Below are 121,896 nucleotides of genomic sequence, written 5' to 3'. Positions count from 1 at the left end.
TTATCACTCTGCCAAGGACCCCAGGAAATGGTACAAATTTGTTACTAGAATGGCTCTTAGAAGCACAGAAAACTTTACAGCCCACATGAGGTAAAAAATGCCAGAGTTGCTAAGACAGATGGTGTAGGAGATTTTAAAAACTCAGAGAAGTCAGCATGAGGTGGATGTACTATACAAGGTCAGAAATCCCACAGACTGATTATTTTCTGTGGGAAGACCAAAGAGGATACTGCATTCACCAAGGCCATAAGGAATATGACGGTAAGAGGTGCACCAGCATCACTAAAAGTTCAGTGGTGGTTTTCCTATTTGGGCCAGGACTGAGTATGAGAGGCTGTTAGAAAACTGGGCTAACTAACAGCAAGGGGGCAATAGGGTCTTGAAACAAGAGGCCAGGTGGCAACACTTAACTGCCAGAAGCCAGGTAGATGCAATTATTATAATGAGTGGAAAGGTCAGAATGACAGCCACAGAAGCCTGAGCCTCAGAGAATTATGGAGATGTTTAAAGAGCAAAACAGATAGGCAGACAACAAGGGTACTCCTCAATTTTCAATCAGAAGAAATTAAGGTTGGGTGATCAGGGGGCTGAGGGCAGTTGCCCCAATGGAAAGTGATCATCCTTTGCCCACTTTCAGATCTGGGTCAATTTTCAGACCCTGAATTCATTAAGAGATGGTCAGGTCACCAAAAGGAGGACCCTGCAACACCATGGCAAATACACGCAGTAATGATTTCCGCATCCTTCTCTCAAAGTTCACATACATATGTGTATTACTATTTCCCTTATAACCTAATCACTTCCCAAAGGCCCCACCTCTTAACACCATCACATTGGGGATTAGGAATGCATAGTAATTTTTGTCATTTTCCATTTTCTCAAAAACAACAGATGTTAAAAATATCTCTTTTGTCCTTTGAGGTGGTCTGCATGAAAAGGGATCCTCACAGCACTTTAAATGTGCATGCCTTTTGCAGTGTGTATGTGTGAATAAATGTAATCTCTTGAGAGCAGGGATCTTGTCTTGGTGACTTATTCATCTTATTCAGCATCTAGCTCAGTGCCTGAGCTCAGGCATATAGTAGGTGCTTGATAAATACATGTTGAACAAATATATACACATGCAAACAATTTTGTTTGTTTTGATAAAGAGTGGATGGATATCTTGGGATGGGAGAATTTTACATAGTTTTTTTTATTCCTTTATGTTCTGCCCTTAAATTTATTTATAATAAGTAGGAATCGTTTTTATAATTTAAAAATTATTCTATTCCCCCAAAAAACATTTTAAAATTATGAAAAATTCATACTCAGTGTAATAAGTTCACACAAAACCGTGTACAAATTAAAAAATAAAAATCTCCCATCTCCAACACTCTTCCTCCAGCCCCTTCCCACTCTACTGTAATCTGCCTCTCCAATTATAACAATGATACCTGACATTTACTGAGTGCTTACTCTTTACCAGGAAGTATTCTAAGCACTTTTTTTACCTGTGTTAACTAATTTATACCTTATTATTACCCAAAGAGGCAGATATTATCATTATCCTCATTTTACAAGGGGAAACTTTCACAGGTTGGGTTCCTTGGGAAGCCAACTCAAGAGGAAATTTAGAGTACAGAATGTTAATTCATTCATTTCAGTTTAGTCTCAGTATGGACTAACTCTAGTCCATGATGCATTAGAAGACCCCTTGCAGAAAGATCAAAATCAATAGATTTCACTCAAATAAAGAACCTATCCTTCTTCATTGCAGTCAGGGGTCACTGACTATATTATGACTTTCTTTTATTCACACATTTAGAGAGTGTCCTCAGAGAAGGGCACCAGCCTTTGGGGTAGCTAGAAGCAAGGGAGATGACCTGGTCATTTTGGGTCATCTTCGCCATGGGCTCGGTTCCAAGGGTATGCTGGGGGAGAGAAATCTAGGGGACTTCTCTTAGGAAAAAATCTTTTGGAGTAAAGAGATAGTTGAGCCTTATTTGGGTTGTCTTCTCTACCTTAATCCTGAACCCTTTTCAAGCTAACTGGCAGCAAACTTGACATGTAGGTATGTGTTTAGTTCCAGGGATTTCTCTGTGTATGTTATATCTTCTTTTATTATTATTTTAAAGCATGCACATTTGTGATACAAATTTGCTGGAGAAAATAAAATATAGACAGTAAAGGGGAAAGGAAAAGGGAAACCAGACAGCAAGAACTCATCAGCCTGCCTCTGCCCAGTAACAGCTCAGGGAAGACTGAAGTCTAGCTCTCAAGTTCACTACCAGAAGAAAGAATTAATGGACTCCAAAAACTTTTGAGAACAGTTTCAAATTATTATTGCTGACGCTCCCTACCTTATACTCCAAATCCCACAAAGAAATCACTTCTGAATTTGTTTTTATCAGCTGACCTCAACAGGCATAAAACTGAACTGATTTCCTGCACCCTCCAGTCTCCCCAGCCTCCTCTCCACTTGTGTTCCTTATCTCCATGAAGGACCCACCAGCTTCCTAAGCCAGAACCTGAGCATCATTTGTATTTGGAACGTCACCTTTTCCCTCTCCCAACTAATCTTCAAGTCCTGGTAATGCTACCTTCCAAATTATCCAGAATCCATCCACTTCTCTCCAATTCCACTGCTTCTTCCTTACTTGAGGGCATCATCATCTTTTGCCAAAATGCAATCAATAGCCTCTGTGGTTTCCCCGCCTTAGTCTCCCTCCTTTTTAATCCATTCGCCACACTGCAGCCAGAGTAATTTTTTAAAAACACGAATCTGATAATGCCGTTCTTCAGTTTAGAATCTTTCAATACCAAAGTTCACACTTCCTAAGAGTTTATTAGGTCTGAATCATTTGGCCGCTGGGTCCCTCCGCAGCCTCATCCCCACACACCATACCCTCTGTTCGGCCATAATGAACTTTCAGTTCCCTGAGCCCAACTTTTTCTATTATCGCTAGGTCTCTGACCAAGAGGTTCTTTGCTTGCAACACCCTTCCCGCTACTCTTTTTTTGGGTAAATCAGATGCATCCTCCACGTCCCAGCTCAGTTGTCACTCGCACAGCCCAGGTAGGAAGGCTTCACCCCACGACAGGTGCCCTCAGCGTGGTCCAGCCGATTTGTGTCTCCCAGGCGGACGGCCCTGACGGTGCCCTCGACACTCCATCAGTGTCGGACAGTTGAAAGGCTCCTTAGAGCGGACCCAGATGCTTGCCGCTCCAGTCCACGACAGGTAGGCAGCACATGAAGCTTCAGCCCCGCAGCAGAGACACACCCAAGTCTTCCAGCGGGCAGCGCCGGTTACGGAACGGCGGTTCAGAGCCCGGAACCCAACCCGGTGCCCCCGCCTCCCACGCTGCGTCGGGGGCGGGGAGGGGCGGGGCTCTGGGCGCCGGCGAACGGCGTGCGACGAGCAGGGGGCGGGGCCAGGGGCGGAGCGGAGCGCGCATGCGCGGTCGCCTTTGTGTGGGTCGAGCAGCGGCGGCGGCGGCGGCAGTGGCGGTCCCACTGGCAGGCGGGCAAGAGGGGAGTCCGGGCGGCGTCCGGCGTGGGAGCCGGGGGACCACGATGGTAAAGAAGCGGAAAGGCCGCGTTGTGATCGACTCAGACACGGAAGACAGCGGCAGCGACGAGAACCTGGATCAGGTGAGGGCAGGCCGCGGAGGCGCGGGCCAGCGGAGCGGGAGAGCTGAGTCCCGGCCACGGTAGTCGGGAGCCGGTCGGGCCCCGGGCCTCCTGGCTGGAGCGCCCGGCCTGCCTTGTGTCCTGAACGCCCGCTGCCGCCCCTTTCTGCTCTCCCCACAGTGCCCGTGGCCCGTGGAGTCTGGCCGGGGCCTGGAGACAGAGCCCCGAGGACTTGGCGCCTTGGGCGGGGAGGCGGGGCAGGGGCCAGGCTGGTGGGCCTCGGGCTCGGGGGACTGGAGGGGTCCTTGGTCTGCCAGGGCCAGATCGGGGCGGCAGGCTGCAGGCCAGGCGATCCGGGCACGGAGAGATAGGAAGTATCGCCCGCCAACCCGGGAGACTGGGAGGTTTTGGAGGAGGTGCAAGGGTGATCGTGGGGCGGTGGGGGGGAGGGAGGCCGAGAAGGTACAAGCTCTGGAAGATGAAGTTTTTAAGACAAGGGTGTGAACAGAGAGGAGGGGAACCTCTGTCGTGCTTGGCGAGGAATACGTAGCTGTGGGCACGAATCTATTTGGCAGCTAGGGTCGTTTGTGTTTGAGAAGGGTCTCTGTTGAGATGTCAGACCCAAGACAGCTCATGGGAGGAGGAAAGAGGGCATAAGTGGAGAAATATCTAGGGCGTCATGGAGAGAGTGTGGCGGGGCCTCTTGGCCCTTTTCATGCAGCATCCCAGAATTCTTTCTACTTGAAAGATGTACAAGAGACATTGAAACTAACTTTTGGTCTCACTGTCTTGGGGTTGCTTGAACTGTTATATACTCTAGAAAATACCGTAGGGAGGAAGCTGTCCTTTGTAGCAGTGCTCCAGTGATACCAGAAGATACAAAGAGGGTTTTTCCCCACATTTTGTGAACAAATGATATAAAGAAAGGATATACAAGAGATAATAGTTCTATAAGTTGAGTAGAGAGAGTACTGAACTTAGAATCTGGAATTTTTGAGTTCTAGGCTGGGCTATGCTGTTTTCTAACTATGTATCTTGGGCCATAACAGTAAAGTCTAGGTAAAACATCAGCCTTGTGTATCTGATTGAGTTATTATAAAGGATTAAGTATTTGTAAGAATTAATGTTGGGGGCTTCCCTGGTGGGGCCGTGGTTAAGAATCCGCCTGCCAATGCAGGGGACAGGGGTTCAATCTCTGGTCCGGGAAGATCCCGCATGTCACCTAGCAACGAAGCCCATGCGCCACAACTACTGAGCCTGCGCTCTAGAGCCCGCGAGCCACAACTACTGAAGCCCGCGCGCGTAGAGCCCGTGCTCCGCAACAAGAGAAGCCACCGCAATGAGAAGCCCGCGCACCGTAACGAAGAATAGCCACTGCTCGCCGGAACTAGAGAAAACCCGCGCACAGCAACGAAGACCCAACACAGCCAAAAATCAATATATAAAATAAATAAATTTATTTTTTAAAAAAAGAATTAATGTTGGTACAAGCACTTAGAAACTAAAGCATTTCTATAAATTACTTCTTGGGAGTCCTTTGTATTAGGTCAGAGGTCTCAGAAATTAAATATTAGGGCATGAAAGAGGAGGACTTTAAGAAAGAGGGACTGAAGATGTATTGAAGAAAAGAGGGCTGTTTTGAAAATGGTGTTATGGAGGTGGGAGGTGGGGAGTAGTGGGGCCTGTGGAGAAGTATCAAAGGGATAGACACCTTGTTATGGGATAGGAAGTAAAAGGTAAATTGAAAATGTTCTCACCCGAAAGACTCCTGAAATTTATGTAAATATTTTTTAAAATTGTTTTTTAAATTAATTAATTTATTATTTATTTATTTTTGGCTGCGTTGGGTCTTTGTTGCTGTGCGCGGGCTTTTCTCTAGTTGCGGCGAGCGGGAGCTGCTCTTTGTTGCGGTGTGTGGGTTTCTTATCACGGTGGCTTCTCTTTTGTTGGGGAGCCCGGGCTCTAGGCATGCCGGCTTCAGTAGTTGTGGCTTGCGGGCTCTAGAGCACAGACTCAGTAGTTGTGGCGCATGGGCTGAGCTGCTCCACAGCATGTGGGATCTTCCCAGAACAGGGCTGGAACCCGTGTCCCCTGCATTGGCAGGCAGATTCTTAACCACTGCACCACCAGGAAAGTCCTAAAAAATATATCCTTGACTGTAAAAGTTTGTTGATAATTTTAGACTGGCACTTAGGAGGATTAGAACTTTTTTTAAAAAACTATTTTCTAATCTAGAAATATAGATATTTCTGATGATAACATCAGCTACCATTTACATAGGGCCTGGGATGAACCAGTCACCTCACTTAAGTGCTTTATTTATATTGTCAGGTTTTCAAATTATGGTGAAGTTGGTACCATTCTCCCCATTTTATTTATTTATTTTTTAAATTTATTTTTGGCCGCGTTGGGTCTGTTGCTGCATGCGGGCTTTCTCTAGTTGTGGCGAGCAGGGGCTACTCTTCGTTGTGGTGCGTGGACTTCTCATTGCAATGGCTTCTCTTGTTGCGGAGCACGGGCTCTAGGCGTGCGGGCTTCAGTAGTTGCAGCATGTGGGCTCAGTAGTTGTGGCTAGCGGGCTCTAGAGCACAGGCTCAGTAGTTGTGGCACATGGGCTTAGTTGCTCTGCAGCATGTGGGATCTTCCCGGGCCAGGGATCAAACCCGTGTCCTCTGCATCCGCAGGCGGATTCTTTTTTTTTTTTTTTTTTAATTAATTAATTAATTTATTGGCTGCGTTGGGTCTTCGTTGCTGTGCGCGGGCTTTCTCTAGTTGTGGCGAGCGGGGGCTACTCTTCGTTGCGGTGCGCGGGCTTCTCATTGCAGTGGTTTCTCTTGTTGCGGAGCACGGGCTCTAGGCACGCAGGCTTCAGTAGTTGTGGCATGTGAGCTCAGTATTTGTGGCTTGCGGGCTCTAGAGCTAGGACTCAGTAGTTGTGGCACACGGGCTTAGTTGCTCCGCTGCATGTGGGATCTTCCCGGACCAGGGCTCGAACCCATGTCTCCTGCATCGGCAGGCGGATTCTTAACCACTGCGCCACCAGGGAAGCCCCTTCCCCATTTTAGATATGAGGAAAATGGAGGTTGAAGATGTAATTTATCTAAATTCACACAACTTGTTAGTGGCATTTCAACCCAAATCTGTACAACTACAAGGCCTATACTCTTTCCACTATACCAACTTAATCTGTTTTTAATATTGCAAAATGAAAATGATGTGTCATAGCCATTTTCTGTGTTGCTAGAATTCATCTTTGTAAAGTATATTGAATAGTTTAGAGAAAATTGATATATCAGTTTAAAAAATTATTTGGGGGACTTCCTTGGTGAAGCACTCTTAAGTCACCTGTTCTGATGATGCATGAACTAAGCTGTAAATTATTCTGTCTTTGGTGATTTTCCACAGAAGTTTGACATATGAAATGAGTTGAGAGCTTCCTTTTGTAGTAGAGAGATTTTTCTGATCCACAGAAAGCTTTTCCAAAGTGGGAACTGGAGGGATTGCAACTTTAAACCAAACTTTATCTATTTGTAAAAAGAAACTAGCATAAAATTTGTAAGTAATACCTAATGCATTTTAACAGCAATTTCAACTTCCTTCTTTTCAACTACTCATTGGTGTTCTTTTATCAGATGGGAACCAGATCAAAATTCCCTTTTCCTGCGCATCCTAACAGGCACTAGTGCCTTCTCTATATGTTCAGCACTGTGCGAGGCTCTCAGAGGAATCAAAAAGATCTATGCTCTCTAGAAGTTCTCCCAGAGATCTTTAGCAGAAGTTCAAAGTCAGCCTAGTTTTGGGGTCTTTAGGACTCCTCTGAACAAAATTAATGCATTCTGGGCCTTTCCTCACCAAGATGCCTTGGACTGCTCCATCTAGTTCTGGGTCTTCGTTGGGGGGTATAACATTGTATTTGCTGTCTAGTGGAAAAGAACAAACCATGACAAATCTCGGAGTGTCAAGTGTGAGAGTGGAGCACAGTTAAGGAGATCTTTTGTCTCTGAGTTTTCCAGGTGGGAATCTAAGCCATTATGTCAGAAATATTACCTCCAAATTAGTCCTTAGCCTTCTACATTGGTTTTTCCTGGTGGTGAGAGGAGGAACATGTGTGTCAGAAACTGCTTGGGTTGCTTGTTTAAGATGTACTTTGCAGGGGCTCCCATCCCAGACCTACTGAATCAGACTCTCTGGGGACTCTCTCCTCTGCATTTTTACCAGGTACAGCCCATGTACTTATTTGTGTTAAACACTGAGACCACTGTCTGTATGCAAGTTAATCTTTTAGTAAGACACTGTAAGTAGTTTGGGAGAGAAATAACTTCCTGTCTCAGCCATAGTGTGTGCACATACAACCAAAAGAACTTAACAGAGATGTTCAAAGTGGCAAAGCTGCTGGTTTTTCTAAATCCCTGAAGCTGTTTGAATTGTTGGGATGATTTTTTTTTTTGAGGCCTGTTTCTTTTTTCCCTTCTTTCTTCTTGGTGGGAAGAGGTATGTAGTAACTGAATTGGAGTCCTTTAAAATTTGTTTTAACTTTCAAAGGTTTTAAAAACTCAGACCTTTGAGAATTTGAAGGATTTATTTTAACATATGACCTGATAGTGACCTTATTTTTTTATGTTGGCCACACCATTTCTTCAACATTTCAGAATTGCAAATCATGGAGTTACTTGCTTTTGGTGCTTCTTGGAAAAAAATAACAGAATTTGAGCCAAACCTAGGCTTTTTTACCCCACCACGTACCTCCACGGAGATAACATGTGCACTCTTTATGGAATAATATCTATGCAGTGGGTCCTATAACATGAAAAGCATCCAAGATAACAAAGGAATCAGAGTTGTCTATTCAGATCAATACAACTCAGTATTTATAAAAACTTTACTCTGCCGTTTCCAAGGAAAAAAAAGCTACATACTGGGATGCTTTATTTCATAATTTCCATCCTTATTTAAAATGGGGATTGTGTTGTCCTGTCCTCTTTTTCTCTGCTCATTCTACTTGAAGTAACCATAAATTAAAAAATTTTTGAAACAATAGGCCCCTAAGTATTTTCTAGGAGTTATTTTTAGACATTATGTGTTAAAAATAGCATTGTTATAAAGTATCCTTCCATAAACCTTCCCCATAAAAGGTGGGAAATTTAAAAGTTGTGCTTCTCACCTAAGTGTCCATCGACAGATGAATGGATAAAGAAGATGTGGCACATATATACAATGGAATATTACTTGGCCATAAAAAGAAACGAAATTGAGTTATTTGTAGTGAGATGGATGGACCTAGAGACTGTCATCTAAAAAAAAAAGGTTCTGAAGAACCTAGGGGCAGGACAGGAATAAAGACGCAGATGTAGAGAATGGACTTGAGGACACGGGGAGGGGGAAGGGCAAGTTGGGACGAAGTGAGAGAGTGGCATGAACATATATACACTACCAAATGTAAAATAGATAGCTAGTGGGAAGCAGCCGCATAGCACAGGGAGATCAGCTCCGTGCTTTGTGACCACCTAGAGGGGTGGGATGCGGAGGGTGGGAGGGGGACGCAAGAGGGAGGAGATATGGGGATATATGTATATGTATAGCTGATTCACTTTGTTATGAAGCAGAAACTAACACACCATTATAGAGCAATTATACTCCAATAAAGATGTTAAAATAAATAAATAAATAAATAAAAAGTTGTGCTTCTCATTGATAAAGTCTTTTTACATTAGAGCAGAGTTTGAAGTCTAGGATGAACTTGTGAGAAGTGTTGGGGTTAACTTGTGAAGTTTTAAATTTGTGTCATAATGTTGCATCTAGCCTGATGTAACTCATCTGCCAACTTCACTTGATTTTCTTTTAGAAGTAGTGCAGGGAAAATTGAGTCCCATGGGAGCTTTAACAGAGAGGCTTTCAGGAAAAATTCAAAACCTATCTTTCAACACTGGTTCTCTTGGTGTACTTATTTGCTCCCTAGACTGTAAGTTCCCCAAGGGCAAAGATTGTTTTTTTGTTTTTTTTAATCTTTCAACAAATGTGTTAGACGGTGTGAGGCAATAGGGCTATTGGGTGAACAAAATCGAAGCAGTTTCTACCTTCAAGGAACTTAGGGGATAGGGGCAAAGGGAGGGACAGGGGCAGGCATTGCTCAGAGAGTCATTTCTTTACACTTGCGTTACAGGCTATGAAGGAAGAGCAAGGATGCTGTGAGAGTTTGACCAGGGACTCTATGATTGCCTGATGGGAGTGACATTTAAACTGAGATCTGGAATATGGGTTAGGGATAAGGAGATAGGAGACTGAAGAGTACAGGGACATGTGAGTGTTCATGATTGAGGGACCAAAATGTACAAAAGCATTGAGGCAGGAAGGACCTAGCACCCTCATGAAACTGAAAGAAGCAGAGTGACGGGGACATCACTAGTTGGAGGGAGAGTGGTACAAATGAAGCTGCAGAAGTAGTCTGTTTGGACCCTTTGAGGATGGAAAAGCCAGTTTAGTGAATCGCAACCAGTGTTAAAAATAAAAACGAAATTGAATCAAATAGAAAAAAAAATCATATATCAGACCTAGTAAAGATAAGTATTGTTTCATAAAACTTGTGTTTCACATATATGCATGTATGTATATACTGGGTCATAAGGTATAATTTATCTTTCTGTGGACTGGGGTTAAAAAGATGTTTTAAGCCACTGGCAGGTCCAGGTTGGCAATGGTAAGGGCTGTGGACTTTATTCTGAGGGTAATGAGAAACCACTGAAGGATTTTAAGCTGAAAGAGGTGTTCCAACTTGTCTTTTGAAAAGTTTTCCCAGGCTGCTATGTGGAGAGTAATCTGGAGAAGGGACAATAGTTAGATGGCAGATAGAGGAGTCCAGGTGAGAGATGATGGAGAGCATAAGTTCCACTAGAATGGAAGCTCCAAGAGGGCAAGGCTGTTTGTTCAATGTAGTATCCCAGCATCTAGAACAGTGCCTGGCCTGCAGCATATACCTTGTCAGTATTTGTTGAATGAATGCCTGACTTGGACTGTTGTAGTTATAGAGACGACAGAAAGTGGATTAATTGGACATAATATTCATGCCATAAAACTGAGAGGATTTGATGACTGATTGGATGTTGGGGGTGAGGAAGAGGAGATTCTGGCATGAGATGGGGAACCCTGGAGGAAGATCAGGTTTAAAGGTGAAGAGCATATGTTCAGTCTTGTATGTGTAGAGATTAAAGTTGTCTATGAGATACTCAAGTGGAGACATTTAAGTTCGTAGTTGAAAATAATGCCTGCTTGACACAGAGTAGACAATTAATAAATCTTTGTTGAATAAGCAAATGCTGCTTGGCATATCCACGGTAGAAAGTTAGATTCTAACTTTTCTGATTATAGTAGTATTACTTAGAGGTAAAGGGACACTGTCAGATTGGGAGTTCTTGCTTTAGCCCCTCTGCTGTAATACTGATACCTCTTCTATAAGGCATGGAAATGTGCATTAGTTACAAAGTGTATTAGAAGAGGGAACCAAATAGGAACAAGTAACAGTAGTAGAATTTTTAAAAAAATTTTAATGTACCTTTTATTTTGAATGTGTTGAAAACTGGTTTTATTTTATCAATTCTATGACATTGTGAGCATTTATATAACTCAGTATTTTATCTATAATTATAATCACTTTGCTAGAAATTGGAAAGGGAAGTTGCCGCATTTCATGCCAGTCATGTGAAATGTAAAGGAATATTACACTGTCACTTTGGAATTACTACTTCAGAAGGGTTTTCATGTGTATGTTCATTGTTTTGGCTTGTTTTGTTTTTTTTTAGTGATAAAAATAGTACATGCTTGTTGAAACAGTTCCAGCAAAACAAAAATACCTCCCTGTTCCACAAACGTATATGCATGCAATGGCTCTGTTCCTTACTCCTGAAAAATAACCAGTGTCCACTGTTAGAATGATGTTCTTCAATCAACAATTTTGATATGAAAGAAAGAATAGAAAATAATGTCTCAGATTTAAACCTCTATGAATTACTACTCTTTTCTTAGCATCTCTCAAGTCCTCCTACTTCTCTCTGTCCCTGTGGCTTCTTACCTTGTCCAGGTCACCATCCACTCTGATGACCCTGTTGTGGACTCCTCTCTGCACTTCCTCCCTGGCCCTGTAGTCTGTTCCTCTGTCAGTCAGAGTGCTATTTTAAAAACCCTCAGGGGATGGTTACTTCCCTGCGTAAAACTATTTGATGGCTCCCCACTGCCTTCAAATAAAATTCATTTTCCTGATCCTGCTGTATAAACCTGGGAATGATGTGGTTTCTTCTTACCTTTAACCTGCCTCATTCCATCACCCCCAACCCCCACCCCCTGTCTCCTTGCCTATGAAACTCTAGTCACCCTGGTTCCCTTTTAGTTCTTTGGTTAAGCCAAGCTATTGCCAATTTCAGGGCCTTATCTATTCGTTATTTTTATATATAAATTTATTTATGTATTTATTTTTGGCTGTGTTGGGTCTTTGTTGCTGCATGAGGGCTTTCTCTAGTTGCGGCGAGCGAGAGCTACTCTTCCTTGCAGTGCGTGGGCTTCTGATTGTGGTGGCTTCTCTTGTGGAGCATGGGCTCTAGGCGCGCGGGCTTCAGTAGCAGCATGCGGGATCAGTAGTTGTGGCTCGTGGGCTTAGTTGCTCCACGGCATGTGGGATCTTCCCGGACCAGGGATTGAACCCGTGTCTCCTGCATTGGCAGGCAGACTCTTAACCACTAGGGAAGTCCAGGGCCTTTATCTATTCTATCTGAAGACTTCTATCCAGAAGACTGCACCCCTGTGTCTTCCCCCCAAGTTTCTAGTCTCAGCCTAAATACCATTGCCTCAGAGAAGCCTTCCCCCAATCACCCTATTGCAGATAGGTTCCCCACTCACTTGATTCACTTCCTTCTTAGCACTTATCACTAGATATACTTGTTTCTTAACCTGTTTATTGTCTGTCTCCCTCACTTGATTTTATTTATTTATTTTTAAATTTTTATTGGAGTATAATTGATGTACAATGTGTTAGTTTCGGGTTAGTACAGCAAAGTGAATCAGTTATACATACACCCCCTCACTTGATTTTAAATTCCGTGAGGTCAAGGACTATGTATCTCTTCTTCCTGACTGTCTACCCACAGCTTGGTATATAGTAGGTGCTGGTAGCAGGGGAACTATCTGTCCCGCTTGCCAGGAACTGAGTTTCCCAGAATTCGGGACTTTCAGTGCTAAAACCAGGACAGTCCTAAGCAAACCAAGATGTTTGGTCACCCTAGATGGTAGTAATCACTTGCATTAGTTGTATTTGTGGAATGAATACGTGAAAAAGAGCTCAGCATGCTAATTAGCTATAAAAAACCTCTGAGGTTTATCCATTTGGGCTTTTATTCTCCTTTTCTGGGGTGCAGAATCTGTATCCCACTTTTGTGTGATCATGGGAGGTTTGATTAAAGAGATGAGATTTAATTTCCTTTAAGTAAGTAATTTCCTTTAAATAAGTTGCTTTATTACAGATTGATCCCGACATGGCATTGCAAAAAGTACACTGTGAATGATGGGGTGGGGGAATTAAATCCTAAGGTTTATGAGTCTTCACATATGATGGATTAGGATTCTAATTTTAACCAGAATAATACTATTTTAATAAATACTACCTTAGTGCAATTAGACTTGCTTTATTTTAGGGTCTCAGTTTTGGCTGTCTAGTTTATTGTTAAATATGGTTTTCAAGCAATGTTAATGAAACTGCTCTAGAAGCCAGATGTGGCATCCTACACAGTCATACCTATAGTGTGTTGGGCATTGGCATTACTCTCAGCAGATCTTTAGTTCAGCTTAAATTTGATAAACCATGTGGGCACCCCACACAGCCATTCCATCCTAGAGCAATGCTGAGATAAGTAGGGGAGGTTTTCACTAGATGTGATGAAATACAGGGAGGATGGTGAGAGAGAACCACTGGACACACAGAAATGTCATCTCAACCAGTGTGGCACAGTGAAGCGGGCTAGCAGGAGAGAGCTGCAGATGGACCTACCCCTGTGCATGAATCAGTTTTAGATTGGCTTTTTTGAGTATTGGTGTTGGATAAATCAACCCCTACAGGTAACAAATCTGATGATCTCTTCATGTGTGGAGTGTTGGCAAGACCTTTCTGTTGCACATTAGTGTGTCCAGCTGTATTTATGAGCCCTCAGAATATAAAGGACTTGGGCTTCCTTGGTGGCACAGTGGTTAAGAATCTGCCTGCCAATGCAGGGGACACGGGTTTGAGCCCTGGTCCGGGAAGGTCCCACATGCCGTGGAGCAACTAAGCCCGTGTGCCACAGCTACTGAGGCTGCGCTCTAGAGCCCGCGAGCCGCAACTACTGAAGCCCGCGTGCCTAGAGCCCATGCTGCGCAACAAGAGAAGCCACTGCAATGAGAAGCCTGTGCACCGCAAAGAAGAGCAGCCCCTGCTCGCCGCAGCTAGAGAAAGGTCACCGCAACAACGAAGACCCAATGCAGCCAAAAATAATAGATAGATAAAATAAATAAATTTATTTAGAAAAAAGAAAGAATATAAAGGACTTAACTGTGAAGAGTAGCCTTGCCATGAGTTCCCCCAGTAACTTCCTATACAATTCTCAGCTTGTGGAAAGGGTATCTTTCACACTTTTTAAGAAGAAGGTATTTGCTGTCTCTGTACTATTGTTAATATGGTATTTAATGTAGTAGAAGAAGGACTGTGCCTATCAGATGCAGTTGTTTGCTGGTGGAGAGACATTTGTTAGGTTTTTAGTATAGAGTGGAATCTCTTTAACAGGAAGGCAATACTAACACGTTAACACTTCAGTTACAGTAACTTTTTTTTTTTAATTTGATGGAGGTTTTATTAAATCTGTGAGAGCCTTAAGAAAACATTTTTTAAAATTTATTTATTTATTTTATTTTTGGCTGTGTTGGGTCTTCGTTTCTGTGCGAGGGCTTTCTCTAGTTGCGGCAAGCAGGGGCTACTCTTCATCGCGGTGTGCGGGCCTCTCACTATCGCGGCCTCTCGTTGCAGAGCACAGGCTCCAGACGCGCAGGCTCAGTAGTTGTGGCTCACGGGCCCAGTTGCTCCGCCGCATGTGGGATCTTCCCAGACCAGGGCTTGAACCCGTGTCCCCTGCATTGGCAGGCAGATTCTCAACCACTGCGCCACCAGGGAAGCCCTAGTTACAGTAACTTTTAGTGGATATCTACTGCTTGTAATATATCTACTGCTTGTTTCAGGAAAGGATTTGATTGCTAGCATATCCAAATCCCTGTTATAATGAGTTGGTATTAAAACAGAATTCTAGTGCATTTGTGAACTTCAAAGGGTCAGGAAGTACACTACTTACCAGAAGTCTTTCCTAATTTTTATAAATTTGCATGAAGGTAATGTGGAAAAGAGATAATAGTAAAGGCCATACACAAATTACCATATAGCCCAGCAGTACCACTCCTAGGTATTTATCCAAGTGAAATAAAAACTAATGTTTACACAAAAACCTGTACATGAACAAATAATTGCCCCAAGATGGAAACAACCCAAATGTTTTTCAACTGGCAGATGGATAAAGTGTGGTGTATCCACACAATGGAATACTACTTTGCAATAAAAAGAAACAAACTGCTGATACCTGTCCAATCTAAATGCATTATACTAACTGAGGAAACCAGATTCAAAAGACTACACACTATATGATTCCATTTATGTGGTATTTTACAATAGGCAGATCTGTAGGGACAGAAAACAGGTATGTGATTGCCAGGGGATGGAGGGAGAGATATGAAGAGCACTTACTTCCTGAAAAGGCTTCAGATCATAAACACTCAACTTTTTCATACCAAAATGGTAACTCCTATTGACCAGTGCAAATTACAGCAAAATTTGGGGGGATGATGGAACTGTCCTATATCTTGATTGTGTGAGTGGTTCAACTGTATGTATTTGTCAAACTCATAGAACCATCCATAAGAAAGGATAAAAGGTACTGTATGTAAATTACACCCTCAAGTCTTTAAAAGACTGTAGACACAAACATTGCTGTAATTTGCATTTGGTCAATAGGAGTTACCATTTTGGTGTGGAAAAAGTAGAGTGTTCTTATGATCTGAAGTCTTTTCAGGAAGTTAGTATGCTAGCTCTGTCTAAAGAAATGAGAAGAGTAACATTTCGTTACTGCTTATGAAGAAGAGATGGTGTCAGCTGTTAATCTGAGAAGGTCATTTTCTCATTCTGGCCAAGGAGGGTATACTCCTAAAATAGAAAGAGACTGGAAGAAGAAAACATATTTCATAGCAGTCTGTTTTTAAAAAATTTGTCTTGGCACTTAACCTATAATTGTATAGCACCAACATCATCAAGGAATAATACTACTAGTATTTATTAGTTATATTTTTCTCTCTTTTGGCCCAAGGGGAAAATGTAAACCATGATTGAAATAGGAGCTAGGATTTTATCTGCCCTAGTTTGAATCCTGGTTCTCTCCTGTACTAGCTGTATTACCTTGGGTGAGTTACTTAACCTCTCCTGCTCCTTAGTTTCTCTATCTTTAAATGGGGAAGATAACGATACTTACCTTAAGGCGGTTGTGAAGATTAAATGTTAGATGCTTAGAAAAGTACCTGGCATCTAGTAAGTACAATATAATTTTGGGCTCGTATTGATATTAGCAGAAAGCAAGAGAGTCAGTATCCTTTTTTTGTGTTCTTGAGTGACTGGACTGAGTGGGGAGAAGTAACGGGAGAGGGAAACCATGTGAGAGCAAATCCTGGTTGCAGCCATGTCTTACTAAATGGCGTATCTCTGCTCCTTTAAGCTCCCTTAAATCACCAGGACAAGGCAGAGGCGGTGAATGGGAATATTTGGGTTGTCAAATTCGGATTCCCATGTAGAGGCCAGCATACTTACTGCCTGACCCTGGGTTCAGCACCAGAAATATACTTTTTTTTTTTTTTCCTGGTTTAGGCATCCAAAATAAAAAATGACCTCAGAAATGTTTAGTTTGTCAGCTTTTTCAGAACAGCCCCACAAATGCCAATTTTACCATGAATTATAGATAATAAGAGGGTGCTCAGAGTATTAGCTATACCAATAAGAACAGGGAGCAAATTACCTTTGTAGACATGGTTCTTATCATATCAATTGCTGAGAATCAGTACTTCTGTAACTTACAGAGGAAATTCGGGGGTAGCCTCCAGTTTAGTTTTCTAGTCACTTTTCCATTTCAGACATACATTTCCCATTAAGAGTGAGGGAACAGATTTTTTTTTGGCCGTGCCGTGCAGCTTGTGGGATCCTCGGCCAGGGATCAGGGACCAGGGATCGAACCCGGGCCCCCTACAGTGAAAGATCAGAGTCCTAACCACTGAACAGCCAGGGAATTCCCGGGACAGACTTTGAAAGCATTTCTGTAGCACTTAGGAGTGCTGGCAGTCGGTCTGTTCATGTGACCAAAGTTCCCATGATGTCCTTCGATTGAAACCACAAAGAAGTAGAAGAGATCTAGAGAAGGTGGGCATTTTATTATTTTTGGATATATTTTCTCTGTGAACAAAACTCACATGGCTACTTTTGCCCTCTCAGGAGCTCTTGTCCCTGGCAAAGCGGAAACGAAGTGACTCTGAAGAGAAGGAGCCGCCTGTTAGTCAGCCTGCAGCCTCCTCAGACTCGGAGACGTCTAACAGTGATGATGAGGTGGGTGTGGAGGGCTAGGCCTCTGGGACTAATGAGTGTTTGAGGGTCCTGAGTTGGTGACTCCTGGCAGCCTCTTTTCCTTAAACTGAGACCTTCCTGCCTAAGATCTTTGGGAACTTCTTGGGGAAAGAAAATTGTGTATGGAAAGCTCTCGCATTGTGATGTTCTTTGTACTGCTGGTTACCTAGTGGGTACCTCTGCAGTGCATTCGTGGCCATTTTTAGTCTTTTATTTTCAGCCCTTTTGCAGAGGGAGCACAACTTGTTAGTCACCATCTCTTTTATTTTTTGTCACCTTTTTATTCCCACTTTTATGTTAGAAAAGAAAGTCTATCAGTAATGCCTGATAAAGTATTAGTGGGAAATACTTTAGCAAGATAAGAAGCTTTCTTTGGGTAGATGGAATCAACATCCCTCAGAGTAGTGGCATTAGCTTTTAATGAGAAACGTCCAGCTGTTCATTGTTTAAGCCAAGGTGACTTTCCCAAACTGCTGCCCACCACCAAACAAGGCCCTGAAAGATCCAGAACTTTAATGGAAGAGAGAGATTAGGGGAAAGGTCTTTGAAGCACTCCTACATGTCCCTCATTTGATTTAAAATACTTTTTTTCCCTTAGTAATTTCCTGGGGGGAGACCGGATATCATCTCTCTGTTTAATCTCTTACCCTGCAGTCTAGGAAAATATTTTTAACAGTGTACTAACAGTATTTTGTTTTAAAGTTCCTCTAAAGTAAAAAATGTTTTTTAGTATAATGAAATTTAGTTAACAACTAGAACAGTATTTACCAGTGCCCTGCATATGCAAATTAGGAACGATTGCATTCTGATTGACTGTACTGATATTCTCTTAATCTTAAATAATTCAACAGACCTAAAAGTGCTTTGATAGCAAGAGGTAGTGAATGTGCAAGTTTTATTCTTTTGTTTCGTTTATTTTTCATGGAGGTACTATAATCCCTCTAAAATTGATAAAGTAACCCAATCTGCTTAGAAAAACAGTGGATTCTATGAAGTAATTTGCTTTGTTTTGTTTTTCTATTTTAAAAAAATGCAAAGATAATACAGGAAAATCTTGAAATAATTCCCTTTCCCACTATTCCTACATCAACTCCTTTCATTTTCCGTGTTTCAGAAGTCAGCTGCTGTGGGATATTAAGTTTGAATCTGTGTTGTGTTTGGAATACCCTGTAACATGTTTATAGTCTTTGTACTTCCTTGAGATACAATCAATAACTATCCTTTGAAGCATTTTGTTTTCCATATTCCTGTCATTAAATCACTCCTAAGTATGCAGTTGCTGTAGGGATTCCCTTCATCCTTTTGAGCTGCTTCTACCAGAAGGTCAACGTATGTATCAACTGCACAGCATTAGAGGAGCCCAAAACTTGTGCTAGGGTAGATCCAGCGTCCGTAAAAATAACTACAGCTTAGGATTCCCTTTGTCACTCGTAGCTACTTAACCAAGTCTGAGAGTCTTCACCTTAGAATGCTACCAGCTACTTATGTACTTATTGGAGAAAAAGCTGGCAGGCAAGCTGTACCCTGTCTAGTGGGGATTGAGATTGAGAGTTTGCGTAACTTTCCCCCCAAGGTTCTTAGCTCTTGCTGCTGTCTCCAAGTCCCAGCCCCCTGGCCCACTGGCTTCTGGCAGCTCTACTCTAGTCCCTCCTCACCCTGCACTGGGAATAGCAGTCTCTATATCATGGCCATTCTGAAAAGAGCCTGTTTTTTGGTCTGCATTATCACTTTCTGGCCCAGGCTACTAGCTTAAGCACAGAGCACCCCAAAGTTAGGGTAAATACTTCATTATTTTGGACAATTAAGAAAATCCTTTTTTTAAAAATCCTACCAACCACTAGAGAACTCAGTGGTATTGTAAACTCAGATTTATGGCTGCCATAGAGATATTTTAGAGTGGGTAGGGGGCTTCTGAGAGATCCTTAGAACAGTGTTTGAGACAGAGGCTCTTGTTATTTTTTCTCTCTCATAATGAATATTCATACATCTTTGTAGGTGAAACCCATATACTGAAATAATTTGCTATGTTTTCTAGTTTCTGCTATGGCTTTAAAATCCTTATTACCTACGAACTAACCTTTTAGAAATTTGGTTGTTAAAATGGCAGTTCTCAGTCAGATGGAGCCTGCTTGTACTAGAAGCTACTCTGGAGTTTTTTCAAATACACCTCCCAACCCTTTTCCCCTCCCACATGACTCTTGTTTATTGTCATTAATGATGATGAATACAGGTAGAAAGAAGTATGTTGTTCTCCTCAGATTTGCTAGGACAGAAAACTAGTCAGGAACAACTGATTTAGGAGGTTAATGGCTAGTTTGTTTTAAGGAGAGACATGCACTGACTTTAGAGCAAGAAGATATCTAGCTAATTGATGGGGGTGGGGAGGGGGACACAGAGAAGTTATGAAAGTTTCCTATCCAGAAAAAAGTGGGTACATTGGTTATTAAGTATAAGGCTCAATTAGGGGGAATTCCTTGGTGGTCCAGTGGTTAGGACTCTGCGCTTTAATTGCCAAGGGCCCGGGTTCAATCCTTGGTCAGGGAACTAACATCCACAAGCTGTGCGGCATGGCAAAAAAAAAAAAGCTTCAATTAAGGAGAGAATAGTAGATATCTTGTGTATTATTTTTGATGAGTGAATTATTCTCAGTCATATCTTAGGCACATGAGAAGTAGAACTCTTTCTTTAAGGTTTACATTGACCAAGCCTGGGAAATTGGAAAGCACACCTCAGTGGTAGGTTATAATGCTGTGGTGTGGCATTTTGGTGCTGTCACTTCCTGTCCCTGAAAGCATTTGGTAAGAGAAGCCACCACCAAGGGTGCAGACAGGAGTGGCCGGGAAGAAAAATAACAGGGTTAGGAGGAGGAGAGCTAGCAGTGCTCATTCATGAGATTTAAAGTTTAAAAAAAAATGGCCAAAACAAAAAAGTCCATTTGTTAGGAGGAACAGAGTCCTAAATCGGGTACTTCAGAGTCCTCTTTAGAAACATGGTGAATCTCGTGGAAACAGATAGCTGCACCTAGATAAGAAATAAGAATAAAGCCTAGATTTTCCCTTGTTACCAGTAAAAATCATGTTATCAATAGATACCAAGAAAACCCTTTATTTGTTGTTCAGAATTGAATATAACTACATTAGACAAAGTAAGGAAACAGCTGAATGATGTTCTATTGCCCTGTGCCTGAGCGAGAATGATTATTTTAAAAAGCTTCACGTACAGTCCTGTTTTCAACATTTTTGAGAAATAAAAACATTTGGCCCAGCCCTGTAGTTCAGCACTTGTCACCTGTTTTTTCTTCCCCAGAACTTCCTGGATACATTTTATGCTCCAGTTTACTACCTCTTCAGAGACTCTGGCCTTTTCTTGCTTTTCCCCCATTCCATTTTTTTCTACTTTCTTTCTTTCTGAAGCTTCTTCTCTTTCTCTCTTATCCCATTTAATCTTTTGAGCGCTCCCACTTTGATCTAGTTGCACTCCTATTCCCACTATGTTATCGCTTGCTGGCTCCAATATTTTTATTAATAGAACATTTTGAAAAAGATACAACTTTTACTTAAAATTCATTTAGTAATAACTTTTCCAGGAAGTCGGCCTAGATATCCAAGAGCATTTTGTTGTTGCTTTACCATGCAGATAATACATAATCAGCACATACTGATAAAGGCCTTCACTGCTAAGCTAATATTTTCCTGTGTGTATATTCATTTAGTAAGGTTTTCATACACACAATACCTCTGGAAAAAGATGTTCCATATAGATGAAATATCCCAATACTAAAACTAAACTCTTGAAAGTTTAAAATATAAAACCACTATATTTGAAAATTTTTTTGATATTATTATATATAGTTTTTTAAACTGATTTAGTCATGATTATGAATGACAGTTCTTATACTGTGAAATAATGACTTCCAAAATACCAAGCTCTGTGGTGCTGGTTTTTATCTTTCCTTTCTCCCCCAGTACCGAAGGTAAGCAGTGGCCATTGTTCTCATCTCCTAGTAATCAGCTCTACTTCCACCTTCCTGTGTCTCTGATCTGCTCTGGGGTCAGGAAACCAGGGGGCCCCATAGAGTTTAGGTTGGAATACTCTGCTTTAGTACTTGAATTTAACAGTAGCTATTTGAATTTCTCATAAGTGTTTTTTTTTTTAATAAGTTTATGTATGTATGTATTTATTTATTTATTTATGGCTGTGTTGGGTCTTTGCTGCTGCACGCGGGCATTCTCTAGTTGTGGCGAACGCGGGCTACTCTTCGTTGCGGTGCACGGGCTTCTTATTGCGGTGGCGTCTCTTGTTGAGGAGCACAGGCTCTAGGCGCCTGGGCTTCAGTAGTTGTGGCTCGCGGGCTCAGTAGTTGTGGCTTGCAGGCTCTAGAGCACAGGCTTAGTAGTTGTGGCGCGTGGGCTTAGTTCCTCCATGGCATGTGGGATCTTCCTGGACCTGGGCTTCAACCTGTGTCCCCTGCATTGGCAGGCAGATTCTTAACCACTGCTCCACCAGGAAAGTCCCCCTCTTTTTTTTTTTTAGCATGCTTCTCAGTTCTTGGCTATGTAGATTACCATACAGTAGCACCTCATTTATCTAGATACCTAAAATCTCATCACAAGAAAAATAAAGTGATTTTCATGGACCACTTGCTTAAACTGTGTACAACAAATTCTGACACTTCCTACCAAACAGTGCAGTGGAGTACTGATTATATCTTACATTTTTTTGGTATCATTTGTTTCACTTTTGTTTTTATCTCCATAACCAGACTATAAGTTTTTGTGATTGAGTGTAGGGATTCTCTGTGTTTTCCAGTTAAATATAAGTGATTGCTTGATTATAAGATACAGTAGTGGGCTTCCCTGGTGGCGCAGTGGTTGAGAATCCGCCTGCCAATGCAGGGGACACGGGTTCGAGCCCTGGTCCGGGAAGATCCCACATGCCGCAGAGCAACTAAGCTCGTGCGCCACAACTACTGAGCCTGCACTCTAGAGCCTGTGAGCCACAACTACTGAGCCCAAGTGCCACAACTACTGAAGCCCATGCGCCTAGAGCCCGTGCTCCACAATAAGAGAAGCCACCGCAATGAGAAGCCTGCGCACCGCAATGAAGAGTAGCCCCCGCTCGCCGCAACTAGAGAAAGCCCGCACACAGCAACGAAGACCCAACACAGCCAAAAATAAATAAATAAAAATAAATAAATTTATTAAAAAAAAAAAAAAATAAGATACAGTAGTGCCCTTTGTACTTTGTTTGATTAATTACAAATAATTAATTTCTTTTAAGGGAAAAGAAAACTTAGCTATTCCTCATTGTTCTTCAGGCTGACATTTGCATATACTCTTCAACTTTGCTGACCCTTTTCTATCTTCAGTATCTTCACAGGGAAAAAATACCTAAATCAGGAACCATGCCCTCTCCACACACCTCTTTGTTGGCCACTGTTAAGATCTAGAATAATGACTACCGAATCCTTTTGACAAACACTTCAATTTAGTGTAACACTCAGTTCATATAGAATCCTACAACTTTAAAACTCCAAGGGGTCGTAGAGATCATTTAGATTCCCTTATTTCAGATAAGAAAACAGGCTCCCAGAAGTTCTGGTTTCCTTTTTCCATCATAAGATAGCACGCTCCATTTATATAGAACTTCATGGTTTCTGATGTGCTCTTAGCGTCTTTTATTCTGTCTCCTTTGAGTCTCACACTACCCTGATAGGTGGTCAAGGTGGTATTATTATTCCTACTTTACAGATAAGGAAGCAGTCTCAGGTTGAGGGCTTGGGCCTTTATTCCAGTTCTTTTAACCTCTAGTCCCATAGTTTATCACTAGCCCAGCTGTTCTTCTTGAACCCTACTTACCTCAGAGTATTTCATTTCACTGTAAATTCGTTTCAGGAGTAAGTGGGCTGCAATGGTTTCTACTCTGGGTCCTGAGACCTAGAATATGATCTTCCTTGTCCATTAGCGATAACCTCTCTGAAATGTTGAAGTTTCTTTGCTTTTCTGCCTCCAGGATAAAAGTACTCAGCATGTCAATGGCACCCAAGTCCAAGGCAACCACTCCCCACCCCATGTTCCTTCCTGTCTTTCAGCTGAATGCCAGGAAGGTCAGCTGCTTCCCAGAGTAGGGACCTGCTTATGACAACCCCTACACTCTCAGTCTGGCACAGGGTTATGTAGTACTTTCTAACCCTCCTTGTATCATTAGATAATTGTCGTCCATTAGAGTATCAGTTACAGCAGTGAGAGTCAAAGTGCTAATCTCTTTTAATTTATTAGTTAAGAAGACATCTTCCTTCTAGTCACTGTTTTAGGTTTTCATCACTGCATTATACGTAATACTTTCCTGGTGTTTTGTGTGAGCCTGCATGCATGTAGAATGCTTGGGAAAAGCAGGGTGTCAGTGTGTATTAGAGTCCTGACTGACAGTGGACCCTTTCCCTTTCCCAGATTGTTTTTAAGCAGCTCTCCTTGGGGGATGCTCTGGCCTCTGTACTCAGATGCAGATCAGCAGGCACTCATTTTCTCATTCTTGCCTTCTGTGTGGTGCATTTTAGAGCACTTTTAAGGTCACAACAGAGCTTGCCTTTCAGTGAAGCCATAGTTCCCAAAACATATTAAGAAAAGCCAGGTCATTTCTTCTACTCTCTGATGGATGGGGAAAGCCTGAGAGCATCTCTTTAATCCTGTACTGTACTCTTTAGACTCCATTTACTACCACACTCTGGCAATGAAAGAATAAGTTTTCCTTCTGTCTTGGAGTCAACAGAATAAGGCTTTTGCAGGAATAGGTGAGCAATCTCTGGGCTAATGGCTGGGTTAAGATATTTCTATGCCAGTTTTGCCTACCACAAGTCTTGACCATCTCCTTTATGGTTTATTAGATTCTGTGATCTTGAGAGAAGAGGTACTGGGCAAATATTTAAAATATGTGCTCAGACCAAAAAAACACTCAGGAGCCTCTGGTTTAAAGGAGTAAATGTAAAGTATTACAAATACGATCTACTCTGCAGGAAAAAAAATCTTTTGGGAAATTATCAGTACCCATTTGAGTCTCTTTCTCTATATTAAATAGGAGTAATGAGACTGGTCCCCATATTTTAAGTGATTATTTTATTTCCCTAAAACCCTGTCATATATAGTGAGTTTGGTTGTTTGCCATTGGCATGACAGACTCTATTGAGTTGGCCTCATGGGAGGTGAGGCACCTTTGTCATCTCATTTCTTTTGAAAATTGTGTTGGAAGGAAAAAGACCAAGGTTCCCTTCCCACACTCAGGTTCAGCCAGGCAAGCCCTTGTTAAATTGAAACATTTTATTTCTTCTATTTTAACTCTTATCTTTTCTCTCTCCCCTCCAGGGGATAAGCATCATAGGCTATAGATGACAGTTGCTAAGCTTAGGCAATGGCAGATTGCAGCAGATAGACAGTGGAAGGATAAGGAAACCAGATAGCTTTCTAGCACCTCCTGAATTGGATTCACCTGTGTGACTTCACATTTAAGCCTTTTTTTCACTCTCATACACAATCCCCCTTTTCCCCCCACCCTGGAAGTTCAGAATTTGGCTCTGTTGCAGGTGAGAAATCCAAATCTGTAGGTGAAAATAGATCTAGCCACTCTAACACACATGTGACCCTGGTAGCTCACCCTTTATGCTCTCAGCCTTTTCATATTCCCATTAGGTAGAAGTACAAAGGGACTTCTTTGTACACAGAAGGGATTTCTGTACAAAGAAGTACAAAAAGATACCCTGTTTAGAAGAGATGGGTCATGCTCATTTTCATAACCAACCAATAAATACTGACTATTATGTGCATAGTTGTGCTATTTCCTGTAAACAAAGCCAATGCAAAAGATGTTTTATACATTATTGCCTCTAGTAATATCTGTATTCTCAGCATAGGAAGTTGATATATTTTAGTGCAGTTAACTATGAAACTGAACACTTTGGCCTCTTTTGGATTCTTTCAAACTGACCTAAAAAGTATCTTTCTTGAATGATTAAGATTTCAAATGGTTGAAAAATAGCTTTTAGAAGAGAAGCATTAGGATTTCTTTCTAAATAGTGATCTAAGTGTTGAATTGTTAAAAGTTTGAGAAGTAAATTCACTTATAAAGAGAATTGGCTGTTAATGTATATCACTTAATTCATAAGTGGTATATTACTTAATATATCATTTATTCACTTAATATATCATTCTAGAACATGGAGCTGTTTTATTTTCACTTGTCCCTTCTTCCTAGCTCCTGAGTACAAAAATAAAGTGGCAATTAAAATAACTAAGAGTAAATTAAAATAAAAAATCAGAAGATTAAAATAGTGCCCTTTCACAATATTTTATCAACATAAATTAACAGACTGTAGTTCTTAAAAATAGCTCACCTGGAACATTTCTAAGTTGGAAACCTCATCAGAACTATCCCTCCACCCAACACCCCCAAAAAAACTCCAAAATAAATTTACTTCTGATCTTGGCTATTGTGAGGTAGGAGGTAGATTTATGATCACATTATAATATGATCACATTATAGAAGGAGCAAAGACTTGGTGCTTTTGTTAAATATTAGATGTAGAATTTTTATGTTAGGTGGTGCAGTGGTTGAGAGTCTGCCTGCCAATGCAGGGGACACGGGTTCGAGCCCTGGCCTGGGAAGATCCCACATGCCGCAGAGCAGCTGGGCCCGTGAGCCGCAGTTACTGAGCCTGCGCGTCTGGAGCCTGTGGTCCGCAACAAGTGAGGCCGCGGTGGTGAGAGGCCTGCGCACTGCGATGAAGAGTGGCCCCCGCTTGCCACAACTAGAGAAAGCCCTCACACAGAAACGAGGACCCAACACAGCCATAAATAAATAAATTAAATTAATTTAAAAAAAAAAAAAGAATTTTTATGTTAATACCAGATTTGTAATTCAATCTGTGATGATGGAAAGATGAATATTATTTTGATTTTTTATCCTCCCCCTCCTTGGTTGGTTGGTTTGTTTATTTAGTATTGTCTCAATTTGTTTTACAATTTCCAGGTTTTTTTTTCAATATTTATTGAAATATAGTTGATTTACAATGTTGTGTTAGTTTCAGGAGTACAGCAAAGTGATTCAGTGTTTTTATATGTACTTTTTAAATAATTTAATTTAATTTTTTTTTTTAATAAATTTATTTATTCATTTATGGCTGCATTGGGTCTTCGTTGCTGCACGGGCTTTCTCTAGTTGCGGCGAGAGGGGGCTACTCTTCGTTGTGGTGCATGTGCTTCTCATTGCGGTGGCTTCTCGCGGGCTCTAGAGCACAAGCTCAGCAGTTGTGGTGCATGGGCCTAGTTGCTCCGCAGCATGTGGGAATCTTCCCGGACCAGGGCTCAAACCCATGTCCCCTGCATTGGCAGGCAGATTCTTAACCACTGCGCCACCAGGGAAGTCCTGAATTTTCCTTTATTTTATTTTATTTTATTTTTTTTTTTTATAGAATTTACTCTTTTTTTTTTTATTTATTTATTTATTTATTTATTTATTTATTTATTTTTGGCTGTGCTGGGTCTTCGGTTCGTGCGAGGGCTTTCTCTAGTTGCGGCAAGTGGGGGCCACTCTTCATCGCGGTGCGGGGACCGCTCTTCATCGCGGTGCGCGGGCCTCTCACCATCGCGGCCCCTCCCGTTGCGGGGCACAGGCTCCAGACGCGCAGGCTCAGCAGCTGTGGCTCACGGGCCCAGCTGCTCCGTGGCATGTGGGATCCTCCCAGACCAGGGCTCGAACCCGTGTCTCCTGCATTAGCAGGCAGATTCTCAACCACTGCGCCACCAGGGAAGCCCCCTATTTTATTTTATATATATATTCTTTTTTAGATTCTTTTCCATTATAGGTTATTATTGAGTATAGTTCCCTGTGCTATACAGTAAGCCCTTGCTGGTTATGAATATTATTTTTAGAGTACATAAAATAAAGTTTCTTAAGTAAAGTATTTTTCACCTAAAATCATTATCCTAAATTGACAAGTTAAAATATCAAAGGAGGTATGGTTTAATGTAACTAAATAGTCTCTGTGAATTTAAAAAATGATTTTATGGTCTTTCAGACTTATAATTAAAGTGCTTGATGAAGATGATTTTTTTGGCCTTGGAGTGATCAACTGTGTATTGCCTGCCTGTTATTTTGATAATACAAGTTGCAGGTTCCTTATATTTAGATGTATGGGATCTCCTATTGAAGATCCAATGTAAACATTATGTTGTAGTGTAATATATGCAGATTTAAAAAAATCTATATACATATATATATATATATTTTTTAATGATCTATTATACTTTCTGACTCCTTGGAGTTGGTACCAGTGATACTACCATCCATGCCAAAGAGTGGCCTTCATCATTTTCTCCCTGTGTTTTCTGAAGTTTTCTCTTGCTAAAAAGCTTTATTCCCTGCTTTCCTGGGACCCACTCCAGAACTCAACCATGCAGTGTGTACTGAAACCCAGACATACCAATCTCTAGCAATTGCTGACCTCTCTGCCACAGGAAACATTAGAAGCTGTTTCCTGTACCAACTGAGTTTTAGTTAACTCAGTTGACTTGCCATTAAGTTGATATATTTGCTTTTCTATTGATAAAAAGTATACTAATTAAATTTTATGTTTATTATATCAGTTATCTACTGACATTAAGAAATTACAAACCAGAGGTTATGAAGTTTTAACAAAGGTTTCAAGATTCAATATCTTTCATCTTATAAAGTGTATTTGTTTCGTATCCAAAGCAGTAGAGACTTGTAATCATTTTGATGAATGTCAGAGACTCTTAACTCTTGAAACTTACAGGTTTTCTCAATAAAATCCCTGGTTCAATTTTCCTTTTTCTTTTTTCCTTGTAGTGGACTTTTGGGAGCAATAAAAATAAGAAGAAAGGAAAAGCCAGAAAAATAGAGAAGAAAGGAACCATGAAGAAACAGGCCAATAAAACTGCTTCCTCAGGCAGTTCGGACAAAGACAGTTCAGCTGAGAGCTCAGCCCCTGAGGAAGGTGAGTCAAGTGGTGCAGACTTGGGAGTGAACTCTTATTTAGTAGAAGCTGCAGTCAGAAATGGAGGGAAAAGGTGCCTGCATTACAATTACAGCATGGCCTCTGCCTTTATTGCAGGGGTCTCTAATCTTTTCAGTGGTCATGGTCTGTTTAGGATCTGAATGAAGCAAGAAAAATACATGCATTCCAAAGCTTTAGTGAGGCCCTTGAAACCCATCCAGGAAACCCATGAGGATTCCCTGCATTAGAGTCTCCATTCACCTTAACTTGAGTGCCTTCTCTTTCCTTTTTCTTGGTTATTCATAGGGGGAAAATCCTTGAACCAGATACAAAACTCAGTAAAAAATGTTGTTTCAAAATGAGAATTTTTACTAACACTAGTTTGAAAGTGAACTTGTTCCAGGACTAAAATGGTAAACTTTATATTTGTTTTGAGTAATAATGTTTATATACAAACTGGCTTGTACAGAATTGGCCTAACCTGCTTTTTAAGCACATGCCTGTGAATGTTAGCTCAAATTGAGTCAAGCACAAAATTGCTAGTCTAACTTAATAAATACTCAGTTACAATATGTAATGCTTTTTTCCATCACCCTTTGTCCTACCAAGATCCAATATCATTAAGAATTCACTAATCAATCTAATGACTTATTAAAACATTGATTTTTTTAAATGCCAACTAATAAATGTAGAAGAAAGTATAGTTAGACACTCCCCATTTTCAACCATCATAGTAATAATTGATTTACTGAAGTGTTATCGATGAGTGTTAAAACCACTGGATGATAGTTTGTTGAGGAACAAGATGTTTACACAATCTCAAAGCATCTCCCTATACTTATTATGAAAATTGAATATGGACTATATGTCAGATAATGCTATTTCTTAAATGTTAAATTTCCTGAGTTTGATCATTGTATACGTGGTTATATAAGAGACTGTCCTTTTTACAAGAAGTATTTAGGGGTGAAAGGTCACAATCTCTGCAGCTTACTCTCAGTTCAGCAAAATAAATGATAAAAATGTGTAAATTGTTTTATGTATGTAGACAGAAAGTGAATCGGCGATGTTAACAATGGGTGAACCTAAGTAACAGATGTACGGGAGTTGAATTATTCTTGCAACTTTTTTCTGTAGGTCTGTAATTTTTTCAAAATACAAAAGTCAAATTAAAAAGATCATGCTGGTTTCTTAATACAGCCTAAGTTTCTGTAACCTGTGTTTGCATTTGCCAAAGGCAGACCAAGGGTTTTCCCAAGGGAGGTGAGATGCCCATGTTCCACTTCACCTAGAAGAGCCAAGGGGTAATGATTATCAACACTGGGGCCACCTGTGGCTCTGTCTTCTGCAGCATCACCTAACCTTGTGTTTGGTCCTTTGTTGCAGGTGAAGTGTCAGATTCTGACAGCAACAGCTCCTCCTCCAGTTCAGATTCAGACTCTTCCTCAGAAGATGAGGAATTCCATGATGGCTATGGAGAAGACCTCATGGGAGATGAGGAAGATAGGGCCCGTCTGGAACAGATGACAGAAAAGGAGAGAGAGCAAGAACTGTTCAACCGCATAGAGAAGAGGGAGGTGTTAAAAAAAAGGTAAAGTGGTAGTTCCTTAATGATAAAATAAAATAATAATTTCCCAGAGTTCACATTTGGAGCCCTGTCTTCACAGGATTCAAGACTTGAAATTTCTCCTCATTATTTATGAGTTAGGAATCTGACTATCCTCCCAGCATGCTTTTTGTATTTTTTTTTAAACTCAAATGTTAAATTGCTTTTTGATATACAAAGCTGCTTCAGTATTTTGGATTACTTTTGCCATATTTAAATGGCAGAAGTTTTTCCTCATCTCCTAACAGAATTTCAAGGTGAAAATAAACTTGACTTTGTCTCAGGAGATAAAATAGTCCTCACAATTTGGATCCTTCCCTACCTACCTAATATTGCGAAAGAAACAGAAGCATTTTCCTTGGCAGCAGTTAGTCCCATTTCGTCTGGGAGCCTGTCTGTCCCTTCTGGAGACCATATTAAGTCTGGTGAGTTATCCTAGACAAGAATGTTTGGCTTTCAGTCAGCAGCAAGTAATAGACATTTGTTTTGAGTGTGAATGCTTCCACGGTTACCTGTATTGGAACAAACAGGACTTAAGAAACGACCACAGTTGCCAGATGGTTAAGAATGACTTCTGAAATTTGTGTTTCTGAATTGTGGAGAGCATAACAAGAGGTTCTCATATAAGGGCAATAGGGCCCTATGATAAAATCACAAAGTAGCTTGAGAGTAGTGGGTGGCTGATCTCAAACTTGGGTTTTTTATTTTTCACCTTATATGAATGAGGCAGTTGACTGACTGATTCAGTGACTTTTTTAGTGATTGGAAGAATGTTTACAGTGATGATAATTAAGACAGAAGTTCAGTGCCATTCACAGAAAATGGAGGTTTTTGTAGTTCATTTGTTTAGCTACAAGGCAGTACAATATGGTAACTCAGAAACCTTCTACATCTTTTTAATGTAAATACCATCAGCATCCTGTTTTATAGCCAGCAACACCAGTAGTGAGGTATCATTTTTGGTTGTTAGATTCTTCACCTATTCTAGGGCTTCCTCTTTTTTTATTTAAATTTTTTTTTTTTAAAGGTAAGTGCAGGCAGCATAAAGGTAGCTTGGTTGTGCAAAGAGCACTGACATTTTCCATCAGAAAGTCTAGGCTCGGGACTTCCCTGGTGGTCCAGCAGTTAAGGATCTGCCTTCCAATGCAGGGGATGCGGGTTCGATCCCTGGTCAGGGAACTAAGATCCCACGTGCCGCAGGGCAACTAAGCCTGCGCACTCTAGAGCCTGCACCTGCAGCTAGAGAGCCCGCTGCCACAGATACTGAGCCCGTGTGCTCTGGAGCCCGTGCACCACAAGGAAACATCCCACGTGCTACAACGAAGATCCCGTGTGCTGCAACTAAGACCCAATGCAGCCAAATAAATAAATATTTTTTTAAAAAAAGAAGAAGAAAGAAAATCTAGGCTCAAGTCAGACTCACTGGCTAGGTTATCTGAATTAGTCACTTACCCTCCTCCTGCCTCAGCTTCCTCGTTGGGGATTGTTGTAAGTCCTCAGTAAGATAATACATATAAGAACATAATGTAAATATAAGCTGTTAACTTTTTTAAAATTGAAGTATAGTTGATGTACAATATTATATAAGTTACAGATGCATAATTTAGTGATTCACAGTTTTTAAAGGTTATACTCCACTTATAGTTATTATAAAATATTGACTATATTCCCTGTGTCATACAATATATTGCCCCTCCCTGCTTCCCTCTCCCCACTGGTAAGCACTCGTTTGCTCTCTATATCTATGAATCTGTTTCTTTTTTGTTATATTCACTAGTTTGTTGTATTTTTTAGATTTCACATATAAATGATAGCATACAGTATTTGTCTTTCTGTGTCTGACTTATTTCACTTAGCATAGTCTCCTCCGAGTTCATCCATGTTGTTGTAAATGGCAAAGTTTCATTCTTTTTTATGACTGAGTAGTATTCTATTGTATGTATATACACCACATCTTCTTTATCCATTTATTCCATATTTTGGCAATTGTAAATAATACTGCTATGAACATGGTGGTGTATGTATCTTTTCGAATTAGCATTTTTGTGTTTTTCAGGTATATACCCAGGAGTGGAATTGCTGGGTCATATGGTAGTTCTATTTTTAGGTTTTTCTTTTTTTTTTTTTAATATTTTAAAGAATACTTATTTATTATTATTATTATTTTTTGGTTTCTTTTTTTTTTTAACATCTTTATTGGAGTATAATTGCTTTACAATGGTGTGTTAGTTTCTGCTTTGTAACAAATTGAATCAGTTATACATATACATATGTCCCCATATCTCTTCCTTCTTGCGTCTCCCTCCCTCCCACCCTCCCTATCCCACCCCTCTAGGTGGTCATAAAGCACTGAGCTGATCTCCCTGTGCTATGCGGCTACTTCCCACTAGCTATCTATTTTACGTTTGGTAGTGTATATATGTCCATGCCACTCTCTCACTTCGTCCCAGCTTCCCGTTCCCCCTCCCCGTATCCTCAAGTCCATTCTCTAGTAGGTCTGCATCTTTATTCCCGTCTTGCCCCTAGGTTCTTCATGACCTTTTTTTTTTTTTTTAGATTCCATATATATGTGTTAGCATACGGTATTTGTTTTTCTCTTTCTGACTTACTTCACTCTGTATGACAGTCTCTAGGTCCATCCACCTCACTACAGATAACCCAGTTTCGTTCCTTTTTATGGCTGAGTAATATTCCATTGTATATGTGTGCCACATCTTCTTTATCCATTCATCTGTTGATGGACACTTAGGTTGCTTTCATGTCCTGGCTATTGTAAATAGAGCTGCAACGAACATTTTGGTACATGACTCTTTTTGAATTACGGTTTTCTCAGGGTATAAGCCCAGTAGTAGGATTGCTGGGTCGTATGGTAGTTCTATTTTTAGTTTTTTAAGGAACCTCCATACTGTTCTCCGTAGTGGCTGTATCAATTTACATTCCCACCAAGAGTGCAAGAGGGTTCCCTTTTCTCCACATCCTCTCCAGCATTTATTGTTTGTAGATTTTTTGATCATGGCCATTCTGACTGGTGTGAGATGATATCTCATTGTAGTTTTGATTTGCATTTCTCTAATGATTAATGATGTTGAGCATTCTCTCATGTGTCTGTTGGCAATCTGTATATCTTCTTTGGAGAAATGTCTATTTAGGTCTTCTGCCCATTTTTAGATTGAGTTGTTTGTTTTTTTGATATTGAGCTGCATGAGCTGGTTGTAAATTTTGGAGATTAATCCTTTGTCAGTTGCTTCATTTGCAAATATTTATTATTTATTTATTTATTTAGGCTGCACCGGGCCTTAGTTGCAGCATGCGGGGTTTAGTTGCAGCATGCGAACTCTTAGTTGTGGCATGCATGTGGGATCTAGTTCACTGACCAGGAATTGAACCCAGGCCCCCTGCATTGGGAGCTCAGAGTCGTACCCACTGGACCACCAGGGAAGTCCCTATTCTTAGTTTTTTTAATTATTATTTATTTTATTTTATTTATTTTTGGCTGCATTGGGTCTTAGTTGAGGCACGCTGGATCTTTCATTGTGGCGCGCAGACTCCTCTCTAGTTGTGGCGTGCAGGCTCCAGGGCATGTGGGCTCTGTAGTTTGCGGCACACGGGGTCTAGCTGAGGCGTGCAGGCTCAGTAGTTGTGGCGTGCAGGCTTAGTTGCCCCGCGGCATGTAGGATCTTAGTTCCCTGACCAGGAATCGAACCTGCGTTCCCTGCATTGTAAGGCGGATTCTTTACCACTGGACCACCAGGGAAGTCTCTGTTTTTAGAGAAACCTCTGTACTCTTTTCCACAGTGGCTGCGCCAGTTAATTTTCTCCACATCCTCACCAACATTTGTTATTTGTGTTCTGTTTGATGATGGCCATTCTGACAGGTGTGAGGTAATATCTCATTGTGGTTTTGACTTGCATTTCCCTGATGATTAGCAATGTTGAGCATCTTTTCATGTGCCTGTGGACCATCTGCATTTCCTCTTTGGAAAAATGTCTATTCAGGTCTTCTGCCCATTTATTAATCAGGTTGTTTGTTTTTTTGATGTTGGGTTGTATGAGCTGTTTATATATATATATATATATTTTTTTTTGATATTAACCGTGTTATCGGTCATATCATTTGCAAATATTTTCTCCCATTCAGTAGGTTGTCTTTTTGTTTTGTTGATGGTTTCCTTTGCTATGCAAAAGCTTTTAAGTTTAATTAGGTCCCATTTGTTTATTTTTACTTTTATTTCCTTTGCTTTAGGAGACATCCAAAAAACATACTGCTGCGATTTATGCCAAAGAGCATTCTGCCTGTGTTTTCCTCTAAGAGGTTTATGGTTTCTGGTCTTACATTTAGGTCTTTAATCCATTTTGAGTTTATTTTTGGATATGGTGTTAGAAAATGTTCTAATTTCATTCTTTTACATGTAGCTGTCCAGTTTTCTCAGCACCTCAGGTATTAACTTAAAAATAACTTTATTGAGATGTAGTTTACACACCATAGAATCTACCCATTGAAAGTGGTTCAGTGGGTTTTTATATATTCATAAAGCTGTGTAGCCATCACCACAATTAATTTCAGAACATTATCATCACCCCAGAAAAAAACCCTGTACTTATTGGTACTCAGTTCCCTCTACTGCCTCCTAGCCTTAGGAAGCCACTAACTTATTTTTTGTCTCTATAGATTTGCCTATTTCTGGGCATTTTATATAAATGGAAACATAAATATGTAGTCTTTTGTGCCTGGCTTCTTTCACTTAACATATATTTGAAGTTCATTCATGTAGCATGTATCAGTACTTCATTCCTTTTTATGGCTGAATAATATTCCATTATGTGTATAAACCACATTTTGTTTATCTATTAATCTGTTTTGATATCTTTGCTGTTGTGAATAGTGCTACTATGAACATTCATGTACAAATATTTCAGTATCTATTTTCAATTCTTTTGGGTATATACATAGGAGTGGAATTGCTGAGTCATATGGTAATTTTATGTTTAACTTTTTGAGAAACCACCAAACTGTTTTCCATAGCAGCTGTACCATTTTACATTCCCACCAGCAATGTATAAGAGTTCCAGTTTGTCCACATCCTTGCCAACACTTGTTATTTTTTCTTTTTTTGATAATAGCTATCCTGGAGAATGTGAAGTGTCTTATTGTGGTTTTGATTTGCATTTTCCTGTTGACTAATGATGTTTAGAATCTTTTCAAATCCTTGTTGGAGAAATGTCTGTTCAAGTGCTTTGCCCATTTTTTAATTGGGTTATTTGTCTTTTTGTTGTTGAGTTATAAGAGTTCTTTATATATTCTGGTTACTAGACCCTTATCAGATAACATGATTTGCAAATATTTTCTCCCATTCTATAGGTTGTAAATTTCACTGTCAAGTATTGTTTAATGCACAAAATTTAAAAATTTTTATGCACAATAAATTTTTTATTTTCTTGCTGCAGCTTTTGGTATCTAAGAATCTTGCCAAATCCACATTCATGAGTATTTACCCGTATGTTTTCTTGTAAGAGTTTTATAGTTGTAGGTCTTATGTTGAGATCATTGATCCATTTTTTAAAATTTTGTATTGGAGTACAGTTGATTTACAATGTTGTGTTAGTTTCAAGTGTACAGCAAAGTGATTCAGTTATACATGTACATATATCTATTCTTTTTCATATTCTTTTCCCATACAGGTTGTTACAGAGTATTGAGTAGAGTTCCTTGTACTATACAGTAGGCCCTTGTTGATTATCTATTTTATGTATAATAGTGTGTATATGTTAATCCCAACCTCCTAATTTATCCCTCTCCCCCTCATTGATCCATTTTGAGATCATTTTTTGTATATGGTGTGAGGTAAGAGTCCAACTTTATTCTTTGGCATATAGCTATCCAGTTGTCCCAGTACCACTTGTTGAAGAGACTGTTCTTTCCCCAGTCTTGGCACCATTGTTGAAAATCAATTGTTCATGGATATATGGATTTATTTGTTGACTGTATTCTGTTCCATTGATCATTATGTTTATGGTTATGCCAATACCATACTGTTTTGATTACTGTAGCTATGTAGTCAATTTTTAACTTGGGAAGTGTGAAGTGTTAGGAACCTTTGTTCTTCTTCAAAATTGTTTTGGCTATGTGGGGCCCTCTGCATTCCCATAGGAATTTTAGTATCAGCTTATCAATTTCTGCAACAGCAAAAGAAGCAGCTGGGATTTTTATAGGAATTGTGTTGAATCTGTTTATCAAATTTGGAAGTATTGCCATCTAATATTAAGTCTTTTAATCCATGAATGTGATATCTTTCTACTTACTTAGGTATTATTTAATTTCTTTCAACAATCCTTTAGTTTTGGGTGTAAAAGACTAGCACTTGTTTTGTTAAATTTATTACTAAATATTGTATTCTTTTGGATGCTACTGTAAATGGAATTGTTTTCTTTGTTTCATTTTTGGATTATTCATTGCAAGTATATAGAAATACAGTTAATTTTTGTATATTGACCCTATTAAGAACTAAGTAAAAACTTTCATAATTGGGGTTATTTTAGAATGTTATGAAAAGAGTTTAATATTTATTATATTCCTTTATTCCTTCCATAAAGTTCCTTAAATTCACACACAAAAAAGTAGTTTTGTTTCATAAAAGCCTGCTTTTTGTTACAGGGAGAGAGCCTAGATTGCATTTGTTTAAGAGAATAGCATATTTATTCACATGTTTGCTGGGGTGGAGCTGAGGGAGGCATTTTTCCTAATGATGAAAGATGGAGAGTGGTGTTTTTAACATACAGCCTGTGTCTTGACCACTTTAAAAATGTGACAGTGGCTTTCTGTGGCTTCATTATGTTTCTAATGGGACACCATTGGAGCTGATCCAAGAATCAACTATTTTCTTCCATTATGTGAAGTTGGGGAAGAGCAGTGCGTTACCAACAGGATACAACAGTATCCTCAGTATTCTCTCATTTTAAGTCTATTCCACCTTAATGCTTTCAAGTACTTTTGGTGTATTTATATTCAATATTTCTAATGTACTTATAAGATACATTGGAGTTTCTTACAGGAAACCAAAACATTTATTAACTCCTCCCCAGCACTTACTTCCTTTCTCCTATCTAATAGAAATCAGTCTACAGATATTTCATTGCCACTTAAAAACCAACACAATATATTTTAAACAGATTTGAAATCAGGAAAAAACTGAAAACAGCCAAAAAGAAAGAAAAGAAAGAAAAAAAGAAAAAGCAAGAAGAGGAGCAGGAAAAGAAGAAACTGACACAGATTCAAGAATCTCAGGTAGGAGATTCAATAGTCTTCGTTATCCAAAGAATAAAACCTCCATTTTGAGTGTGTATGTGTGTTTATATAAAAGATGGGTTTATATTAGTCAGCCTAGGTCAGTTAGTGCAAGACTATTTATGTACTGTCTTCATCTTATAGGTTTCATTAATCTCTGGACATATCATTTCACCATTAGCTGTGCTGTTTAACTCCATGGGAATTCTACTCAGGGTTGCATGTAAAAAGCAGCTCATTGGTGTGTGAGCACTCCTTAAGGGAAAGTTTGTAAACTTCCTGTCCCGGGTAGCTGAATTGGTTATGATGTTTACTCAGGTGTGTCATCCTGGACTTGGTAATAAATGTAGCTGGGAAAATTAGTCATCTCTGCATTTATCACAAAAAGCTTTGTTGACAGTATTAACATATATTAGCTGTGATCTAGGGAGTCCTTCCAGGAAGTGTTTATTCTTATACTTCTTAGGCTTTCTGTTTATTAGGCAGGTAAGACAGGGACTGACTTTACTGCTCTATCCTCTTTGTCCACAAGAGGATGCTCTCTCCTCTTAAGCAAATTTCAATTTCTGCAGCCAATATAGATTCACATTGGAGAACTGAATAATTTTTAGGTATAGAGAATGTTATCATCAGCTGTTGGTAAAAAGAGCCATCCTACATATTTTTCCCTTCCCAGGTAACATCCCATAACAAGGAACGACGTTCCAAACGGGATGAGAAACTAGATAAGAAATCTCAAGCCATGGAGGAGCTAAAAGCAGAGCGAGAAAAACGGAAGAACAGAACAGGTAAGTGGGGAAAATGTGATGGCTACTTTGTGTCTTTGATCATATGATTTAACTTCCTGATGCCAATTTTAATTTTTCCCCCTTTTTAGCTCTCTAGTATAGGCAGTTCCAAACACATACAGAGAATAGTATAATGAAACTCCATGAACCCATCCTCCAACTTCAGCAGTCAACTCATAGCCAATCTTATTAAATCTGCACTGCCCTCTTCCTTTGGGTTATTTTGAAGTAAATCCCAGCATCATCTTATTTCAACCATAAATATTTCAATATGTGTCTCTAAAAGATAAGGACTCCTATTTTAAACATAACTACAGTACCATTACTACACCTAAAAAAAAGTAACAAATATTTTCTCCCAGTCTGTAGGTTGTCTTTTCATTTTATTTATGGTTTCCTTGGCTGTGCAAAAGCTTATAAGTCTGATTAGGTCCCATGTGTTTATTTTTGCTTTTATTTCTTCCCTGACCAGGGGAATGAGATCTTGCAAGCCCCACAGTCAAAAAAAAAACCAACACAAAACACTTGTTATAGTTGTTTTTTGTGTGGTTGTGCCATCAAATGAGTACTTTGTTTTATTTTGCTTGTGATCTGTAGAGATGACTTGTTGTTCTGTTCTATGATTATACACGATGCAAGGTTCCAAAGTCAAATCTACTAAGCAAGGTATATTTAGAGAAATTTAGCATCTATAGCCTTCTCTTTCACCCCTTGCCTTCCTCCCATAGTAGACGACCACTTAAAAAAATTTTTTTTATATCCTTCCTTTTTATTTTTTAAACAAAAGGACACAGATTCACCTTCCATCTTAGATTGTTAGTGCATTATACACACTTCTCTCTACCTTGCTTTTTTCACTTAACCATATATTCTAAAGATAACTCTGTAGTTTTTATGTTGAGCAATGGTTAGTAGACTACCTGTTTTTGTAAATAATTTTATTGGAATACAATGATGCCCATTTTTTCATAATTGTGACTACTTTCTGTCTACAGTAACAAAATTGAGTAGTTGATACAGTGACCATATAAAGCCTATCCTAAAAATATTTATGTGTTCATTTAAAACATTTTCTGACTCAGGATGCAGTGTAAGGCTCGGCTCTTTCCTTTTTTACAGCTGCAGCGTAGTTCATTGGGTGGATGTGCTAGAGGTGATTCAGCCACTCCCCTTTGTAGACATTTGGGTTGTTTTCAGTCTCCTGCTATTACAAATAGTACTGTAAACTCAAAGTAAGTTTTTCCTGAAAGACTCTCTGAAGACATCTTAAGTTTTTCCCCAATTTTCCTGCCAATCTTCAAGTGCCTTGAGAGAAATAAAAGACAACTGTCACTAGAGTTGGTGACCCTTTTTGCCCACTTAGTGACAGTCTTCCAGCCCTTTTTTCTGTCTACTGCGGCTTGACATTTGGTGTGACTTAAACTTTCTGGTTAACGCACTTGTTAACACAAGTCATCACAAACCAGGCCAGAGAGGATGGAGCTGTCTATTGAGTCCTTTTCCATGTTCCAGTTCTTTTTCAGGGATGAAAGATGTTTCAGCTTCTTATTGAGAGAATCTAGGTAAACATTTCCTCTTTTTTTAAGCTGAGCTCCTCGCCAAGAAACAGCCATTAAAAACCAGTGAGGTGTACTCTGACGATGAGGAGGAGGAGGAAGATGACAAGTCCAGTGAAAAGTCAGACCGCTCGTCCCGAACATCGTCATCTGATGAAGAAGAGGAGTAAGCTGTGTACATTTTGGTCTAGTAGTCAGGATAGGTGGGTTCTTCGGGGAAAGGCTTAGTGTAGCTTCCAAATTTCCCCTGTTCAGGTGACGAACTTTGGTTTGGTTCCGTACCCTGAATTGCCGAGCTGGGTTCCCCAGCACATCAGCCCAAACATATACTTCTGCCGTTGGCTCTTAGCCTGTACCCCTGAACATTTCATCAGGGCCAGGCGGGTAGGAGCTGCCTTCATGTCACCCTCAGATTGGCCAGGAGCTTCCATTAGTTTTCCTAGTCTGGTAGGTTATCTGGGATGGCAGCCTCATTTGAGACAGTTCACACTGCTGGTTAGGAATAGGATTCTATTCCCACTTTCCTGTTGCTTCATTTATTTCTCCTACTGTGTGAAATCACACATACTTTGGTTAAGTTTTAAGAAGTTGATATTATTTATTTACCTTGATCTGTTTTTATGATGCACATTTTTCCCAGTGTCCTTTGTTCCTCACAGGAAAGAAGAGATCCCTCCAAAATCACAACCGGTCTCCTTACCGGAGGAATTGAATCGGGTTCGATTATCACGGCATAAGCTGGAACGTTGGTGTCACATGCCCTTCTTTGCTAAAACTGTCACAGGATGTTTTGTACGGATTGGCATTGGAAACCACAACAGCAAACCAGTTTACCGGGTTAGTGTTTCTTTCCTTGGACAATTGTCCATGTTTTAAATATAATGATTCTTAGCTAGAAGTAGGAACTACTGAACAAATCTGTCACTTTTCCCATTTGATGAGAAAATAGACTCCAATTGAGATGCCCTTAGAACAGTGACAGTCTGAGCCAACCAGAGAGCAATTGTGACCTGCTTGCTGCCAAGAGGAGTACTTGGAGCCCAGGGGTCTAGATTTAGAACAATTTTCTCTATCCTTCTTCCATGTAGATGTGAGAAGGCAGACACTTATGAAGTATTTTTCAAGAGTTATGTAATCTGGAAGATTTGTTCATTTGAAAAATAAATGAAAAATTTCCATGTTACATACTAAGTGACTTCTGGAACAGGGAGTTATATTGAGGTTTGAAAAATGACAAACAGGGACTTCCCTGGTGGCACAGTGGTTAAGAATCCGCCTGCCAGCACAGGGGACGCGGGTTCGAGCCCTGGTCCGGGAAGATTCCGCATGCCATGGAGCAACTAAGCCCGTGTGCTGCAACTACTGAGCTTGCACTCTAGAGCCCGCAAGCCACAACTACAGAAGCCCGTGCGCCTAGAGCCCGTGCTCCACTACAAGAGAAGCCACCGCAGTGAGAAGCCTGCACACCACAACGAAGAGTAGCCCCTGCTCTCTGCAACTAGAGAAAAGCCCATGCGCAGCAACGAAGACCCAATGCAGCCAAAAATTAATTAATTACTTTTTTTTAAAAAAGAATCTGCCTGCCAATAGAGGGGACACAGGTTCGAGCCCTAGGCCGGGAAGATCCCACATGCTGCGGAGCAACTAAGCCTGTGCACCACCACACCTACTGAAGCCCGTGCTCCACAACAAAGAGAAGCCATCACAGTGAGAAGCCCTCGCACCTCAACGAAGAGTAGCCCCCACTCGCTGCAACTAGGAAAAGACTGTGTGCAGCAACGAAGACCTGACGCAGCCAAAAATAAATAAATAATTTATTTAAAAAAAAAAAAAAAAACCCTCAAAAAAAAAAAAAAAAAAAACCCTCCAACCTAATAGAGATTATTTTGTGAGTTCCAGCTCTGCTTCTGTGGTCTAGATGACTAGAACATAGCTGTTTGATTTTTTTTCTTTTTGTTTTCGTTTGTTTTGTTCTGGGTTGTTTGGTTTTAACATGTGTTTACCTCCTTCTGTGAGGACCAGGGGCCATGCCATGTCCCAGAAACCTTGGCAACAGAAACAGACCTCATGGTCTTCACACTTGATTGATAAAACTAACCTCTGAAATCCAGGTGCACCCGTTAGTAAGGTAGAATTAAGTTGGAGGGGAAGCTTCCAATGCCCCACCAGGCTCACTGCCTCCTCGCCTGGCGCTTGCTTAACTCTGGGCACAGGTGCCTGGCCGTCTGAGTTCTAAGCCCAAGAAAGGTGCGCAGAACACCTGGCAGCTGTGGGCTTCTCTCAGTGCAGGGTCACTCATCTGCACTCATGCCGATGGAGCCAGAGGGCGGGGTGGAGAGCTCTGAAGGAGTCTGTTGTGATTGGTGTCTCTGTCGTCCCTTAGGTTGCTGAGATCACGGGTGTAGTGGAAACCGCCAAAGTTTACCAGCTTGGTGGCACCAGAACAAACAAAGGGCTACAGCTACGGTAGGAGAGGTGCTTCCGTGGCAGCTTCTGCTCCCGCTGCACACAGGCACTGCCTGTTGGGGCTGTTATTCACTCCTAGTGTGATGTTTCTTGTTACAGTAATACTGTTTGTGTTATCCCCGCAGGGAACTTGGAGGGAAACTTGTATTCTGCCTTTGCCTATAGGGAAAGTAGGATATATCTCTCTCATAGGGGGAAGTCAGGGATATGGAGTGGTGGGACACATAGAAGGAAAATGTCAGATTGCGAGACCCCCTCCTCCCAGAATCCTTTAGGCATTCCTCAGTGAGCATGGTCAGGAGGCTTGCTTCTGGTCCTGGCTCCATCACTAACTAACTTGATCTTTCACAAGCCAGGTTACCTTTTTGGACTTGGTTTCTGCTTCAATAACATGATATTGACTGAATGCTGGCTACATGCCACAGTTCTAGGCATCAGGATAGAAGCGAGAACAAAATACACACACAAATCCCTATCCTCTTGGAGCCTGAAAATTCTAAAGGCCCTATGTGGGAAGGAATAGAAGTAGCTTGCCAGGTGACTGCAAATAGTGGGTCATAGACAAGGCTCTGCCATGGCCTTATTTGGCCTCTCTGGTCTCTCTGTTCCCTTCTCCCATTCCCATCATTTCTCCTGGGCTGTTTGAAAAGAGCCAGTTGGGGTGGGCAGCAGCCATGACGTGCCGAGAGTGACTATCTCTGGGAGGATGGCACTGACTCACGTGGCCAGCACAGGAGTCAGTAGAACGGCAGTGTTCTTTCTTTCTAGGGACAGAGCTTCCTTGTCATTCAGATATCTATGTAATATTTCATATTCTTGATGCCAGTTGACTGATGGATTTTATTGTAAATGGACTTTTGAAGTACTGGCCAAATCCACTTGTTTCCAGGGCTCACTTTGATTCTTAATCCCTGCTGCCCGTTAGAACAACCTGGGAGGGGTTTTTTGTGTGTGCAATTTCAGTGCCTGGTTCCTACTCCCAGAGATTCTGATTCAGTTGATCTAGAGTGGTACTTTGGCACTAGAAGTTTTGTAAATATTCCTAGATGATTCTAAAGGGTAGCTAGGATGGAAACCCACAGAGACAGGTGGTGTACAGTCTGGTGGGGTTGCTCTTCTGGTGCTGCAGTCAACATACCCATTCCTGAAGCTGCTCTTTTTCGTGTAGGCACGGCAGTGACCAGCGAGTGTTCCGCCTAGAGTTTGTCTCAAACCAGGAGTTCACTGAAAGTGAATTCATGAAGTGGAAAGAAGCGGTAAGTGGAGAGACAGCACCTCCCTAGCAGTTGTTGATGAGAACACTGAGAGAGCCTCTTTGCAAAATAACCTTTTATCATGTTTTGGTCCAGATGTTCTCTGCTGGCATGCAGTTGCCCACTCTGGATGAAATCAATAAGAAGGAATTATCTATTAAAGAAGCTCTTAATTATAAATTCAATGACCAGGACATTGAAGAGGTAAGAAACCTGGTACCCCAGAGTCTGGAGGCTCATCAAGAACCAGTGTTAGAGAAGATCATGCCTTTCTTTTCTTTCCTGTATCTTGACATTTTTGGCTCTGCTACTGTTGCATGAGGAAGAGGGAATACTGATATCGCTACCTTATTATTTATAGTTCATCAAGATTTTCTCCATACATTCTCACTTGAAGTCATAGACTAAGGAAGTGTATTCAAGGTTCAGGGATCTGTATTCTTCTTCTAGGCTTGGTCCTTCAAGAGTTTTCTTTTTCCAAAACATTTTGGTAAAATTCTTTGATCTCTGTTCTCTTGGACAGTGGCTAGCCTGACAGTACAAGGTCCTTGGGCTGCTGCTGTTTATTGGTGCATGTTTCTTCCCACTATCCCAGAAGAATCTCTGTGACCCCGGAAGCAGCATAGTATCCCTTGGAATGAACTTGCTCTCTCTGTGGGGCATGGCACTGCTATAGGAAGAGCAGCCCCCGTTTAACTAGCTGCTTACCTCCAAAATGGGCTCACCTATCCTGCCTACAAAACTAGTTTAGAAATACCTCACTCTGGTATCTCCTCTCTGGTACAGATTGTAAAAGAGAAAGAAAGATTCAGGAAAGCTCCACCCAACTATGCTATGAAGAAAACGCAGCTCCTAAAGGAAAAGGTGAGGAATTGTGGTTGAACCTCTCTCCCTGTAAGGAGATGTGGAAATCAAACTTGTTCACCATCTGTCAAGTTCACCATCTGTCAAGTTAGTAGTGGCAGGATTGGGAGAAAATGCTGGGCTCAAATGTAAGCAATCTTGGCATCTGGGCAGCATCCTTTGGCTGTTTTCCTGTCTATAAATTGAAACTGATCTTGCTTGTTCCATTTTCCTCATTTTCTAGTCACTTTAGTTTCATGTGTAATGAGATAGACCCCAGGGTAGTATCAGCACTGGGTCTGAACAGACGAATGATATTGCCAAGCCCAGCTGCAGTGGGTGGTTTTCCATTCTTCACATCAGGGTGGCGTGAGCCTTGTTAGGCTGAGTTAGCCATGTGGGGCCTGGGTTCTACGGTGTTTGTTTTCAGTACTCTTTCACGCCTCCTGTCATTTGTTCATCATGTGAGGTATCTTGCCTGTGCTGGAAGTAATGGGACACTTAATATAGAGCCAGTCATAGCCAAAATCTCACGTGTCTCTCTATGTGCAGGCCATGGCCGAGGACCTGGGGGATCAGGATAAGGCCAAACAAATCCAAGACCAGCTGAACGAGCTGGAGGAACGAGCAGAGGCCCTGGACCGCCAGCGGACCAAGAACATATCTGCTATCAGGTGTGTTACAGATCCTTGGTCCACAATTATCAGGCGAGCGTGTGGCCTTGTACGCACTGTGCTCCAGTGGCTCCACTTATCTCCAGGGTGAGGACTCAGTGGTCCCCTCCCTCCTTTCACAGCACACTGACTCATGCCTCTTACTCACCCCACAGTTACATCAACCAGCGGAACCGGGAGTGGAACATTGTGGAGTCTGAGAAGGCCCTTGTGGTGAGTAAGACAACTTTATCTGGATCACTGAAAATAATTTTAATTAATAAAACAATATGTAATCTTTTCTGTATCTTGCTTGAGTTTTTCTTTCAATTATTGAAGTAACGTGTACACTTAACACACACATAGTTCCTCTGTAGGCACACATACAACCACATTAGTTATTAATTTATAATAAAAAGCAGCAGTCTTCTGCCCTGTCTTACCCCTCCCCATCTTTAGATTCTACTCCATGCGTATTCATTTTTATCAATTTCCAGTCTTTTTCTTTTGGTTGTTGCCCCCGTAATCTGCTCTGGTGTCCTTAAAGGGAAAAGGATGATAGACAGCCTTTGACTTTTTTCAGGCCCTTACAGACTGTTGTTTATATGTAAGCTTATGATGAATGAGAGGCGGGGGGCAGGAGATACAGTTCTGTAATACATGCTCCCTGTTTCAGGCTGAAAGTCACAACATGAAAAACCAACAGATGGATCCTTTTACCCGGCGACAGTGTAAACCTACCATCGTTTCTAATGTGAGTGCCTAAAGAGAACATTTTTAGTCAGGACCTAGATTCGGGGACAGAAAATGAATTCCATTAGGAGATTAATAAAGAAGTTAAAAATAATGTTGTCTTAGTGGGATTTGCTTGCCTCAAACTCTTGGGTCTGGATACTTCCTTTTTTTATCTTACTGTAGGACATACAGGTAGTGAAAACCTGGCATGGATTTGTAGAAACCTATGGACTAACCGCCTATGCCAGGGCAAGTTTACCAGTGCAGCAGAGGTGAGGAATGTGTAGGCTGAAGCGCCTAGCTAGGGCCCGTCTGGGCTGGGCTTCAAAGCTTTTAATTGCCCCTTTTTGCAGCCTGGAGGAAAACCCCACTGATCTGCTGATGGGCCCACTGTGGTGCCTGTGATGTTAGTGGTGGTAGGTGGGACAGAAGCTGGTGGTAGGACTGTGTGAGTGTTGAATGATCTCTAAAATAACTTGCATTCTCTCTCAGTCCAGAGACCCGGCTGTTCAAGCTGCCATATTGGCCCAGCTGAATGCAAAATACGGTTCTGGAGTGTTACCAGATGCTCCAAAGGAAATGAGCAAGGCAAGTATACTACTGGAGCTCGGCCGCTGGCCCGGACACCAGAGCAGGCACTTCCTGGGTCGGGTTTGATTGTCCCCACATGGAGGAACATGGCCTCCCACTTGCAGTCCTTTCTCCATCCTCATTATTTACAAATGTGATAAACAACTACTGAATTCTGGTCAGATGACCTAAATTCTAAACCCAACACCACTACTTAATGAAGGCCTTGACTACGGCTTTAGGCAACTGACCTCTAGCCCTCTAATCCACATTTTCTCATATGTAAAGTGGGGGTAGTATTATATACCCTGCTTATTTAACTCATAGGACAATTAGAAGGAGTAGTTGACGTGTAAGGATGAGGCAGTTGTAAAAGTGAAAGCTCTTTGAGAACTAAAATGTTAAACCAAGAGAAACTGCCCGTTTAGAAGCCATTTTCTGCCTTTTCCTGAGGAGCCCAAACGGTTCCAGGAATTCCTAAAATCTTGGGTCCGAGGTGGCTTGTTGTCTTAAGCCCACCCTTTCTCCCTCACACCACAGACATGAGCCTTCCCTTCCCTCTCCTCTTTTAGGCTCAGAAAAGAAACCTCTTTGTGGCCTCTTCTGTCCTCCCTCTGAGAGAAGGAATCAGAAAAGGACCTTAGTAGGAAGACCTAATGAGCTTGAGCAGGAGCCTTTACCTTAGTGGTTGCTGCTTCTTGAAGTCCACTTGCATTTATGCTTTTGTAATTACTTTTTCTCTTCACATTGCAGGGTCAGGGAAAGGATAAAGATTTGAATTCTAAGTCAGCCAGTGACCTCTCAGAAGACTTGTTCAAAGTACATGATTTCGACGTGAAGATTGATTTACAAGTTCCCAGCTCAGGTAGGTGAAGGTGCAGATTGGTGATGAGCAAGGACCACGTGGCTCCGTGGCTCTCAGCCAGCAAGGAGGCCTGATTTTAGGGAAGAAACGGGGGTGTCTGCTTACCAGTATTTATGGAGACCAAAGTAAGACAGGCTGCAGGTCTGTTTTGAGAGGGAACAGGGACAGTAAGGAAGGCTACCTGAAGGAGTGAAGCACGAGACCAAAGGACCTCAGATGCCGATTTGCCTCTTCTTTCCCATAGAGTCAAAGGCTTTGGCCATCACCTCCAAGGCTCCGCCAGCCAAGGATGGAGCTCCAAGGAGATCTCTGAACTTGGAAGACTACAAAAAACGACGAGGGCTTATTTGAGCGCACCCAGCCTGCTGCTTCTGACCCTGCATGCCCCATCACGGTGTCCCACCTTTCCTCTTTTCCTTTGATTTGCCCTCACTGGGCTGGAGCAGCAGTAGAACTGGGAAGAGACTCCAAACTGCCAGTCACCTGTAATATACACCATGTGCTGTATAGACTTCCCTTGTCTGCACCGTCTCCCACCAACCCCCCAGGCCCCACCCAGTGTGAACCTGGGCTCTCTTGGGCTTTGTCCATGTCTTTAGATTTGTGTTTGCCTTTTCATTTTTTTAAAAAAAACCAGCACAGTTCATTGGCCACTCTGCACGCATTCAGTGTTACCGTGGAGCTGGGATTCTTGCTGGAGCCCCTGGCGGTGATAGCAGCAGCACTGGGCAGCCTCCTCTATGGACTGCCTCGGACCCAACCATTGAACATTTGGCACCTGACCCTGTGGAGGGAGTGGGGACTGGGCACCTGCAGTCCTCCTTCCTCTCTCCTCATCTTTCTCTTCTTCCCATCTCTGCGGAAGAAGGGTTTTCAAAATCAATTTAGTTTCCAAAAAGTGTACATTTGTGGGGAGGGAGGGGGGTCTATTTGAGAGAGAGTGTGTATGTGTGTATGTGTCTGTAAGTGTGTGGATTTTTTTATCATTTTTTAAAAATGCAGTACTCTTTGTATCAGTCTGTCATGGGTCTATAGCTGTTTCAGATTTTTTTCAGCTGTACTTGAGCATCTGAAACTGCAAGAAAGAAACTCATTAAATGTGATTCTTCTTACTAAACAGGCCTGACTGCTGTAGCTGTGTAACTTCCCCTCCCCCACCTCCTCTTCCCCATCACCTCCCCACCTTGGAGAAATCTCCCCAGTTTGGCCCCTACCCTGTCGGCTGTGTCCTGGCAGGTGGGAGGGAAGCCCACAGCCAGGTACCAGGGAGGGCAGTGCAGGTGTCTTGCTCAGCCCATGTGTACAGCCCACAGCTTCCTGGCTGAATGTAGAGTGTGTCTATTCCCCACCCCATGCACTTGTCTCTTCCTAGTGATTCTGTTTTGCCATTTCAGCAAGAATAATATTTTGTTCTGTTTTTTAAGAGAAAGTATTCAACATGAATGTGGAGAGAACGAACACAAAGATTTAGGTTGCAAATGTTACAAGCATGTGCAGTTTTGTGTGTGTGTATACATATATATATGGTAAGCATATATATTCTTGTGCAGCTAGGGTGAAGCCAGCAAAGAAGTATGTATGTCTTTATGAAATGTTTGCAAAGAGATAAGCTGACTGCTTGATAATCATTCTCAGGTGTAAAGCTCCAAGTGTAAATAAAAGTGGCATTTAACAGATCTTTTCAGAACAAAGTACAGCTGACTATATAAAACAAGAACTAAGATAAAGGAACAGCTGAGAGCTGCTGATTCCCACAAGAGGGAGAGTCATCTCAAAGCCCTGCTTTGTATTTCGTCACCCCACTTTCTATAAGAAAGTGGGATGATGGGAAATCATGGAGTTAAGTTGTTTTTAAACATAAAAATGAACTTGGTAACTCTTCCGGGTTTAGTAGAGCCTCAGTGTTGCTTTAACTTAGTTTATACTTTTTTTATTTAAGAAAAAGAAAAAAGCAGCAATCGATGGTTTTTAAAAAAGAATTGTGTCTGTAAAATTGATAAATATGACTGTAACACAGCTGTGTGGTGGCTGTGACACAGTTTGGTTGGGCAAAGGAGTGGTGATGGACTCATTAAAATCATATATACTTGAATAGTCCATTGACCGAAACTCTTTATAGACTATTGTGTAAATGTGGAATCACAGACTGTTAAACATTGCCTGGACTCCAGCAGAGTCCTGGAAGCTGCTGGGACCTCTCCTGTAGTGACAAACTTGGACTTTTTTTTCTTTCTGGTTTTAAAAGACATGAAATTATAGAATCCATATAATTTGCTGGAGTCATTCTGATCCAACATGTAGATCTGTATTTAGTATCATTTGGATTTGGAGAAGTGTCGGTTACATTATGGCTGTGTAATAAAATTTTTATTAAAACTACATCACACTGTAGCCATTTTGCCACTACCTCCCCACATGCAGCTAATGGAACTTTCATTCTGAGACACCAAAACACAGCAGGGAGCAAAGCCAACCAAAGAAGACCGAATGTTAACTTGTCACCTGAGTAGCCTACTTGGTGATTGGAGTCAAGACTGAGGACTTGTCTGCAGTCTCAGCTGAGGCAGGGCCCCTGACCTGAGATCTGGTCCAGGCATTGGCTTTATCCCACCAGCTGGGCTTCTTGGTGGTTCAGGGTATTTCTTGTGCTGGGGAATCGCAGCAGCAGCCCACTGCTCCACCCCGACCCCACATGTGGTTTCAGTATTGAAGGGTGCGGCACCTAAGTCTGCTTTCTACATTTTTCACTTCCTTCCAAGAAGCAAAAAGGCCAATATCCATATGCCTAGCTCGTGATGTATAGGTCTGTTTGTCTTGCTTCTGGCAGGTGCAGGGAAAGTCTACTGCCTGCAACTTCCCTTTGAAAAAAATGCTTTTTTCTTTGTTTCTGTGAAGTCCTGACCTGTCACTCAAACTGTACAGATACTTGTAAATAAACTTTATGCCCTGTTTTAACAAGGGAATCAGATTTAGTCCAAGGACTGCATCCTGAGTGGCAACTCTCAAAAGTCATGCTTTAAAAGTCCAAGAGAGTCTCTCTTTGACTTGGTTTCTCTCCTTCCCCTACTCTTAGCCCTTCACCCCCAAAGTGAAAGTGGCTGTTGTCAAGCCACCTGGTTCCCCAGAAGCCTCTCTGAGACAGTAGTCGTCTAGAGCCAAGGCAACCTCCAACTGGCCTGGTTTACTTCCTACTTTGGAAGATATAATATCACCAAGCTTTAACAGAACTAGGTGGGCCCCTGATACACGGCCTAACACTAGTGAGAGTCTGGTCCTTCCAGCTTTCAGTTGGCTAAGCCACAATTCCTTTGTTAACCTGTTTTCAGCCTGTCATGAGTGTGAAGGGGGAGCCCAGGGGCTGTGAGTGTGGCTATGGTGGAAATACTGATACCCTTCCCTCACGGCCCAAGCTGGGGAGATCTGTAAGGCTCACCACCAACACTGCATGAGGCTGTGTCTCAAACCTTTCTGACCATGTGTTAGCTAGGAAGCAAGATCCTGGATCAACTCTCCTTTAGAGATGGGAAGATGGAGGTGACAATCACAATGGTACAAGGCCAGTCCAAGCCTGCCTTTGGTGTTGGGAGAGGTGTGTCCCTGGGGCTCACCCAGCAACTGCGTCTCATGAGGTTTTCTTAAACTCCCTATCACTCCAGCCACCTGATTTTTGTTTATTTATTTATTTATTTATTTAATTTATTTTTGGCTGCATTGGGTCTTCATTGCGGTGCACAGGCTTCTCATTGCGGTGCCTTCTCTTGTCGCAGAGCACGGGCTCTAGGCGTGAGGGCTTCAATGGTTGTGGCTCGCGGGTTCTAGAGCGCAGGCTCAGTAGTTGTGGCGCACGGGCTTAGCTGCTCCGCGGCATGTGGGATCTTCCCGGACCAGGACTCGAACCCATGTCCCCTGCATTGGCAGGCAGATTCTTAACCACTGCACCAGCAGGGAAGTCCCCAGCCGCCTGATTTTTGGAAGAAGTGGGCTCCTTGGGAGCCTAGAGAGCAGGGATTCTGAGCAGAGGACAGCCTAGTCCAGTTATCTCCCAGGGTTCCCTGCTGTGAGGCAGCCACTTATGTGACTGCCTCAGGTGGAGGGGTGTAAAGGCGAGAGGGGTGCAGGGTCCATCGACTTTTTCTGGAGTTGGGGGAGCGAAGGAGCCGACTTTCCTTGGGTGTCCTGGGTAGTGGTGTCCAGGAATGGGGAAGCCACGGACCTCCAGCTCAGATTTTTTTTGCGTGACTTCCCTGACCAAAGGGGCAGCTGAACTGCCTTGGGGAGGAGAGTGTCAGAGGGTTGGAGGGAACAGCAGCACTAAGGCGGCGGGGGGGGGGGGGGGTGGCCAGAGGGGCAGCCTGCCTTCTCTGTAAATTTCCCCAGGCCAGCCCCACTGCCAGAGTTTCTTGGCCCTGAATAGGGGCTTAGCCAGTGGAGCACAGGCACATCTAGGGCTTCCAGACTGTGCCCTGGGCCGGAGGGAGGGCCTAAAAGCCACAAGGCAAGCGAGCTCAGTGAAGGGTTCATATCCCAGCTCCACCACTTAACTACCTAGGGCTGAGCTGGTTAACTCTTCTGAGCCCAAGTTCCCCATCTTTAATATAAGATCTGTCAGGAGCCTGTTAACGTGTTCCTTTCCTCAATAAGGGTTCGATAAATGCTGTTGTCAGTGAGAGTAGAGGCCACTGGGCCTCGCAGGAGAGACTGTTGGGGCAGAGTGGCAGGGGTTGGGATGCAAGGGGCAGTGTGGTGAAATAGGGGGTGGGAAGTCACAGGAGAACAGCCCGAGTGCTGGCAGAGGGCATGACTCGGCCCAGAGACTCCCAGCAGCCTCCACCTTGGGGGTCAAGAAACTCAGTCTCCACATCGAGGTTCCAGTGGGTGCTGGGGCTGGCCTGGAGAACCGTCCAGAGAAAGACAGCTGCCTTTTGGTCCAAACTTGCTGCTGCTATTCTCTCCAGCCCCCAACACACTCCCTCTTTACTGATGGTCAGTCTGAAAGCATCCTCCCACTCCTGACCCTCAGTGGCTCTGAAGGCCTCCACCTCGCCACTGCCCCCAGCAGGCTCAGAAAGATTGTGAGGCCTGATCTCCCCACCACCACGGAGAGTAATCAAAACATTAAAAACAGTACCAAACCTGAAAATAAGTGTAAAGAAGTCCAACCAAGTTCTGATCTTTTTCATAATGACTGACTACCTTGATAACTGTCTTCAGAATATCACTTTTTTTCTCTCTCTCTCTTTTAGCTGTTGATGACCCTGCTTTGCTAAGTTCATGTGGAGACCACATCTTGCTCAGCCATAAACACATTCACCTCTCCTGGAATGCACTGGTCTATCTCCACCGATTTTTCCCTGGAGAACTCCTCTTCACACTTCAGTGCTCAAAGGTCACCTCCTCCAGGAAGCCTTCCCTGATTGCCCCTTCCCACTCGGGTTTGGGAACACCTAGACTTCCCCTAGGGCGGCACCCACCACGCTGTACTGTTGTTATTTGTGACTCTCCACCCCCATCCTGGAAGCTGCTAGTGTCCTCCTCCGCCTGGCACTTAGTTAACGCCCAATAAGCGTGGTGGAGGGAAGGGGGGCGGGGCAAGCCGACGTCCCTCCCGAGCCTCTGCGTTCTGGGGCTTCTGATGCCACCTCTCCCCTCCATCGTGTTCCCAGACCGCAGCGCAAGCGGGAATGAGACCCGGCGGTGCGGACGCCGCTTGCAGTAGAAGCCCAAGCTGTCCGTCCTATGGGTTCGACCCGAGGCCTCGAGAATAGCAGCTGTGGCAGATGGGAGCTATCCCCTCACCCGGGGCCGGTGTGTCACGGCCCCGACCAGCCAACAGCCTCGGCCTCCGTTCGCCCACTGGAGTCCCAGCGAGCTTGGAGTCCGGGTCCGAGCGCCGCGCGGGGCAGAGACCCCGCCGTCTGCACGTGCGCGCGCTCGCGGCTCTGTGTGTGGACCCCTGCCGGGCGCGCGTCCCAGCGGCTTCCCACAGTTGGGAGCAGCGGCCTCAGCTCGCAGGCGCGCTCCTGGCGCGTGGCGTGGGGCGCCCCTGCGGCCAGTGCTGAGGCGGAGTGGGCATCTGCTCCACGGACCCGGGGCGTGCGCGTAGCTTCCCGGTGGCTCCTGTTTCCACCCAGCCACCGGAGGCTCTGTGGGCTCGGTCTCCGCGCACCCAGGGTGGAGGTCACGCTGGCAGGCAGAGATCACAAATGGAATTAGGGGATGCGGCCATCCCCCGCGGTTACAAGACTCCAGAGGTGCCCTGGTAGGGACGTGCGGGACGGAGGACGACTGCATCCCGAACGTTCTTAGAGCAATCGCCTCGACACTGGGGGCCGCGTCCCGCGTCCCTGACCTCAGACGCTACCAATACCCTCTGCCTCCACTTGGCCACTGGGAGAGATTCTGCGGGTTCTGAGTTTTAGAGAGAGGGAGGAGGGAGAACCACAGGAACACAGGCTCCTGGGAGGGATGGGAAACCTTGTTTCTGAAGTGTGTCAGGAGAGAAAATGTTCTTATTGAACATACACAGGCGTGGTGACACATTTTGTTCGTTTTAGAGGAGAGTGATTCAGATGGTGGCGGGTCAGTGAACGCTGCTAGATCCCAAGTCCTGCTAAACTGTCAGAAGATATTCCCAGGATATTACCACAAATTCTATCAATTATGGAGTCAGAGATTGCGTGGGGAGGAGGAGAAACCTGGAGGCAAGGAAAAGGGTCTTGGGTTGTCAAATGAAGACAGCTGTTCACTTTTCTTTCCAGGAGGAAAGAGACCTCCAGTTCTTCCCCATCTGCAAGTTTTCATTGGGCCCTGGCTCTGGGAAGCCCTCCAGCACTCCCTCTACCGTGCCCTGGGCAGAGAAGGGCAACAGACTGACCAGGGTTGGGGAACGGTTTGCATGAAGCAGCCAAATGACCAAGGTCTCACTGAAAGTCCCTTGGAAACAGTAAATACAGCCATTTATCATCCTTGGAGCTGTTTTCTGTTGGGTCCTTTCTCCCTTCCTTCCATCAGAAGACAATGTAAAATGATGTACCACCACTCCTGGTAAGGAGCTACTCATTGCTGTATCCCTTTCACCTAGCCTGGTTCATAGCAGCTGCTCAGTGGAAGTTTGTTTGCTCTGTAAATGATGAATGAGTCATAGGTATTGTCACAGAATACTGGAATCCTGGGGTCAGAAAGTCCCTTGGAGGACACTAAACTAAGCACCACAGAGCATGTCTGGGAGTTGTTGACTAGAATGAAACCCTGTACCACCTGGTCTAAAGGAGCATATGCCGCCCCTCTGCCTCCCTAATGTGCGCGCGCACGCACACACACACACACACACACACACACACACACACACACACACACACACACACACACACACACACCATAGAGGCTCAGCTGTCTCTGGAGAGGCTTTCAAATCCCCTCAAAACAACAGGTGGGGAACTTCCCTGGTGGTCCAGTGGGTAAGACTCCACGCTCCCAATGCAGGGGGCCTGGGCTCGATCCCTGGTCAGGCAACTAGATACTGCATGCCGCAACTAAGAGTCCGCATGCTGCAACTAAAGACCCCACATGCTGCAACAAAGACACGGCACGGCCAAAATAAATAAATAAATAAATATTTAAAAAAAAACCCGGGCTCCCCTGGTGGCGCAGTGGTTAAGAATCCGCCTGCCAATGCAGGGGACACGGGTTCGAGCCCTGGTCCGGGAAGATCCCACATGCCGCAGAGCAACAAAGCCCGTGCGCCACAACTACTGAGCCTGCGTTCCAGAGCCCGTGAGCCACAACTACTGAAGCCTGCATGCCTAGAGCCCGTGCTCCGCAACAAGAGAAGTCACCGCAATGAGAAGCCCATGAACCGCAACAAACAGTAGCCCCCGCTCACCACACTAGAGAAAGCCCGCGTGCATCAACACAGCCAAAAATAAAAATTAAAAAAAAAAAAAAAAAAAAAGAAAAAAAAAACCCAACAAAAAACAGGTGGCCCATTCATCCTCTCTCTCCTAGGTGAGAGGCCCTGCCTCGGGGTCTTGGGAAGCAGAAACTGGCATAGAGATGGTGAGTAGTGACCTTGCTCCTGCCCCTGGGGCCACTGGTGCTGCCCTGTGGGTTGTGTAGAGGAGGAACAAAGGTAAATGAGGCAGGCTAGGGAATAAAACCAGAAGCACCTCACCTCACACACCCCGTTCTTTAGGCGCCCCCTTCCCCAGCTTTTGTGCCCCAGGGTCGTTACCCCCAGGAGGGATGTAGCGCTCATGCCTGATAAGTCCTGAAGGACATGGAGAGGGGTGAAGACTCAGACACCCCAGGATGCAGGCCTCTAGGGTTCAGGAGGATCCCTGAACTGAGAGGCCACAAGAAGAAGAAAGATCAGTTCTCTCCTCAGACACATAGCTGACCTTGCGGATAAGACACAGGGACTTCCATGGCCCATCTCAGATCAGCCACCTAATGACCATCAAAACCGTGAAACATTCTTCTTTGCCCTCATACCTCCATTTTTTGCAGCACACAAGAGGCCATTCCTCCACCTAGGTAGTAGTCAGCCTGATTTTTCCACCCCCCTCTACTCACATCCATCTACTCAGCTTCAAGGACTGGAAAAACTGGGGCACAAAAACAGGATTTCAGGATTTGAAAGGTCATTCCTGGCTCACCTAAGAGGACATGAGAACCCTTTGACCTTGTCCCACAGCTATATTGGGACCCCTAAACCCTGCCCCCTTATGCTTTCTGCCTGTGGTAGGTGGAGGCAGACTGCCTTCACTGGATAAGGAACTAGGGACTGAACTACAAGTTGTTAATTTAAGAAACTGAGCATAGCACAGGAGTAGAAGTTAGGACACACTCTGGCTTTTCCACCAACTAGCTGTGTGGCCTTGCACAAGTGCCTTAACCTCCTTGGTTGAGTCACTTAACCCCTTTGTTACTTCTACTGTACTGTGAGGATGATAGAGGCATCTAAAAGTACTTCCCACTCTAAAATCTATGAAATTAACTCTCGTTTCAATATGCAGTTCCCAGGTTTGCCCTTATCTTCCCAGTGAGGAACACCTGGGCAGGTGCGGCAAAGACCTCTTCTTTGGTTGCTGGCCTTGGACAAGGGCCTAATACAAGAAGAAAAAGGAATTGCCCTGAGTTTTCTTGTGGCGGCCAGATTGACACCAGCTCCCAGCCTGCTCATGCCTCCAACATTGCCCATCCATTGACTGGCACACAGGTGTGGAGTACATGTTCCCTCCTCTTGCTTCTCTTCCCACCTTTCCAGTTCTGACAGGTCCTTGCTGACTCTCTCCACCCTGGATTTGCCCCCAGTCTCCTCTCTGAGGGCAGTACCTTCCCAGCTCCCACCATTAAGCAGGGTAGCTCTGAAGGAGGGAGAGAAGTGAGAGCAAGAGACATGGGTGTTTCTGGGCCTTCAAGCCCTTGAGTACACCCCTCACCCAAACACCCAGGCTCCTGCCGACCTCTGTGTCCCAGAGAAATAGCCATGTGTCTTCCCAGGTTCTCCACAGAGGACTTAAGTATTCAGACTCCTGTATTTCCTTCTTTCTCTCACTCCTTCATTCCTTCAGTTTCTCCTCCTTCCTCCCCCCCCAACTCTTTCTTCCACACTTTTACCTTCTTCATCAATTCCCCCCCAGGGATCTTCTCCTTTCTTCTTTGCTGAAGGCTCCCACTGTTTCTCTGAACCCTCCTTTTCTCTCCTCCTGGGCCATCCTTGAATTCTGGCTGAAGGGAGATAACGAAAGGAAAGCTCCTCCTTTTGGCCTTCATCAGCTCAGAGGCCGTCCTTCTGAGGGCAGTCTCCCCAGAAGTCCCCCAATAATCCCTAGGCACCAGGCACCTGATGAGGGATTCTCACTCATGGCATTTGGCGGAAAACAGGACATGCTGTGAAATGCTGACTTCTACACAAAGCAGCCTTTGCAGCTCAGCTGACAGCTAACATGCGAAGTGACCAAAGACCCGCCACTATGATGCCACTGCTGAGAACGTTGCAGTGTATGAGATCCTTCACCACCATTAGCACCCTCTTCCCAGTTTCACAGCCATGACTCAGGTGAGGTCAGGTGAGGTTTTCCTACATTTACAAGTAAGAAAATGGAACTTAGAAAGGTGAAGAGACTGCCTAAAATCACATCTGGGGTGTGGTGAACCTGAGGCTGGCTCTTTCTACCACTCACACTAAAATTATTCTAACGTTTTAGAGATATCGCATCTTTCATTTTATTCTCACATCAGTCCTCTGAGGTGAACAGCAACCCTGCCAAGGAGAATCAGCAGTTCGAAGGAGGTGAAATGACTTGCTTACAGCCCCACAGCAGAGGCCAAGCCCTGAACTCCTAAAGGCAAGGAGGAAGAAGGGCTCAGCCCTCGCCAGCCAGCAGCCAAGGATGCTGCCCAGGTCTCCGCCAGGAAAACCTGGAGAGATCCGGGTGCCGCCCCCTGACCTTGTACTCTGCCAGCCGGGAAGTGGGGAGCTGGAGGGGTAGCGAGGGGGAGAAGCCTCAGCTCGGTCCCAAGACAGAGTCCCCACTTAGGCACATGCCCTGGGGTGAGGCTTCTTTGGGAAGCCGAAGGCCTTGAACTCTGTGCCGAAGGGGCCCCGGGCGGAGAAAAGCCCAGGAGACTGGGAAGCCTTAGCCCAGGATGGGTGGAACGCGGAAAGGAGCCCGAGGGACTGGGTGCGAGAGCAAGAGCTGGATCAGCTCCTCCCCTGCGGGGTCGGGGCCCTTGGAGTTGCCAGGAGGAATCTCCCGGGGAGGCGGCACTGCGTGGGGCGGAGCAGCCCCTCCGGTCTTCTCGAGAGTGGGCACTGAGAGGCCGCGAGGGCCAGGCCCGGGTTTTGTGTGTTTCCAGGAGGTCTGGGCTTCCCGGCCACCCGGAGGAGCAACAGGGAGCCTTCCCGTCCGGGCAGGAGCCCAAGGAGGCCCGCGCTTTCTCTGAAAGTGAAAGGAGTGGGCGGGGGGCGCGGCCGAGGCGGGGCCCAGGCGAGCGGCCGCGCAGGCTCCGCCTCGGGGCAGTCTCAAGCCTGGGGCGCCGAGCGGCTCCAGTACCCGCCGCGCCGCGGGCTGGTGGGCTCCCCGGCGGCTCTGTTGCTGGGAAATGACCCTGCCCGGGGGCCCGACGGGCATGGCGCGACCGGGAGGCGCGGGGCCCTGCAGCCCCGGGCTGGAGCGGGCCCCGCGCCGGAGTGTCGGGGAACTGCGCCTGCTTTTCGAGGCGCGCTGCGCCGCGGTCGCTGCCGCCGCCGCCGCAGGGGAGCCCCGGGCCCGCGGGGCCAAGCGGCGGGGGGGACAGATCCCCAACGGGCTTCCGCGGGCTCCCCCTGCCCCGGTGATCCCGCAGCTGACTGTGACGGCCGAGGAGCCGGACGTGCCCCCGACCAGCCCCGGGCCGCCCAAGCCGGAGGGTGGCTGGCTCCCGGCCGTGGGCTCGTCGCACCTGCAGCAGCCGCGCCGCCTCTCCACCTCGTCGCTCTCCTCCACTGGCTCCTCGTCGCTGCCCGAGGACTCGGAGGACGATCTTCTGAGCGACAGCGAGAGCCGGAGCCGCGGCAACGTGCAGCTGGAAACGAGCGAGGACGTGGGTCAGGTACTGGCCGCGGGGGCGGGGCCAGCGCGGGGCGCGGGGGCTGCGCGCGGGGACCTGCTTTGAGCTCTCTGCGGACCGACTCCTGCCCTAAGCTCCCTCCCCGGCGGGTCCGATTCTCACTCTTTAGGAGGGCATTTGGGTCTAAGGGAGGCGCCGGGCCGACCCCTCACCTTTACAGTGGTCACCCCGGTTCCACAGGCGAGTCGCGGCCCGGGCCCTGGGGCGTCTAAGAGAGTAAGGAGGAGTCTGCGACCGGCCACGGGGAGCGGGGAGGGGGCGGGGGGGGAGCGTGACTTGCTGGCTGAGAGATGGTTGGAGGGATCGGAGGGGCTTAGCGTTGCCCCACGAACTCTCGGAGAGTGGGGTCAACGAGTCTCACTCTCTGCCTCCCCCTCTCCCGCGCCGCGGCCCCACCCACGCCGTTGCCACGGTTTCCCTCTCCTGAGTGGGAGTGGAGCCGCGCTCCAGGCTCTGCTCGCTAGCCGCCGCCGTCTGCTCCCGGCGCCCGCACCAGGCGTGGACGCAGGGAAGGGAGGGGCGCGGGACTGGGAGCTCTGGCAGGGGGCGGAACGCAGCCCTCCTCCGCTTTACTTCTCCTAATTCTGGCCCGGGAGAAGGTAAACTGAGGCCGAAAGGGTGGAACCAGCCTGCTGATCTCCGCCTCTGGTAACCTGGATGTTCCGGGGCCAGGTTTGACCCTCGGATAACCCAGGCTAGGGTGCGGTGAAGTCATTCCCGGTGCCTGCCCCTCCCGCTTGTGCCGCGCCCAGGATAGCCGTCTTGTCCCCCTGGTTTTAACCAAGGCCAAATACTTCAAATAACTATCCGCGGTCAACGCGAAGGAGTTGCTCTAGATCCACGTTATGCAAGTGTCCCTGGAGTGGAGGGAGAGGCGAAGGGCGCCCCGCAGGCTCTGGTGGCTCGGGGCCTGCCCAGAAGGGCGGTGAGAGCGGCTGACGCGCGCCGGGGTTGCCGGGGCCTGCTGAACCTGGGCTCCCCCCGCGCTCGGATTGGACGAGGCGCGGGAGTCACTGTAATGACTTGGCGTGGCTCCGTGACTCAGTTACCCCTGAGACTTACATTACCCAGAGGGCGGCGTGGTTTGTGACACAAGAGGAAGAAGGGAAAATTCTCATAGAGCAGGAACACACTCCGCCACCAGGTGTAGGGTGCGGGGAGTCCCTCTCTCCTCCCCCGCCTGATCCCCGATCATTCCTGGTGCAACCCTGGCGCAACCCTGGCGCCTGAAAGGAGGCGGGTGCCGCCCAGTGGTTTCTAAGGCGGTGATGTGGGGCAGTGAGAGGACTCCTCCCTCCCCACCTCTGAAAACCCGGAGCAGTAGCTGTGGGCCCACCGCTCCCCCGCTCAAATCTCTGACAGCTGAGAGGCGGGCGCTGGAGGAAGGGAGCCACGAGGGAAGCCCCCAGCTTCGCTCTTCCTCGCAAAGGCGGAGGAGGTCCCGCGGCCCAGGACCGTGCACAACGTAGACAGGCCAGCCTGGGTCAAGACTCCGGGGACCAGTCGCAGCTATGCCTGGGCGTCTTCGGCCGGCCTCTCCCACGCTGGGCCTCGCTGTCACCCGGCGCGGCAGGAGCTGGAGCAGATGGCCGTTGAGGGCCCTTCCAGGTCCAAGGCGGCGAGTCCCAGGCCTTCCCAACCCCCAGCACGCCGGGGCCTCCCCGAAGGCAAACAGCCGAGGCAGCGGCAGATAAGCCAGGGGCTGTTGACAGAGGCCGCCTGCGTCTGCGTGGAGGGCCCGGCTCGGACTTTGCCTCGCGGCCAGGCCGGGAGCGGCACAGTGCGCCCGCCCAGGCTGCCTTTAGGGCTTCCCCGGGTAGGAAGCAGAGCCCATCGGCTGGCTGACCGTGAAGGATGCACCTGGGAGAAGGGTGCTGAGGCAGTGCTCGGCAGCTCCCAGCTCGCCAGCCCCTTACAACTCAGGCCTGGGTGGACAACGGGAAGAGAGGGTAGCCTCTGCCCGGCTTGTACATCCTTCACTTCTCTTCCTAGGAGCCACGCACAGTCTTCCCAGAGCCTGGAGCTGGGCTCCCCGCAAGGTAGTTGGGACTGGGCAGCCTGCCTCCCTCCTGGGTCCTTTCCTATGGTAGAGGGAAGAGTCATGGGCAGGGAAAACCATACAGGCCAGGAGAGGAGTTGGGGCCCTATCCCCAAGGGTGTCTGGCATGACTGTATTCTTAGGCCTTGTCTGCCTCTTAAAACAATTTTGGGGTGTTGCTCTAGCAGAAGAGAGGGTGTTTGACTCTTGTTCGTTTGGTTCTCTTCTCTCAGTGCTCCAGGATGGGTAAGGAGACCTGGATTCGATCCTGTCCTGGACCCAGAACTCCCACACTTCACTTATCACTAATTATAGAGCAGAATTTAGGTTAACAGGCTTCCTTTTTAAAAAGCAAATACCCCTGGGAGGGTGAAGTCGTGGGTCACTTATACCTTAGCGCAAATCATCTTATAAATTTAAACGGATTGTTCTCATCACCACCGCCACCAGGAGTGCTTATGTGATAGAGTATTGGGAACATGGCGAGGGGGTTGGGTGGTAGAGAGCTTTAGCCAGAGTCTGGATGGCTGGAGGTAGGGAGTAGAAGTCAGGAAGGATGGGGATGAATACCAAAGACGAAGCAAAGGATCTGTTCTGGCAGAAGATACACTGAATATCTGGTGTGATATGAGAAGGAGGAGTCCTCAGGGCTTCCAAATAGAGCTCAGACAAAGGAGGGTCTGAGGCTAGTATCCAGCTAAGCCCTGCCCAGAGAGAGATGCTCCCTGTCCAGCTCCATGAGAGAGGAATTATCAGAGGGTCCTCCTGTGACTTCATCAAAGACTCTTTCACATGGTCAGCTCTCCTGAGCTTTTTGTCCCAAGATGTCTGGGTAGCCTCTTGCTGTGAGTGGCTTTCCCAGACTTCTGTGGTGGAATAGACTGTGCCAAGAGGATGGAGTTTTAGCCCTCTTTTCAGCTAGATTTCACTCTGTAACATAATAAATCTGCTTTCTGATATTCATACAATAAAAGCCTTACCTGCTCAAAAATATATTCCCTGCTGTTGTTCGTGTGCCCAAATCCCCGCCCACCCACCAAAGAACGATTCTCCAAGAACCTTTTTGGATACGTGCATCTTTATATGCATTATGTTCCCTGGGGGAGGTAGCTCCCTAAGATGGAAGACGACAGAGTTCCATGATACTTGCATCAACTCCTTCCATGTTTGACCATATGCATTACTGGCAGAAGAACTAAATCCTGTCATTACCAACCAACCTCAAGAGGTGGCTGAGAGGGCTGAGATGGCATTACGGGTGTGAAAGCCCTTTGTAACCCACATGGCTGGAACCAGCCTTAGTCTCTGCTGCTCTTGGCTGATAATGATCCTCACAAAACTGGGGTGGGGAGAGTGGAGAAATGACCCCATGTTACCTCAGCTTGGGAGCAAGTCAATGCTATGTTATCACACATCAATCAAGTGTCAGTAGCCCAGGACTGCAGCTACTAAATCCTCTTCTACCAGGCACACCTTCCACCTTCCAGCCTCACTCACTGCTCCCACATGATCCCAGAAGAAAGGATGATGCCGTTCTCCCATCTCACCTAACCCAAGGCTGGTTCCGTCTTCTACTGTGGTGGCTACAGAACTAGATGTACCCTCTGATGAAGTCCATTCTGGTCCCAAATTCTGCCAGTAAGTCCCTAAAGCTGCCCGAAGCCCCACCATTAAACCCATCCCTTTGGATGAAGCAAAAGTGTCCAGCCAACAGAGAGGGGTCCGCAGACAGATCTCAGTGTTTCCTCAGTGATTAAAACATACCACCTTGTGGCTGCAAATTCCTGCCTCTTGTACAAAACTCTTTCTCCTGCAGGGTCCCCTTTGACCCCTAAAGGGAGTCTGGGTGGTAGCATGGATTTTGGAACCTGCTGGGGCAATTGATGCATGAGGAGGGGGTTGAACTGGAGCTTAAGGCAGAGACTGGGGGCTGGGAGCAGGGATGGAGGGGATGTTAACTCTCTGAACTTTGATTGCCTTCTGTAAAACGGCAATAATTACCACCTCATGCACTTGCTGTGCATGTGCAGCAGCATAATGAATCTCAAACTGAGTGTGGGGGAAGAGGGTATCGGATGGTGCCACTCAATACACACAGCACATACATCTTCCTGGAATTTTATTTGAGGATTCGGAGGTGGGAGAGTTTTATAATAAAACTTGGATTTATTATGCAGCATAATGCAAACCTTGTATGTATTAAAGAGTAAAAAAGGGAGTTTTGAAAGAGATGTCATGCTTCTAGTGGGCTGCTTCTGGCTACACCCCCAGATCCCTGGGGATTGGACAAGTGATCACACCCTAGTGTGCCACGTAGGGACTTCAGTAGGAAAACAGGAGCAACGCTGTCTGATGGAGATGAGAAGTGCCTGGCATGCAGTAGGCGGTCAGTAAATGGTGGCTCGTGGTATGGCAACAGCTAGGTCCAGAGGAAACAGGCTCACACGGATGAAACTCTCTCTTGGGTTCACTCAGCTAGAAAGTGACAGAGCCAGGACTGGAACCAACTCCAGACTCCCCATCCAGTGCTCTGTCACTAACTTCCATCTCCTCCCCATGGAAAGGGGTTTTATGGTCATCAGCCTCCCCTGCTTAGGCCAGCATGCCAGTTCTCCCTCTCCCTGTTAGAACACCCTCTGGTCAGGGAAGCTGGATTCCTGGGTTCCACCCTTGTGGAGGCACACATGTGTAACTCCTCTAAAAGGCAGGCACCCTGGGAGGAGGCAGCAGACACACTGTTTGGATGAGCAAACCTCTGCACTTCATTGGGTAGACACAGGACTGATGAGTTTGGGGTGGGAAGAGGAAAGGTCCAGAGTATGAGATACTCTCAGGACTGGGTGAAGGCTAGACACAATGGTCAAGAGGCAAAAGGTACACCAAAATCTACATTTCCCTCCCAATTTCATCTAAGATGACAGACCCTCAGCTCTTTATCCCATTTTCAAAGCCCAGGTTTCTGGCTCCAGATCAGACTAAGGGTGCCCTGGGCCTTGTCAACTGGCTAGGAGTGAGATGCATCCAGGGATAGCAAGAGGGCCTTGGGGAGCCCCAAGCCACTCTTTCTCCAGGCCCTACCAGGCTGGCCTCCCTGCCCTGGGCCTATGTAATGGTTTGTTTCCATGTTTGTCTTTCTCCTTAAATGAGAGGAACCAATGGTCCCAAGTAAATGAAACAATAATCCAGATTTGTCCAGCTACTGCTTCATGCCAAGGAATGGGTTGGGGGTGGGGGCATCTGTCACACTCAAGCCTCATTTACTACTCACAACAACCCAGCGAGAGTGGTTATTTCCCCATTTTACAGATGAAGAAACAGCTCAGAGGCTTCTCAGGCCCCAGAATATCCGGAGGCATTGGTAGAAGTGCAAATTTTTGGTCCCACCCCAGACTGCTCAGAATTTCCCTGTGGTAGACCTGAAAATCTGCATTTTTTAAACAAGAGTGACCATCATGTGATTCTCATGCTCACAGAAGTCTTAAAACCTCGACAGAGCAGTTTAGTAACCTGTCCATGCAGCTTTGGAGCAGCAGAACTGGGGTGCAAACGTGAGCTTTCTGACGCTGAGCCCAGGGCTCTTTTCAGCACACTGAAGAGCTGGATGTCTGTCGCCTCCATGTGCTTGTCTCAGGGTCCGCCACACGGGCTCGCAATAAACTTTCCCTGAGCGAATGAATGATTGACTCATCAGGCCCTAGCTGCTTATTGTAAGGTTGGGCGGGGCGACACCATGTTCCAGAGGAAAGAGGGCTTATGCAGACGCTAACTTACAGACCGGGACCGTGTCGCTTTCAGAAAAGCCACTGGCAGAAGATCCGGACCATGGTGAATCTGCCCGTCATGAGCCCTTTCAAGAAGCGCTACTCCTGGGTGCAGCTGGCGGGGCACACGGGTGAGCACGGGGCAGGCGCGGGGGAGGTGGGTGGAGGCGGGAAGGAAGGGACTAGGCAGCACTAACTAGCGCCTGCCCGCAGGGAGTTTCAAGGCGGCGGGCACCAGCGGGCTGATTCTGAAGCGTAGCTCAGAGCCCGAGCGCTACTGCCTGGCACGGCTCATGGCGGACGCGCTGCGCGGCTGCGTGCCCGCCTTCCACGGTGTGGTGGAGCGCGATGGCGAGAGCTACCTGCAGTTGCAGGACCTGCTCGACGGCTTCGATGGGCCCTGCGTACTTGATTGCAAGATGGGCGTCAGGTACGCGTGCCCTACCGGGCAGGTGGGAACCTGTAAAGGGCCCGGGGCGGGGACGAGCGCTCTACGCGTGCCCAAGGCCGTGCTTTACAGGGTCCGGGTGTGCGCCCGCTCAAGCCCCGCCGCTGCCTGCGCCTTCGTAGGACTTACCTGGAAGAGGAGCTGACCAAAGCCCGCGAGCGGCCCAAGCTGCGGAAGGACATGTACAAGAAGATGCTGGCCGTAGACCCTGCAGCACCCACCGAGGAGGAGCACGCGCAGCGCGCGGTCACTAAGCCGCGCTACATGCAGTGGCGAGAAGGCATCAGCTCCAGTACCACGCTCGGCTTCCGCATCGAGGGCATTAAGGTGAGCCACGCCCGCTTCGCTTTGCACCCCCCCGGCCCCACTCTGCGGTGTCTGTCCTCCATGTTGACCTCCCACCCCGACAGTCCCCGGAAGAGGCAACCTCTGGCGGCAGTCTCGCTGTCCCTGGCATTCAACGTCCCGGGAGGTACCGCTGCTCTGGCCTGATCCTCTCCTCTCGGGCGGGCACGGGGCTCCTGACAATTTCTGGCCACCTCTTACAGAAAGCCGACGGCTCCTGCAGCACAGACTTCAAGACCACGCGAAGCCGGGAGCAGGTGATTCGCGTCTTCCAGGAGTTTGTGCAAGGGGATGCCGAAGTGCTGGTGAGCGCGGGATCCCAGAACCCTGAGGTGTTGGGGAGCCTGATACCTAGGGGTGTCCCCAGGTCAGGTCAATTTATGTAGCACCCTACCCTATGTGACCCCCCATCATAGCATTTATCGCATTGTGTTGTAATTGCTTTACATTCCTTCCCTTCTGGGCTGCGCGCCACGTGGGGGCCTGTCCCTTCCTCACCACGGTATTTGCGAAGCCAAGCATGCATCATGGCGCTCCTCATATTCGCAGAGGTTCAACTGGTATTTAGTTAATTTGTTCTCCTCTCCTACTCTACCCTCTCCAGAGGAGGTATCTGAACCGTCTGCAGCAGATCCGGGACACACTGGAGGTCTCTGAGTTCTTCAGGAAGCACGAGGTAAGAGGGGTGGGCTCAGGTACCGTGTCTGTGGTCTGTGAGGGAATAGGGTGGAGGGCTTCTCCGGATTAGAGCTGTAGCCTGACGGTGTGGGACTCGGCAGGTGATCGGCAGCTCGCTCCTCTTCGTGCATGATCACTGCCACCGCGCTGGCGTATGGCTCATCGACTTCGGCAAGACCACGCCCCTCCCCGACGGCCAGACCCTGGACCACCGGCGGCCCTGGGAGGAGGGCAACCGAGAGGACGGCTACTTGCTGGGGCTGGACAATCTCATTGGCATCCTTGCCAGTCTGGCTGAGAGATGAGGCTGGGCCCCTGTCTCCACGGACCGGAGGGTCTGACAGAAGGACCTGCGCCTGCATCCCCGCCATGCATGCAGGCAGAGACTGAAACCCCGCGGTGCGGGGCGGTTCATACGGTCCTATAGGGCCAGGTGCCGACCACTACGGGACACACTGCACGCACAGGGCCTGGCCCCCATAAAAGCCCCAGTGTTCCCAGAGCCGACGACACTAATTGACCGGGCGAGGGAGGAGTGGAAGTGGGACGAGTGGCTTCTTCTTCAGCCCAGCTCTTCTGAGGGGGCTCCATACCTCTCCAGAGAAGCCAGATAATGAACTTTATTTCACAGGTACTAGATCTATTGGTCTGACCTCCCACACTACAATGGACTCCCTTTCCCAATAAAACTCAAAGACACCAGCTTTGACTCAGGCCTCATCCCCTCCCTCCTCTGGTCCCTTCTTTCTCAGTTCCCTGGCATCCCTCACATCCATTCAGATCACTGGAGGATATGAGAAGAGCTCTTTATTAGAGGTATCTGTAGTGTTGGGGGCTGGCCAGATGGAGGACGCTAGCGGGGTAAAGGCAATCTAGAGAAGGCTTCCTGCAGGAGGCAATTTCAATTCCCCACCTACACCTGGGAGTTGGGGGAGTATCCTCTGGTCCCAAATATCAAAGGCTGGGAGTGGCCAGACTCTTGCCCAGGAGGCCTGAGACTGGTTTCCAGGATGGAGGGTCCATGGTGCCAGGCCAGCCCTAAGACAGGCCCAGACATACAGCACAGACTGTGGGGGACAGAGGCTACTTGGAATATAAGCCACCTAGAAGCCTGGGGAGGAGTGCAAGGAGGAACTGCTACCCTCAGTGCCAGAGTCCTCACCCTCAGGGCCCTTTGGGACCCAGGAACCATAGGTGGGATTCCAAAGGTTCTGAGGTTGGAGACCCCTGGATTTGGAGGGCTTGAGGCCAGGGGCCAAGGAGGCTCCCTCCCCAGCTCTTCAAGCTCCCCGGACTTGGTTCTTGGGTCTGTGGACATCTTAGGCCCCCCAAAGATAGATAGGCTCCCCAGCCCCTTCCTCCCCCAGGATGGGTCCCAGTTCCACCGGAAGGGGTGAATTCAGCACATCAGGGTTCTGTAATGGGAGGGTAGGGGAGCAGGGGGCCACAGTGTTGTTTTATGGCTTCCCTCCTGACCCCCAAGTCCAGGGTGGTTGGGACAGGTCAGGGGGCACACCTGAGTGCGGTATTGAAGACCTCCAAGATGCTGGCAAAACTAGGGTGAAGTTCAAGCTGATGCTGCCAGCACTGGGTCATGATATGGTACCTGGGGAGAGGGAGGCGTTCATGCCAACCCATGGCTGTGAAAGACCTCCCTCCTGAGGCAACACTCCATACTCACACAGGCCTTGGACAGCCCCTCAGAGGGTCCATCCATCCCCCTCAGATGACGAAGTCCAGCACCTCCTGATCGGTGGGCCAAGGGTAGGGCATGTAGTCCAGTGAGATCTTCCAGAGCAGCACTCCAAAAGACCTGCATCACAAGTGGGAGGAACTAAGTGAAGCCCATCAGGCACAGCTTCCCTTTCCCTCACATGAGGTGGCCCAAGGCAGAGGAGGGCGTGTTATCAACAGGAGTCTGTCTTGGATGTGAAGATGCCCTCCAGGAAGGCCTCTGGAGGCATCTACTTGACAGGCAGCAGAACTTGGCTCCCCTTGCCTTAATAACTGGCCCTACATGAGGGAGGAGAGGAGTGATGAATTGTTTAAATGGCCCAAAGGTGCTGGTAAACTCCCTTGGAGCATCAGCCTTCTCCACATCCCCAGGTCCTACACCTGTAGACAGTGCTTGCCATCCCGAAGTCCCCAGTCTTGGCCATTTGGCTGGGTCTGGTGCAGCTCGGCAGGCAGTTCCTGGCAGCAATGTCCCTGCAGAGTCGGGTAAAAAATTCACTGCCAGAACTGAGAAACTCCAGCCTTGACCTTTTCCTTAAAAGTTATGTGGAAGGGCTCTTCCTTGGGGAAGGAGTTGGGCTCGGGGTCCCCAGAGCCAGGATCACTTCCAACCTGCGGATGAAGTGATTTTCCTCCAGGTAGTGGCAACCCTGGGCTATGTCCCAAGCCAGCTGGAGAAGGTCTTGCATGGCCAAAGGTGATGGCTGGCCCTGGGTCAGGCAGAAGGCGCATCAGACCATGCAGGTTTGGGGACACATGAACAGGGTCTTCAGAGGGGCCTGGAGGGCTGGGAGAAGGGTCTCATCAGTTGTGGCCACCTATGCCTCAGGAAACTCTTCATGTCCCCTCCAGACATCAACTCCAGCAGAATTAGGCCAGGGGCAGCCTGGATGCTAAGCCCCACGCAGCGCAGTGTTCTGATGGCTGACCTTGTTGAGCCAGTGGTGCACATATCCCATCACCAGCAGGGAGAGAAACCATGCCCTAGGCTCCACAGACTGGAGTGAACCTCTGTGTCTCTAGAATTGCTACCTCTCAGCCCCAGGGTGAAGAGAGGCTATTTGTGCAGGCAGTTCTGGGTGCCTTCCTCCCATCTTCCACTCCTGCCCCTGGCCCCAGGTGTACCTGATGATAGTGTCTCCATGAGGAAATCCAGCTGGTCCTACTGAGAGCAGAGTTCTGGCAGAGTCTTGGGAGGAAGAGGGCAGAGCTCCTGAGCGCCCTGGACACTTCAGGAAGTCAGGTTGACCCTAGCTCCAGCTATTGTTCTTTCCTCCCTGGACCCTTCTTTCCTACTGTCAGCTGGAAGCCCCACCCCCTCCCACCTTAATAGTCACCTGCAGGGGGCTGGGGTCCCCAGGAAGGCCAATCACCAGTCCCTCATAGACCTCTCCAAAGGCACCATGGCCCAGGGCTCTGCAGGAAGACAGGTTGGAAGTGAGTGGGTGACTGGGTCTGGGGAGGGTCCTCGAGGGTCCCCCTTGTCCCCCTGATTGCCCTCCATACGCCCAGCTGGCCCTCTCTGAGGGTCTGAGCTCTCCGCATCACGGCATGTCCCCAAGTACAAACCCTGCAAGGGCGACGGTGACTAGGCCAGAGCCAGGGCAGAAGAGAGGGCAGGTGTGGGGTAAGGGGGTGGGGTGGGAGTCTGTGCTAAGGCTTCCCTTAGGTCCTTGCATACACCCTGGGGTGGAAGCAACCCTTGCTCCAAAGGAATCATATCCTAAGGTCCCTACCATCCCAGAACTGGGGATGACAGCTGACTTTGGACAGGTTACTTTCCCTTTAGGAGCTTCTCTGAGCTTCATCTTCTCTACACAAGGGGTTTGGACGAGACGTTCTCTGGGATCCATAATTCACCACAACAGGGAGCAGGATGGAGGGTGGGGATTCAGAGTGCACAGGTTCTCAGAAGGAGGGGGAGGACGCAGCTGAGCAGAATGACATTTACTGGGAAACCTCCGTAAGCCCTGGGGGCAGAGGCCAGGACTGGGCCAAGCCCCACCTGGAAGTAGTAGGGGTTGGGGGTTGTCCTGATGGTGGAGGTGAGCTTGCTCAGCTGGAGCTCAGGGCCTGGCAGCCTCATCCACCACAGGCCCTGCCACTTCTTATGGTTCACTGAGGGTGGGAGGAAAAACAGCACACTCTCTACCTGGCCATCAGGCCCACCCTGACTTGCCCCCTTCCCAGGACACCTCTCCAGATGCCCATTAAGATAAATGTTGTCCTCAGGCCTCCCCAGCTGCTTCTACTCTTAGAACCCCAGAGGAGTCCACCACAGCTCTGCTGGGAGTAGAGGTCTTGAAATCAGCCATGTCTGCCCCTGGGACCCCACAGAAGCCCATCAGTTCAGTGGAGAAATCAGCCATGCTTGCTGGATGCTCCGTACCCAGAATCAGGACCCCACACACCATAGGGAGTCTCAGTGTCAAGATCAACATCACAGCCACCATCAGAATCAAAGGGTCTGAGGGGTGGGCAGGTCTAGAGAGAAAGACACATCTCCAGTGGGAAATGCCTCTCTGTCCCTCTACCCCAAGTTTTACCCATGCCTCAAGACTCAGCTCAAGTGTTAACTTTTCCATGATGCTTTCCCCACTTATCCTAAATGAATGCAGCCTCTCCCTCCTGAGAACCCCTAAAATACTTTACACCTCCCATGGCAATTGTCACTATGAGATATATCTAGATATAAATGTAGATGTATATCTAGAGATGGTGATAGATATCTCCCCTCACACACTAGACCACCAGACTATGTGCTCCTTGAAGGCAGAGATGCACCTCCAATCCCCTGCCCAACACCCAACATGGTACCTGGCACACAGCAGGCATCCTTCCCGTGCCCTACTGCTCCCCTCAGCCCATGGCCCCAGGAGTCCAGACCTCGGACACAGGCAGGACATACCCATGCAGGTGATGTTAACTGCAGCCAGCTCCATGCCCTCTGGGCACATGCATCTGGCCAACTGGAGCTCTGCCTGCCACTGGAAGATTTTCAAAGGCAGTGACCGCGATTGAGGTATAATCGAATCTCCACCTCTCCATGGCTCTCCATGACTATAAGTAAAAGAACTCATATTGCAGGGTGAGCATGGGGGGGCATACGTACTTTTTCCAGCCTCATGGTTAATTTTAGCCCTGGACTTTGGAACAAGGAGCAGTGCCAGGCATCTAGGGTGGGTGGAAGAGCTTGGGGGACTTCTGTCAAGCCTGTATGCTTCCTCTTCTGGGATCCGTGAGCTTGCAGGTAGTTGAAGAGAATCCATAGCAAGAGATATTTGACAAGCAGACCAGAATGCCTCATACTGGCATTACAACTGACAGCCCAGTTCCCAAGTATTCCTGTGGTGTGCAAGAACAGGTAGTTCACAGTGCAGAGTTGGTGGCTCAGATGGGAGGGACTGAGGAAAAGGGCTAGGCTAGCTGAAAGGTGGGGGATAGGGGCCAACACCTGGCAGAGGCTGCAAGTAGAGCTCTCTGTTGGGGTGTATGAAGGATACCCTATCTTCCCCATCAGCCCAGAGGATGTCAGTCTCTGAGGCATCGCCCCCTGGAAATTGAAAGAGAGGGTTTGGCTACAAAATGGGGGATTAAGGGGCACACAGCTGCCTCACAGCTGGGAAGCTGGCTTATGAACAGTGGGGAACTTGGAGTCTCCCAGTGGAAACCCCAGTGTGGCCTTCTCTACACTCACATTACAGTACAGGTGCTGCCAGCTTGCATGTGGGAGCTGAGGGGCCAGAGAAGTGGGAAAGGAGTAATCAGCTGGAATCTGAAGGCCTGGTTCACGATGGCTGGGATGGCTCCTTGTCTGCCTGAACCTCTCTAATCTCACGTCCTCAGCTATCAAATGGAAGAGGCCCAACCCACATATTCCACTTCTGTGATAATGGAGACGATGCGTATAAAGTACTTATGAACAGTACAGCCCAGACAGACACAAAGGCTCTGTTTCTTTATGGCAATGGTTTCCAAACTCTGGAGTGTATTAGAATCACCTAGAGGACTGACTAAAACACAGATAGTGGGACCCTCCCCTAAAGTCTCTGATTCAGTAGGTTGAAGGGGGCTGAGAATTTGCATTTCTAACAACTTCTTAGGTGGTGCTGATGCTACTGGCTCAGGGACCACACTTTGAGAGCTGCTGACTTAAACTATCCCTGCCTTTCTGCCTCCCTGCTCAGCCTGCTAACTCAGCCAGCTGTAAGTTCCTGGGACTGCTGCAGATCGAGGACGGGACTTGTGATGACAAAGGTCCTGGATGTAAAAGAAAATCGAGGGAGTCCTATCCGCACGTGTGATTTGCAACTTATCTGACCTCCTTTTCTAACAGCTATTACTCTACCTACTCTGACCTGGAGCGTAGCTCAACACCTTTCCTAACTCAACTATCTCCCGAGGGACTAGGTCTGTTCTAAGGCTCTAACCTCACTTCACTCTTGGGGCTGCCCAGGTGCCCTCCCCAAAAGTTCACCTACCCGGGTGGCCGCCGCCGTCTCCCCTGAAGCCGCCGGCTGAAGCCCAGCCAAGCGTAGCCCAGCCCTCCCTGCAGCCCTGGCCACTCTCCGCCCCCTCCTGCGGTGAGCGGCCGGCCGGCAGAGAGGGGGCTCGCGACGTCCAGCCGCCCCCTCCACCTGCAGAGAGACCGCGGGATGGCCGGCCGCGGGGAGGAGGAGCACGGCCTCCTCCCCGCCGCAGCCCGCGCCCTCACCCGCCGCCCCGCCTCTCCCGCTGCTTCCCGGCGCCGCCGAGCGGTTCTGCAGTTTTTCGGGGGTGGCCTGAGTCCGGCCTCTGTCCTGCCGCCTCAGGTACGCCCGACCGCCTCCTCCGGCCGCCACCAGCAGCGGCTCCAGCTTGCGGGCGCGCAGCTACGCGGCAGCAGCATTCCGGGGCGCGCCCTCTAGCCGTCGAGCGACGACGACCCGGGCGCTGGGTGAGGGCCCCCGCCCCGGGGACTGGAGTAAGCGAAGGGGCTCCCAGCCAGGCCCAGGGCTCTGGGGACGCCAAGGAGCTCGTGTGCGTGCGCGCCCGCGGGAAGGTTTGCGACCTCAACGCTGAGCGCTGGAGGCGGGCGCGGCCCACGCCAAGGCAAGCAAGTACCCGAAAGACGGCAGCGGCAACCCCCATCCGCTCCGACTCCTGCCCAGCTCCGCGACCCCGGAACCCCTCTGATCCCCTCCGTCGCCGCGTGCTCCTCAGCGGCCGGAGACTCTCCGAGGCAGAACGAGCTGGCTCTCCTGGCTCCCTGGCGGGCGCCCGGGGCCAAAATCAGCGGGGGTCCGGGACCCTCCCCTCTCAGTGCTGAGGTCTTAACCCCAGGAGCGCCCTCTCCTTCCACCCAGCCCTCGCCCTGGGGCGCTTGAGCCGTCCCCCTCTCACTGGCTCCGCTTACCCTCGGACAGGCGTCCTCTCCCTGCTGCCCTACGAGGATGTAAGGCAGCTCCCCGCGACCAAGGGGGGAAACGGCGGAAAGGAAGACTCCAGGCGCCGGTGACAGGTGGTTCTTGGCACCTTTGCCGCCTGCGGCTCCATAGGCTGAGATCCTGCGGAAAGCAGGCGCTGAGTCCCCGGCCCTTGACCATCGGTCCTCGGGCCGCCCGCCCAGGGCAGAGATTGCTGACAGAGGCAGCTTCAGAAGTTCTTATCTGAAGGACTTGGAGGACGTAGTCGATTTTGAAGGAATGGGGAGACTAGGTATGCACACCATAAAATTAGATTTTACATTTTTTTTTTTTTTTTTGGCCGCGGCGCGCGGCTTGTGGTTTCTTAGTTCCTCGATCTGGGATTGAACCCGGGCCTCCAGCAGTGGAAGCACAGAGTCCTAACCACTGGACCGGCAGGAAATTCCCTAGATTTTACACTTACTTCGCAAGGCTTAATGGAGATGGAGGGAAGCTCAAGCCACCCTTGGTGGCAGCCGCTGGTTAGGGACACTCCACTTGGCAGGAACAGGCTCCTGGGTACGGCTAATTTGGTGGCGACTATTGCCACCTTTCCCCGGGTTCCGCTGGAAGAAGGGACAAAGCCACCCTGGCCGCTTGTCACTGCGGAATACCCCAAGACGCAAAATGGTGCGTACGCAGCCTTGGTTCCCCTGACCACAGAACCTCAGATTCGCAGGTCACCACCCTCGACTATTCCTGCTCCGCACTTACAGATACTGGCCGGCGCCCCGCGCCCACCACAACTGCACGCCTTTCAGAGGCCCGGCGGCCCCACTGTCACCACCACACTGCTGCCGGTGTAGTCCCGGCCACACTGTGTGGGCCCGCGTCAGCTGCTGGCCCTGCAGGTGGAGAACAGCCAACGCCCCTCCGTGCCTGGGAACAGGGAGGGAGGAAAGGGTCAAGAGCACCTGCCCCGGCCTGAGGGTCTGCCATGGTGAGTGGAGAAGGGAGGAAGGAGCTAGGAGCTCACCTGGGGGAATCAGGGGAGAGGCTGGCTCAAAGCAGCTAGGCGGTGTGGTGATGTTCAGGTCCCAGGGGCTTGGAACTGGCAGGGGCAAGGGCGAGGATGGGGGAAAAGGTGCCTGGGACCCCAAGCTGGAGCAGAGAATGGCACCTGAAAGGTGACAGGGCAACAGCAGGGTTGGGAGAGGGCACAGAGGTTAACGGGATGGGAGATGAAGAGAAGGCTGCCCTAGCCTCTCACAACCACACCCCTACCCCCACCCAGTCAGGGCACACCAGCACCTGGAAGCCGGCCCCAAGACAACTCTGGTCCACGAAGGCAGGGCTGGGGGAGGGGGGTGGAAAGGGTGGTGGTGCCCGCTTTTGTCTCTGCAAGTTTTTCCCCTGGAGAGCCCTTCCCAGTGGATGACTTAGCACTGAGCTGAGCTCGGTCCTGCAGGTCCCCCGTCTTTTCTCAACTTACCTTGGTGGTTCTGCCCCCAGGCGGTGCTGAGACACTAGGGCCTGTCCCTCCTTCCCCAGCCGATATCTGGATCCTCAGATTCAGGCACCCCTGCAATTCTCTGCCTGCACTCCCCACACACTGACCCAGGAGCTTTGGCTGCAACGGTTCGAGGCCTCTGCAGGAGCCACTTGGGACCCCTTCTGTCTCGACTGTGGTCCCCAAGCCTAGGAAGGTGCCTCTAACATGATGGTTCCCTGACTGCCAAAAGGCACTTACCCATGGCTCTGAGTCACTGCAGCAGCCAGCTGAGCGGACTGGCCCACTGCAGCCAGAGTTGCAGAGTCAGACCTTGCGACTTCAGCCCAGACTGCCACTTATAGGAGTGTCCAGTCGCTCGCTGGAGACCGCTGGGTCCTAAAGCCGGCCTGGCCACTCCCACCTCAGACCCCAGGATGCGAAGGATCTCAGGGTTCACCTCGAACAATTCCGTTGCCTGCGTCAGCTCTGTGCACAACTTCTTACTGTGATTTTAGTGATTTGATATCAGAAGACCAGAGTGCTAGTATTAGCATCCCTAGTCAATTGGTTTTGGTGAAGAAATCACAACAGCTCTGAGACAGTTTCTCTATCACCTGCAAAACCATAGGAAGGGAAGTTTCTCTGTAAACCACAAAGCACCCGACAACTGAGAGGGCCACACAGCCGTCAGGTGGTTTTGTGTCTTCCTCATTCTTTTGCTCAAAATACCAATTTTAGTGGCTGAGGCCTGCTTAATATAAAACACTGAAAAAAAGAAGTTATAGTAGTTAGCTACTTGGTAAAGTCTCTGAGTGTAGAGTGCCAGGTGTAGACACAACAGCGATTTTTTAAAAAGTTTGGTGCCCATGCCTTATTTAAGTCTCACTATGAGGTCACAGAATTTACTTTGCAAGGTCCCTGTAAATCAATAGTTCCCCAAGTGCGGTTGGTTCTGGACGGCAGCAGTACCTGGGGACTGGCTAAATGCAAATTCTTGGGTTTCACCCTAGACCTACTGAATCAGAAACACTGGTGGTAGGGCCCGGTGATCTGTTTTAACTCACTGTCCAAGTGATTTTTTGCACATAAGTTTGAGAGCTATTGTTGTTTTGCAGATACGGGAGCTGCTGAGTGAAGCGTATTGTATGATTCTGTGTTCAGCAGCTCCGTTTATGGCGAGTGGTTTCTTTACCTACTGACAGCACACTGCACTCACCCTGACCTATAAACACAATGATGGTAAGTAATTCCACACAGCAAATGACACTGTAAGAAAGCTTAGTGTTGGAATTCAGGCAAAAGAACCTAGAAACTACCAAAAGAAAGAAAGAAATCAATGAATCAGAGTTTATGCTTTGATCCACTCCTCCCCAGCCTTTGCCTATCACCAATAAAGTCCACAGTGGAAGGGTGTTGTAGAACAGCACTATAGACAACGTTTTCACTCCACCTCCCCTCCCGGCCCCCGCCACAGTCCCACCACCAAATTCATACATTGAAACGGAATCCCCAAATTGAGGGTATTTGGAGGTGGGGACTTTGGGAAGTGATTAAGTCATGAGGGTTCCACCTTCATGGGTGAAATGGGATTACTGCCCGTATAAAAAGAGGCCCCAGGGAACTCCCTTGCCTCTTCTGCCATGGGAGAGCTGCCTATGAACCAGGAAGCAGGCCTTCACCAGATACCAAATCTGCCAGCACCTTGATCTTGGACTTCCCAGTCTCTAGAACTGTGAGAAATAAATGTCTGTTGTTCAAAAGCCACCCAGCCTGTGGTATTCTGTTATAGCAACCCAAACAGATTTAAGATAGACAGCTACTGCACCAGTCTGATTTTTGGCTTCTTCTTGTCTCATGATCGCAGTTGATGGAAATAGGGGACCATAAGGAGACAAGATGCTAACCTCATTTAGCACACCTACACTCCAAGTGGACTGCTGAGAGTCCTTCTAGAAGCACCCCCCATTCCCAAGAGCACTGCCCTGGCCTGACTTCACTCCAGAACTGGGACCCACATTTTTGTTGTCCCAGATGTGGACTCAGTTTTCACCTCCCATTCATGATTCCTCCCCCGATGTCTCTCACAGTAGTCCTGCTTCCCCCAGAGATAACCCATTCCTCGATACCAATCCTGAACTAGTACATCTGAAATCAGTCCAAATCAAATTCCCAGAAGATAAAAAAATTCTTTATTTCAATGCTCAGCTCCAGTATTCATATACCCTGGCCTGGGGTGGGGAGAGGAAGAGGTGTAGTTAGTTTGTCTTGTCCCCAAGAAGGGGTATATAGCTAAGTCACCCCTCACTCCCAGCACAGACCCTCAGAAGCCCCAGATCCTGAGCTCCAGATATCAGGACATAAGGGTAGGCTCACCAATCTCCAAAAAAGCTCAAAGAGCTTGCTCCTAGGAAGGCAAGCCTTCTGCTCTATTGTTTCCTGCACACTCTTAGGACATGAAGCCCTTCTCTCTGGCCAGGCATCTGTTGGTGAACCCCAATAGAATGTATCCATCTCTTCCTCTGCAGCAGCTATATATACTAGGTCTCTGAAACCCCATTTTGGAGCACCCCTGAGATCAGTTTCTGGAGGTACTGCTGACGCAGAGGGGGCAACTGGGGATATAGCTCAAAACCCTCTGGAAGGGCAGAATTAGGAAGCTTATAGTGGAGAAGGTGCTGCCGAAGACCCTGCAGAGAAGGAAGAAGCTTTATGAAGTGGGTAGTGAGATCCTGTTGAGATCTCTGTTCCCCAAGACCCTCCATTCTCCCACCCTCCAAGATGTGCCCCGCCCTACCTCATCTGCCAGCAGCCAAGTTTTCTGCAACATGCTCCTGCGGGCAGCCTTTACCTCATCCTAGAGGCAGAAGAGGGAGAGGTGGCACCAGGCCACAGGCCTATCACTCGCCTGGCCTGGCCCTCACCTCCTCCCCAGCTGGCTCAGTTCAACTGCAGGTTCCTTCCCTCCCTCTGGAGATGGGGATGTAACTTACCAAGCTCTTTGGGTCCTGGCAGAAGATGAAGCTGTTGACATGAGCCACGGCCACAGCATAGAGCACAGGGGACCAGCGTGATTGGAGCGCACCAGTAACCAGAGCCCGGAAGTAGAGCTGAAGGAGGGCCAGGTTGTCTTCAGGAGGCGCTGTGTAGTTTTCCAGGGACACAGGCAACTGTGACAGGGGAAATGAGACAAGCTGAGGGTCAGGGTGGAATGTGTATCACTGGACAACAGGGTGGATGGTTGATGGTCACATGAAACAAATCATGAGGGCAGAGATCCGGTCCTAGACAGACATCCATCCCTGTCTATCACAAGGATCAAGGTTAAAGACTAAAGAGCTCGAAAGCAGCGGAAACTGGGAAACTGAGAAGCAGCTGTGAATTTCTACTGCTACTACTACTTGCTTAATCTACTTAAAACTTTCAAAATGTCATGTTCAGCTGCTCAATTCTATTACCAAACCTTTCAAAAGTTTATGTTCTTTGGAACAGTAATTCTGTTTCTAAAAAAATTATTCTTAATTCCATGCAGAAATGATTATGAGTTTATGTCCAATTGTGTTTATCACAGTGTTACTTAAAATAGCAAAAAATCAGAAACAACTTTCATGCCCACTAAGGGGTTCTGATAAAATAAACTGGGATGCACCTGCACGATGGATTATGATATAATAATAAAAACATTGATTTCTTAGATTATTTAATGATGTGAGAAATGCTTACTACCTAACATTCAATGAAGAAAACATTATGCAGTGATCCCAATTTTATAAAAATATATATGAAAAAAAAATATATATATATATATATATGCACAGGGACTTCCCTGGCGATCCAGTGGTTAGGACTCGTGTTCCCAGTGCAGTGGGCACGGGTTTGATCTCTGGTCAGGGAACTAAGATCCCACATGCTGCGAGGTGCAGCCAAAAAAAAAAAGACTAAAAAAAGGTAAATCAAAATAATTACTACTGGGCAGTGGGATTATGGATAACTGTAAAGTTCTTTTTTTTTCTTAATCTATTCTTTTTTTGGCCACACCACGTGGCATGTGGGATCTTAGTTCCCTGACCAGGGATTGAACCCGGGCCCTTGGCAGTGACAGCGTGCAGTCCTAACCACTGGACCCCCAGGGAATTCCCTGTAACATTCTTTTTAATTCTTAAAAATATTTTATATTTTCTTTTTAGTTTTTTATACAAAATATACATTTATATCTTACATACGTATATTAAAATGTTTATATTTCAAGCTTACCAAAGTAAGTTATAATGAAAATAAAAAAACAAATCTTAAAAAAATTAGTAACTCTTTACAGCTTACAAGTTTAACTCCTTAGCCTGATATCTGAGGCCCTCTAAGACTTTATTAGCTTTGTTTCCAACAAGTTCCCAAGCTGATATCTGTCATAGTCTCCTTCCTCTTCCCATCCTGTCATATTCCTTCCTGCCTCTGAGCTTTTGCTTATGCTGTTCCACTAGGTACATTCTATCTTTCTCCTTAACAATCCAAATTCTACCCAATTTTCCATGCCCAGATCAATCCCCACTTCTTCCACAAAGGCTTCTCCTCGTGGGAAGCCCACTTTGATCTTTCCCTTCTCTGAATTCTGACTTAACACCTAGAATCTGAATACCTGAGGACTATGTTGGTTTTAGTACATCTCTTATCTAGACTGTAGCACCTCATGAGCAAGGAGCCGTGCCTTTTTAATAATAATGAACACCTACTGTATGCCAGACACCACAGTAAACCCTTTTCACATATTCTCTTAATCTCCTCAAAGCCTCCAAGAGGTAAGATAAGGAACTTGAGGCCCACCAAAGCTCCCCGCGGCTCAGGACTGCCTCCAAGGCCCAGGACAGGATGCCCATGGTGGGCCCTGCTGGGCTGAGAAAGTACCTGGGTCAGAGGCAGGCCCAGAGCTCGCAAGGCTCCCACGTGCTCCCCAAAGAGGGCAAGGCGCAAGGTGACGCTGAACCGACGCTGCAGGGGGAGGAGAACCAGAGCCCCAAAGAGGTGGTCCCCAAAAGACACAGCCTCAAAATGCTCCAGGAAGTTGGCATAGAGATCCGGGAAAGACGTCAGGCCAGGAAGTGGGCAATCCAGGTTGAGGTTTGGTAGGACTTCAGGCTGGCAGAGCCGGGCCAGGAGGGCTGCCACCAGACGTTGTATTGGGGTCTCCCGGAACAATTCACTGTCCACCAAGAACACACACATGAGCCGTGCCAGGCGGGCAGCAGGAGGCACAGCCCGGAGGGCCTGGGGGCGCCAGCTCTCCAGGACTAGCACCCACTGCAGGGCCCGCATGGCTGTGCCCACAGTGTCAGCAGGAGGGAGCCCCGAGGGGCTGTCTGAGGCCCGGTGGTAGAGCTGAATCAATGGCAGGAAGGGCCAGTCAGTGGGCAGCAGGGGCTCCTTAGCCACAGGGAGCAGCAGGGCTGGGACTCGCTGGAGCTCCCCTCGGTGCAAGGCTTGAGAGGCTAGCAGGCTGGCCCGGGCCAGTGAGCAGTGGGTCAGGTAGCAGCTGCGGATGCTGGGGAGGTCCTGGCAGGCCTGAGCTAGCAGAGTTCCTCGCCCACACCCAAGGTCCCCGCCGCTCCCTAAGGACAGCCGGTCAGAGAAGTCGGCTGCCTCCGGACCCCCTGATGCTCTTTCCCTGTAACAGAACCCAAAAGCCAAAAATGAGGGCTAGAACCCACAAGTCCATGCCAGCTCTCCAGGGCATCCCAGAGGCTCCTAGGTCCAATCCTGCTCCTCCCTGTTCCCCTAATAGCCTTCCATGTACTGTGTATAGCAGTTAAGAGGACGGGCACTAGAGCCAGTTACCTAGGTGCAAGTTTACAGAACTTCTCTGTGCCTCAGTTTCCTCAGAGTAAAGTGGGGATAATAATGATAATAATACACATCTCATGGTACAGGTAAAACCATTAAAATAAAGAGAAATGGTTAAGGGAGTACCGGACAAGGAGTAAGCACTGGGTAACTGTTAGCTATTATAAGCGTACAGCTAGTTTATAACCATTTTTCAGCCATACAGTCACAGAAGTCTCATAATAATACTCTAGCATATTATCCTCATCCTCACTTTACTAATGAGGAAATGGAAACTCAGACAGGTTAAGCGTAATCCATGGAAGAAAGAGAATGAAACCCAGGTCTCCTGGCCCCAAATTCAGGGCTGCTCTGTCAACCACCACAGCAGCCTCTCAAAGGGCTCAGGTGATGCCGCCAACCCTGGACTTACGGGAGGAACTCCAGCCGGAACACACAGCTCAGCAGTAGCTCATGGGCGAGGTGCTCGCTTCCGGGCAGCAGCCGGCTCAGCAGGGCCAAGGCCATGCCGTGATAGAGGGCAGCACTGGTGGCTGACACTGGCTGGAGTGTCGCCTGTGGACAGAAAAGGGGGGAAGGGGGAGAAGCAGGCAGAGGGGGTGAGGGGGGACAAAGCAAAGAGAAGTGAGGAAGAGAATATATGCTGATGGGCACAGGACCTGGGCATGTCTGCAGGCAAGTAGAACCGCATGGCCTGCCAGAAGCAGCACAAGCTCCAGAGAAGCAGGATGGGGATAATGGGGGGGGGGTAGTGGACAGAGGGATGGGGGTTGGGGGCACCCACCGCTCTCTGGGCCAGGGCGAGCGCCAGGTACTGCAGGTGATACTCATGGCGCAGGGCCCACGTGGAGAAGGGTGTGAGGCGTGGAGCAGCCACAGGAGCCACACATTGGAGGAAGTAGCTCTGCAGTCCTGGGGCAGCCAATACGGCAGCCAGCTGAGGAAAGGCAAGCTTCAGATTCACAAGGTGACTGTGATGCCCTCTAGGGCTCCCCAGCTGCCCCTTCCCCAGCTAAACTCAGAGAAATGGGTGCTGGCAGAAGAGGCCTCTCTTCCCCAAGGGGCGCCCTTCCCCTCTCTGACTCCTGCCATCTTGGTCCCCTGCCCCCCTAACCAGGCGCCCAGCGCTCACCTGGCCACACAGCCCCTTGTGGATCCAGCCCAGGGTGTTGAAAAGAGAGAGGAGGGCCGTGAGGAATGGGAAGGGGGAGGCTGAGCCAGCCAGACTGAGAGGAGGGTGGCCTCCTGTGCAGCCCAGTGACACGAGGCTGGAGAGAGCTTCAGTGGCCGGAGCACAGGACTGTGGGTTGCAGAGAGGGGAGCAGCACCTGGAAGCAGAATGGAGACACTGAGGGGGGCTCTGGCCTGACATGTGCCAGGCTGGAAACAGCTGCTTGTTCTGCGACCAAGGCTAGCGGAAACGTGGCCGTGCGGACAGTGCCCACGTTCCCTGGAGCCCCCAGTCGCTGCCTGCTAGGGATTCAGGTTTTCCTCAGGCTGGGGGGTTCCAGCTGGGATGGACCAAGGAGCCAGGCGCAGGAATCCCACAAGGAGCGAAACTGCCGCCTCCCCGCCCCACCGCCGGCTCCACAACCGCACGCAGTACACACCCCAGCGAACCCCACAGTCTGCCCAGAGCGGGCTGGCTCAGCAGCGGCAGCAGCAGCTCCTCCGACAGGCGCTCCGTGTCCTGAAGCCAATCCCCTGGGCACACGCCTGGCTGGAAGACCAAGACACTCACTGAGCTGATGGCCCAGGACCCCCCTTCTCCTGGACCCTGTGTACCCAGGCCAAGCCCATGACTCCAAGTGGCCAAGAGTCAGTGTTTAGAGGCTTCTGCCTTCTGCCCCTTCTAGAGGCAGAGAAGACCCTGAGGTTGCTCTGGCACCCACTGTCTAGGGTCTTGAGGGAGCATAAAGGCTCCAGGGAGGCTGAGCGGCTGTTTGGGGTTCTATGGTCCCTATCAACACGACTCCTTGGAAGCTCCACTGGACGTGGAGGTGGAAAGAGGAAGAAAGGTAGGAGGGAAAAGGTGGAAATGGGGAGGGAGGTACGGAGAGGTGGAGACAGAGGGAGAACGAGGGTGGAATGCTAAGGTGAAGGCAGGGCACCCAGGGCAGCGTGGAAGGCAGGCAGGCAACACTCACCTGCTGGCTCCAGGCCTGGTAGTAAGCGTCCAGGAAGAGCAGGCAGGCAGTGGGCACTGGGCCAAGGGCGCTCCACATCTCAGGGCTGGGCAGCAACTTCAAGGTCTGTCTTAGACAAGGCTCCACGAGAGGCTGGAGCCCAGACACCTGCGTCCAAGTGACTGAGGAAGGAGTGGCCGACAGACTGGCCTCGGCAGAGTCACTACAGGAGAGCCACAAGGGGCCACAGTGAGGATCTGGCTGCCTGGACTCCCCTCTAAGCCCTGGCCACCCTCTCCCTGTGGAGGAGCACTCCCACCGGTCCCAGAGCTCCCGACAGGACGTCACCGCCAGCAGCTCAGGGCTAGAGCCTACCTTCTGGGCTCAGGGGTGGTGTTACCGGCTGCTAGGGTCAGCTGGGTGAGGACGGTGAGCAGTGAGGCTGTCCTCTGCAGAGCCAGGGGCTGAGGGGAGGGGCTGCTGAGCTCCTTCGGCACAGCCTGCAGAGCTCGCGTCAGCACAGGGTACAGCTCCCTGGTAAGCGGGGAGAAGGACCGCCCTTCAGTGTGAGAAGGGAGATGGAAACAGAAGACACAAAGCAAGGCTCGGCCCCGGGCATCTGCGGTCTGGCTGAGGAGGAGCAGGAGGGAGGCCCAGGGCTGGGGACTCTGGGAAGGTTTCAAGAAGGAAGGCTGGGGGCTGAAGGGAAGGAGGTAGCCCCTCAAGGCTTCCACCACAAGAGGGAATTTAAATCTGATTTCACCAAGATACCAAGCTGGGGTGCACAGAATGTGGTTAACCCAGCTTTGTTGCACTCTCCCCTGGCTACTGACTCCCAAGTTTTCTTCCTTTCTCCCAGAATCACCTCTTTCTCATACTCAGCCTCCCTCCGAGCTTGAACCTTGAGCAAGGCCAGAGTGCAGAGCTGGAGGGGTCTGTGAGGGAGCCTACCCTTGTCTCTCCTCACCTGTAAAGGTCACCGCCCTGGCCGTAGGAGGCTGCCACGGCCCACAGACGGAAGGCCTCAGTGCTCAGTGTCTCGGCTTCCTCTGGGGGCAAGGCCAGATCCTGGGGAGCCTCAGCTATAAAGCGGCACAGGCGACTCCGGAGATCAAAGCCACTCAGCTGGGGTTGGGCAGAGAGTCTGGGGATCAGGATCAGCTGGGAGCCCGAAGTTCCAAGCCTCAGGTTCTCTTACTACAGAAACTGGCTCAACTAATCCCTGCTGAGACCCCTCTGGTGCCAGAGGGTCATAGTTCTGGGCTAGGGTGAAACTATCTCATCCATCCCTCCCTTCCTCTCTCCTTCCCTCCTTCTTTTTAGCAAGCACTTGCTGGGCACCTTGGCTATGCCTATTTGTATGTGGCCCTTCTGGCCTGGGTCCAGGGAACAGGGAACCTTCCCTTCACAGAATGAAAGCAGAGCAGGCCTACAGGATACACTAGGCTCCAGGTGACTAGGTTCCTGCCTGGGGGTTTCTGTTCCATTTCTAGGCAACTGGAACAGATACAAAGAGAAAGATGGCATGACTGGGCCACCCAGAGTGCAGGGGCTATGCTTAGCCCCCAGCCCAGCCCTGTCTCAAGCCCCCATCCCTTGCCCTGTGTTCTGCTTACCAGCCGGGCAGCAATATTCCTACCAGCCGAGGCCAGGACACGAAGAAGTTTCATGGCAGGAGCACAGGGCACTCTGTGTAGACTGAGGGTAGGCCTCACCCCCATAGGGGACCAGCTGGTGGGCAGGAACTCTTGAATCACAGTCTCTATCAGCCGAGGGCACTCTAGGACCTGTGCAGGCCAGGAGGAAAAGGGAGGTAGGGAGGCTGAGGGTCAAGACCAGGCCTAGCTAGGCTCTTTGCCCAGTCCCTGCCTCCTTCTCTTTCTCACCCTTGTGGCTGACTCCAGGGAATGCCGGGCCAGGCGGATGAGCACAGCCAGGATGTCAAGGACCACAGAAGGTCCTGGGCAGGTCACCTCCAGCAAGTAGCGTAGCCGAGGCAGCAGATTGGTGGCCAGGAGCCCCTGAGGATCAGAGACACAAACCCACTACCAAATGCAACTGGGCCCCAGGCCTTGATGACCCCTCCTGCCCAACATGTGCTGGCCCTGGAGGTCATGGGACCAGTGCAGCTGCCCCAGCACTTTTACCTTGATGACGTCATGTCGGGCCAGGTCAGATGGAGGCCGGTTTCCTTCCTCCGGGCTCTTCCTTTTTGCCTTTTCTGCTGGGGGCCCTTCATCCTCATCCTCGTCCTCCTTGTCCTCCTGGCTGGGCATCAGAGGGAACACCAAAGCTCCATGGTACCAAGAGAAGGTGCTATCGAGGAGCTCCTGCCAGAGGAACGAGTGTGAAGGTGGGAAGAGGAAGAGGGATCAGGCCAGAAAGCGGGTCCAGAAGTAGAGGGCAAAAGCCACGCACAAAGGACAGAGAGGCAAGGCTCCTAGGCTTTGGGGCCTTTAGAAGGCGGTGACACAGCCACCCCATTCTGTGCTCTGCTTGGCAAAGCCTCATCGACGAGGGCAGGCCCAGCAGGAGGCGTAGGGACCCTAATGCCTCGAAGCCTCATTCCTATGCCTGTTGTACCTCATCTCCAGGAGCCACCAGCAGAGCCCGAAGAGCCCGGACGGCAGCTGCGATGACCCCATCCACTCTGTCATCCAGAGAGAAGCGCAGCAGGAAGAGGAAACCAGCATCCAAAAGGAGGCGCAAGACACTGCCCACTAGCCGGTCCCCAAACTCGCCAGCCTGGGCCTTGAGGGCAGGAGGATAAAACCTTGCTGAATACGCTGAAGTTACAGAGTCTCTGTCCTAAACCCTTCACTTGTCCAGCTAGGACCCTGGGTTTGTTCTGTTCTCAGTGTGACCCACAGGCAGCTGGTGTATGGGCCAGTGAGTCAGAGTGAAACAGGCAGGAGGTGGGAAAGTCTAAGGTGAGGGGGGCGGGCAGGACAAGGCCAACAGTCCACTCACCCTGCCGATGACCTGGGCCAACACATGCAGCGCTAGTGCTCTCTGCTGGGACACCTGGCTGCGCGTCAGGTGGAACAGCTCCTGAAGGGAGTACCCTGCTCTCTGGAACAGGGACAAGAAGTCAGAAGGAGCCAAGACACAGGGCAGCACCCACCAACAAATACGTGGCAACCCCTATCTGCCATGCACTGAGTCAGGTGTCAAGGTGAAGACAAAGAAAAGTAAGTGATGTCTCTTGCCTCTGTCTCCGTGGAGCCTCAAACTGGTAAAGGAAGTGAGACTGGCGCACAAGTAACCATAGCATAAGGCAGTTTGGGAGGAATGTAGTAATCGGTGTTTAATTTGCAACCAGAGAACAGGAGAGAGAGAGAAGGGGCACCTGGAAAAGTGATGTGGTCTCAGTGGGTGGGTAGATCTCTGATGGCCTGGCATAGAGCAGAGGGGAAAGGCGTTCCCTGGAGCGGGCTTCAGGAACTGAGCCCTGGAGGTCCTTGAGCACAGCGGGTACGTGGGGAGGAGGCAACAGAATGTGCAGCAGAAGTGAGGGACGCAGAGCTGTGGGGTCAGCAGGGACAGATGGTGGAAGGCTGTTCTGTCGTGCTGAGGAGCCAAGACCTTATTCTGGGCGAATTCCCTGAGCGAGGAAACTTTCTGAGGCAAGGGACAGCCTGAGCTGGGCCAGGGGAAATCACTACGGCAGCCCCGTGGGGGAGCGAGCGAATGGCATGATGGAGTGAGCAGAACATGGCGACTGAACAGACCAGAGGGATCAAGGCTCTGATCGAGGAAGCACTGCGGGGAGGTGACAAACAGAATTGGCAAGTTCTGGCGACTGACTGGAATGTGAGGGAACAAGGAGAAAGATTTCAAGCCTAACAACTGAAAGGACAGGGACTTCCCTGATGGTCCAGTGGTTAAGACTCTGCGCTCCCAATGCAGGGGGCCCGGGTTCGATCCCTGGTCAGGGAACTAGATCCCCCATGCGGCAATGAAGATCCCGTATGCCACAAGGAAGACCCGGTGCAGCCAAACAAATAAACTAATACATAAATATTAAAAAAAAAAAAAAAAACTGAAAAGACAGCAAGGCCGTGAACTGAAATAGGGCACACAGAAGGGCCAAGGCAGCTGAGCAGCGGTCCTTCTCCACATGGTTGTTAAAAGCACTTGCTGAGAGCTGCCCAGTACTCCCTGGACCCCACGCCTCACCTCCGCCTCCTCTCCATGGTGGTGTAGGCCCAGATGGGTGGGAAGGTCCACGCTGGGGGCCAGCAGCTCTCCCTGAAGACTGAATCGGGCCTGCATCCTCTAATGGGTACAGAACGAGAACTATGGGCTGGGGGCACCAGCAACTTCCCCACACCCATTCCTCACCTGTAATCCCAGGCCTCTCAGGACGTAGGGCCTGACTCTACCTCTGACTGGAAGTGGGGCTCCTCTGGCCTTAGAGGCCAGGCAGGAGGAGGGGGGTGAGCACTAGGAGAGATGTTTCTCCAGCTTGGGGGAAGAGAAAAGCCTAAGTTCTGGGTGCAAAACAGCAGCCCCACTCACTGTCACCCCACCTTGCCCTTGTAGGCCAGCTGGCCCTCACCTCCTGAGTCTGCTGCCGTTGGAGTGGAGGCAGGTCTTGGGTCCAATGGAGCTTCTCCAGCTCAACAGTGTCCATGTGCAGCCATTCTTTCTGGGGGGTCACGGGCAGTGCCAGAGCTGGGGAGATGGAAGCAGAGTAGTATTCCCTAAGGGGCTCAGCTCACTGATCCACTGGGGTCCCAGCCATCATCCAGAAGCTGCCACATCCACCTCTGCCCAAGGGTCTGGCAGCCTCTGCCTTCAGCTATGACTAATGGCACGGCCCAGGGGCTGGAATGCCTGATATGGCAGAACACACCCCGTCCTGGGCTCTAGCCCCTTTCTGACCCCAAAGATTTGTTGGGAGAGGAAAGAGGAAGCGGAGGAGATAAGGAAGAGAAGAGAGAGGAAGCAGAGGAGGAAGGGAGGACCACATACAGCAGGGAAACCACAGTTCTCCACTCTCTAGTACCGACCTTCTAAAGGAGCAAGGGAGTGGGGACAATGAGGAGGGGGCAGCTATACCTCAGCAGAGCAAGATACAGAAACACACACCTGCAATATCCTCCTCCTTCCTCACCCCACCCAACCCCCATCCAACATGCTCAACTGGCCTAGAGCTCATCCAGGGGCAGGAGGTTCCTGGCTCTCCTAATTCAATTCTTCTTTCGTTAATCCCTAATAAAATCATCCAGTTCCTGGAAGATGAGTGCTCCCACTGGCCTCTCTGCTTCAGGTCTGGCATGTTCACAAGACCTGCGTCAGACCCTTCCTCTCCCACCACCCTGCCATTATCCTCCCAACACTAAGAGCAGAGGCAGTAAGAACTGTGGGATGGATGGAGCCAGAGCTGGGGCAGCTACTGCAAAGGCAGAGGGCAGATGGTCTGGAGGGGGAGGGGGCCATTCAGCCACCACGTTGTGCTGTCTCTTACCAAGGAAGGGGGAGAAGGAGCAGTAACAGGACAGGAAAACAGGAAGCACAGCAGGAAGATATAAGCATCAGCAAATGAAGACTGATTTCAAGCCAATAATGAAGATTAACGTTAGACGTTCAAGGACAGAGAAGATTCTCTCTCTTCCCATCTGCCAGGCCTAGGAGAAGGAATACTTTCCTCTACTTTTGTTCCCCAGAAGTCCCCTCCTCCTCCAAACCTGGTGCTCCTGGCTCCAGCTCATCTTCTTGCCTGGGCTCACTGGCAGAAGTTGGCATGATGGGCTCCTCTCCAGTGACCTCAGCAGAGTGACCTCCTGGCCTCTGCTCCCCTGTGGCCTTCTCTTCTGCCTGCTCACAGGTGCGGCTGTGAGATCTCAAGAAAGCAACCAAGCTGGGATCTAGAAGAGAGCGTGTAGGGGATAATGGGTAGGGGCAGATCCTCCCAGCCTCTATACACCTGAAATCTGCTTAATACTGCCTGTCTGTGGGTGCCAAGGCTAAGACAAGCCACTTCCCAGCCCTGGCCTGAGTCCCCTGGGCTCTCTTGCAGCCTCGAAGACCCATATCTGTCACTGGGACCTGCCTGCCCACCTATCCCTCCACTCTTCACAATCCCTTGGTCCAGGCCAGTCTGCCCATCCCTGTGCTTGGCTTCAGGTCAGAGGCCCAAAGTAAGTGGCTGTGGAATAAATGAATCAATGTTGACGAGGGCCAAAAAGAAGGCATTTAGGGGAATAGTTTCTCACTTTCAACTATTTTATTTATTTATTTATGCACAAATATTCACTAAAAACCTAATATATGGGGACTTCCCTGGTGGCGCAGTGGTTAAAAATCTACCTGCCAATGCAGGGGACACAGGTTCAAGCCCTGGTCTGGGAAGATCCCACATGCCGTGGAGCAACTAAGCCCGTGCGCCACAACTACTGAGCCTGTGCTCTAGAGCCCACGAGCCACAACTACTGAGCCCGTGTGCCACAACTACTGAAGCCTGTGTGCCTAAAGCCCATGCTCTGCAACAAGAGAAGCCTCTGCAATGAGAAGCCTGCACACCACAACAAAGAGTGGTGCACCCACTCGCTGCAACTAGAGAATGCCCATGTGCAACAATGAAGACCCAGAGAAGCAAAAAACAAAACAAAACAAAACAAAACCCAAAACTAATATATTGTATGCTCTATATAAGTGCTAGATACATAGTTTGGAACAGATTGACTTGGCACTACTGTTTTGGTGAACAGAAACTAGGAGGGAGGTGTAGTATAGCACAGCATCACATAATAGAGTACCCTGTAGTTGTACTAGAGTACAGCCAAAATACAGTGTATACTACACTACAGTAGTACAGGATACATGGTATAATGGTTAAGAACACAGCCCATGAGACCAAGTAGACCTGGGTTTAAATCTCATTGGTGTTCATTAACAGGATGTGGTACCAGGCTGTGTGACCTGAGGGAGAATTTCTTAAAGTTTTGAGCCTCAGTTTTTTTGGTTTTTGTTTTTATCTTTTCATAAATAAATGAGGTTAGTACCACTGACCTCACAGGAACAGTTTGAGGACAAAATGAAATGCGTTAAAGTACTCTGCCTGGCACTCACAGTGAGCCTTCCTCAATAAATGACAGTCCCTTCCTAGCCCAGTCTTGGCAGGAAAGGCTGGTACCCGTACCAAGCTGAGCCAGTAACCGCTGCTGTTCCTGCAGGATCTCCTCCGGAGCCATGGCTTGCAGTCTCGCTACGTTCTCCTCATGGATGGTCTGGGCTTCCTGCTCAGCCTCCTGGCTCTTGAGCCCCTTCCCTGTAACCAGATGGGGTCCCTGCAAGCTGTAGCTGTTCCATGGAAGCTGGCTGCCCTGCTCCCTAGGTGTGAGTGCCTCACAGGCTGCAGCACCTGGAAGAAGGATACAATCAGTTTCATTGCCTCACCCCAACTGGGCCTTCTGTCCCTCTTCTCTAATCCCATTAGCTCTGGAGACAGATGGAAGCCTCAGAGTTTTCCCAGGCACAGAGTGCAGATGCCCCTGGGTTTGGCACAGGACTCCAGGGCACCCTGGGGCTGGGTTGGGGTGATGACCTCTCTACTCATTTTTCCCCTTGGACTTAGAAGTTTCCCTCAGAAACATCCCACTTTCTGACTCTTCTCTTGGATGTCTAGGCAGCCGTCTGCCTCCAGGGGTCTGCCCCCAGTTCTTCTGCTAGTAATTTGCATCATTAAAAGAATCTTGGCCTACATCTTTATTTTACAGTCTCTACCAGACACTTCTATCCCCTTCCTTTCTCCTACAGTCACGTAATGACCTGCCTTCTCCCTGCACCTAAGACCCAGATATGGACCCAAGCTGCCCATACTCAATACTCTAAGTGGAGATATGGGATGGCTCCTCTTTAGATGGCTCAAATGCACTTCAGATTTGAGGCAGGGAAGATGTATATCCAAAGATGACTCTACAAATGTGTATTACAAAAAGGCTGAGCCCAAACCTCTTCAAACCCTGCTCACCCTCTGGTGGGTCCAAGGTAGATGCAACTTCTCCAACTGGTGGGACCTTGGCTTCAGATGCTCTCCTTGCTGCAATTTCCTGGGCAAAGATACTTCTCTTACCAGATGTTGCTGGCTTCCCCTATGGGGCAAAAAGAAAACCCAGGTGACTGATGCTCATTACCCCATTCTCTTCTCAACCTCTTTATACCAAGGTCACTGGAACAAAGAGATACAAGAGACTTGCTTAATCTCCAAGGGTCACAACCCTAGTCCTCAGAAAAAGCAGGGCTCTATAGAAGCATAGGTTTTGAAGTATGACAGACTTGGGTTGGATTTCTGGCTCTTCTATCTATTAGATGTGTGGTGTTGCAAAAGTTATCAGTTTCCTTATCTGAAAAATAGAGATAATGATACCTATATTACATGGCTGTTATAAGGATTAAATGAAGTAATGCATATAAAGTGCTTAGTGTGGTGCTGTTTTAACAATGGAATTGCTTATCATTATTAAGATTATCTACCTGGGGAATATGCACTATGATGCTCACATGACTGTCCTCCCCTAAACACCATCTGAGGTCACCTCTGCCTACCTGTCTCCCCTGTGAGCGATGGAATACAGGAGGGAAAGCAACGCCACAGGGCACAGGCAGATTCACAGCCACTGAACTTGTATCTCGTTCCTGCAGCAACAAAGTACAAAGCAGTGAAGATACAGAGATTTCCCCAGGCTGGACCCTATCCTACTAGCCTCAGTTCTATATGACTAGAACCTCACCCTAGGGAGTCATGAACCCATCTTGCTTCTTAAGTCACAGTGATTCTAAACCAGCCCCCAAACTGACTGTAGGGGGATAAAGTCCCATCTTTCTGAATCACTCTCTGCTCAGTAAGGCTCCCCACACACACCCAACATCCTTTCTGCCCTTGGATGCCTTGCCCCACTCAACCAGGGTGAGACGCACAATAATCTTAGTCAAGACAGCAGTGATGTGCTTATCATGCCTGTTCAGCCTCTCTTCAGGGTCCTCATGTTCAGGCAGGGGATGGCCGGGGCTGGGCCTGGCTCTCTTTGGGGGAGCAGGAACCAAAGCTGGGGGCAAATCTGGGAGATCTGAGAAAGAAAAAAACCCAGATGTGAGGTTACTCATATCTTCCCAGGAAGAGACTGAGGGCTAGGGGAAAGCCGAAGAAAGAAAGGCAGCTGCTGTGCAGCGCTGGCTCAAGCTGTGTCACCTTGGGCAAGGTATTTAACCTCTTTGAGCCTCTGTTTCTTCATATGTAAAATGGGGCTGCAGCAACAGAGGTTACACAGTTCTGAAATAATGACGGGGAACCCAGCCACATCAGGAAGAGGGAGAGACCCTGAAGTTGTACCGCTCTCCTTTTCAACCTCATACCCACAGCCACTCACTGTCCAGCATCACCACATCCCGATGATCCTGCAGTGGAGGCCGGTCCGGGTTAGCATCACCACCACTCCTACTTCCTTTCTTCACCAGTTGTACTGCTGGGGCTGCACCAGCTGCAAGAAACTGACTCTGGAAGTGCAGCAGGTCCACCTCGGACTCCCCTGGCTTTGGTCTCGACAGCATCTTGACACTCCAGCTGCCTCCCTAGTGGGACTCTTTCCAGCACTGCTTCAGTGTAGGGAATTCACTCTCATTCACCCCTAGAAGCAGTAAAGATGATGGGCCCTCTGCAAGTGAACCCTGATTCTCTTTTTTGTGCGTCAGTAAAGGCTCCTTTTCCCTGGGTTCGGTGGACTCATTCCTCCTCATTCATACCTTATTGCCATTCCCTCCTTACTTAGCTCTCCCTGATGTCAATAGCCCAGCAACAATATTTACTGCCACCTTAGATTGTTTACAATCTGTGGATGATAAAAACTTTCAGGAACAACCATAGGGGACCTAAGGAAAATGTCATTAGGAGCCAGGCGGATAAATGTGTCATACCGGGGAGTGGTGATTCGGTATCAAACTGGTGGGAACATGCCTGGCCGAAAAGTATTCAAATTATTAAAAACCTTGGGCTATAAAAGATCAATATATAAAAATCATTTGTATTTCTATACACTATTAAAGAACAATCAGAAAACGAAATTAAGAAAACAATTCTATTTACAATAGCATCGAAAAGAATAAAATACTTAGGAATAAATTTCACCAAAGCATTTCAAGACTTATATTCTGTCGGGCCCCACAACGGCCCCTAAGGCTCTACGGTCGCGGGCGCTCCTGGGCCACCCGCGTCAACAAAGAGAAATCACGGAGTCTCAGCCTATGCTTCCCGCGGATGGAGGGCCGTGCCCAGGATCTCCGCACCGACGAGGCCGCGGCCGCTCCTGGCCAGATCAAAGACACTGGGGCCGACTCCGACAAAGAACTGGATACGCTGTACCAGAGCCCTCCGCCGGGATCTCCTGTAGTCCTTCCCGCTAGCCCAGCCACCTACTTCGCCTAGGACCACCTGGACGCCGCCATCTTGCCCCGCTGGGGCCGGGCTTCCGCCGCTACCAGTTCTGAGCTTCCGCCCCGCAGCCCGGCCCCGCCTCTTCAAGCCCTGGCTCCGCCCACTCTTGGGAGGGGTTTGTCCTTTTGGTGTTCAGGACTCGTGAGCCTGAAGGTATTACGCTTGCCGCGTCCCACCGTAACGCGTAAGCTCAGGGCGGACAATCTGTACACATACAACACCCGTGACAGAGGCAAAGGGTTCCTCAGACGCCCTTCCGCACTCACCAGCCCGGATAACCACATCCTACACTCTCAAGCTAAGGGACAGCACATAGAAACCTGCATACACTCGACTGTGACCTCCCCAGTGTGATTATGGGCGAGCAAGAAAATAACCAGGAAAAAGGAAAGGTGAAGCCCAAGGAAAGAAACACTGCAGGAATGGTGATAGTGAGGAGAGGAGAAAACAGCCTCATTGCCTGCAAGGTGATTCACTTCATTAGCATCCTGCCTTTGTTCGTGCCAATGTCTCTTTTTCCTTCCATCCCACCCCAGTCTTTTTCTTCCTTTAAGGCCTGGTTGGAATCAGCTCTAAACTTTTGCCAGCTGGGCCTACTCACCGAACTTTCCTTGGAATCTTCCATCTGCACCACTTGTGTGCCATGTTGGGAACATACTGCCCACTATCAACTGACTCCAGTTACCTTTTCATAAGTACGTACCCTGTTCCCTTGTATAGACTGTGAGTTCCTTGGGGGCATCAGGCCTTCTTTTTTGCATCTGTAATGCTCAGCACCCAGCATATTGCCATGAACATAGGACCTTAGTAAATCATTGCTTGATTGAAGGCCGTCTTAGGGCAGCCAACGTTAGTCCAGGAGTTCTCAAACTTCAGCAGGCATCAGAAACACCTGGAGGGCTTGTTAAACCAGATTTCTGGGCCTCACCTGAGTTTCTGATTCAGTAGGTCTCCAATAGGACCCAAGAATTTGCATTTCTAACAACTTTCTAAGTATTCTACAGAATCCTTCTTTAGTTCTCTTGGTTTCAAGTGCAGCAGTAAATTTCAGCTACTAGGATTTAGCCAACCTTGGGGGTCCAAATTGTACTGGCTGTTCAGAAGTTATGGTGAGTGAGGGAGGGAGATTGGATCCAAAAATGCAGGAAGAATGAATGTAGAAAATCACTGTTTGCAACCACTAATCAAATAATCGCTCCAGACAATAATCATCAATAACTGATAAAGCTATTAGGTAAAAGGTTGATGAGAACTTTGTATGGATGGATCAGGTGGTCAACTTTTTAACCTACTGATGAATCTTAACATCACTAAAAGTGGGGCCACTGGACTTAATGTGCCCCCTGATGGATGCCACTGAAAGTACAAAACATGTCCTAGGAAGCCTTCATGCCAAAAAATTGAAGCTGAATCTAGTCAGGCATCTAGATCTAACTATCATCTCTAACTACATTAAGAGATTATCAATTAAACATGTGGTCCTTGTTTGTATCCTGATTCAAACAAACTCATAAAATGACGTTTTTTGAGACTGTTTGGGAAAACTGAACACAAACTGAGTTTTATATGATATTAAGTATTTTTAAAAGATTTTATTGTGTATGGGGAGTTCCCTGGTGGTCTAGTGGTTAGAATTCGGTGCTTTCACTGTCACGGCCCAGGTTCAATCCCTGGTTGGGGAACTGAGATCCCGCAAGCCAAGTGGCACGGCCAAATAAATAAATAAATAAAATGTGTTTTTTAAAAAAATGGGGCTTCCCTGGTGGCGCAGCGGTTAAGAATCCGCCTGCCAATGCAGGGGACACGGGTTCGAGCCCTGGTCTGGGAAGATCCCACATGCCACGGAGCAACAAAGCCCGTGCGCCACAACTACTGGGCCTGCGCTCTAGAGCCCATGAGCCGCGACTACTGAAGCCCGCGTGCCTAGATCCCATGCTCCGCAACAAGAGAAGCCACCGCAATGAGAAGCCCGCGCACCGCAACGAAGAGTAGCCCCCTCTCCCCCCGACTAGAGAAAAGCCTACGCGCAGCAACGAAGACCCAGCGCAGCCAAAAAAAAAAATGTATTGGGTATGTGTGTGGTTCTTTTTGAAAAATAAACTTTATTTTATTTTAAAATTTTATTTATTTATTTTTGGCTGCATTGGGTCTTCGTTGCTGCGTGTGGGCTTTCTCTAGTTGCGGCGAGCGGGGCTACTCTTCATTGGGGTGCGCGGGCTTCTCATTGCGGTGGCTTCTCTTGTTGCAGAGCACGGGCTCTAGGCGCGCGGGCTTTAGTAGTCGTGGCTCATGGGATCTAGAGTGCAGGCTCAGTAGTTGTGGTGCATGGGCTTACTTGCTCCGCCGCATGTGGGATCTTCCCGGACCAGGGCTCGAACCCCTGTTCCCTGCATTGGCAGGAGGATTCTTAACCACTGCATCACCAGGGAAGTGCCAAATAAACTTTATTTTAGATTTACAGAAGAATTGCAAAGAAAGAAAGCTTCCATTTACCCCAAACACAGTTTCCCCTGTTGTTAGCATCTAACATTAATATGGTACATTTGTTGGAATTGAAAAACCAATATCGACATACTGTTACTACTAAACTCCATACTTTATTCAGATTTCCTCAAATTTTCCCTAAGGTCCTTTTCCTGTTCCATCCAGCATACCACATTACATTTAGTTATCATGACTCCCTAGGCTCCTTTGGCTGTGATAGCTTCGTAGACTTTTTTTATTTTGATGGCTTGGACAGTTTAGAGTAGTACTGGTAGGGTATTTTGTAGAATGTCCCTCCATTGGGATTTGTCTGATGAGTTTCTCATGATTAGACTGGGGTTATGGGTTTTAGGTCCTCCCCCTCCTTTTTTTTTTTAATATTTATTTATTTGGCTGCACCGAGTCTTAGTTGCAGCACATGGGATCTTTGTTGCAGCATGCGGGATCTAGTTCCCTGACCAGGGATTGAACCCGGGCCCCCTGCATTGGGAGTGTGGAGTCTTAACCACTGGACCACCAGGGAAGTTCCAGGTCCTCCTCCTCCCTGAGGCTGGAGTATCTACATAAATTATTTGTAATTCTGCATGGGAGATTTGTCTATGCTCTCCATGAATTAACTTATTAATTTATAATATACTTTTTAATTATTAATAAATTATAACTTATTCACTCATATATATTTGACCCTTTGATAAACCCCATCATTTTCTGTATGTGTGTGGTTTTTTTTTTTGGCCACACCACATGGCTTGTGGGATTTTGGTTCCCCCACCAGAGACTGAACCCAGGGCCTTGGCAGTGAGAGCAAGGAGTCCTAACCACTGGACCTCCGGTCCTAGAATCAACCATTTCTCCAAGGACCCTTGGTTCTTTTTATTGGAAAATGGTATTAGAAACCAAGATTTGGGTGCTAGGTATACTCATTGCTACTGGGGTGTCTTGAGTTTTGGCCCTCCTCAGCTGACAAAGGAAATATATGTGTATCCTGTTATACATACACATATCTAATTATTTCTGTATGTAACCATCTGAATCTATATATGGATGAGTTTTTTTTAAGTCTGTTACAGATACACAGTGTAATATTTACAGCTGAAATTAATTATATGGCTAAGATTTGCTTTTAAAAACTCCAGCAAAAGAACAAAAAAAATTGGGGATAATACAACACAACTGGCTAAGATAATCATTGAAGCAGAATGATGGGTACATTTGGGAGTCATTATACTCTTCTGTCTACTTGTGTGTATGTTTAAAATATTCCGTAATAAAAAAGTGTTTAGAAAGTAGCCTAAATTGCCATGTTGCTATTAAAGTGGGTCAAAAAGAGCACTACAGACAGCCAGATATGTGGCATTCACACACAGATACATTTTTTTCTCTCAGGGCCATCCCTAGGTGAAATTTTGAAGAGGACAACTGTTTTTCTTCCACACGTTTGGACCCATCTGCTGTTTCAGAAACCCCAAGCTTATTGCTCTCTTCCTACTTCCTAAATCTGCTTTTGGGGAAAAGCCTGATCATTTGAAAATCCCCCTTTCAGAGTGTGGTCTTTCCTAGGAACTTACTTTCTGCTTCATCATCAACTGGGCAAGGAGTGACATTGTTTCTGGCTTAGGGATTTCAGGCAAGGGGTGTTTGGCAGGTACAGCAATAGTCCCCAGCACCCCTGACATCGCACCTGTAACGTAGTTTTGCTCCAAGCCCCAAAGTCACAGATTTCCTGCATTCTCTAAGGTGATGAGGAACACAGTCTGTGGTCTGCCCCATTCCTTAAAGGGAACTTCCCAACTCTTACCTCGTTAACCAGTAGTTGGGAAAGAGTATAGCCTTGGTCACAGGGCCAGTGAGACTGCCATGACCCCATAACTCACGTTGGTTCCCCACCACTCCCTGAGGTGGAGGTGGGGACAGGAGGTGGAGTCCTAACTCTGAGAAAGCTGAAGCAGCTACTTCCTGAGACTGCTGGAAGTTGCCGTCAAGGTGTTCTGCTGCTATGGGCAGGTGGTTCTTATTTCCAGTTTTGTCTTTGTCTTCTCTGGCTCCTTGGCCTCCTTGGACAGTCGTGGATTATAAAAGGCAGAGAGTGGGCAAATACTTATTTCACACGAGTAGGGTGATGCCAAGGCCCAACCTAGCTCCACCCATAATAAGGGGCTGCTGCTGGCCCTTCCTCTCCCCTGGGATAGATCATAACTGGCTCTGCTTCTGTTCTGAGGACAGGAACTCCTAGGACATCTGCTCAGACATTAGGTCAAATACATATCCTGTTGATTCGATTAGTTTCCTTCCAAGCAATGCATTTACAAAAGGAAGGGAGATTTTTGCAGGCATGTATTTGCAAAGGCAGCCAACCTCCTCCAGTCACACACACACATCTTCTCCCCATCCACCCACAAAGCGTCAGTCACATTTAGAGTTTGCACAAATGCACACCCTCCCTCATACATCACAATGCACACCCTCTCACCCACCTACACACCTCTTCCACAAAATCACACCTGCTCTCATACCCTTAAAGTATGTTCCTTTACTGTGCCCAGAGAGAGAGAGAGAAAGACGGGGGAGATGGGTAAGAAGAGTGGGTTGTGAGGGCTCAGGAAGGCAAGCACTCTGTGTAGGAGCTGGAAAGTCAGAAGACCAGGACCCCACAGTCCTCTCTACCCTGCAAGTAGAAATACTAAGAATCGAGAGGGGTTCAGAAGCAGGGGTAGAGGAGGCAGGCACTCAGGGTGCCGGGCCCCACATGGACAATATGCTGCCCCAGGGTGAGAGTGATGTGCTTCAGCCCTGCAGCTGAGGTAGGAAGTTTGTCAAGGCTGTGAGTGGAGAATGCAGAGGTATTCATGATATGTTCCAGAAGCCCATTTTGCCTGGTAGCAAAGGATGGTCCTTGGGCTGGGATTCTCATCAGAGTTCAGGAAATGGGTTTGGGGGGGAGGGTTGGGATAAGGGGTGATGAAACGCTGGGTTTGGACTCTGGGTTCAACACCTTCTGGGAGGGGTCTTTCCAGTGTCAGCCAGAGTCAACAATTTCCTTTCACTGGAAACTTGAAGTCCCCTCCAGAGAGGAGAGGTGGGGGAGAGGACCTTGAGAAATGACAAGTGCTCAAGTTCAGGGCTGCAGCAGCCGCACTGCCGCAGTAGCCATGGCCCCGGTGAATCTGGCTTCAGCCCCAGACTGTTGTCTGCCTGCCCTGATCCGACTCAGCCTGAGCTCAGACGCTGTGGATTCTGGAATGGAGCAAGGCTTTTCCTTTAGGAAAGAGTCCTGAAGCTGACCCACAGCGCCTCAGAAAATTGCCTGAGCTCTCAGTGAAACGGAGGCTCAGGCCCCTGCCATCCAACTCTGACAGCGCTTCTCCCTGTGATGCCGCCTGGGGGCACCCCCAGCTGGGTCTGAGGCTGCCGCCCCGCACTGCTACTGTTGTTATCATTAGCATAATTAATAAACAAGCACTGATGGGGCCAAGAGGAAGAAGAGGCAGGCCCCTGCTGCTCAGAAGGAGAATCCCTGAAAAGATCCAATGAGGCTGCAGGGAAGTGGAAGGTGGGTTGGAAGGGGCACTGAGTGGCTTGTCCCTCCTCCCCAACCAGGACTTCTGGGAAGGGCCCTTTGGAGTAGGCTCCTGGGGACAGTAAAGGCAAGGGAAAGAAGAGGGGAACATTTGGTAGACTGGATTTGGAACTAGCTCTTTCTCTGCCTGACAGGATGTCTGTGGGCACGGCAAGCCCCTTGATTACTGGTTGTGGGGCAGGCCAAGCTCTGAGGCAATTATTCATTCATTTAACAGGCATCTGTCTACTTACTTATGGTGTGCCTACTGTGTGCAAGGTGGTCTACTAATAATAGCTAATGTTTATTGGATATTGTGAAGACACAGCCAACGTTCACACCACATCCTGGGGCATGGAGGCGAGAAGCAGAGGAAGCAACTAGGGAGGATGACAGCCCCAAAAGATATGGGCCATTGGGCTTTGACCTATGTAGTGTAGCAGTGGGGATAGCAGATAAAACCTGAGGATTACCAAGATCTCAGAAAACTCAAGATCCAAGGCCCAAGGTCTTGGAGATAAAAGGGGTGGGAAATGGAGTATGAAGATGGGGAATTTGGGCGAAAGGCTCATGAAAGAGGCAGGAAGGTGTGCTAGTATATCCTGTGGCGGGAGCATTCAGTCACGACAATTTCAGGGGGCCTCATGGTTGGGAGTATCTAGGGGATACTTTCTGTGTTGAGAGGAGGGTGCTGGGTTCTCTGATCAGTCTGGACAAAAGTTGGGGTGTGGTAGAGGCTTCTAGCAAGGTTTGGAGGGAAGGATCTGGAGTGTTGGGTTTGAAAAGATGCTGGAGTCCTTAGGGAAAGGAGGGGCGCGGCAGGGGTGCCCGTGCAGGGGACCGAGCCAGATCCTCGGATCCGGCCTTGGGGTAGCTGGGGCAGGGGGTGCCGGCCGGGGCTGCGGAGGTCTGCGAGGGGAGGTCGGCCGGAGGCCGGGCCGGCAGCGGCAGGGTTGGCGCTCGGAGCGAGCCGCCCGGGGCTCCGCGGGGGGGCGGTACGAGCTCCGGCTGCTGGCGGGCGGGCCGGGGAGGAGGCGGCGGCTCCGAGAAGAACATGAATCAGCGGCGGCGGCGACGGCGGCGACGGCTGTGGAAGGAGCGCGGTGGCCCAAGAGCGGCCCCGGGACCCCACGCGGCTGACGGCCGCCGCGGCGACTCGCAGCGGGTGCGGGTCTCGGAGTGCGGGCCGCAGCGCCGCCCCCCGGGCCGGCCCCCGCCCCTCCCTCGGCCCTCCTCCCTCCTCCTCCTCCTCCTCCTTCTCCCTCCTCCTCCTCCACTCCCTCCTCCACCTCCACTCCCTCCTCCCTGGTCGCTCGCGGGCCGGGCCCGGCATGGTGCGGGCTCGCCGCCGATGGCGCTGAGGCGGAGCATGGGGCGGTCGGGGCTCCCGCCGCTGCCGCTGCCGCCGCCGCCGCCGCCGCCACCGTCGCCGCTGCTGCTGCTGCTGGCGGGTCTGACCGCTCTGCTGCTCCCCGAGCCCGCGGCCGCAGGTAGGGGCTGGCCCGGGGGGCGGCGGAAAGCGGGGGGCTGCGGAAGGGCGAGGCCGGGGTCGGAGCCCGGGGACGGCAGCCGAGCGAGCCCCGGGCCTGGGCGGGCCGGAGAATTGGGCGGGGGGCTCCAAGCTGGAAGGCCGAGGCTCGGGCGGGGGGAGGGGGCTCAGCGGTGCGTTCGCCGCGGGATCTCGGGTCGCGGCCCCCACCCCCAACTTTCTCGCGTCCGGGCTCATCTGGCGGGGTTGTAAGGAAAGGAGCGGGGCTGCGGGCCGAGTGGTCAGCGGGGGGTGTTTGGGATTGGGGTTTCCCGCCTCGATGTTCCTAGCTGTTTGCTCTCCCCTCCCAGTCCTGGGGACCACATTTGCCCGCCCCACACACGAAGGTCCCACTCTGAAGCCACAGGGGCTGGGACTGAGCACCCACCGGCACCCCTACATTATGTAGGTACAGGGGGTTCGAGAGTGCCCAGTCACAGAAAACACCTGGGCGTACTCTAGTCCCGGTGCCTTCTCTGAGCTTCCTGAAACTGGGCGTGTTGGAGAGGATGGTCTGGGGCAGGGTTGCTGGTCTTTGCTCAGCCTTGTGTTCCCACATAGCCATGAGGCATTTGCCAATGGCAGGAGTGCTTCTTGCAGCACCGGGATCCCCAAGTTCACACTACACACCCCTGGGACTGCTGGGCATGTGCGCGGTGTAAGGCTACCCCTCCTTGCCCTGTGACTGGTCCTGAGAGGGTGAAGGGAGTAGGAAGAGACACAGGGCAGAGCAGCAGCCACCCAGCAGGCACCTTCTTTTCAGACAGCACTCCCTGCCATATCAGCATCTCAGGGAAGGAAAGGGAAGGGAAAGAGTGACAAGTATTTCCAAGCAGAAGGGTGTATGTATCTTAGGATCAGAGCGCTCAGGATTTGCCTAGCGTCACACAGCAAAGGGCAGGAAGAAGCAGAACTGGATTTCAGCTATGTTGATAGTTCACCTGCCGCTCTCTGAGGGTGTGTGTGTGTGTGTGTGTGTGTGTGTGTGTGTGTGTATGTGTTCAGAGGGTAGTGCCCCTGTTGGTGTGAGAGTAGCTCAGGGGTTCCGGGCTCCCTGTTCAGGGCCCCTCCCCTCCCTTCTACCTTCTACCTTCCTAGCGCCTGCCCCTGCACCCATTCAGGTATTAATAGAGCGGCCCGCTGCCAGGAAGGCTGCCATGTGTTTTCTGACGTGGTTTTGCAGCCATATGTTCTCCACTTCAGGGGAGCACCCCCTCCTTCCCTTCCTCAGCCTCCTTACATTTGCCAGGGTAGGGTGCAGGGGGATGCCAGCAGCAGTGCAGGGCCTGGGCTGACACCTTGGGTGGCTGTTGCACTGACTGGGTGCAGCAGTGATTCCCAGGGCAGTACCTGCCCCAGGTGTATGAAAGCGCCCCACTGTTGCAGCCTGGCTTGCTTTCCTTTTGGTAGTTGGGCCTGACTTAACATTGCCCAGCAGGGAGGTACAGGGAAGAAGTCACTTCCTTATAGCTGGGAGGAACTTGGGAGTGGCAGAAATGGTGCCTGGAGAGCTTGTCATGCTCCTTCCCCCAGCCCGGGTCCAGGCTACCTTCCCTCCACACTGTCCTGCCTCTGCTTCCTTGGCCATTGGCTGAGAATGAGCCCCCTGACACAGAAGCTGGGTTCTGGAATAGGATGGGGGATATTTCTAGAGACAGGGTCCCTCTCAAACAGAATGACACATTCTCCTTCCCACCTCTCAGGCCTGAAGCTCATGGGAGCCCCAGTGAAGCTGACGGTGTCTCAGGGGCAGCCGGTGAAGCTCAACTGCAGCGTGGAGGGGATGGAGGAGCCTGAGATACAGTGGGTGAAGGACGGGGCTGTGGTCCAGAGCGTGGATCAGGTGTACATCCCAGTCAGTGAGCAGCACTGGATTGGCTTCCTCAGGTGCAGGACTGTGGGGGAAGGTGTGGGATGCCAGCCTGGGGACACGTTGTGCTCTTTCCACACAACGTGTTTGGGAGCTGGGGGCAATGCTGATGCCCAGAGGTCTGTGGTTTTTTTATTCGGCAACCTGTGGAGACTTCCAGAAGTGGGGACAGGCTGAACCCATTGAATCTGCCCAGCAGAGCTGCCCCCCTTGACCCTGGGAGACCTGGTGTCCTGTTTCCACAGCCTGAAGTCAGTGGAGCGCTCTGATGCGGGCCGGTACTGGTGCCAGGTGGAGGATGGGGGCGAAACTGAGACCTCCCAGCCAGTGTGGCTCACGGTAGAAGGTGAGGAGGCAGAGCCACGTGGGCGTGTTGGCCTGGAGCAGATGCTGTCTGCTAGTGACCACCCTATGCCCAAGAAATCTCAGTGGAAGCTGGGCTGCCCCACTGCCCTCTGGGACCTGATTGTGCCAGACTCCAGGCCCGGCACAGCCATGGAAGACCATACCCACTGGAGTCTGGGTATTTGAGAGCCAAAGGGGCAACTAAGACCCATAATCTATGGGGTGCAGTCAAGTTTCAGTTGTCTGACAAACAAGACTCAAGCACCCATCTGGGGCTGGACCCTGTTCTGCCAAGTGGCCAGGCCAGGAGGGGGAGGGGTGGGGGAGGGGAGGAAGGATCCGCAGCTGCAGGAGCTCAAAGCTGTTCAACCCCGGAAAACAAAGTGACTAAGAAAGTAACAAAGGGCTCTGAATGGGATCTGGGGCCTGCCAGCAGAACTCTGCTAAAGCTCCCGCCCACTCCCCCTCCCTTACTGCCCCTCCCCCAGCTCCCCACCCTCTGCCTCTTCCCTTGCTGTGAGAAGGGCTGTTAGAGTAGGTCTGAAAAGGCAGAATCTGTCAGGCCCAAGGGTACAGCATAAAGGATATCCCTAAGGGCGCCAAAGCAGAGAAGCTTCCCCCCTCAAGCTAGATGCCTGTTCTGCAGTTGACCCAATCATAAGGGCCCGTGGGACCTTCCGCATAGAGGGCTTCAGATGGTAGCAGGCTTGTGGCTTGGGCAGTCGGAAGCTGAGAGGTGGCAAGGCTCACTCCCCACCCGCCTTTTTCCCCCTAGGTGTGCCATTTTTCACTGTGGAGCCAAAAGATCTGGCAGTGCCACCCAATGCCCCTTTCCAACTGTTTTGTGAGGCCGTGGGTCCCCCAGAACCTGTTACCATTGTCTGGTGGAGAGGAGGCACGAAGGTTGGGGGACCTGCTCCCTCTCCTTCCATTTTAAATGTAACAGGTGAGCAGCCTCAGGAGGGGCTTTGAGCAGGGGTGGTGAGGCTGGCAGAGTTCAAATCTGCTTAAATCACCGAGCCCGCAGTCGTGAGTGTCCAGAGTGCCTGGGTACGTGAGCTGCACCCACCATTACTAAGCTCATTGGTCAGGTGTGCTAGGCTGGCCGGGTGGGCTGATTAGTGGTGATCCTGCTATGTGTGCCTAAGGAGATGCTGGAGCCTCTTTCCTTCGTTCACAGCAGTCTAGGCCGTGCACAGCTGGCCCTGGGAGATGAATGTGTGGGACCAGGGGCACCTATCCCCCCCACCCCTCCCAAGGGAAGAAGCCAGGAACCAGCCCATGCAGAGCTAAGAGGAGTGTCTGGCAGACTTGCCTAGAAGTAAAAAGTCTCAGGCTGCAGAGTGGGGGATGGCAGGGGGAAGGAAAAGGGGGAGGGGGAAGCCAGCACAAAGATACAGGGGCCTCCTCTTCTAATGGCCTTTTCCAGAAATCTCCAAACGTTTCCCAAACAACTGTATCTGTCCATACTGCCACACAGTTAGACCAGAAGCAGCCACGCCTGCCCATCCACCTGGACCCCAAGATCCTCAGGCACATACCTTACACACTTGTGAGACTTGCTAATCTGTGAAACAAAGTTAATGTTTCTGGTCAAGGCTTGAACTGGCCGAAAAAGATGGGAGTCTGAGCTTAGTCTCATGTACTGTAAGGTGGGAGGGACGGACACTGATCTGCCAAGTCCCTTAGGAATACGCATCTTCAAAGGAGGTGGACTGCAGGATCTGATCCTGTTCAGGAGGCGCTGGGTTGGAGCAGATGAGAAGGGAGGTTGGATTCAGTTCTCTCCAGATGTGCGTGGTTGGGACCCTCAGGCAGCCAGCTTGAGAATAAGCACTCACTGAACTCCCACTCCACACAGCACACTGTGCTAGGCACCACGGGAGATCAAGGGAGTACAAAGGAAATAGAAGCCATCGGTCCAGCCCCCCAGGAATTAGTATAACTGGGGAGACAAGACACATGCATAAGGAGCAGAGAACTATTGAAAGGCAGCCACTCTGCAAATAGAACAATGATATGGCACAGAGCAAATAGAGAAGGGCCCTGGAATGTGCAATAAAGGAGTGACCAGAAAAGGGAGGCAGCTTTGTACTGTCCGCGGGAGATGGCATTGTGGTGGGAGGGGCAGTATAACATTTCTCAGGTGCTTTACTGTGTGCCGTGCACTTTACATATGTTGCATCAGTTGGTTCTCACGATTCTCCCATTTGGGAGATGAGAAAACAGAGCCCCAGCCCTGGGATTTATATCCAGGCCCACACTGTGGAACCTTTCCTTTGGCTGGATATTGTAGGATATTCAGACCCAGGGCCTGACTATCCCCAATCCCAGACTGAGTGGGACTTCATGCTGGGGGGGTGGTGCTGACTGAGGTTTTCTGGCCCCAGGGGTGACCCAGAGCACCGTGTTCTCCTGTGAAGCCCACAACGTAAAAGGCCTGGCCTCTTCTCGCCCAGCCACTGTTCGTCTTCAAGGTAGGAGGACCCTGGGAGGTGAGGGGCGGTAAGGCAGGGGCGTTCTCAGCAGGCTGTGGGTGAAGTTAGAATCGTTTGGTGTTCCAGCTCGCCTGGGTCCTGCTGGGATCTGAGGGATGAGGGGTTAATTGGCATTGCTCCATTCCTAGTGGGAGCACCTGAGACCCTGCCATGGCTGAGATGAGAATAGAAACCTGACGTCACAGTAGATTTCCCATCACGAAGCAGAGTCCTTGGGAGCGAAGGAGGGAGGGAGCCAGCAGGAGACGGTCAAGGCTCAGGCCCAGTCTTGCTTCTGCCAGCCCCTGTCGAGGGAATGGGGGTGGGGAAAACAGCTTAGGAGGATGATAGAGGAGACCCAAAGGGCTGCTGTGCACAGCGGGCGGGGTGGAAAGGGGGAGCGAGCCGGTGTGTGCAGGAATGGGCTGTGGCTGCAGGGTCAGCTGCCTCTCACTGGTGTCTCCCAAGGCCGAGGTGCCGTGCTCCCCCGCACACACACACGCATTATCTTACCCTATTCCTTGGTCAGACAGGGCCCCCGGTTCAGGGAGCAGTAACCTCTCTCCATAGCCTAGGCACTGTCCCGGGTATGAGCAGCTGTTCGCTGCCAGTTGCTTGACTTGTGTATTACTGTGGTCCTGGGAGTGCTGAGTAGCCATCTTAAGTATTTTGCGGCGGGGGGGAACCCTAGGGAGGAACTCAAGGCTCGACTCCCATGCTTTCTCCCTCTTTTTCTATCCTTCCTGGGCACTGACTCTAAGTCCCCATCCACAGCACTGCCTGCAGCCCCCTTCAACATCACAGTGACGAAGCTCTCCAGCAGCAATGCTAGTGTGGCCTGGACGCCAGGTGCCGATGGCCAAGCCCTGCTCCAATCCTGTACGGTCCAGGTAGGCTGAGAGGGCGGACAGGCTCTCCTGGCTGTGCTCCTTCTGGCTGCCTCGGTGGCACTTTGTTGACAGTGATCACGTTTACCTAGTCTTGCCCATGGGGCTTGGTCTCCAGCTCTATTCAGGTGACATTCCCTCACCAGAAACAGCCCTGGCCACTGCCCCTTATCATAGGGTGCTCTAGCAATCAAGTGACGGCAGATCGGCTCAACCCGTGCATTCTTCAGGCTGGAAAACAGATGACTAGAGCAGATTGGGGATACCTGGAAGAGTTTTTCTTATGTGGGTGAAAACCCAAACCTTTGACTTATCTGATACCTGCATTCTTGTGCCCCAACCTCTGACCCATGCCAAAGAGAACAGGGGGACCAGAAGAGGTCCTAGGCCCCAGAGAGTGGGAAAGCTGGGTAAGATGATACTAAAAATGAGGCAATTCAGGCTTGTTCATTTTTGTCTGTTGACTCAAAAGGTATTTAATGAGCACCTTTGACATGGTTCTAGGCAGTTCTCTTGGGCAACAAAGGCCCCTGCTCTTGGCTCCACCCTTTAGAGGACCCCACTCTGGCCCTCCTTTGGTCGCACCCCTTGCCCCTGGGCAGGGAATCCATAGGGCCAAGGGAACACGCCCATCCAGCTCACCAGGACACACCCCTCTCCCCTTAACCTGAGTCTGCTTCTGGGGCCTATATGCTCCTCTCCCTGGTCCATCCTCCCAAGGATGGATCGTGCTAAGGTATGTGCACCTCTAAGCTCAAAGGGCAGTGGGTATGCAGGCAGCACCGTCCACAGACATGCACGTGACGTCCCTCATGTTGCAGACCTTTGGCTGGAGGCTGGCTCTTCTTGTGCCACCACATTCTGGCTTGGGACGCCAAGGATTTGGAGAATTATAAATGCAAACCCGATCTTCCAGGTTGTTTTGTAGCTTTGTTTGTCAGTACATTAAGATAGAAAATATTTTACTTAATAGTCTGTTCGCTGATTTTTAACGTTTAAATATTTAATCATATGGTACACTGGATCTCCATTTGTACTCTTGCCCTGGGTCCCCAAAATGTAAGGAGCAGGCCTGGTTCATGGTGCCCTTAGGCTCCCAGTTACTTTGCTCTGAGAGTTTGCATTGGCATGTAAACAGTTACAAAGAGTGGTATCCACTCTAACGTAATCATGCATCAAACACAAAGGGGCATGGCTTTTCTCGAGTATTTGAGAAAGGCTTTCACAGAGAGAGTGGTATTTGCGTTGAATCTTAAAGGATGAGTTGGACTTTGCTAGGAAGGTTATTCTCAGCAAAGGGAACAGCGTTTGCAAAGACATGGAGGCGTGGAACCTGGTGTGGCGGCGGGTGGGAAGGGGTGGGTTGCAAGTGTCTGCTGATAGACTTTTTTATTTGAAGTATAGTTGATTTACAGTGTTGTGTTCATTTCTGCTGTATAGCAAAGTGACTCAGTTATATATATTTTTTCATATGCTTTTCTATTATGATTTATCACAGGATGCTGAATATAGTTCTCTGTGCTATACAGTAGGATTTTGTTGTTTATCCATCCTATATAATACAAGTTTGCATCTGCTAATCCCAAACTCCCAATCCTTCCCTCCTCCTCCGCCCTCCCCCTTGGCAACCACAAGTCTGTTCTCTGTCTGTGAATCTGTTTATGTTTCGTAGGTATGTTCATTTATGTCATATTTTAGATTCCACATATAAATGATATATATGGTATTTGTCTTTCTCTTCCTGACTTACTTCGTTTAGTATGATAATCTCTAGGTCCATCCATGTTGCTGCAAATGGCATTATTCCATTCTTTTTTATGGCTGAGTAATATTCCATTGTGTATATATGTACCACATCTTTTTTATCCATTCATATGTCTGTGGACATTTAGGTTGTTTCCATGTCTTGGCTATTCTGCTGATAGACTTGAAGAGGCATTAACTCAAGTCCCCCAACCATCCCCCTACCTGTCCCATCTTGCATCTCATCTCACATGCCTAAGAAACCTCCCTGCCTTACATCATTAATTTCCTTTATTTTTAAAAAAAATTTATTTATTTATTTTTGGCTGCACTGGGTCTTTGTTGCTGCGCGGGGGTTTTCTCTAGTTGTGGTGAGCGGGGGCTACTCTTTGTTGTGGTGTGCGGGCTTCTCATTGCGGTGGCTTGTCTTGTTGCGGAGCACGGACTCTAGGTGCGTGGGCTTCAGTAGTTGTGGCACGTGGGCTCAGTAGTGTGGCACGCGGGCTCTAGAGCACAGGCTCAGTAGTTGTGGCTCATGGGCTTAGCTGCTCCACGGCATGTGGGATCTTCCTGGAGCAGGGCTTGAACCCGTGTCCCCTGCATTGGCAGGTGGATTCTTAACCACTGTGCCACCAGGGAAGCCCTAATTTTCTTTTTTTAAAATAAATTTTATTTATTTATTTTTGGCTGTGTTGGGTCTTCGTTGCTGCATGTGGGCTTTCTCCAGTTGTGGTGAGCAGGGGCTACTGTTCACTGCGGTGCGCAGGCTTCTCATTGTGGTGGCTTCTCTTGTTGTGGATCATGGGCTCTCGGGCGTGCAGGCTCAGTAGTTGTGGCACGCGGGCTCTAGAGCACAGGCTCAGTAGTTGTGGCTCACGGGCTTAGTTGCTCTGCGGCATGTGGGATCTTCCGGGACCAGGGATCGAACCTGTGTCCCCTGCATTGGCAGGCAGATTCTTAACCACTGCGCCACCAGAGAAGTCCCACATAATTAATTTTCTGTTTTTCTGTAGGTGACTCAGGCCCCAGGAGGCTGGGAGGTCCTGGCTGTTGTGGTCCCTGTGCCACCTTTTACCTGCCTGCTCCGGGACCTGGCACCTGCCACCAACTATAGCCTCAGGGTTCGCTGTGCCAATGCCTTGGGGCCTTCTCCATATGCTGACTGGGTGCCCTTTCGGACAAAGGGTCTAGGTAAGGGACTTACAGAGCAGAGTACCTGGGCATGGATGAATGGGGCCGGGGGCTGGGGTAGTAGGGGTAGTGTTGGCTCCAGTTCTGAATGGCATTGATTGAGAGAGGGCTACCTGAGAGGGAGGATCATGCATCAGTCAGCAAACACTTTACTGAGGGCCTGCTGCTACCTGGAGATAAATCCAGTCCCCGTCCCATTCAGCTCTGGTTCTAGTGGGTGGGGCAGACAAGCAAAGTGGGAAAGATCAGATAATATGGTGGTGAAGAGTGCCCCAGGGTGCTCCAGGAATACCCCCATACAGAGATCTGAGGTCTGAGTGATAAGGAAAGAGCCATATTTGGGGGAAATCACTGCAGGAAGAGGGCACAAAGTACAATGACCCTATGGCACAAACTTGCTTGGAGTTCCTAGCAATTGCAAGGAGGCTGGCAGGGTTGTGAGAGGAGAGTGAAGGATGTTGCTGAGGCAGTAACCAAGGTGATGAAGAGCAATACCCTGCCTAACTGGGATGGTACGGGTCCTGCCATTGCTCACCCGTACTGCCCAGGACGATGGGTGAGAGCAGTCAGAACTGGGAAGCAGACTCTTCCCCCACGTGTTGTTCTCTGAGCTATTTGGTTCTTTGGAGTTGGTTCCAAAGGCCTGCATGGGATAGTGGTGGTGGGTAGGGCAGGGCTTTTAGCAACCTTCTTTTTTTGGGAACAGCCCCAGCCAGTGCTCCCCAGAACCTCCGTGCCATCCACACAGACTCAGGCCTCATCCTGGAGTGGGAAGAAGTGATCCCTGAAGGTCCTTTAGAAGGCCCTCTGGGACCCTATAAACTGTCCTGGGCTCAAGACAACGGAACCCAGGTAAGGAAAGCTTCTGCTTACTACTAGAGTTGGCCCTCAGGGCTCTGAGGCCTTCTGAGCTTCAGAATGGCTGTCCTTGGTGAGCCTGGGGGCTTTGGTGGGCCTGTTTCCATCCCAGGGAGTCTACCCCTCCCGCCCTCCCCTGCAGGCTGCACTCTTCATTGGATTATGTCTCCTGTTGAGATTGCCTCCTGTGTCCACTTCGAAAGGAAAGCAGGAAGAACATTCCTGCACAAACTGGGGGAGGACACAGATAAAGCCTTCTTATCCTCCCCCACCCCCCAGTTCCCGCCCATCCCCCACGTCTGCATTCTCAGACTGAGCCTTGTTTGTGTTCAGGAGAGGCCTCTGCAGCCTGTAGCAGGAATGTGATGACGCCCAGCAGGTTGTGTTCCTGCAGCCCCTGAACCCGCAGTGTCCCTAGCCTCCCATGTTCCTAGCGAGACCTTTTTCTGACTTCAGGCCCCAGCTGGAGGCCTTTTACTCAGGCTCAGTGTGCGATGGGGTTTTTTCCTGGCTGCAGGGTGAGCTGACAGTGGAGGGGACCAGGGCCAACCTGACGGGCTGGGATCCCCAGAAGGACCTGATTGTGCGTGTGTGTGTCTCCAGTGCAGTTGGCTGTGGGCCCTGGAGTCAGCCGCTGGTGGTCTCTTCTCATGACCATGCAGGTAAGACCTGCAAGACCTGTAAGGGGAAAGGGGCAGGGGATGGAGGCTTTCAAGGGCAACCTACACTGATGGGAGGAGGCTGGCAGTGCCTCCCCTCTTAATAGGCCCAAAGACTCAGAGTCAAGCACTTGAGGCCAGGGTTGTATCTCATTCTCCTCCCCCTGCCCTACAACTAGCATAGAAATCCCTAGTCGTGCTGTAGGTCCCAAGAGTCAGGGCCTGTCACTGACAGAGTAGGAACTCTTGGGTCTTCCTTTGGAGCCTCTTTCCAATCTGGACCCTTACTGAGTGAGAGGAGCCTCTTGACCAGGCCAGATGGCCATCACTGGAAAATTCTAAAGGGCCTCCTTGGAGTCAGGCTAGCTCGTGCTGCTTACTGCCCCTGTCTCCCACAGGCCAGCAGCGTGCTCCCCACAGCCGCACATCCTGGGTGCCTGTGGTCCTGGGTGTGCTGACAGCCCTGGTGACGGCTGCTGCCCTGGCCCTCATCCTGCTTCGAAAGAGACGGAAGGAGACACGGTTTGGGTAAGGGGGGACACAGAGGGAGAGGCAGGTGGTAACTGAAGACCTTGGAGCTGACTCCAAGTCCTGGGTTTCCCTTTAGGCAAGCCTTTGACACTGTCATGGCCCGGGGGGAGCCGGCAGTTCATTTCCGGGCAGCACGATCCTTCAATCGGGAAAGGCCCGAGCGCATCGAGGCCACACGTGAGTGAGTGGTGGGGAGCCATAGGAGGAAAAAAATGGGCCATCTTGGACCCCTATCTGCATTCCTCTTACTAATTTGACCAATAGGTCTGAAGCTTGATGAGTCCTAAGCACACCGTGGAAAACACACAGACCTATCCTCATGGAAATCGCCGGCCCAGCTGTGGGAGAGCTCACCTAAGCTCATCTCTGCTTTGAGGGTGGAGTCTGGGGTGCAGGAGGCAGGCTGGGTTTTGGATCTGGAACCAGAGAGGTCCCTCCCCTTTCTCACCACCCGCCTCCCCACAGTGGACAGCTTGGGCATCAGTGATGAGCTGAAGGACAAACTGGAGGATGTGCTCATCCCAGAGCAGCAGTTCACCCTGGGTCGGATGTTGGGCAAAGGTGTGTGAGGCTGTGCAGGGATTGGCATGAGTTGCCATGTCCCGGTGTGTTTGGTTGCTCCCTTCACTCTGAGGGTGTGGATTTAGGTCAGCTCCTATGAACAGCATATGCTTGTAGACTCCTGGGTTTGGGATGTTTGGGGGAATGGAGGCTGGGGACGAGGAGGGCTGAGGTGTCATCACACCCAGCCCAGCATACTTTGCTTTGCTATGAACCAGGGAGCCTCTTTCAATGGCCCCAGGGTCTAATGATTCTGTGTCCCTATGAGGGGTCCCCTGGGAGGGCTCTGGGTTGGGGACAGGAGGCCAAGGGGACTTACCATCATTTGGATCGGTTCCTAGGAGAGTTTGGTTCAGTGAGGGAGGCCCAGTTGAAGCAGGAGGATGGCTCCTTTGTGAAAGTGGCTGTAAAGATGCTGAAAGGTGAGTGGAGAATAGTACTATAGTGGAGTGAGGGCGTCACTTGGGAGGGTGAAAGGGGTGGCTGATCCTGAAGCAGGCTCTGCTAGGCCCCTAGACTTTGCAAGACGAGTTAGCACTAAGTGGGATGTTGTCTGTACCATGTCAATAATTCACAGGCATAAACCCACACTCATTGGTGCCCCAGCCTTTGTCCCCTGCTGTCAGCAGTGACTGTCCTCTGGTTTCACTCGGGGTGATTAAAGCTGTGGTTGGTTGAGCCGTTTGACTCTCCAAACCAAAGGGAAGGCATGAGCGAGTGGAGAAATTGTTGGATAGCACCAGCCCATGGGAGTTTCTCCTGCTCATGGCCGGACTGTTTGCTGGGCCCACTGGGGGCACATTTTCCTCATTCCCTCCCTCCTTTCCTCCCAGCTGACATAATTGCCTCAAGCGACATTGAAGAGTTCCTCAGGGAAGCGGCTTGCATGAAGGAGTTTGACCACCCACATGTGGCCAAGCTTGTTGGTGAGCCCCTTCTTGGGGGAGGTAAATGTAAAATAGGGCTAAAACTACGCTCCCCCAAGGTGCGAGGGCAGTCTGTGGGAGAGAACTTCGGACTTCGCCTGGTGAGTAAGCAGACACCAAAAGAGCAAGGAGCGGCCTGGCTGAAATCTGATCAGGCTCTAGGTAAGGAGTTCAGTTTGCAGACCCTGTTCCATGAAGGCTGCTCATATAAACCGAGGAGGAGGAAGAGGAGACAGAGAAGATGCTCCAGAGACTGGGGGGGCAGCCAGAGTCCCTCCTGGGTAGTCACCAGGGCAGTGTGGAACTTAATGAGGAAAGAGGTAGAACCAGGACTAGAGGTAGAACCCAGCAGGTGGGGTCTCATACAGATGTCTGAACTGTCCCTTGATCTTTATGTGCCCCACTGACGCTCCCTTGTCCCCAGGGGTGAGCCTCCGGAGCAGGGCCAAAGGCCGTCTCCCCATCCCCATGGTCATCCTGCCTTTCATGAAGCACGGGGACCTGCACGCCTTCCTGCTCGCCTCCCGGATTGGGGAGAACCCCTTTGTGAGTGCCTGGGGTGGGAGCAGCCAGGAGTTGGAAAGGGACAAAGACCCTGGGAGAGAGGTTGGCTTGGTGGATAGGGCCAATTGAGTTGGTTGGGAGAAGGTGGGCTCCAAGTTTGACTTTTTTTGCTAACAGGCTTCCTTCTCCTTCACAAATCCCTGCTGGGAATTTAGGCTGGGCAAGGCCCCTTCCTGAGAGAAGAGTCCCGTGGAATCCCAGATTGGGGGAGTCTTGACTTTTGGGTGCTCTCCCTCAGATTTGCCAAAGCTTCCTTGCACTGGGAAACCCCTTCATCCCCTTCCTTTCAGTGATCCTGAGGACAGTCTTTAGGCTTTCTGGCCAGGGAATCCCATTCATCCTGCCCTGGCTGGGTCTAGCCTGAGCTCGCCCTATCTGCCCACCAGAACCTGCCCCTGCAGACCCTGGTTCGGTTCATGGTGGACATTGCCTGTGGCATGGAGTACCTGAGCTCCCGGAACTTTATCCACCGAGACCTGGCTGCTCGGAACTGCATGTATGTGAATTCTGGAGGGCTCGGGGTTGGGAGGCAGGAAGCAGTGCCAGGAAGAGCTAGCTAATGGTCAGCTCCCACCTGGGACAGTATCTGCTACGTGAGGGGATGGCTTGAGAACAAAGATGCCCTGGATTTAGTAAGGCTGCCAGCCTGGCGGAAGGCTGACCCCATCCTCCGACACCCCTCACAGGCTGGCAGAAGACATGACGGTGTGCGTGGCCGACTTTGGACTCTCCCGGAAGATCTATAGTGGGGACTACTACCGTCAGGGCTGTGCCTCCAAACTGCCCGTCAAGTGGCTGGCCCTGGAGAGCCTGGCTGACAACTTGTATACTGTGCAGAGTGACGTGGTGAGCAGGGTGGCACAGTGAGATTTGACGGTAACACAGTAGTGTGGACTAGTGCGTGGGTGGACCTTTAGCGCTGCTCTCTGGGCTTTGGCTGCCCCATTATGAGGCCCCGGAGCCCCAAGATATGCTTGCCTCGGGACTCTGCCTGGCTCAGGAAGCCTAGTGACATCTCGCCTCCAACCTCGATTCTGTCCCAGTGGGCCTTCGGGGTGACCATGTGGGAGATCATGACTCGTGGGCAGACGCCGTACGCTGGCATTGAGAACGCTGAGATTTACAACTACCTCATCGGCGGGAACCGCCTGAAACAGCCTCCGGAGTGTATGGAGGACGTGTGAGTGCCCTAGGAAGGGGATTCTGGGAGGAAACAGGTATTTGGGGTTTCAGCTCATGGCTGCCACAACAGCTGCTGGCCCGTTGGGAGCTCCAATCCGCAACTGAACTTTTCTTTTTTTTCTTTTTTTTGTGGAAATGTCCTCGTCATTAGAGGGAAGTCTGACCTCTACCCCAAACTCCCTCTTCATCTACTGCTCCTATTTTCTTTCTCTCCCCCTTTACCATCCCATGTTTCTTGCTCCAGCCTTTTCCTATCACTCTGTTTTCTCCAGTTTCCAGGGAGAACCAGGAATCCCACCCAAGGGCAGAAGGTGCAGGGTTGAGCAACAGTGCAGGTTTCCTCGGCACCTCTTCCCCACCCCCACTCCTTCCCTGAGGCTGAGCCCTCCCTCCCCCTCAGGGAGTGCTACACAGGGGCAGGAAAAAAACTGCAACTCCATCACATTCCTTGCTCGACAGGGAGGGGGCGCTGGGGGCGGGAGGTTGGGTTCCTTTCTTGTCTTGGCCTCCTCTCTGAGGGAGTGGAGAGACCTAAGATAACAAACTGAGATCCTGGGAGAAGGGTACTGCCTCCTCTCCTTTCTGGAAGCCCGGAGCCCTTGGGAGTGGGGCAGGGTGGTGATACACTCACTGCACAGGGGAGAGTCATGAGCCCCTTGTGACTAGAAGACAGTATCACTAACATTAGCTGGGTTCTTTACAGGCATTCTTTCAGATAATCCTCCTCTAACCCCATGAGGAAAAGACTATTATTATTCCCATTTTGTAGATGAGGAACTAGGATTAAAGAGGTTAAGTAACATGACCCAGGTCACACAGCGATTAAGTGAATGGGTTGGGACTTGAATCTAGATCTGTGTGATTTTAGAATGTGCCTATTAACCATGAACCCGACTATGATTTGTCTATTCTAGTATTATTCTCCCACCCCACGCAAGCCAGAGTTTCCCTGGGCCTCCAGAGGACCTTTTCACTAGTACAAGTCCTAGTGAGGGAGGGAGTCCACAAACCTATTTCCTGCTCTGGGGTTGGACCTCCAGAGGTCCAAGAATGGAGACAGGCAGAGGAAAGCTCAGCCTGAATGGTGGGGTCCTCTTTCTCTAGGGCAATGGGTTTGAAGTGCCCTGAGGTTGGACTGTGGGAGAGAGGGCAATTTGAGTGCATGAACCAGGCCCTATGTCTCAGCAGAGCTCGGGGCATGTCAGGGGCAGGAAGGTCAGGTGTCCCAGTGGCTGTAGCCTGCCTGGGCCTCTGGAGCCACAGAGGTTTTGCTGGGCAGTGGGGACCAGGCCCTGGCTTAGTGTCATCTGGGGCTGGAGTTAGTGTTGTCAATAGAGGGTGGGCAGGCGCTGGCCTCCCACCAGGCAGCCTGGTGGACAGGTGCCAGTTGGCTCCTGGCACGGCCTTGACAGTGTATCCCAGTCTGGCCACATACCCATGGCCTGGACCATTCCCACGACCTATTCAGTGTCTGGCATGATTCCCCCCATCATTGGAGGCCCCTGTTAGGAGGACTGGAGTGGGGGCAGTGTTTGGGGCTTTTATCGTGGGTACAGGCAAGAAAGTCAGGCATTTGCTATGACTAGATCTGGTCTCAACCCTTTCCTGTTATTTATTTACTTATTTTTCCTCAGCATGAGGCATTCCCTGGGAACAGGGATAAGACCTCAGGGAATCTGCAAAGCTCCTGAAATTGTACGTAAAAAGTGTCCCTGCCAGGGGAAAAGGGCTGGAAGCTTTTCTCAGATTCTCGAAGGTGAGAATCCTCATGAACAATGAGGATTTAAGACCCCCTGAACGGGTGAGGATTTAGGACAAAGGGTGGATTCCCAAATCCCCACCCCCCCCACCCCCCCCCCACCCCCCCCCCGTAAAATAACCCTGACTCCAGGCTGTGTTCCACAAGACAAAAACACTCCTACTACCCCTTCCCAAAATAGCGTAAGAGGGACTCTGGACCCAACCCACCTAGCTTCATCACTTTCTACCTGTGTGACCTTAGTCAAGGTTCTTAACCTCTCTGTGCCTCAGTTTGAACATTGGTAAAATAGGGATCACTTATTTCACAGTATTGCGAGAATTAATAATAAATGTAAAATGCTTAGAAGAGTGCCAGATACATAGTAAGCCGTATACATTAGAGTGTTCAATTACATTTTATTTTCTTTTTCTCTCTTTTTTTTTTTTTTTTTAATGATTATTCTGTGTTTATTTTATTTATTTTATTAATGGCTGTGTTGGGTCTTCGTTTCTGTGCGAGGGCTTTCTCTAGTTGTGGCAAGCGGGGGCCACTCTTCATCACGGTGCGCGGGCCTCTCACTATCGCGGCCTCTCTTGTTGCGGAGCACAGGCTCCAGACGCGCAGGCTCAGTAATTGTGGCTCATGGGCCCAGCCGCTCCGCGGCATGTGGGATCTTCCCAGACCAGGGCTCGAACCCGTGTCCCCTGCATTGGCAGGCAGATTCTCAACCACTGCGCCACCAGGGAAGCCCTCTTTTTAAAAAAAAATTTTTTTTAATTTTTGGCTGTGCTGCTCAGATTGTGGGATCTCAGTTCCCTGACCAGGGATTGAAGCAGGGCCACGGCAGCGAAAGCCCTGAATCCTAACCACTAGGCCACCAGAGAACTCCCTCAATCACATTTTTCTAAATCCTGGTTTCATATGATTAAAGGGCCTCTGCTTTTGAGAGAAGGACCCTCCTTCCCCTTTCTCTGGCTCCTCACGACCTCCCCTCACCCTTCTCTCTGCCCCAGGTATGAGCTCATGTACCAGTGCTGGAGCGCCGACCCCAAGCAGCGCCCGAGCTTCACATGTCTGCGAATGGAGCTGGAGAATGTCCTGGGCCGCCTGTCTGTGCTCTCCGCCAGCCAGGACCCCTTGTATATCAACCTTGAGGGAGCCCAGGAGTCTGCTGAGGGAGGCAACCTGGAGCTGCCTGGCGGGGACCCGGCCAGCAGCGGGGCTGGGGATGGCAGTGGCCCGGGGGCCATGGGGGGCACCCCCAGTGACTGTCGGTACATCCTCAGCCCCGGGGGGCTGGCTGAGCGGCCTGGGCAGGAGGAGCAACAGCCAGACAGCCCCGTCAGTGAGTCCCAGAGGCTGCTGCTGCTGCAGCAAGGGCTACTGCCCCACAGTAGCTGTTAGCCCACAGGCAGAGGGCATCTGGGGCCATGCGGCTGGCTCTGCTGGCCACTGTGCTGGCTGACTAAGCCCTGTCTGACCCCAGCCCAGGCAGCGAGGTGTGGAGGCTCCTGTGGTAGTCCTCCCAAGCTGTGCTGGAAGGCGGGACTGACCAAATCACCCAATCCCAGTTCTTCCTGCAACCACTCTGTGGCCGACCTGGCATCAGTTCAGGCCTTGGCTGGGTGGAGGTGGGCCAGGCCTGGTTGTCTAAACCCAGGCAGCTGGCAGAGGGGGTGGTTATGTTTCCATGGTTACCATGGGTGCGGAGAGGAGTTGGGCGAGGGTAGATCCAACCTTGTGGGCCCCTACTCTCCCAGCTGAGCTGCCCCTGCTGCTTTAGTGCATGCATTGAGGCGTCTCTGGCCTGGGGGCCCATCTGTGCCTGTGCTTGGGGTTTAAATGCCCAGGTTTGCCCCTCCTCCCAAAGAGATGCCCTTGTATTATTCCCCTTTAGGTGAGAATTGGTAAGGGATTGGTACAGTCAGGTCCCAAGCCCTGTAGCCGGAGGCAGTGGGACACTCAGGGCTGAATCTTCGTCACCTTCCTGGTTACCCACCCTGTCTAGGCCAGGAGTAAAGTGCAGCTGACCAGGTCACAGCAAGGCATGCTGAATTACACAGGCTACCATTTGCCTAGCTTCTAAAGGCAATGCACTGAGCCCAGCTAGAGGAAGGGGTGCTGTAAGGCTTGCCCAGGAAAGAGTGAGGCCAGAGAGGAGTCCAGGAGCCCCTCTTCGAGCCTTCCCGCAGTCTGTCTGAGCATGCTACCAAATCCCAAAATATCCTGACTAACAAAGGCAGCTGTGTCTGAGCCCAATCCTTCCACGCAGTGTCCTTTAGTCCCATCTTTCCCTCTAACTGGAGACCCTCTTCTGTCCCAAGTCTCCAGAGATGGAGAGAAAGTAGGCCTGATGGCTGGTGTGGCTGAGGGGAAGTTACTGGAGCCTGGACCCCAGCCCTGGGTGGGGGAGCCTCTGGGAGTGCATGGGGCAGGCCCTTGCTGTTAGGGACTTTTCCAAGCCGTTAGATGCTGTTTAAAAACAGAAATAAATTGAAGACTAAAGACCCAAGGCTTTGTCTCTTAAATGTTTACTTTTTTCCCAGATCACAAAAATGAAGCATCTCTGCATAGAGAAAAGTTTGGAAAGACATCTGCCAGAATGTTCACAGCTGTTATCTTTACCTGATGTGATTAAGGGAACTTTTTTTCCTTTGTGTTTTCTAAGTTTTCTGCATTGAGCACAAAGTACTTTTGTAATTACACAAGGTCCCAAAGAATCTTTTTTTTTTTTTTTTTAATATTTATTTATTTATTTATTTATGGCTGTGTTGGGTCTTCGTTTCTGTGCGAGGGCTTTCTCCAGTTGTGGCAAGCGGGGGCCACTCTTCATCGCGGTGCGCGGGCCTCTCACTATCGTGGCCTCTCTTGTTGCGGAGCACAGGCTCCAGATGCGCAGGCTCAGTAATTGTGGCTCATGGGCCTAGTTGCTCCGCGGCATGTGGGATCCTCCCAGACCAGGGCTCGAACCCGTGTCCCCTGCATTGGCAGGCGGACTCTCAACCACTGCGCCACCAGGGAAGCCCCCAAAGAATCTTATAGTAAAAATAATACATAGTCATAGATGATTAGGAAAATGCAGAAAGTCATTTTAAAAATGCCAAATACCTGTAATCCTACCACCATTGACCTTTGGAAAATGCACGTGTTTTGAAAAAGTTCTTTATCTTGGAACAAAGTCAAAGAGACTACTTTGGCTGCCTCCTAACCCTCTATCAGACTCTCTATTGGGTGTGGAGACAGCTCTCACCTTCACAATGTTACCTGGAGCCAGGAAACTGGGAATAAGTGGGCAAAAAGAATGGTGAGCCTCTTGAGGGTTTGAAATAAGAGTATGAAGTTAGCTTTCAAGTATTTCCATCTGAAAACTTTAGAAGCTTTTAGAGCAAGCTTATGGGAACAAGACGCAGGAGGCATGAGAAACCACCACTCTCTGTGTCGAGGAGTGTGGGAAGACTGGGAGGGACACAGGTATTGCCCTGCTGGCTGAGGGCAGTGGAATGGGGCGGGTTCTTCTGAAAGCAAATATCCTGAGAAACCTGTTGCTGGCACTCCAGATTCTCGTTCCCACGTGAATCATGAGACCTGAAGTAACTTCCAGGGAAGTGGCTTTCAGAATCTTTCCTGCTTGTGATTAGCTTTAACTGCAAGTAATCATTATTTGTGAGGTAGTGTTTGGGAATTATTGACTTGGAAGTCCTGTACTCTTAAATAATTGTCTGCTATTTTTTCTTTTTTCTTTTTTTTTAATATTTATTTATTTGGCTGCACCGGGTCTTAGTTGTGGCATGCAGGATCTTTGTTGCCACGTGCAGGATCTGCAGGATCTTCAGGATCTTTGTTGAAGCACGCGGGATCTTTTAGTCGCGGCATGTGGGATCTAGTTCCCTGACCAGGGATTGAACCCATGCCCCCTGCATTGGGAACGCAGAGTCTTAACCAGTGGACCACCAGGGAAGTCCCTAATTGTCTGCTCTTAATGGGCTCCTGCTATTATGTGCCAGGCATGGTGCCTAGTGCTTCAAGTATATTATCTCATTTAATACAGGGAATATTCCTATAAAGTGGGAATATAATTATCCTCCAAAAGGACAGAAATGCAGAGTAAGTAACTTGTCTAAGGTTATGTAGCTAATGAATTGTTGATCCAGGCTTGAAACCCACTAAGTAAGAGAGCAGAGCCTGTGCAACTCTCCTACCACTCCGGAGAGCACCTTGAAGTTTCATTGCGAACATGTCATCTTTTGGGTGAATGCTTGTCAATAGTAGGCACCTTTAAAAATGCACAGGAATTCCAATAAGTGTGTGTGTGACAAAGTAATCTATTTAAATCGGCGATACCTATCAGTAATTAAATCGGTTTAAGTAATTTTTCAGCTCAGTCTCTTTTCCCCAAGCACATTGGACCTTGGCACCTCCAACAGTCAAGGGGCTTGAGGTAGGTGATAATAGTGGAATTTTTAAAAACTTTCTTATGGAAGTATAAAACACATACAAAAAAGTATACCAATCAGAAGTGTACAGTTCTTAAGAATTTTCACAAACAGATCCAAATAACCAGTAACCAGGTCAAGAAACAGAATATTACCAGCACTCCAGAAGCAACTCTTGGGCCCTGCCCCATCTCTGCCCCCTCTCTCCTCTCCAGAGGTAACCTCTATCCTGACTTCAAACACCATGGATTGGTGTAGTTTGTTTTGAAGTTCATATAAATAGAATCATATAGGTTGGATTATTTTGTGTTTGCCTTCTTTCACTCAGCAATGTTTTCCAGAATCATCAAGCTGTTGTGAGACCCAAGTTCATGTGCCCAATGCACAGTGAGGCCAAACAAACCCAAATGAAGTTTGGAGCAGAGAAAGGTTTACTGCAAGGACCCACCAAGGAGAACAGGCAGCTCATGCTCAAAAAGGCCCAGTAGTTTTGGGGGAAGAATTTTGTTTGTTTGTTGTTTGTTTCTGTTTGTTTGTTTGGCTGTGCCCACAAGGCTTGTGGGATCTTAATTCCCCAACCAAGGATCAAACCCGTGCCCCCTGCAGTGGAAGCATGGAGTCCTAACCACTGGATTGCCAGGGAATTCCAAAGGGAAGAGTTTTTATAGACAGAATTTGTGGGGGAGGGCTGCAGGGTGTGTGACCTTCCTTTGATTGGTTGGTGGTGAGGTAACAGGGTGGTGTTCTGATTCTAACCAGTCTGGGTCCACGTGCTCTGCCTGAAGTTACCATCCTCCACATGGGTGGAGGCCTTAGTTCCTGTAGAAGGGCTCGGAGATTTGTATCAGTTATGTATATCCCTTGAGAAGGAGCCAGGTACCTGCCCCATTGTTTCTTGACTGCCTTTCTTTGTTTCTGCATTCCCTCATTCCCCTAATTAGTAACTGCTTGAATCTGCCCTTTGGAGTTCAGGGAAGGCCTAGGAGGCTGAAGCCTTTTTCCTGCAAACCAGAAATGGGGGACACAAAAAGGCTTTTGTACACAGGAGTGACCCCACAGGGTCCTGCTCGGTTTCAGAGCCACAACAATTTTGAGAGGTGGGGGTCAAAGAGAAGAGACGAGTAGAACAGGGTTTTTGTTTTGTTTTGTATTTCTTTGTTTTTTATTATGTCCTCTGGCTCAGTGCTCCTCGTTCCTCAAACAAGATGCCACAGTCAAATTACCTGAGAATCTTGTTGAAAATCAAGATTCTGATTCGGTAGGTGTGGGGTGGGACCTGAGATTCTGCGTTTCTAACAAGTTCCAAGGTGATACTGATGTTGCTAGCCTGAGGACCACACTTTGAGGTGCAAGCACTATGCTGCATCAATAATTTGAAAGTGTGCAGCAGTGTTTGAAAAATCATTCAATGACTGCAATATATAATTTCAGCATAATAACACTAATGGAAAAGATTGGAACATAATTTAATTTCTATGTCTTATAAAATTTGATTTCTGTTTCTTTATGTGTTTCTGATTGATACTTT

At 48.7% G+C, this 121,896-nt stretch overlaps 5 protein-coding genes and 1 non-coding gene across 10 annotated transcripts; 4 read left to right on the top strand and 2 right to left on the bottom strand.

Annotated features, from left to right (window-relative positions):
* Positions 1-3,436: 3,436 nt before the first annotated feature.
* RTF1 (RTF1 homolog, Paf1/RNA polymerase II complex component) lies at positions 3,437-49,330 on the top strand. The gene is made up of 18 exons (XM_007180364.2): positions 3,437-3,634; positions 17,199-17,309; positions 28,185-28,332; positions 29,719-29,923; positions 37,106-37,220; positions 37,897-38,008; positions 39,595-39,730; positions 40,224-40,401; positions 41,948-42,030; positions 43,199-43,286; positions 43,380-43,487; positions 44,070-44,147; positions 44,679-44,800; positions 44,956-45,013; positions 45,456-45,533; positions 46,007-46,102; positions 46,838-46,949; positions 47,194-49,330. The coding sequence occupies exons 1-18, from the start codon at positions 3,437-3,439 to the stop codon at positions 47,298-47,300; spliced, it is 2,133 nt and encodes a 710-aa protein (XP_007180426.1). The 3' UTR covers positions 47,301-49,330.
* An 8,710-nt stretch (positions 49,331-58,040) lies between these two features.
* Positions 58,041-66,429, top strand: ITPKA (inositol-trisphosphate 3-kinase A). Its single transcript, XM_007180363.2, has 7 exons — positions 58,041-58,544; positions 64,396-64,492; positions 64,575-64,791; positions 64,932-65,136; positions 65,358-65,459; positions 65,759-65,830; positions 65,934-66,429. Exons 1-7 carry the CDS (start codon positions 58,056-58,058, stop codon positions 66,135-66,137), a joined length of 1,386 nt encoding a protein of 461 aa, XP_007180425.2. The 5' UTR covers positions 58,041-58,055; the 3' UTR covers positions 66,138-66,429.
* A 195-nt stretch (positions 66,430-66,624) lies between these two features.
* On the bottom strand, positions 66,625-74,167 carry LTK (leukocyte receptor tyrosine kinase; the record flags this gene model as incomplete). The annotated part of the gene is given in 26 exon segments (XM_007180817.2): positions 66,625-67,080; positions 67,082-67,178; positions 67,181-67,247; positions 67,349-67,368; positions 67,371-67,438; positions 67,514-67,646; positions 67,745-67,845; positions 67,948-68,040; positions 68,179-68,280; positions 68,376-68,490; positions 68,668-68,755; positions 68,892-69,004; positions 69,519-69,556; positions 69,558-69,684; positions 69,956-70,050; positions 70,471-70,570; positions 70,573-70,626; positions 71,021-71,119; positions 72,048-72,203; positions 72,281-72,437; positions 72,670-72,688; positions 72,690-72,814; positions 72,962-73,112; positions 73,725-73,788; positions 73,791-73,889; positions 73,987-74,167. Coding segments are annotated over 26 exon segments (2,607 nt in total), but the record flags the coding sequence as incomplete, so codon positions are not given.
* Positions 74,168-76,608: 2,441 nt separating this feature from the next.
* Positions 76,609-92,871, bottom strand: RPAP1 (RNA polymerase II associated protein 1). 4 transcript variants are annotated; one of them, XM_057543483.1, is made up of 25 exons: positions 92,815-92,871; positions 91,772-92,029; positions 91,323-91,471; positions 90,951-91,040; positions 90,376-90,496; positions 89,545-89,766; positions 88,091-88,270; positions 86,959-87,074; positions 86,577-86,675; positions 85,368-85,469; positions 84,981-85,148; positions 84,545-84,727; positions 84,284-84,418; positions 84,014-84,184; positions 83,365-83,522; positions 82,773-82,931; positions 82,419-82,620; positions 81,882-81,991; positions 81,404-81,599; positions 81,056-81,208; positions 80,684-80,826; positions 79,339-80,095; positions 77,433-77,609; positions 77,237-77,296; positions 76,609-77,129 (listed from the first exon to the last, which is right to left on the bottom strand). In XM_057543483.1, exons 2-25 carry the CDS (start codon positions 91,950-91,952, stop codon positions 76,980-76,982), a joined length of 4,182 nt encoding a protein of 1,393 aa, XP_057399466.1. In that variant the 5' UTR covers positions 91,953-92,029; positions 92,815-92,871; the 3' UTR covers positions 76,609-76,979. The 4 variants fall into 4 exon arrangements, with proteins under 4 accessions (XP_057399466.1, XP_007180423.2, XP_057399467.1 ...); XM_007180361.2 differs by having other exon boundaries at positions 92,685-92,862; XM_057543484.1 differs by having other exon boundaries at positions 92,761-92,855.
* TRNAG-CCC (transfer RNA glycine (anticodon CCC)) lies at positions 86,264-86,336 on the top strand. Its single transcript has one exon. It is a non-coding gene; the product is annotated as a tRNA-Gly (tRNA).
* Positions 92,872-99,932: 7,061 nt separating the features above from the next.
* Positions 99,933-118,439, top strand: TYRO3 (TYRO3 protein tyrosine kinase). Of its 2 annotated transcripts, XM_057544501.1 has the most exons (19): positions 99,934-100,362; positions 102,104-102,287; positions 102,516-102,616; positions 103,391-103,561; positions 105,006-105,092; positions 105,867-105,982; positions 108,736-108,913; positions 109,620-109,765; positions 110,289-110,433; positions 110,829-110,958; positions 111,038-111,138; positions 111,427-111,522; positions 111,864-111,944; positions 112,356-112,448; positions 112,873-112,994; positions 113,399-113,508; positions 113,699-113,858; positions 114,056-114,192; positions 116,949-118,439. In XM_057544501.1, the coding sequence occupies exons 1-19, from the start codon at positions 100,224-100,226 to the stop codon at positions 117,337-117,339; spliced, it is 2,688 nt and encodes an 895-aa protein (XP_057400484.1). In that variant the 5' UTR covers positions 99,934-100,223; the 3' UTR covers positions 117,340-118,439. The 2 variants fall into 2 exon arrangements, with proteins under 2 accessions (XP_057400486.1, XP_057400484.1); XM_057544503.1 differs by lacking the exon at positions 103,391-103,561 and having other exon boundaries at positions 99,933-100,362.
* The last annotated feature ends 3,457 nt before the right edge of the window (positions 118,440-121,896 follow it).

Source organism: Balaenoptera acutorostrata, chromosome 3 (assembly GCF_949987535.1).
Source record: "Balaenoptera acutorostrata chromosome 3, mBalAcu1.1, whole genome shotgun sequence".
Taxonomy (NCBI): Eukaryota; Metazoa; Chordata; class Mammalia; order Artiodactyla; family Balaenopteridae; genus Balaenoptera; species Balaenoptera acutorostrata.
The sequence above is the reverse complement of the archived record's forward strand: the minus strand, read 5'-3'. Positions and strand labels throughout refer to the sequence as shown.

What these genes read in the sequence shown, in the direction of transcription:
- RTF1 (XM_007180364.2), top strand. Translation starts at nt 3,437, where the DNA reads ATGCGCGGTCGCCTTTGTGTGGGTCGAGCAGCGGCGGCGGCGGCGGCA. An exon ending in TCATGAAGTGGAAAGAAGCG is followed by an intron (nt 43,287 to 43,379) that starts GTAAGTGGAGAG and finishes GTTTTGGTCCAG; the next exon opens with ATGTTCTCTGCTGGCATGCA. An exon ending in TTTACAAGTTCCCAGCTCAG is followed by an intron (nt 46,950 to 47,193) that starts GTAGGTGAAGGT and finishes TCTTTCCCATAG; the next exon opens with AGTCAAAGGCTTTGGCCATC.
- ITPKA (XM_007180363.2), top strand. Translation starts at nt 58,056, where the DNA reads ATGACCCTGCCCGGGGGCCCGACGGGCATGGCGCGACCGGGAGGCGCG. An exon ending in CGAGCGAGGACGTGGGTCAG is followed by an intron (nt 58,545 to 64,395) that starts GTACTGGCCGCG and finishes TGTCGCTTTCAG; the next exon opens with AAAAGCCACTGGCAGAAGAT. An exon ending in AAGGGGATGCCGAAGTGCTG is followed by an intron (nt 65,460 to 65,758) that starts GTGAGCGCGGGA and finishes TACCCTCTCCAG; the next exon opens with AGGAGGTATCTGAACCGTCT.
- RPAP1 (XM_057543483.1), bottom strand. Translation starts at nt 91,952, where the DNA reads ATGCTGTCGAGACCAAAGCCAGGGGAGTCCGAGGTGGACCTGCTGCAC. An exon ending in GGATGTGGTGATGCTGGACA is followed by an intron (nt 91,472 to 91,771) that starts GTGAGTGGCTGT and finishes TTTCTTTCTCAG; the next exon opens with ATCTCCCAGATTTGCCCCCA. An exon ending in GCGGTTACTGGCTCAGCTTG is followed by an intron (nt 88,271 to 89,544) that starts GTACGGGTACCA and finishes GCTCTCTTCTAG; the next exon opens with ATCCCAGCTTGGTTGCTTTC.
- TYRO3 (XM_057544501.1), top strand. Translation starts at nt 100,224, where the DNA reads ATGGCGCTGAGGCGGAGCATGGGGCGGTCGGGGCTCCCGCCGCTGCCG. An exon ending in CGGAAGGAGACACGGTTTGG is followed by an intron (nt 110,959 to 111,037) that starts GTAAGGGGGGAC and finishes GTTTCCCTTTAG; the next exon opens with GCAAGCCTTTGACACTGTCA. An exon ending in GGATTGGGGAGAACCCCTTT is followed by an intron (nt 112,995 to 113,398) that starts GTGAGTGCCTGG and finishes TCTGCCCACCAG; the next exon opens with AACCTGCCCCTGCAGACCCT.